Here is a 139,583-nt window from a genome sequence, read left to right as displayed (position 1 = left end):
GAGGTATAAAGGTAAAGGGAACATAAGGGAGTACAGTATGGAAATGTCTCATCTTGTTTCAAAATTGAAAGCACTAAAGTTAGAGTTGTCTGAAGATTTACTCGTGCATTTCATTTTGATTTCCCTTCCTGCACACTTTAGGCAATTCAAAGTGAGTTATAACACTCTGAAGGACACTTGGTCCTTAAATGAGCTTATATCTCACTGTGTGCAAGAAGAAGAGAGGCTACAGTAAGATAAGACTGAAAGTACTCACATGGCTTCATCTTCTCAGTATAAAAGAAAGCGTGATACTACTGCGAATGTGACTTTTCAGCGCAGAAAAAGGCTAAAAAATAGAATCAAGTTTCAACCTGTTTCTTTTGTAAAGAAGGTGGGACATATGAAGAAGGATTGTACCAAATATGCCACTTGGCATGTAAAGAGGGGTATAATTCTTACTTTTGTTTGTTCTAAGGCTAGTTTAAGTTATTCACCTGTTGATACTTGGTGGGTAGATTTTGCTGCTACTACTCATGTAAGTTTTACTATGCAGGATTGCCTGTGGAGCCAACCGCCAAGTGATGCTAAAAGATACATCTATGTGGCAGACGGCAATATAGTTGCAGTCGAAGCTATAGGAACCTTTAGATTATGTTCCACGAGTGGATTTTACTTGGATTTATTAGAGACATTTTATGTACCGTCATTTAGACGGAATTTGGTTTTTGTTTCTCGTTTGGACAAATCAGGTTATTTTTGTTCGTTCGGAGACAATAAAGTCAGTCTCTTTTATAATTCGAATAATATTTGCTCTGGTCATTTGGTGGATAATCTATATAGGCTTGACTTAAATTCCTATAATAATGAAATACTGCAAACAGGTACAAAGCGAAAACTAAATGAGAATTTGGCATCATTATGGTACAAACGCCTATGTCACATCTCTAAACAGAGAATTCAGAGGCTCGTGTCAGATGGAATTCTTGGACCCCTAAATTTGGCAGACTTTGAAATCTGCATTGAGTGCATAAAGGGAAAAAGGACAAACAAAAGGAAATTAGGTACCGAGAGAGCTTATGATGTCTTAGAACTAATACATACTGATATATGTGGCTCATTCCCTACTATCTCTTGGAATGAACAATGGTACTTTATTACGTTCATAGATGATTACTCTCGTTACGGGTATCTATATTTAATTCATAAAAAGTCCCAAGCCTTGGATGTTTTCAAGTCTTTCAAAGCTGAAGTTAAACTTCAATTTGAAAAAAAAATTAAAGCTGTCAAATTTGATCGTGGTGGTGAATACTACGGAAGATATGACAGTTCAAGTGAGCAACATCCCGGGCCTTTTGCTCTTTTCCTAGAGGAGTGTGGTATTGTTCTGCAATACACCATACCAGGCAAACCTAGCAATCTAGCATGAATGGTGTTGCAGAGTGAAGGAACCGAACTGTTAAGGACATGGTGAGAAGTAAGATTAGTCATTCTTCCTTTCCTGAATCACTCTGGGGAGAAGCCTTAAAGACCGCAGTGTACATCCTTAACAGGGTGCCAAGCAAAGCAGTTAACAAAACCCCGTATGAAATTTGGACTGGGAAAAGGCCCAGTATAAAGCATTTGCATATTTGGGAATGTCCAACTGAGGCACGACCTTATAGGCCACATGAAAGAAAATTGGACTCAGAGACAATTAGTTGCTACTTTATTGGTTACGCTGAGCGTTCATGGGATACAAGTTTTACAATCCTGCATCAACGTCTATTTTTGAAACGAAAAATGCGAGATTTCTTGAGGATGTTGAGTTTGGGGAAAATATTAGGAATGTTGCTTTTGATGAGGATTTTGTAATTGTAACTGACAATGATTAGGTCCTTATGCCTATTGTTGTTCAAGATACAGTTATAGTACAAGAGCAAAATGAGAATTCTACTGTAGATCCAGTTACAGTACAAGAGAACAATGAGAATACTGTTGTTGCTCAAGATACTGCTACAGTACAGGAAAATGATGAGAATCCTCCTCAACCCCAACCCATACAACAAGCTCAACAACCTCAAGAAGTACCATTAAGGAGATCCATAAGAGAAAGGAGAAGTGCAATTTCGGATGAATATGTTGTCTATCTCTAAGAACATGAGGATGACATTGGTTTGACAGAAAATGACCCAATCAATTTTCTTCAAGCCATGCAAAGTTCTAACTCTGAAAAGTGGATCGTTGCCATGAAAGAAGAGATGAAGTCTATGAAAGACAATGACGTTTGGGATCTCGTAGAATTACCTGAAGGTGTGAAACCAATTGGTTGTAAATGGATATTTAAAACCAAAAGGGATTCTAAGGGTAATGTTGAGAGATATATAAAGTTTGTCTAGTCGCTAAAGGCTTTATTCAAAAGGAAGGCATAGACTATAAAGAGACTTTCTCTCCAGTATCATCGAAAGACTCCTTTAAAACCATAATAGCACTAGTAGCTCATTTTGACTTTGAGCTACATCAGATGGATGTAAAGACAGCGTTTCTCAATGGTGACATTGATAAAACGATGTATATGGTACAACTAGAAAATTTTGTATTAGGTGATTCAAAATCTATGGTTTGTAAGTTAAAGAAATTCATCTATGGTCCCAAACAAGCTTCCTGTTAATGGTATCACAAGTTTCATCAAGTCATTACCTCATATGGTTTTGAGGTGAATATCATAGATGAGTGTGTATCCCGCAAGTTCAGTGGGAGTAAATACATCTTCTTGGTCTTATATGTTGATGACATTCTAATTGCCAGTAACGATATAGGCTTGTTGCATGAAACTAAGAAATTTCTATCGAACAAATTCGAAATAAAAGATCTTAGTGATGCCTCTTTTGTATTAGGAATCGAGATACTAAGAGATCGTTCTCAAGGTATTCTTGGATTATCACAAAAGAACTATATCGAAAAGACTTTAAGTAGATATGGCATGGAAAGTTGTAGACCAATAGACACACCTGTAACTAAAGAAGACAAGTTTAGTCTCAAGCAATGCCCTAAAAATAATTTTGAGAGGACAACAATGCATGATAAATCTTATGCATCAACATTAGGGAGCTTAATGTATGCTCAAGTTTGCACATGTCCTGATATATCATTTATAGTGGGAGTGTTGGGTAGGTACTTGAGCAATCCGGGCATGGATCATTGGATAGCTGTTAAACGCGTAATGCGTTATCTGAAAAGAACAAAGGATTACATGCTTACTTATCGGATATCAGAAAATTTGGAGATCATTGGATACTCTGATTCCGATTTTACGGGATGCCAAGACAGTAGACGCTCTACTTCAGGCTGTATCTTTATTTTGGCTGGAGGAGCTATTGCATGGAAGTCTAACAAACAGACTCTTGTAGCTTCTTCAACAATGGAGGCAGATATGTTGCTTACTTTGAGGCATCCAAACATGGCATATGGTTGTGAAACTTTATCACTGAGTTTCGTATAGTAGATGACATTGAAAAGCCATTAAAGATATTTTGTGACAACAAGTCAGCAGTATTATACTCCAACAACAATAAGAGCTTGACAAAATCGAAACATATAGACATCAAGTTCTTAGTTGTCAAGGAGAAAATTCAAGAAAAACATATTTCCATAGAACATATAGAAACAAAGTATATGCTAGCAGATCCATTAACTAAGGGATTGATTCCTAAAGTCTTTCATGAGCACACAGCTCGGATGGGTGTCAATATTTGTGATGCCTTGGTTTAGTGGGAGTTTATTTTATGTTATATGTCCTATGACAGATATTGAGTTATTTTCTCTGCAGAATTAAGTTGATGGTTTCTTTTATGTTATGTGAAACGTTCATTTTGCAATATTTATTTTGTGTTTGATCTCAATAAAGTTTTAAAGTTGGACCAGTTGGAAATAGACATGCACGAGATCACTTAGCATGTAATTTCCATATTACTCATCCAAATTTGATCTATGTCGTTAAGTATATTAGGATGGTGATTGCCATAGTTTAGTCACGATATTTAATGTGATAAAAGCTGCGGTGATTCCATATCTAATATATGAGATAAACCAGATTGTTAAAGTAATAAGGGAAATAGCATTCAGATGCGCACATAAAGTTTATAAGATGTGATTATGTCAAGAAAGAATATATGTATAGCCCAAGTGGGAGATTGTTAGAAAATTATTTTTATTTCTTAATTTGTTTGTGGGCAATACATATATTAATTATAATCACAAATTATACTATTTCAAATTAAATGACTTATATAATGGTGATCTCATTTATTGTTATAAATACTAAATTGAATAAGTCATAATTACTTTTGATTTGGAATTAAACGAGAATAAAATCAGATATTATCTTTTGTTCTTTAGATAATTATCTTTTAGATTTTAGATATATTATCTTTTGGACTTTAGATACTATTTTATTTGGTCTTTAGGGTTTAATGGGTGTCATGCTCAAATATAAATAGTGCCTTCAGAATTTTGGTCCCCAATATACCAAAGCCGCCTTTGTCGCTCTTTCTCCATCAAAAGAGTTACAATTCAGCCCTAAGGATACAGAAGGCTTTGGTTGAGTAAGATCGAAAGAACCACAAAATCCAAATCCTTCCATTAGTTTCTGATTTTTTATGAGTAAATGTACGCTTTTGCATTATGATATATTTTTTGTGATTCAATATGGATAATCTGGGTTAATGAAATAATTTATTCCAACATCATCTCCTTTGAACTCAGCCAACTTTTACAATAAGTATGGAAAGGTAGATTTGGAATTGCTATACTAGCAACCACCAAGGGTATAGATGCATGTGGCATTAACAAAATTACATTAGAGACGAGAGAAACCTATTCAAAAACTTTATAGCCAAGTCTAAGTTTAACATCTTGGTTTTTCTAAAAATTAAATATGTTCTTTGAGAACTCAGCAACTCGACTGCGTTTGTTTATAAGAACGAATGGGACATTAAAATAGAGATATAGACACACAAAATCGTGTTTGACAGATAAGATATAGAAAAAGATGTTGTATCTTGAGACAATGAATTAATGTATTTTGTGTTCATCTTAGAAGAAATGACACAAAGATACTAACAAGTGATATAACTTATTTTTCATTTTTTCTTTCATTATTCTTGTTAATTTTTTATAATTATATTTTTTATTATTATATATTTTTTTAAAAATTTTTTGAATAGAAAAAAAATGAGAATAAATTAAATTTTCATAGTTTGTTCTAATTTATCACCAAACAAAATACAATAATACAAAATTTTGTATCTATGCCTTTTGTGTCTTATTCTCAATATTTTATCTTATCCTGTTCTAAAAACAAACACGGCCATTAATAGACTTTCTTTCATGAAACAAAAGTACAACTTCTATTAGAGGAAGCACTAAGTCAAGAATTAATGGAGCATGTTTGACTAATATAAGAAAAACTACAAAATCACATAAATATAAAAGGTCAATCAAACCATGTATTTAGAAAAACCTACTGAATTTGCATGTTCTTATTTGGAATATTTCTTAAGATATTGAATTCTTTTTATTTTAGCTATTTTTACAATATGGGTTTCCATTTTAATTTGAAATTTCGACAATTCCCTGTTAATTCTTTTCTATTTGTGTTTCAACTCTATAATTAAATTTCACTATTAAGATAAATTCAATATTAAATCCTCCAAATTTAGGTTCCACCAACGATATATAATTAATAATTGAATTCCAAGCCTTTTGAAAATAAGGGTTGGAGTTTGTTTCTACGTTAGTAAAAATGTGAATGAGTAATGCTGAGTTAGTAAAGATGTGAACTAGAAAGATGTATTTTGTATTAAGTTAAAAGAGGAAAAGAGTAAGTTTTGTTAAAATATTTAGAAGAAACAAAATTTAAGTGTAAATTTTTTACCTATTTTAGGCAATATTTATAATGAAAAGCTTAACAAAAACTTAAGCATTGTTAGTTTGTTTAATTAAATGTTAGGAGTTCAAATTCTGTTTGTGTATCTAATAATTTATTGATCAAAGATTCTTAAATAAAATTTAAATTTAATAATTTAGATTTAAATTGTGGAATTGAATGATACCATGAAAAAAAATATTTTTTAAATATTGTTTACATTAAATGTTCAAATAAATATTAAAAAATATTGTAGGAAGACCAAAAAAAAAAGAAAATACTCCCATAAAGATGCGTAAAATGTCTTTTTATAAAGACATTTATGTGTCGCATTATTATTGGACGTATTAATAAACCGGTTATTTTAGAATTTCTTAACAAATTAGAATAAAACCAATTTTTTTATAACAATAATAATAAACCCAATTTTTTTAGGGATTTAATTGTATTTTTAAATTTTTAGGAATTTAAATGTCCGAAAAACAAAAAATCAGGGATATAATTGTCTTTTTATCAAAAAATTTAAAGATATTTAGTTTAGATGGTATAATTCGATCGGATCAAATCGGGTCTAATAATTATAATGTAGAGAATTGGATTTATTATTATTGTTATAATAAACCGATTTTGTTCTGGTTTATAATAAAAAATAAATTATTTATCGGTTTAATAAGGATGTCCAATAATAATATGACATGAGTGAATATCTTTAAAAAAAAAGATATTTTTAGTGTCTTTATTAAAGTGATCTCCAAAAAAAAATAAATCAAATTCTGACCACTATTAATACAAATTAACAAATATATAAAATTATAAATTCATAACAAAAAAAAAATGTATGTAAATATATATAAATAGGGTACTACTAACCCCTTTATTTTTCTTTATTATTATTTTGTGCATAATTATTGACATAATACACTCTGTAATAAATATATAGGAACTACAAACTCGTTAAGAGTAAATAGTCCTTTGTTTTCTTAATTATATAGAGAAATTGTTTTTTTTTTTTATCATGATCATTGTTTTTCAAGTGTGCTCTAAGAATAAGCAAAATATTTTACTCCATTCTATATAATATTCGTCACAATAAAAAATACAGATAAAGAAACTGTATCAAATGTGACAAATAATATATGAAGTAGAATAAAAAGATTTTATTATTCAAAGAGCACTACCTTTAAGAAAGAAGAACAATTTTTGTCTCAATCATCAATAATCTAGGAACCTCCGAACAACCTCCACACTTGGTTTGAGCACAATCTCTTGATAAAGATGGTTGTAATCTTCTCCTCTCAAAACAGCCTCAAAAACTTGTGTAGAATCAATTCTAGTCATCTTCCAACCAAGTTCATTGACCATCCTTTTGATCTTGGTGACTTGATTCTTGGCCAACTTATGAGTGTTGATCTTCATGGTATCAATTGCATGAAGAAACACCCGAGTCTTATAAGCCTCATCAACATCATCACTTGAATCATTCTGAAGGATGTGAAAATAGTAATGAAGTTCAGGGACTCCAATGGCTCTTCTAACCCCACGAGAATAATCAGAATTCTTGGGATCATAAGCCTCACGACGAATCTCATCAACAACACCAGCATCAACCATCTCATCAACCCTAATGTCTAAGTAATCATACAGAACAGGGAGAGACACATCAAGCCAAATGAAGCAACAATCATATTTGGATTGAAATTCACCCTTGGGATCATTCACTAATGCCTCAATGTAAGAGTTTGAGCCTCCAACAATGATGGGTATGTTCCCTTTTTCGGTTATGAGTTCAAGGGCATCATGAACATTTTTGCAGAATTCATTAGCAGTGAAATCATAGTCAGGATCATCAATTATGCTTAGCAAGTGATGGGGTATGTCACCTTGTTGGGAAGGTGCCATCTTGTTCGTCACAATGTCCAGCCCTCTGTACACTTGGATTTTATCTGAATTAATTATTTCACAGGGGAATTGGGTCCCCAAGTTGATGGAAAGTTTCGATTTTCCAGATCCTGTTGTTCCCATTATGAACAACACTTTCTTCTTACCCAAGCTTGAAACACTCCAACTTGGAGCCATTTTCAAAACCTAGAAATTAAACACAAAAAAAGAGAGTCATATTAAAAAAAAAGGTGGAGATATATATATTATTAAACCAAAATTAGCCACCAAAATCAACCACAAGTATAAAATATATGTTAAAATATAAATACACATTGAAAATAAATTAAACCACACATGTATTTATACACAAATATATTAGTAGCTGATTTTAGTAGTTTACTAGTATTTTTACCCGTAATAATATTACGGGAATATAAATTTTTTAAAACTACGGTCTACTTTGTTCTGACAGTATAGATTATGTATGGCACAAAATATTTATATAATCAAACTACTTTTACAAAAAAAAGTCGTAGATTGACAAAAGTCTCTTGCTAAGAAGACCAAGGTATCTGTACATAAAAAATTAAATAATAAGATTTTTAGTTATTATTTTTATATGAAAAAGTCTAATTTTTATTAATAATTAATTTTAATATTTATTATCTAAAATTTAAAATAATTTAACGTGTATACTTAATTAAGTGTTAACTGTTAAGTCTGTTATACAAACAGAAATAATTAATTTTTATACTTGTTATTTAAAAATAATATTTTTTCTCCCTATGTATATAAAAATGTAATTAGATATTAGTATAAAAAATTATACTGATAGTTATAAAATTAACTCAAAATTAATTTTTTTTAAACAATTGAATCTTGATTCTAACTTTTAATTATAACATTAGTATTCTCTCCAAATTATATGTAATAAATATTTGAAAGAAGAGAAATAAAAATATAGATTAGAAAGATAAGCGGTAAAAATTTAAAATTAAATAAAAAACTAAAAAACTATGTATATAATAACAATAATAATATTATTTTTTATTTAAATTATATTATTTTGTTAATTTTGTTTTTTGTAGAAGGGAACAATAGAAAAAATAGAGAATGAGAGAAAAGAAAGAGAAAGATAAAGATGAAAAATGAGAGTGAGAGTGAGAGTTTGTTAATTTTAGAAGAAAAAAATTATTTTAATTGTAAAAAATATCGGATGACAAAATTAGTAGAGAGAAATAGAAAAATTATGAGAGGTAGATGAGAGAATTTAGGAAGGGAGTTTATTAATTTTGAAAAAAAAATATTTTCTTTCAATTTGAATAAGAGAGTGTCATGTGACACATTTGATTATTAAATTAGATAGTAATATATGATACATAATATAAGTATATTTCAATTTCAATTTTAATATTTTAATTTTAATTTTAATACAATTAAAAATGTCATGTTGCACATTTTAATTGTCAAATTAGTAATTAGTCATTGATATTGATAATGATATATAAAATAGATAGAGTGGTTAAAGGAATGAGAGAAATAGATAAAGGAAGAGGGAGGAGGAGAGAACTCTTTAATTTTGGAGGGAAAGATTTAATTTCAATTGCAATGAGAGAGTGACACGTGACACATTTTGGTTGTAAAATTAGTAAGGAAGAGGAAAAAATTCTTTAATTTTGGAGGAAAAATTTAATTTTGATTACAATGAGAGAGTAATATGTGTCACATTTTGGTTGTAAAATTAGTAAAAAGGAGAGGAGAATTTCTTAATTTTAGAGGGATTTAATTCCAATTATAATAAAAAATGGTATGTGATACATTTTAATTATAAAATTAGAGATGTAATATATGATAGATAAATGATAGATGATAGATGATAGATTTGTAATTAAAGATTTGCAATTAGAATAAAAAAACGAAAAAAAGTAAAAAGACGAAAAACATTTTTAATTTAGATACACTAAAAAAATGTTATGTGACAATTTTTTACTACAAAATAAAATATATATCATGAATTTTGGTATACAAATAGCATTTCTAATATATTAAACTTGTTGCTTATGAGAAACTAAACTATGAACTCACCAGTTGTTATGTTATGAGCTTCAAGAAACTGAGCACTGAATCAGTGAATTGAACTTCTTATGAGTATGCTTGTAGTGTGGTTTACTATTCATTCACCAGAGAAACTTGAAACCCTTATTTATAGTAACAGCACTTTGTACATGCACCAATTATTTGCAATATTTTATTTCCTTCTGTTTTCTTTTTAATTTATTTTAGTCTTTTTTATTTATTATTCAAGATTTTGCAAAAGATATATTTCCTTTTTGTGTGATTAAAATTTATGCTGCATTTTCTATTTTCTTAAAATTTAATGCATCCTTTTTTTGGTTAAATATATAAGTAAATTGAATAATCCTGATGATATATTCTTTTAAGTTTTAGGTCATTTGGACATACACTGCACATTTATTTCCGTATTATTAGCTTCAGGTTCATGAATAGTGTACACAATATAGGGTTTATATTCATCATGAATTAATGGTCCGTTTGACGCATTTGATAGGCTTGATAAAATGCAATTGTACTGTATAAAACCTGTTCAAAATATTATAAATAAGGTATTTATTATGTCATATTCTATATGATATTGTATTATGTAAATAATATTATTTACATAATATTATTGATACATAGTAATCTTTTAAAAAAATATTTTTTTAAAGAAAAAAATCTTTAAAAAAAAGATGTAAATGGTAGTTTTTTAAAAAAATATATTTTTTAATTATTTTAGTATTTTTACTTTTACTATTAAAAATTTGTCAAATACATTAAAAAATAAAAAATATCTTTTTTATTAAAAATTTTTTTTATCGATTTAATGGCGCCCAAACAAGTACTTATTTTTGTTAAAATTAGGCAAAACAAATTAATTTGACCGAAAAAATAGTGGATGAAATTTTAAATTGATCTAAATTAATATTATTTTTTTAGAAATAACTATAATACCCCTACTACTTTTTTTTTCTCTGTCGTCGTAGGGTTAGAATTTAGAGTTTTCAAAATTAATATATATATATTTAATAGGAATATTTTTTTTATCTTTTATAATAAGAATTTTGTAGTCATTTTTATAAAAAAATATATTAATTTAAATCAGTTCAAAATTTAATTTATTGATTTTTTGGATAAACTGATTTGTCCGGTCTAATTTTAATGAAAATAACATAATTTAATCGGTTATATCTGTTAAATTTTAGTTATTAATCTTTTTTTAAAAAAAAATATGTTCTTGATATCTTTATTTGAGTGACTCCCATAAATAATACGAAGCAAAAGTAATAAAATGATATTAATGATTTATTTTATACTTAATTATTATTCGAATAATGTAAATTAAATATAAATATCTGAGTATGCTAGTAAAAGTAATTTTTAATTTTTTATGCTAGTATGATATTAATTTTTGCTGTCAACTCCTTGATCATTAAACTTTTGAACTAAATTAAATTTTTTTTTGTAATTTTTTGCACACTAAACAATTCTTCTATAAAAATTTAATCACATATATTTATGTGTATAAAAGTAAAAGAATAAAACTTATGTATGTCTTTTTACTTTGATATATATATATATATATATGGTGAATTCTACCATACCCTCTATAAAATAAAGGGTAAATTATCCATTGTGACATATACAGTGATAAATTATCTTTTTATCAGAACTCCAAAATTCATGTTATCTTCTCTTTTCTTTATATTTCTCTTGAAATTTAATAACAGTGTCATTTTCATTATCTCCACCAAATACACTTCTTCCCTAATTTAAAAAACAAAACTAATGCATTGGTGGGAGCATATTAAACTATTATATTGTCACAAAAAAATATTAAATTATTATTCAGATAACAATAAGATAAAATGGAATAAGTATTTTAATATTCACATTCGCCTCAAATATTAATTAATTATTTTATTATTCGTGCCATTAATTACCTACAAGAATTTTATTTATGGTGCAAATTCATATCTGTCATACAAACTCATATCCTCTTGCTTCTCTCCGAACGTAATATATGCTAATACGAAAAAAGATCTTAAAAAAAAAGAGTTAAAAATATATGAGATTTGTTCTTTATTTTAAAATTGAATCTCATTAGAGATTTAAATTATATATTGTTATTTTATTCTTGAATCTTTCAAATTTTATAAATCATATTACAACTTAATTTAATCAGTTAAGATCTCATCTAAATTTAAAATTAAAATTTAAAATAGAAATTCTTATCTAAGAGTCTTAGTTATTTTATTATTATTATATTTTTAGTGTTATTAAAAAATATAATAATTATATTCTATATGAATTAATATAATTATTTATTTAATTAAATTAAAATAATAACTAAATAACTCTTTAATAAAAATTAGAATACTCATCATTAGTATATAACTCCATAAATCTAATACTAAACGAATAATAAATTAATCATATTAGGATAATTCACATAAATAAACCAACATTCATCCAATATTACATATATCACCTAAAATAAAAAATGTAACATAAATCACCAAAATCACATTTTTATGTAAATCGAAACAAAAAGATTAGATTTAGCTTTTTATATAAATCGAAACAGTCTGACTCAATTTATATATATTTACATATTGTCATAGTAAATCTAATCAGGCTGTTTCGATTTATACATGCATGCATACTGTTCTAGTAAATCTAATCAGTCTGTTTAGATTTACTAAGATAGTATGCAATTATGCATACATAAATCAAACCAGTGTGTTTTGATTTACAATATGTAATTTAAAAAAAATAATTAACATACTATATCAATAAAATAATCATAATTTATGAAGTTAAATATAAAAATTATTTTTTATTAATATAATCTATTTCTACTGTTATTTGAAATCATCTATTTTAAATAGTTCAGTACAAATAAATATAAAAAAATTATTAATTTAAAATTTAAAATATAGATGAGATATAATTTAATTAAAGACAATCTAAATAGTAACAAAATATATCAATTTTTATTTTTTAAATTGGTATAAATTAAATTATTAATATTATTTTATTATTTTCAAAAATTATATTTTTATATTTATAAAAATTATATTTTCATATTTATAAAAACTATTTCTTTAAAATATTGATATAGTCTATTTCTACTGTTATTTGAAATAATCTATTTTAAATAGTTCAGTATGAATAAACATGAAAAAGTTATAATTTAAAATTTAAAATATAGATAAGATATAATTTAATTAAAGTCAATCTAAATAGTAATAAAATATATCAATTTTTATTTTTTGAATTGGTCTAAATTAAATTATTAATATTATTTTATTATTTTCAAAAATTACATTTTTATAGTTATAAAAATTACATTTTTATATTTATAAAAATTATATTTTTATATTTATAACTTCATATATCTTGTTTACGGTATAAACAAGATAACTATGAATTTATCTCATTAAGTATATTTTTTAAAATTCTATTATCTCGTTTGCAAACGAGATAATGCCAAATAAAATCGTATTTTATCTCGTTTACAGTGTAAACGAGATATAAGCAATCTTAATTTGTTTACAGGGTAAATGAAATATGTAAAAAAAATAAAAATTTATAAATATGCTACAAATTACTTATATCCATAAATAAAATATTTATTTAAAAAATCCTAATGTATGTGTATGTATAGTGTATCAATATTTTAAAGAAATAATTTTTATATTTATTTTCATAAATTATGATAATTTTGATGATATAGTATGTTAATTATTTTTCTCAAATTACATATTGTAAATCGAAACACACTCATTTAATTTATGTATACATGCATGCATACTATCCTAGTAAATCTAAACAGACTGATTAGATTTATTAGGACAGCATGCATAAATCGAAACAGCCTGATTAGATTTACTATGACAACATGTAAATATGTATAAATCGAACCAGACTGTTTCGATTTATATAAAAAGCTAAATCTAATCTATCTATTTTGATTTACATAAAAATGTGATTTAGGTGATTCGCGTTATATTCTTTATTTTGGGTGATATATATACATAATATTAAATGAATGTTGGTTTATTTATGTGAATTATCCATTTATTTAGGCATTTAAATATCATCACACATTATAAATTTATGTATTTTATTTAATGAAACTCATCATTTTTTGGCAGAAGAAGGGGAAAATTTTCTTCGATCGGTCAAATGGAATATTTGTTTCAACTTATTTCGGGAATGATTTTTTAAAAAAATATTTTTTTTATATTTGTTTATTATTTTCAAGAGATAAATTTTTTTGGTGCATTTGATGATATATATTCTCCGGAACTAAATTTTTTTAAATATTTTAATCCCATCAAAGAGTTAGGAAATAAAGAATTATCATGACATTGGAATAAATTTTATATGCAAATAACATTTCTTAAACTTGGTACTTTAGTATGTCTCAATTCTGGTATGATAGTTTTTGCTAATATTATGATAATATGTATATATATTTTGCAGAAGATATATTTGTTGTTAATTAAAAAGATAGTTTAATTTTTATGTACGATATAAAATATTTTTATATAATTATTCAGTTAAAATTATGTTTTAAATAACTATTTATATACAAGCTGAGAAATGTAAAATTAAAATTACTTATATTTTATAATAAGATTGTGTATATATTATATAGGGTATACTATTAAAATGGTACATAAAACTTTATATTACTAATAAATAAGTCTATAAAAATATTTAAAATGTGACAAAAGTAATTATATATTAAATTTATATTTTAAAAATTAATTTAGAATTTAAATTTTGATATTATTATAAAAATAATACCTTTGAATATTTAAAATTTGATCATTTTATATTAAGTATATTTTTAAAAAAAAATAATATGAATGACCAAATTATTTAAAAAATAAAAAATATAGAAATCAAATTTTATTTTGACCTTTTATATTAATATACACTTTTTAAATTATTATTTAAATATTGCCACAAAAATTTGATTCTTATGCACAAACTATTTGCTACATACAAATTTTTTTTTAGTTATAAAAGGATATAATATATTTTATTATTATTTTTATATTTTTAAATTATTCATAGATTTATTTATCATCTATATATATCTTTAAAAATATTTTTATTAGTAACATAAACTTTTTAGTATCAGTTTGATAATTTATCCTATCATATAAAAAAAATAATTTAGACTGTATTGGATTCTAAAAATAAGATAAAATAAAATACGAAAACAAGACACAAAATTTGAGACACAAAAATGAATGTTTTTGTATTTTGTTTGGTGATAGACTAAAATAAATTATAAAAGTCAAATTTACTCTCTTTTTTTCATACAAAATATTTGGGAAAAAAAGTATAATCATAAAAAATATAATTATGAAAATTTGATAAGAATAATAATAATAAAAAAGTGTGTCTCTTGTTAGTGATATTTTTGTATCCTTCTTCTCCGAAAGAATATAAATACACTAATTTAATGTCTTGAAACATAATATTTTTATCTGTATCTTATCTGTTAAATATGATTTTGTGTCTCATTATTTTTATCTCAGTATTTCATATCTATAAACAAACACATTCTTAATTATCTTGTATTCTAAAGACACATATTAAGATTTATAAATTAAGAAAATTTAAATTGAAAATACAAAAAAGTTAGATTTTTTATATATTTGGTAAAAGAAAGATTTAAAAACTTTTAGAGTAAAGTGAATTACATCTTTAAGGATTTCGACCTCAAACTAATTAGTCTTCAAGGGAGAAAAAAGATTAATTAGGTCCTCTATGATAGTAAATGGTGAATATATATGTCCTCTCGTTAATAGATAATGCGAAATAAAATAAAATTGACCATATATTTCATTATTTACAGTGATGTGTAACCCGTTGTTGCCACATGAGCGTAAAAATAATATAGTTTTGGATAATAAAGTATTCATTATCTTTTGAATTTTCATATAATTTTTATCAATTACTTTTTATTTACCTTACGAATCCTACCAAATAAGTAAAATTTTTACTCCAAAAATTATTATTTATGTGACGATATTTCATAAACAGATATGTTACAGTAGTTAATAGTACATATAAGCATCATCTTAAATTTTACGTTATAAATTGATAAAAAAAAACATAACATATTTATTATTTGCTATTTTAAAATATTAAATTAATATTTTTTCAAAAATTAATTAATTCAAGATCTATATCTTTAAAAACTTAATTATTATTTTACTAAATTTTTTATTAATAATAATTTTATCATATATTGTTAAAATACATATTAATTAAATCCTTAAAAAAATTCTTCGTATTGATGCAATATTTTACGTGAACAAACATTAAATGATGAATGAATGAATGAACATTAATGTAGTCAAATGATGAATAAATAAACATTAATGCATGTTGACAACAATCAAGTAGCGATAAGAAATTAAGAACTAACGAGAGTAATAGTTAAAGTTATCTATTAAAAATGGTAAAGAGACAAAAAAAAATCAGACAACATTTTTTTTATTTAATATTTATTAATTGTTATAATAATTGATAAATACTAAATAAGATAAATTATGATTATTTTTTATTAATTTTTTAGTTATTAAATATTTATATAAAAAAATTATAGGATTTAATTTATCTTGTATTTTAAAGATACATGTTAAATTTATAAATTAAAAAAATAAAAAAATATAAAAAATTAAAGCTTCTAATAATTTTATTTTACATTTATTAAATAAAAAAATTTAAACTTTTTACTAAGTTAAACTTATTATGTGCCTTAAAGAGTTAAGATAAATGTTAGCTAAACTTAAAATTATATTAGTATAAAATGTATATATAGTGTTTAATGTTTGTAATTTTTTTTAAAATTTATATAATATTTTAATTTATTTAATTTTATTTGTAATATTTTTAATTTATGTCAATTATCTCTAAATATTAATTTTATCTAAAATATTAAGAATAAAATTAAAAATATTTAAAAATAATTTTGACACAAATAAAAATATTAAGAACAAAATTAAATTAATAAAAAATGTTAGAAACATTGAATAAAATTAAACGTTAAAGATATTTAAAGAAAAGTATTAGGGACAACAAATATAAATTTATCTATTATATTGATATATGCATTAAAATCAAACTCTCCTTTCAATAGTCGATGAGTTTTTTTTAGTTCAAATTTATTTACTGATTTCATTTATTTGCTTATTAGTAAAAATTGAGTTTGCTCCATTAGCAGACGCAATTAATTTGAGTTAGTCAAATAATTATCTCACTTATTATCTATTTAACTAAATAATAAAAATTTGAATGACTGTTCATACAAATTTTTTTTGTTTATAAGTCTTATAAGTTGGCACAAGTCTAACAAAACACACGTATTATACTCCCACATTCAAGAATAAATAAATGCACGTTATTCAATCACTTCCTGTTTCCAAAGCGCACTACTCACCATGCATTATGAATGACTCTTCTTCTTCTTCCTCCATGAAAAATGAGCTTCTTGTCAAATTTGAAGATAATGGAACTTCAGAAATACACCCAAACGATTACAGAAATACACCCAAACGATTACAGAAATTCACCCAAACGATTATAGAAATACACCCAAAGGATTACAGAAATACACCCAAAGGATTACAAAACTACACCTAAAGGATTTAAGAAATACACCCAAAATTCATTGAAGTACACCTTATGCATAATTCAGAACTCTTTCTCTTTCTCCTCCTCATCTTCTACTGCTTCTTCTTCTTTAAAAACGATTTCAGAGCTTGATGTCAAAAAACAATGGAAATCGAGAATAACGAAGAAAGAAAACAGAGAGAAAAGCACGTAAATGAATGAAGAAGGAGAAAGAGAAGGCAAGAAACGAAAGAAAAGAAGAAGAAGAAGAGGAAGAGGAAGAAGAACGTGCAGTAAAAAAAACAATGGAAATCGAGAATAACGAAGAAAGAAAATAGAGAGAAAAGCACGTAAATGAAGAAGGAGAAAGAGAAGGCAAGAAAAGAAAGAAAAGAAGAAGAAGAAGAGGAAGAGGAAGAAGAACGTGCAGCAAAAAAAAGAAGAAGGTGCAGTGAAAACATGCAGTACGGTTCGAAGCGCGTGACTTATAAAGATTTGTATAAAAAAACGCTTATATGTGGAGAATTATTCATTCTGTTTTGTGTGTATAATAAGTTAATAACTAATTGATAATTATGCCGCTCTAATCACCAGATTTTTAAATAGATCTTAAATCAATAATAAATTAATCTTTAATCTATCAAATTAAAAAATAATGCGTACGTAAAGAACTAAAAAATGCCATGTTTGTCCGATTCAATGAGGCAATGCCAATAGTTTCTATAAATATGAAATTATTATTATTATTATTATTATTATTATTATTATTATTATTATTATTATTATTATTATTAATCGTTATCAGTGGCTAAAAAAATAGGGGGTTGAATATTAGTCTTTTTTTGCTGAATATTAATTTCTACCTTTTTAAAGAAACATCAGGAGATATTTATACTTTTGTCTCATATTGAGTTGAGAGACATTTTTGTTTTATCTCGTGTCGAGTTGAGAGACACTTTTTGTTTTCGTCTCTAGATTAACAGAAACTGAGAAAGGAGTAGAGAAGAAGAATTGACACCTAATATATCCTGATTCAGCCACTAGGTGCAATGTGGCCTACATCTAGTCTCCATCACAATAATGATAAAATTTCACTATGTTATTACAACATTACAAATACCAATTTCTCCCTAGGAACTATCCATTCCTATTTGAGACAAATCCAGATTCTACACCCAATCTGAATTTGACTAAGACTCAAAACCTATCTTTCAACTGCAAAGTGCTAACTCAACTTGCAAGAGAATTCCCACAGGATTATGAAACACAATATATAGATGTACAAAGAAACTCTGAGACATCTATGGCATTTTCTCTAATATTGATAACTGCCTTTTTTCACTCATTACCTTTTTCTTACAACCTCACCATGTTTGCCTTTTTCACCATGAGACTCAGACAGACAATATTAAAAAAAAGAAAACAAAATGAATATCTTTGAAGGAGAAGAACTCTGTTAGCTTCGGGTAGCTATGAGAACTCTGTGCTTTCACTTTCTTTCCTCGATTCCAACTCTTGGCCGTTCACCCTTAATATAGAAGGGGAAGCTTTCAAGGTTGAAACCGGTTCAACCAACCAACTTCACTCTGTTATTTTTCCTTTTCATTTAATGTAATTTATGTTTTATGCTCTTTTATTGTTTAATTAAGTTGTTATTATTGTTTCCTTGCAATTGGTAGTTGTAGATTTATTATTCTTGCACTTTTATGATACTTTCCTTTTATGCCTTCCAAGTGTTTGATAAAATGTTTGGTTGGATGTTAGTGTAGCTTTTTGAGCATTCTTGGCTTGGAAAGAGAAATTAGACAATATAGAGTCATTAATACCCAATTTAGATTGGTGATCTAGAGTTGTTAGTTAATATTATTTTCATTGACTCTAATCTCTTGCTAATTCAATTAGTAAGTTGATTACGACTTTTTGATTGAAATTAACTAGTCCTATTTGACTTTCTTCCTATGTTGGAGATGATATTGTACTTTCTCCCGATGTTGAAGATGACAAAATAGGATAAACTATTGATAATTATTATGTTATGATTAATGACTAGGATAGAAAGTCTATATTCTCAATCCTTGTCATGAATGTCTCTCTTTATTAATTGCTTCTTTACTTGTTTGATTTATTTCCTTGTCATTTATTTTCTTGCCCTTTTTTATCAACCAACCCACCCCTTGGATACCATAACCAATAATATGCATACCTCACTGCAATTCCTTGAGAAGACAACCCGGGACTAATACTCTCGGTTATTTTTATTTGGTTGGACTTGTGACAACCAAAACTTTAAACTTTGATTGAGTATTATTTGTTGGTTGGGAACTATACTATCAACAGAATTATTTGTGTGAAATTCTTAACCGACAATAATACTCTTTCAGTGGTACCCCTTTGAAAATTATTTTCCAACAAGAAGGCACTGACCCTTTCATACCAAACTCTAGGTGCTTGCCTAAGGCCATAAAGAGCCTTTGAGAGTTTAAAAACATGATTTGGAAAATTTTTATTTTTAAAACTGGGGGTTGAGCCACAAATACTTGTCTATCTATAAAACCATTAAGAAAAGCACATTTGACATCCATTTGAAACATTTTAAAACCCTTGTGGGCAGCATAGGCAAGAAATAACCTAATTGCTTCCATTCTTGCTATCGGAGCAAATGACTCATCAAAGTCAATACCTTCCTCTTGATTGTAACCTTGGGCCACTAGTCTAGTCTTGTTACAAACAAAACTACCATCCTCACCCAATTTATTTTTGAGAATTCATTTTGTACCGGTTGTCTTTTTACCATTTGGGTTCGGTACAAGAATTCAAACCTCATTCTTTTCAAATTGTGCTAGTTCTTCTTCCATGGCTTTAACTCATGAGGAGTCTTCAAGAGCTTGCTTCACATTGAGAGGTTCTACTTGGGACAAGAAGGCAACATTGCTTGGTTCTATTTGCTTCTTGCTTGAGGATTTAGTGGTTATGCCTTGTGAAAGATCACCAATGATGAATTCATGAGGGTAATCCTTCAAAAATTTTCATTCACGTGACTTTTGAGGAATGGTTTTGCTTTGACTAGTTTCAGTTGGCAGCTCTATTATGGATTCTCTAACTTGTTCAGGAGACAAAACAAAAATGCCTTCTCTATTCTGAAAAAAAATTTCTGGACAGACAGATTCAACAAATGGGATAGATTTGGGATTTTTTTTTATTGGCTTGACGGTTCACATCAGTTTCACTACCTGCATCATCATCTAAAAGAATACTAAGAATGGAGTTAGAATCACAAAAAGATACATGTATGGATTCCTCAATAGTTCTTTATTTTTTGAGGTAAACCCTAAATGTTTTGCTAGTGGTGGAGTATCCAATAAACATTCCTTTATAAGATTTTAGATCAAAATTTTCAAGATTTTCTTTATTATTAAGTACAAAACATTTGCATCCAAAAATATGAAAATACTTAAGATTAGGTGGAGTTCCTTTCCAAAACTCATATGGAGTTTTCTTTAATACTTTTCTAATGATGGTTCTATTTAGAATATAACAAGCTGTGTTTACAACTTCAGCCCACAAAAATTTTGGAACATCATTTTCACAAAGCATTGCCCTAGTTATTTCTTGAAGGCTTCTATTCCTTCTTTCAACAACTCCATTTTTGTTGAGGTGTTCTTGGGCATGAAAAGTTATGTGCTATTCCAAATTCATCACAAAAATTTTCAAAATCTTGATTTTCAAACTCCTTTCCATGATCACTTCTCACATGAGCAATTTTTAAATATTTTTTATTTTGGATCTTTTTGCAAAGAGAAGAGAAAGCATAGAACGCATAATTTTTGTGAGCTAAGAAAAAACCCAACCAAATCTAAAGTAATCATCCACCACTACCAAATCATAATATTTTTCTCCCAAACTTTGAGTTCTAATAGGACCAAAAAGATCAATATGTAACATTTCCAATGGTCTTTTAGTAGAAATTCTATCTTTGAATTTAAAAGATGATCTTACTTGTTTGCCTAGTTGACATGCATCATAAGTAATATCTTTATCAAATTTAATATTTAGAATTCCTCTAACTAAATTCCTTTTAACAAGCTTAGAAATTTGGCACATACTTGCATGTCCCAATTTCTTATGCCAAAACTATTTTTCAGATTCAAGAGAGGTAAAACAAGTTACTTTTTTATCCTTTAAATCCTCTAGAGTTAATCCATACACATTATTACATCTTTTTGCTTCAAACAAAATATCACTGAATTTTTCACAAATAACCAAGCAATCTAATTTTCTAAAAATAACCAAATATCTAAGATCACACAATTGGCTAATGCTTAGTAGATTGTGATTCAATCCATCAACAAGCAAAACATCATTAATGAAAGAAGAGAAGTTCTTACCCACTTTACCTATGGCCACTATTTTTTCTTTTCCATTGTCACCGAAAGTAACAAAGCCTCCATCATACTCATCGAGCTTGATGAAGAATGTTGACTTTCCGGTCATATGCCTAGAGCACCCACTATCCATATACCACATGTTGTCCTTTCTTTTGGATGTTAGGCAAACCTACAAAAATGCTTAAGTGACCTTAGGTATCCAAATTTTTTTGGATCTTTTAATGTCAAACCATCTTCTTTGTCCCAAGCTATTATAGTTACAAACAATCTTGTAAACTTTGTTACTAACCAGCCTTTCATTTATGAAATGTAAAGTGTCCATTCCAATTGTATAATCTATAAAATTTTTTGGTTACTATTTCTTTGGATTTTGAAATCTAATGTCATCCGAAGTGGATGCTATATTAGCAAATGGAGAATTTTCAAAAATATTTTTTGAATTTTTATGAAAATCCAAACTAGCTTTATCAAAGAGAGGTTTTTGACCAGTCAAGAGTTGATTCAAATTTTTAGAACTTTGGACAAAGTTAGCTAGGTCCTCTTTTAGTCTTTTTACTTTTTTGTGCAGCCTCTCATTTTCCTCAAAATAATTTAGATTTGCAATCACAAAATGATGATATTCAGAGCTTTTAAGTTCAACTTTTAACCGCTTATTTTCTTCAACAAAATCAACAGCAGTTTCGGCTTCTCTTAATTTATCTTTGAGAAAACTATTTTCTGCTTTTAGAATGGTAACTTGAGATTCAAGATCGTAGTTTTCATTTAAGAAGCATCTGATTTTTTCATTGAGATGATCTATCATAAGATGAAAGTCTTCAGTTGAGGGTTCAGGAAATATTACCTCATTGACTATGTCGGCCATGAGACAAGTTTGGGATTTGGTTTCTGTTTCATCTTCTTCATCCGAATCATTCTCCAAGTCTTCTCATGAAGCCATGAGTCCTTTCCTCTTTTCTCTTTTCGGTTTGTCCTCCTTCTTCAATTTAGGACAATCAAACTTGAAGTGTCCAGTTTCTTTACAGTTGTAGCAGATCACCTTGCTTAAGTTCCTCTTTGGTTTTCTTGAACTGCCTCCTTTGTTCCGTTCCTTCAGCTTCATCATTTTTCTGAATTTCTTAGCAAACAAAACAAAGTCATCGTCAGATAAATTATCACTGGATTCATCATCCAGGGAATCAGTGACAGATTTGAGAGCAACTCCTTTCTTTTTAGTATCTTTTTTCAATAAGTATTTTCAAAGACAAGTAAGCTTCCTTTCAGATCATCATAGGTCATTTCATCAATACCACTACTCTCAGCTATTATTATAGCCTTGGTTTTTTACTCTTTAGTTAGACATCTCAATATTCTCCTCACAAGCACAGATTCTGGATGTCTGATTTCCATAGCATCCAAGCCAGTGATAATAATGTTGAATCTTTCAAATATTTCATCAATTGTTTCTCCCTCCTTCATTGAGAATATTTCGTAGTCTCTATTCAGCATATCTATTCTGGATCTTTTGACTTGGGTTGTGCCTTCATGAGTAACTTGAAGCTTGTCCCAGATTTCTTATGCTGTTGTGCATCTTGATACCCGTTGGTATTCCTCGAAGCTGACAACACAGTTGAGCAAGTTGACAGCTTTAGCATTGAGCTCTATTTTCTTTCTGTCATCTTCATTCCAATCGGCCTCAGCCTTGGGAACAACCATTCCATCAGCTCTTGTGGTGGTTGGAAATTGTGGACCTTCCAGGATTATCTTCCAAAACCTGTAATCTACAGACTGAACAAAGATCTTCATTCTTTCTTTTCAATAGCTGTAGTTCTTTCCATTGAAGAATGGGGGTCTGTTGCTTGACTACCCTTCTGTCAGAGTATAGGCCACCATATTTGAGCCACTGTTGATTGCCATCAGGATCTTTTCTCCAAGCTGCAAAGCTTGATCTCTTTGAGACTAAGCACTAATACCAATTGATGGTTATCAATGGCTAAGAGAAGGGGGGATTAAATCTTAGCTCCTTTTTGCTGAATATTAATTTCTGCCTTTTTAAAAAAACTTCAGGAGATATTTCTGCTTTTGTCTCGTATCGAGTTGAGAGACACTTTTGTTTTGTCTCATGTCGAGTTGATAGACACATTTTGTTTTCGTTTCCAGATTAACAGAAACTGAGAAAGGAGTAGAGAAGAAGAATTGACACCAGATATATCCTAGTTTAGCCACTACGTGCAATGTGTCCTACATCCAGTCTCCATCAGAACAATGATGAAATTTCACTATGTTATCACAACATTACAAATACCAATTTCACCCTAGAAACTACACATTCCTATCTGGGACAAATCCAGATTCTACATCCAATCTGAATTTGACTAGGACTCAAAATCTAGCTTTCAACTGCAAAGTGCTAATCCAACTTGCAAGAAAATCTCCATAGGATCATGAAACACAACATACAGATGTACAAAGAAACTCTGAGATATCTATGATTTTTTCTCTAATATTGATCAATGCCTTTTTTCTCTCACTGGCTTTTTCTTACAAACCTCACCATGTTTGCCTTTTTCACCATGAGACTCAGACAGACAATACTAAGAAAAAGAAAACAAAATGAACATATTTGAAGGAGAAGAACTCTGTTAGCTTCGGGTAGCTATGAGAACTCTGTGCTTTCACTTTCTCTCCTTGATTCCAACCCTTGGCCGTTCACCCTTAATATAGAAGGGAAAGCTTCCAAGGTTGAAACCGGTTCAACCAAGCAACTTCTTCTCCAACCAAAAGCAGCAGCGATTCGGACAAAGAGAAGAGATAGGGAAAAACAAAAACCAACATGCATATATCTCTCTCAACCCTTTTCATCAAACTCTTTCAATCTGAACCCTTGATCTTGTCTTTGGCTCCAAGAAAGAATTCGAACCCTTGATGATCTTCTGACCCAGGAAAGCTTCTTGCCTTCCATTTTTGCTTCTTCTTACGTGTAGCTCAGCGGCTATCTTCTTTCTTTGATGAACAAAAATGGAAATGAACTTTTGCACCTCAGATTTGCTTCTTCACCGAGGCAGATCCTTCCTTTTCTTGGCAAATAAAATCTTGAAGCTTTTCTTCAAATCATGCCTTCAATGGCAGAAATCTTGCTTTGCCTTTCTTCAGATCTTCAATAGCCTTTTCTGTTCATAGCCTTCTTCTTCCATAGCCTTCTGATAACTTCTTCTTTCTTCTTCTCTGATGAATGTGACCGAAAAGACAAGAGAGAGGAGAGAGAAGAGATAATGCTTTCAATGCACAATAAACTCAATTTATTTTAAACTTCGGTTACTTATGCATGCAATTAACCAAATTAAATTTTGAATTTCATTACACAAGAGAGTAGGTAACCGAGGCACGCTAGGAGACTTTTGCCCAGATTCATCATCTTTTTGTTTTATCAAAGTGGGCTTGTGATTTGGGCTTGTTCTTTAATTTTAATGTTCAGCCATTAATTTTTGAAATGATTTTATCCAAGGCTGAACTTTCTTCAATGATCAATATTTGGCTTATGTAACTTTGGCCCAATAGGAAACTAAATTTATTTCTTGCACATACACTAATACACACATTAAACAAATCATTGGAAGTAAATAACAATTTAATAATATTTGATCATCATTTTAATTAAACATAAGTTTCCAAACTCAACAATTATTATTATTGTTAGATATAAATTTACATATAATAGTCTTTATGTAGAGTTAATATTTGAGAATCGTTAGATAATTTGACAAATTTGATTAAATAATAATTTAACAATTTTTAACTCTCAACTTCACGTAAAAATAATTATATATAAATTTTTACTTTATTATTATTATTATTATTATTATTATTATTTGTCTTCACCTCAAGGCTACAACTCCTTTTTTTTTTTGGGTTACATCTTCACGTATAGCTCTATTATTGCCGTCACATATCCCGCGTCACAAAAAAATAAAAAACTTGATTAGGCTCTACCAAAAATATGTACCTACAGATCCATATCCAATTTCACTTAAATCAATATCCAATTCGTTGGCCCAAAAAACTAAAAAAAAAAATTGTGATGGTCAATAATTTTTAATATTTTTAGTTATTATTTAATTAATATAAATATTAAATTATCTTTTGATAAATAAATTTTATTAATTTTTATATACAAATTTAAAAAATATAAATATAAATTGTATTAATTTATGTATATAAATTTTAATAAATATAAATATAAATTATATATTTTTTATGTGTAAAATTTCTGTAAATATAGATATAAATTATTGTTAACTAAACACTTATCAAAAATAATATTTGTTGGTAACGTAACATTAATACGGTGTAAAATTCATTTTAGCACGTGCCCACTGCCCACATCAAATCTTGTGTCACATACACATCATACGGTCCATGTAAGATTTTACCTGAAAAAAAAAAACAAGAAGATAATATTAACATATGATTGTACAATGCTGTACATGTCTCTAATTCTTTTTTCTTTAATAATGCGGAAAATACCATATCAAAACGTGGTACCTACTTTAATTTAGAGAGAGAGAGAGCCCTAAAAGGAAGCATATAATGGAATTGCAAATTGTGTTAGATTCCACAGTTATGGCATTGTGCAAATTGGATTCCAACTTTGATGTCGGTAGGTATGGCTTTGAAATTAAACCTCCTCCTAACTCATAAGTTAAGGTGATTTGATGATGTGATTGTGAGGTGGGTGTACGTGTATGTGATCTTGCTTTGTTTAAACTTCTCTCATCATCACAGGCTTCATTAATTGGCTAATTAGTAATTAGAACTAATTAACTCATGTTCTTGTTCTTTGTTCAAATTTTAATATGGACTTAACCTTTTTTTCTTATTGCGCTACACTTTATTTTATACACCCAATTTCTCTTATCTTGTTTGCTTGGGTTGGGGACAACTATATATTCATGTGGCCCTTCTTCTCCAACTATCTCACTCTCCATGTTGTGTGCATGATTGTCACCATTATAACATCAACTTTCATGTTTCTGTATTTATAATATCATAAGTTGGAGGAAATTTGCATTGTGAAAATAAAGTCTATATAAAATTAAGTAAAACAAAGAATAATAGTAGAGAAAGAAAAAAAATAAATGTTAACTATTAATATGTAGTTTATACAATACATTAAAGAGTCTTATTTATACATAAGTACTAAGATTCTAGAAGCTACTAACTCTAGTTCAATAGAAACTAACACGGTTAGTTACTCTTTCTTTATATGTGTTATTATCCCCTATAAACTCATGGGGTTTTGATGTCAACCTGAGTTTGCTTTTAAATTTGTCAAAGTTGGCTAATAACACAAGCTTTGTTAACACATCTGCTACTTAGTTGATGAAATATGTGTGAATGTGACAGCAATAGAGCCTTTGATCACCTTGTCCCGAACAAAATAGAAATCGATCTAACTCAAATTGTTTAGTCCAATTATATAGGATTGGATTATAAGCAAGCAGCACAGCTAAAATATTATATGCAAGGTTCTGAAAAAATCGAATCGGACTGGCTGATTCAACCAGGCTAATCGGAACCTGTCATCTGGTCGATTCAGTCCATCTACAAAACCGTCATGCAAAAAATTGGCGAAAAAACCATTCGAACTGGTCGGGTTTTTGCAAGGATCGGTTTTTCCAAAATCCACCAAACGGCGTCGTTTTGACGCTGAGGGGGGAAAAAGAAAAGCCGAAGCTGATAACACCCCCACCCCACCCATTTCTCTGTCTCTCTCTCCATCTTTCTCACCCAACAGAAAATCCTAATCCCACCCAATCCTCTCTTCTCTTCGAATTCAAAGAACAACCACCACCCACCATCCCACTTCTGAGCTCAAACTCATCAGTGGACCCTTCTCTCCCTTCTCTCTCTGTCGTCCTCTCTGTCGCCGTGGATCGTCACCGCTTCGCTGCTCCTCGTCGTGGGTCGTCGCCGCTTCTCTGCTCCTCATTCTGGTTTTTGTTAATAAGAATCAAATTCTATCTTTTTTAGTCATAAAAATTTTAATATTATATTATAAAATTATTTTTCTAAAAGTTTAATCAGGTTATGAATAATTATCAATAAAATATAATTAATTAACTATTATTACATGTAGTCAGGAGTAAAGCCACTCATACATAAAGGAGGTCAATAGGCCTCCTAAACTTTAACTTTTTTTTATAAATTATGTGTAAATTTTGGTTTAACTCCTTTAAAATCTTAATTTTAGTTTTTTTATATTAAAAAAATTAAATTTTAACCTCTCCTTAAATTTTATCCTAACTCTGCCCCTGCATGTAGTTACCATAATATTATTATTATTATTATTATTATTATTATTATTATTATTATAAAAGAGAACAATGCTATAGACTAATAAAATTTATTATTTTTATTAATATTTAAATTTTAAATTTTATACTGTAAATCTTAATACTATAAAAATAAAGTATTGACTCAATTGTTGGCTTTCTATATAAATGTGAGGTAAATTTGTATGTATGTCACCTTAAAAAAAAACATGGAAACAAGAGTCATCCATGTTCTCATGAACCAAAAACAAAGTGACAATAAAAAATGACATTTACAACCAAATAAAATAGGCAAGCTTATAAGCTATATAACTTAAATGTAAAAGATAATAATAATTGTTGTAATCCAGCAAGAAAAGAAGAGATTTACTCTTAACTAAATAATATTTACGGTTAGGAAAAATATAGGTAGACAATGAAAATATTAAACAATGTCAATAATTGATATATCGGATGTTCAATTCACTAGGTGTGCGAATAGTTATCATAATATTAAGATTTAGGTAGGTAATTTGATGGTTTAGTGTGTTTTTATTTTATTGGACTAATTTTAGAACTCATTGTTCACATTGTTCACAAAAGCTAATGTCTACTTAGTAAAGTTCGAACTGTTATTTTAATAATTACTTTATATTAACTAATATATTTATTCTATTTGTCAAAAACCAAAAGAACCTTCTAATTCAATATAAAATTAAATTATCTATATGTATTTATCATCATTTATGTTTCTCTTTCCCTCTACCTATGAAGAAAGAAAGAAAAAAAAAAAACTTACATATGGAGAGAAGAATAAAAGAAGGACTTCCGTACAAATGGAGGAAGGTCCCACAATAATTCCCACCTATTCAAATTAAGACACTGATAGAAAATATATTCTTCTATTTCGATCATAGGAAACAAAGGAATCCATGAACCAAAACATACACCAAGTGATCTTTGCATGTTTTATGCGATACATCACCATCTTAATTAGGCAACCTACGAGTATAAAAAATTCACATATAATTGATTTTATGTGAAATTAATAATTGAAAGTACTTAGATAATAATTTAATCAAACTTATTAAATTATTTAACAATTTTCAATTATCAGTTCTATATAAAGATAATTACATATGAATTTTTCACCGATAATATTTGGTTATTATTAAAATGATAGGAAGCAAGTGTGTATATAACTATATAATAATTTCTTTTATATAATAATGTAACTTAAAATACCATGATGAATATTAGGCTCATTTTTTTTTATATTGAGTTATGCTTGGTTATAGTATATACAGGTATTAGACATAGGTGTGGAATAGACTTTTCTAAACAATGACATAGAGAAATCGAACCGTCCAAATTCTTTGTTAGAAAATTCGTTGACCACAAATCGGACCATCCGATTATTTTTTTTTTTTTCTTAAAATGAAAATGACCCTCCGTTTACACTTTTTGTTTTTTTCTTAAAATGAAAACGGACCCTCCGAATTTTATTAAAAAATATTTTTTTTGTAGATACCTTCTAATCGGACCGTCCGAGTTCCTTATTCTAAAATTTTCGGTCCGATTTCAGCCACTGACATCACATGCAGGGAAAGCACCCTTATTCTCCCTAACATTGTATCACCCCACACTCTCCTCTGTATTAAAAATAAAAATAAAAAGCGTGAATATTATGATGGTGCAATATAATGGTGTTGGTTTACGTTTTTTAATTTATGTTGGATTCGAAGGGCACCCCGTCCTTACATTAAGGACCTTTCGGACTCCCACATGGGAATATGTACCTTACTACCCTTTTCCATGCACATTACAACATTCAACAACCCACCTTCACTTTTTGCTTGTGCCATGAAAAATAAACTTGGTACCACATTTTGATTCTTTTTATTATGATCGAATTTGAACCCTAGCTTTCCGCCAAGAACGACATTTTAACAACAAATCCATTTTCAAATGCTTTAATTAAGTACCTTTCTTATTATTGTTTACATTTACTATAATCACGGATAATTCTCACGCACCGCCATGCCAATCAACACCGTTTGATAGTGCATGCACCTAGAAAATATATGTTCATAGAACATATCCGATCCAAAGTGTTTTCTTTTGGATTCTTGGACTAGATTCTGATATGATTATACCCAGTCTTTTGTTAATTTCTTTTCTAATGAAGAATAATAATCTAACTTGGTTAATATGCAGGGTATATACCTCACCTTGTGTTGTGATATATATGCTTTCAATCCCGTTACGTTATTAACAGTATTTCTGCCAACTTCGGCTAACTTTTATTTATGATTGTGTTTAATAGAAGTGTCTTTGTAAATGTGTCTAATAAAAATATTTTTTTTTATGACTGTGTCTAATAGAAGTGTCTTTATATATGTATTTTCTAGATGTGTCTTCTTATACATGTGTTTAAAATATAATAATTAATTATTATTGGCAATAAATTAGTATATTAATACCTTGTACTTTTCCATATGCTTTTGCATAGGTTTTACACCGTGATAGAGATATAATTATTTATGTGTTTTCTTTTATATCAATTTAAATTTTTTAAAAAATAACTTCATAACTTGCTATGAAGCACGGACACTTCGTTGAGTTGTCGTGTCCATGTGTCGGACACATTTCGGACACCACACTCACCGACACTTGTCCGAAACGCGTGTCTGCTGTGTCCAACCGTGTCTTAATAAAAAATAAAAAAAAATTCTGGACACACCTGAACACACCTAAATACCATCACGTGTCAGCGTGTCCTGTCTTATTCTTAACATATATTTTTAAAATAAATTTAGATATAGTATATATTATTATTTATTAAAACAAAAAAATATTTTAAACACTTGATATAATTAAAATAAGACATTAAAAATAATTAAAATTTTTAATTTATATTTTAATATCAATAAAATATCAAAATATCATTACAATTTATCTAAAAAATACTTTATATTTTATATATATGTGTGTCCCCGTGTCATGTAAGATTTTAAAATTCGCGTGTCAGCGTATTTCGTGTCGTGTCGTGTCCTATGTCCGTGCCAGTGTCTATGCATTATAGATAACTTGATATCAAAATTTTCATTAAAAAAAATAAAATAAAATATAAAATTCGATCATTATTGATAAAAAATCACATGTATGAATGTATGATGTATGGATTCTCAATCCACAACATACATATATATATGTATATGGCCTGCCAAATTAAAGGGTAAAAGAGAATAGAAGACTTATTGGCATTCAAAAAGTAATTTGAATTATATATATATGAACATGCTTCACGTTGACTCATCTTTCTCCATGCATGTGCTATAAAGTGAGACTGTTATTATTGTTATTCATGATCTCCGCTAAAATTTTATAATTATGGTCAGCGTTTAATTTCCTGCGACATACTTATATATTACTCGTTCAAATTAAAATTCGAAACAACATTCTCTAGTTGGTTCTCTATGCTTTAATTTGTGTTCTGCAATATGGAATCTTTGACCTTACCTATAATAATTTAGATTTTTAATATAAATCATTTCATCGCATAATATTATAATTTTTACGGGTAAATTTTACTTAATTCTTTTTAAAATAAAAAATAAATTACCTCTTATAATACATAGTGATTATTGATAAATTATTCTTCACCTATAATTTCAAGACTCGAATGATATCGATGAATAATCCAATTGTTATCTCTAATAAGATCGAAAGAAAATTTTAAAATAGAGAAAGCTGAAAAATTAATAGACATGCTCGTTGAAATTGAGGATTAAAAGCGCATGAATAAATTTGAAATTCTAATCTAATTGGTTAAAAATGGTAATTAAATTTGAAAGAAATTAGGATTTCAAAATTGAGGAAGAAGATGTGTGTTTCATGGGAATCGGACTATTAAAATCACACTGTTTTCAAGTTTTAACAGAACTCAATATAAATTAAAAAGAAAAAAAAAAGATTGATAATGTGATTATGTGAACTTGTCAAGGGTGAATTGAACATTTTTTCCATTAATTAATTCATTAATTTCACATGTTTGACATTTGATTTATCTATATTTTTACTGTTTTGACCGTTTTTTATTTATTTATTCATATTTTTATTTATTTTGTATTATTTTTTAATTTTTTATTAAAAATATTTATCAATAATCACTAAATATATCACAAAAAATAATTTATTCTTTATTTAAAAAAAAATTGGATAGAATTTATCATATTAAAAATATGTTAATAATAAATATATAATTATATATAAATACATCATAACTAATTTGATAATTAATTTTTTATGTATAATATTTTTGAAAAAAAAAATCAAATTTAAAACTCCAAAAAAGATAATTTTGTATAAGAGGTGTTATTTAATAATTAAATTTTTTTTGAAAAAATGGTTTCTTGGCATGACACTGCTACTTCATTAATATATTGTATTAATTTTGTTTATTTCCTATATTTGTTAGATTGAGTTACCCGCAAATTAAAAAATTCCAAGGTGACATTCATTCATCTTATCTACATCAAAATATACACAAGAAATTAAAGAGCGAAAGGCTAATAAGAGTTAAACGAACTTGTCATGCTGGTTTAATTTGAAAAGCATCAATCCAATTAAATAATTACACACACACAAAATTGTCAAAAGCATCTTTCGCTTTAGAACTAAGATCTTCAAGGCAAGGGCCCTCGTATTTTGATTACTAGATATGAAAATAATAAATTCAGTTTTCGATTATAATATAATCCACGGACCACGGGTATGGATTCTTATATTAATTTGGATTAATCTTTACATACAAGTGTTTTGCATTTACAAGCTTTACAAGTTTGAACGAAATCCACCCATTAAACGCGCTGCTTATGTTACGTTCAAATCAATTAACGCACAAATATATAACTTCCATTTTTTAAAAGATTTCGTTTCTTTTTTTGAGTTTCTTGCTAAATTTGTTGATCTCCCTCGTTCGTTCTCTCTTTGCTTCGTTTTTTTCGATTTTCATGGTTTTTAAAATCAAGTTTTAAAATCGTTTTGAAGATAATGGAACTTCAGAAATACACCCAAACGATTACATAAATACACCCAAACGATTACAGAAATATATTACAGATATACACCCAAACGGTTACAGAAAGGATTACAGAAATATACCCAAACGGTTACAGAAATACACCCAAAGGATTTAAGAAATATACCCAAAATAGGGGAAGACAGTATATTTCTTCTTGAAATCTTTTAATGTTTTGCTGGTTAAAGATGAGGCACATGGCAGAGACAATCTAAAAAAAAAACCTAGAAGAACAGTAAAACAGTACCTTGAATAATGTTTCTTCCTTTTTTCTGGTGATTTTTGATGGAGGTTTGTATCTTTTCTTTTTTATTTCTTCTACTCTTCGCGAGGAGTTAAAACATTTCTGCAGAATCGTAGTAGTTTGTTTCAAATGTCCCTTGAATCTTGATGGTTTGCGTTTTGATTGAGAAAGAAGAGGAAGAGTGAACGTGTTGTAGAAGGGGCGCGTGTTTTTTTCTTGAACTTAAAACAACTTGTATAGCTTGTAAGCCAAAAAAGCTTGTATGTGTAGCAGCCTCTATTAATTTGCTAATCTATTTGTAACAAGTTACAAGAGATTTCTATGATCAAGTCAATTTAGATCTAACAAGTATAAAATTTAAAGTTAGATAACATACCTTAACGTGTTATAGTAAGCATTTTAATTTAGATGTGAATATGATCCTGTGTTCTCAAGAGACACGAATCGTTTCTGTCCTTTCAAGTTTCTAAAGCATTTTCTTTAGTATATATCAGCTTTTGGGGGTCTTATATATATATAGTGTAATAGTCAAGTATTCCCTAGAAAAATATTTTTCATTTTCTGAAAATAGTAATATTAGGGATAAATTAAAATAAATAATCAAAATTTATCGTATTTAGTATTTATTAATTGTTGTAATAATTAATAAATACTAAATAAAATAAATTCTAATTGATTTTGACTATTTTTTTGTTATCAAATGTTATCGCTCTGAAAAAAGTCCATTGTGGATGCTAATAAATTTTGACTTATGGATTTTATACCTCACCAAATTTACTTATAACCTAGTTAAAAGTGAATTTTTACCCTAATAAATTTGTTTCACTGCCTTTTCTGTTCAGATTCCTAATCTTACTTTTCAGCCTAGTAAAATTACTTTTATGTATTAGGAGAGGTATATATATATATATATATAATGAAAAGGGAAAGGACAACGGACTAATAATTATGATAGTAATGTTAAAGAATTAATTTTTTAGTTAATATCAGTTATTTTTTAAATTATTTTATTTATTTTAAATTTTAAATTTTATATCATAAATATTTAACTTTAAGTTCTATATTATAAATTAAAAAAAAACAAGTAGTTAATATCAACTAACTAAAAGTTAATTTCTTATATTTTCTCAATAAGTATTACTCACTACTTTACAAAATAAAATGTACATACACAACTATAGGATGCAAAATAAAATAATTTTAGATTATCTTAAATTAATTTCTTATTGTTTTCTAAATATTTATTATCTTTTCCTAAAAGTTTGAACTCATAATTAAATAGATATACAAAAATAATTATACTTATTTTCTTTTTCCTATTTTTATTTTCATCAGTCTCAATCATACTTTTATTAAATGGTAGAAATAAAAGAGAGGGTTATTCCTTCAAGTCCTGCATTATAAGCCCTAGTCATGCTTGCAAAAAAAAAATCCTCACTAAAATAAGACAAGGAGGATTACATTTATTAAGATTTTTATATTTTTTTTTGTTGCCCATGGTATCCCCAACCCGACAGGCCAAGGACTAATCTGTTGCGGATCGGAGCTCCATTTAAGGGTTTGCCGCTGACCAATGGGTTGCTGCATGCACAAGGCGGGATTCGAACCCGCGACACTTGCTTAAGCAGTTAAGCGGATGAGTGAGCTAACCACTCGACCAACCCAAGTTGGTTTATTAAGATTTTTATATAGATGTTAACTTGATGAGAAGAGTTTCTCTTACAATAAATTTAGCTTAACATGATGACTAGAACAGGATATAGTTGATGGTGAGTTGTAAAGCCTTGCACAAGTAACATGCAAGCCTAGCATACCAACATTATTATGTATCTCTCTCTATCTTTGTTACATTTACAAAGTGTCTCAAACACTACCATATATAGTACTGTCCAAACAAGCCCTAACGTACAATTATTCAATTTTAAATCACATCAATTACCTTCAATGCTTCATAATATTTATCACTTTGATTCAATAATTTAACTTAGTGTATCTTCATCAGTTATGTGTCTTGAAATTTGACTTGTTTCTATCTTAGTATTTTTGTGATGAGAAGGTCAGAACTTGATAGTAGCATTAAATTATTATATTTGATATATGACATAGGAAGACTTTCAAGTGTACTGTCGTATCGGTGTATTAATAATTTTTAATCATTAATTTTAATTATATATATTATATATATTTTTTATAATTAAGATCAACAGTTAAAAATTACTGAAATACCGATACGACGGCACACTTAAAAATTTTCCTGTGAGATATATATGTATATACGTACTCACATCATCATTCCTTAGTTCTGATCACATGAAACTTGGTGCAGATATATATTTATTTATTGGGAAATATAACAAGAAAGAATGGGCTAATTAATAAGAATAATATATAATTAATTTGAATCGTTCAAAATTCATGATGCATGCAGCTCATATCGTGTAAAAGAGAAGAAAAGCTGAAATGCCAGAAGGAAGCAGGCCATGAACAAGCAGCAATTAAAGGACAAGAATTGAAGTTGCTGATGCTGCTGAATCTCGTAATAAGTGGTAGCAGCAAGGTGTCTTAATAATTCATTGGTGCAATCAACGGTTCAACAGTACTACTTTATTATTTTTGTTAATGTTCCAAGTGTAAGGAGTAGTGTATGAAATTAGTCCCACGTTAAAAAAAATAAAGAAAAGTGAAGAGTTTATAAAATGAAAAATCTATTAAATTATTATCTTAAGATTTTGAGTTAGATGTAGTATTTTCTCATCTTATGAATGCAACTCTTATTTTCTCATCATTTTAATTATTTTTAGGGGTGAGCACGGGTCGGTTTGGTTTGGATTTATTAAAATTAGAACCGAACCGATAAAAAAATAATTGGTTCGATTTGGTTCGAATTTGTATTTTTTTTGTATATATACTCGAACCAAACCAAACCGATTAAGAACGGATTGGTTCGATTTGGGTAATTGGGTACCCAATGACTTTGAAATTCATAAAAAAAAAAAACCAAATTTTTATCTTAAAAATTCAACAAATACAATAAACATGTAACATCAATAGAAATAATCCAAACATGTTAAACACCAAATACATTAAAAACTAAACTCATTAAAATCCAAACATATTAATAGTGAATAATCTTTGTCTAATAAAAAAGTCATATATATATATTTAATTAATATATGATCGGGTTCGCGGATTGGTTCGGATTCCGCACCCCCCATAACTGATACCCAAACCAATCACTAACAAAGACCATCGGTTTGGTTCGGGTTAAATCTGATTATCCGTTGGTTCTAGAACTAATTTAATTGGTTCGGTTCGAATTCGGACAGATAATCAGGTACCCGCTACCCGTGCTCATCCCTAATTATTTTTGTTCTTTAATTTACACATGTTTGTTTTCTTTTTTTCTGAAGGCGTCCAAATAAGATATTTGCATGCAAAATGTGTAGTGTTTATTTTTATAAACATTCGAGGGAGACCATGATCTATCATGATGCGCCGTCCTACACTAGCAAACATAAAACTCCCATAAAATCTATGTGCTGATGAGTTCATCTACAACATTGGTAATGGCATTATACACTAAAATAAAATTAACAAATAGAACTAATACATTTGTTGCTTTGATCTTTGTAATCATCACTAGTAGTCTTTTCAATTACTAAATGTGAAAGGTATTCAGTTTTATTTTCTTGTTTTTAGAAAAAGCAATATTCTAACGTACCAACATGAAATGTTTTATCATATATATATATATACCATTTTGTTAATCTTTTTTTCGTAAATTCCTTTTTTATCAGTGCCTACAAAGCACTCTCGCAAAATATAACAAATTTAAATTGAAGTATTTAGCTATTCGAACGAGCAAAAAACAGTGGGATTCAATTAAAAACATAAAGTAGGAAACATGAAGAGGTGGATTCGATGGGGATCCCTCTTTGACCAATTCATCATTTTCATTATTAAAAACAATTTTTGGCTGGTCCTCATAGTGCCAGTGTGTGCTACTTAATTATTTTTTTTAGGATCTTATTTAACCTATAGATATGCAGGTATGGGATGTTATTATATAAAATATATATAGTACCAAATTCACTATAAAAAGAAAGGACATCATAAAATTTGGAAAATTTTCAAGTGTACCGTTGTACCGGTGTTTCATTGATTTTTAACCGTTGATCTTAATTATAAAAAATATATATAATATAGAAAAATTTTCAAGTGTGCCGTCATACCGGTATTTCAGTGATTTTTAACCGTTGATCTTAATTATAAAAAATATATATAATATATATAATTAAGATCAACGGTTAAAAATTACTGATACACCGGTATGACGATACACTTAAAAATCTTCCTATAATATATATAATTAAAATCAACGATTAAAAATTATTGTAATACCACGGTACATTTGAAAACTTTCCCATAAAATTTACTTCTTCTATACCTACCTGATTTACTTTTTCTTTTTTCTTTTAAATTCTTTTTTCTTTCTCTCTTTTTTTAGTATATATAGGAGTATTAGTATGAATACTGATCAAGTAAGATTTATGTATGAACGATCTCATAACACATATAACGTAATGATGTCCTTTGATTAATTAAATTTATCGTGCAGAAGAAGTTATCAGTGGTGTAAGTGAATTAGATTAATAACCGAAGTTGAACATGTTTAAATAACCCTTTTCACTTTTTAAAATAACACAAACATGTTTGTCATTACTACTGTATTAAAAATATAAATTCAATAGTCAATAAAGAAAAGGGAATCGGAGAAAAAGGGATGTCCAGCCATGGACTTGGATGCCACTTGTTTTAGGCATTTTTTTGAAAATAGGATAAGATAAAATAACAAGAATAAAATTAAAAAAATAGAAATATATATTTTGTTTAATGATAAACTAAAATAAATTATGAAAGTTTAATTTTTTTTTATTCAAAAAATTTAGGAAGAGAAATATAATTATAAAAAATTCACAATAATAATAAAATAAAAAATAAAAAATAAGTTGTTTCTTTATAGTGTCTCTATGTCTTTTTTTTTGGACAAATTCAATATATCTAAATACAGTATCTTTGTAAATATCTCATCTGTTAAATATTTGTGGCCTCAAATCAATTTTTTAGGGTTAGTAAAATATTTTGTGGCCTCAGATCAATTTTTTGTGGTCAGTAAAATGTGTCTATCTCTACAAATAAATGTAGTCTTAGAGTCAGTAAAATGTTTCACAACAATAATAAAATAAAAAATAAATTATTTCTTGATAGTGTTTCTGTGTCTTTTTTTTTGACACAAAATACATTAATTTAATATATCTAAATATAATATTTTTGTTCATATCTCATCTGTCAAATATTTGTGACCTCAAATCAATTTTTTAAGGTTAGTAAAATGTTTTGTGGCCTCAAATCAATTTCTTATAGTCAGTAAAATGTTTTGTGGTCCTCTACAAACAAAGGCAGTGTCTTAGAGTCAGTAAAATGTTTTGTGGACTCAAATCAATTTCTTACTACTTGTACTTATATCTAACAATAAAGATTAATATAGAAAATCAATTTGCAATAATTCCAATATTCCTCTTCTAATGGTGGACCTTAAGATTTTACCATTTATGTGCACACATTATCGCACCGTCCCTGACTGCACGAACAGTTTTTAATTCCCTTGTTTTGCATGGTTCTTATCATGCCATCCTTAGTCTCCAAACATGACTAAGTAAAGTCTTCTAGGAAACTTTGAACCCAACCAAAAAAAAAAAAAAGAGTCTTCTGGAGAAAGAATATATTAACTTTGTAATAGCGCGAGTGTTAAGGTGTAATTAGGCAAACAAATTCTCTTAATCTTGTAGTTGTGGATGGAATTATTCATGGTTCAAGATAGCAGGGCAGATCATTGGCATAAGCACAAATTAAAACAAGTAAAGATGAGTACCCTGTTTTGTTTATATCAAACTTTTATATTGGCAGAGCAACTCACCCTACTAATGATTCAGGTTCTGCTTGCTTTTACAAAGTTATGTATGTAGAAAAAAAAAAGCCTTTGGTATTTATTTTTTTTGTTGTATCTAGATTCAATACATCCTATTTTATTATTAAATATAAAAGAAATGTTAGGAGATAAATATATTTAGAAAGAAAACAAATTGACTATCGTTACTTCAAATTTGAAGTAAAAACAAAGAAAAAGTGTTAGTGTTGGTTTGGATTGATTTTTTTGAATAAAAAAATATATTTTTTTAAATAAAATATTTTTATTTAATTTTAAACTTATTTATATATTTTTTAGAAAAAATATTTTTATTAAAAAATAAATTATTGATTTTTTCTAAAAACTAATTATAATTTGCTTTAAAAAAAAGAAACAAAAGTCATTTTTAATACTTATAAGCTCTTTTTAAAAAATTTATCCAAATGTAAAATAGCTTTTGAGTTCATCAACTTTAAAAAAAAAATTCGAATTTTTTTTAAAAGATTTTTTTAGAAAAGTAGAAGTGATTTTATTATTTAGATATCTCATGTAAAATATTTTTTTATTTATCAATTATTTGGGTACAACAAGATAAAAGTATTTATTTATTTATTTATTATGTAAAAAATATTTTTTTTAAAAAAAATGTAAATTGTAACTTCTCAAATTTTTTTTTAAATTTTTATAGTGCTTAAAATTTGCTAAACTCACTAAAAAATAATTTTTTCATTGAAAAATTTTTTTCTATCTATTTAATGGTGCCGAAACAAGCACGTCTATTTAAAAAAATCTTTAAAAAATGAAAAAATAAATATATTTTTTTTAAATCAATCCAAACTTATTCTTAGTCACCTAATATTTATGTGTTAAATGTAATACAAAATCAAAATCAACCACTAAAATTAATACTATGTATTATATATAAATATATGTATAATTTAATTTATTTTTAGTGTGTATTTTATATTTTAATATATATTATATATTAATGACTGATTTTGATAATTAATTTTAGTATACATTTAATATGATCAAATAATAACCATTATTTATCGATTTGGAGTATTTGATTAAAATGTTCGCATATTTTTGTAATGAGGAGTGATAGGGGTCAGCAACTTTTTGTTACCATCAATTGGCTATTAATAGTATTTTTAATAGTATGAGATTAAATCCAACGGTGTAGAATCATTCATTTTTTTTTATAGTTAAATGTTGGCCAACTTATTAAAAAATTGCTGGCCCAAAACTTTTCTTTTTTTAATTATTATCTTCTAAAACATATTCATGTGAGAAGTAATTAATGAATAAATATATTAAATAAAATAATTTAATAGATAGTTAATTAGTATAAAGAAATGAAATAATTTAAATGACGGGAGGAGAATAAATGATTAAAGAAACTTGAGTAAAGAAAGGGAAGAAATCTGTGAAGTGATGACTAGTTTTGTAAAATAACTTAGTATATGATCATGTATATAAAATGAAGGGATCCCCCACAAATTCCTACTATATATAGATGTTGAATTACGCATCAAATTCATTCCCGAGATTACCATACCACTTAGCAACTAACCCAATATAAATATATTTATAAATAGTTGGTGCCATCCATGGCTATGGTGGTAGTAACACTTCTTCTTTTGGGCACATTGATGGTGAGTCTGCTACTTAAGGTGGCCTATGAAACCATCTCATGCTACTGGCTAACCCCGCTGCGAATCAAGAAGATCATGGAGATGCAAGGCGTCCGTGGCCCAAAGCCCAGATTCTTCAGCGGCAACATCTTGGACATGGCTTCTCTTATCTCCAAAACAACCTCTAATGACATGAAAACCATAAACCATGATATCGTGGGTCGCCTCCTCCCGCACTTTCTCCTCTGGTCCTCCCAATATGGTCTGTAACTAAACCATATCAACCATTAAACAACAATGCTATCAAATTGAATAGAGTACATGTTTTGAAATATAAAATATATATTAAAAAAATAATAACAATACATATATTTAATCGATGTAGTTATGTATGCAGGTAAGAGATTTGTATATTGGAACGGAACGGAACCAAGATTGTGTATAGCAGAGACAGAATTGATCAGAGAGTTTCTTTCTAAATGTAGCACGGTTTCCGGGCGGTCATGGCACCAAAGGCAGGGATCAAAGCATTTCATTGGAGGAGGATTGTTGATGGCCAATGGCCAAGATTGGTACCATCAACGCCACATCGTTGCCCCTGCTTTTGGCGGAGACAGGCTCAAAGGATATGCAGGGCACATGGTTGAATGCACCAAAGAAATGCTTCAATCTCTGCAAAACGCATTGGATAGTGGCCGAACCGAAGTGGAGATTGGCGAATACATGACCAAACTCACTGCTGATATTATTTCTAGAACCGAGTTCGGCACAAGCTACCAGAAGGGCAAGAAGATATTCCATCTTCTGAAAGTTCTGCAGACTCGTTGTGCTCAAGCTAGTCGCCATCTTTGCTTTCCAGGAAGCAGGTACGTACTCATACTCTGCTTCTGCTTTTGTTTATGATGGTTGAATTTTAATATACACGTTTATCGTTTATCGTATAAAATTTTTGATATTATGTTATAAATTTAAATTAGGTATTTTCCGAGCAAGTATAACAGAGAGATAAAGTCGTTGAAGATGGAAGTAGAGAAACTATTAATGGAAATAATACAGAGTAGAAAAGACTGCGTCGAAATTGGAAGGAGTGAGTCGTATGGAAATGATTTGTTAGGAATGTTGCTGAACGAGATGGAAAAGAAAAATAGTTTGGATCTTCAGTTGGTAATGGATGAATGTAAGACATTCTTTTTTGCTGGCCATGAAACCACTGCATTGTTACTTACATGGACAGTTATGTTGTTAGCATCAAATCCCTCTTGGCAACAAAAAGTTAGAGATGAACTTAAAAGCATATGTAATGGTTCTGGAATTCCCTCCCTGGATCAACTCTCCAAGCTCACTCTTGTAAGTCTCAGTATTTTTTTACTTAGTTACTGCTTTTTCAATTCATTTCAATCTATTTAACAATTTACATAAAAACTTAATATTTTATCATATGTGAATAAAGAAGGTTAGAGTACATTATAGAATAATAACTCAGTTCATAATATTTTGTTAGTTAGTCAAACTAATATATAAGACCATATTTCACTTTTATATTAATAATTATAACCATTCTAATTTAGATCATTCTATTCTTTCTAATATTCTCTCTTTTTTTGAATTCTAACTTCTAACTTGATACCTTCAGTGAATACCACTATTGAAATTAAATAAGTAGATAAAAAATACACATTTTAAAAGTATATTCTCTAATTGAAAAATAAAAGAATATATATTCCTCTTCACATTTTCTTTATTCCCTTTAAACTCCCTTTCCCGTGATTGATGAAGGTGAAACCAATGTGTATGTTATTTAAAAGAAGAGAGAAATTAAAGATTCATTGTAGACTAATTTTTAGGGGATGTGGCAGGTGGGTAAAAGTTATTTCTTATATAAAAATTGTTACTCTTAGTCTTTAGTACTTATAGAACCTATTGACACTACAATGACCTTTAAAATAGTGTACAAATCAAATTTAGAAAACATTTTAACTAGGTCATTAATGATTAAACTCAAATAAAATGATCATACAAATAAAAATGAAGTATCCTATAAATAAGTTTATTTATATAAGCTGTATGTAAGTAGATTCTTTCTTAAACCAAAAAGCCTAATTAATCTAAGAGGCTAGGCTTTTAAGTAATTATTAGCATGATGTTTTAGAAAGGAAAGTATTTTAATAAATATTTTAATGTAGTAGCTAACCTAGATATGTCCAAAAATATAATTTATTGAAAGATCATCTTTGCACTCGTGCGCCGGTAGTTGGTAATATTGTCAAAAATATTTTTTTATAATGGGGGTTATCTTACTTTTAGAGCTTCCAAGTGCTCAACAGATTTTTATTTATTTTATTTTATGGGGGAATGGATCTTATAGTGCTCAAAAGCTAAAAGCAATTATAATTCGTTTTCTGAATAACGTTACTACCATACTTTTATTAAGAAAAGGAAGATTGGTACACGCACGTAGTTTTAGCTAATAATCTTTGAGGCTTTATTTCACATTTTTGTAATTTTCTCTAAAAGAAAAACCAAAAAGGAAATAAAACGAGTTGACCCAATTCTACTTCACACAGCAATTTTCATGACTACCCACTTCGAAAATATTTCACTTTTTTTTTTCTCTCCTTCCATATAGAAAATGGCAAATTCATGTGAACCAAATTTAAAGCTAGATTTTTTCCCCCAAAAAAAGATGGTCAATGGTTTATAGCACTTCCTCCAAGTATATATTATAGGAAGATTTTCAAGTGTATCGTCATACCGGTGTATTAGTAATTTTTAACAGTTGATTTTAATTATATATATTATATATTTTTTTATAATTAAGATCAACGGTTAAATATCACTGATACACCGGTATGACGGTACACTTAAAATTTTTTCTATATTACAACTTTTCAAATTATATATAGTAATGTATCAATGGACAATAAGTACTAATGCTTTTATTTGTTAAAAATAATAAAAATAATATTAATATAATTTTTTTATAACTTACATATAATAAAGAATATTTTAGATACGGTGGAAATTCAGGTGCAGTCGAGTTCACGTGAAAAGTTAATAGCTGAAAGTCATTAGATGAAAATTTAGTCAAATCATCTAAGAGTTCTCACCAATCAACTTCACGTGAAGTCGACTGGACCTGAGTTTTCACTTTAGATACACTAACTCTACACAATAATGAACTAACAAAAGTTGATATATTTTTTTTTCCTTTGCAGTTGCATATGGTAATAAATGAGTCAATGAGGCTTTATCCGCCAGCATTAGTGCTACCAAGAATGGCATTTGAAGATATATTATTGGGTGACCTTTATATCCCTAAAGGCTTATCAATTTGGATCCCTGTGTTGGCCATTCACCACAGTGAAAAATTATGGGGCAAAGATGCAAATGAGTTTAATCCAGAGAGGTTTACTTCAAAGTCATATACCCCTGGTCGTTTTTTACCATTTGCTTCTGGCCCTAGAAATTGTGTTGGGCAAGCATTTGCATTAATGGAAGCTAAGATCATATTAGCTATGTTAATCTCTCGCTATAGCTTCACCATTTCTGAAAATTACCTTCATGCCCCTGTGGTTGTCCTCACTATCAAGCCCAAGTATGGAGTTCAAGTTTGTTTGAAGCCCTTGGAGACATGATGAGCCGTATACTACTACTACTACTACTAATTGAGGGCATGATGGTCTTTTTCTCTTTTTTTATTGTTAATTTTAAAATTTTGGGTCTTTTTTGGTAAAATGCGGGGAGCGAGTTGTGATCATGTGTTGATGATCTTGATGAGCATTCTTGTAATTTTTTATTTCATTTTCAACTTTTTTACAATATGAAGAGATAGAGATGAAATAATAATGATTATTATTGCAACCATTAGGATATGTAAATTTAATTAACTAGTTACTATTAAAAAACTTGAATGAAAGTACACATATTTATCTCTAATAATAATGCACAAGTTAAGGTTAGTAGGTCAAAAACCATGTAGCACAACTCGCCGATGTGACCCTTAGCTTGGGATAATAAATTAATAAAGAAATTGGTGAAAAAGTTGTTTAGATAAGCTTTAATTAATTTAAAATTAAACAAATCAAAGGGCTGCTTCTTTAGAAGCTCTTTGATACCCCATAACACTTTCGAATAATTATGATTATTATGTTGATTCTTAATTATAATATCTAGCAATTGATCTCTATTTCACAATGATTTAACAAATAAGTGCTACATACTTTCCACAATGAATAATAAAAAGAATAATAATAATAAGGCAAGTTGTGTGTGACAAAGAACTAAGGGTAGGGTCGGTATTTCTATTGTTTTTTCTTTTGCACCTTATCAAATGGTTCCACCAGTCTTCGATTGTTCTCTCCTGCTTCTCCCACTAACATGGTGTCTTTTTTTTTTTTTTTTATGGCAACCATCATTTCCTTCACACTTCTAATAATACAAAGATATAATACACGGTGGTTTGTGGAGTACTTTATTTTATAATAATAATGTTATAGGAATTAGTAGGAAGCATGCAAATTAAAAACGACTAAACGAGCGTTTCTTCATACTTGTTAGAGATTCAATTTCTTATCTCAACACGTGGCATGAGATTCATCATCTCATAAAGTTGACTATGGTGTTTCATGTTTAGTTAAAAGTTTTTATTCATTCAAAGATATTAAGTGTATATTTATATATAAATATATATTATTTAATTTATTTTTAATATATATTTTATATTAATAATTAATTTTAATATTTAATTTTATTGTACATCTAACATAATTATTATTTATTTTATGAGGTAAACCAATTTCTTCCTCTTTTATATTTATATAATATTTTTTTTTTTTTCTCTTTTTAACTTACAAACACCTTGGAACTGGAACTGTTGATGGGCTGGCTTCATCAAGAGAACCCCATTTAGTCCAGCCCAATAGTACCAATGTTAACACTTTACACATGACATAATGGTGGTTGGAGGCTTGGTTTAAGTGACATGTTATATGTAGTTAAGGTCTTAGTTTAGGTGGTAATTTATATGTCTCTTAATATATTGTATTTGGGTTCGAACTTTAACAAATGCGTGAAGTATTGAAAAGAAATTTATAAAGAAAAAAGACTAATAAAAAAAGAAACAATACAGTAAATCACCAATTGAAGGAGTTGACACCTCATGAAGAGTTAGAAAAAATAACCACATAAAATAAGATAGAAGTATAAGAGCGCACACTACTAATAGAAGACAGAAAGGATATGATTAGCAGCATTGAGTGGTATGATTATTTCTTTTTCTTTTTTCTGTTATTCTGCATTCTCTTTCTCCCTTCTCACAGAACTTTCTCTTCTCTTGCATTCAGGTCCTTATGCATAAAATATCTGCTTCTGAATTTTGCACTCCTCTATAATCATTCCTCATTAATCAGATTATACACTTTTCAATTTATACCATATATATAGAGCACTATTCCATTGAGTTTCTATAATAAAAATCCTTACATCTTTTTTTTTTTTTTTTTTTTTTTTTTTTTTTTTTTTTTTTTTTTTTTTTTTACGATTCATACCACTCTTCTTCTTCTTGCATTCGTTTTTGTAATTTAGTTTTTACTTTTCCAGAACCTTTTAGTGTTGTGTGAATAAGTGTGTAGTATGGGTATATTGTAATACTTAGAATTGAGGTTGTCCAATTCATTTGACAAAAAAAAAAGCATGTTACATACCCTTAAACAATTACATTCAGGTTCAAATTCCACCGATGAAAAAGAAACTCATATAAGGGTACTATAGTGTGTTGGAGTATAATTAGCATTAATTAGATCAATTAACATTATTTAACATAGCTGAATATTTATTATAGGATATTACGTCTTTATTATTTCGATTCTCTTAACACCTATAAATACCCTTCTATATTGTATCATTCTACACAACTTGAATACAAACAAACCTTTTTTTATTGCTTCCTCTCCTCCCTTTCTAACATGGTATCAGAGTCATGGTATCCTCCTTGAGGAAGATAAGTTGATTTTCTTCTGGTTAAATCACCGTACTTTTCATACTTTCTTCCGTGCTATTTTTTTCCTTTCTTTTATCAATGCTTTGTTGCTTTTCTGACCTCATCGATTAGCTCATCAACTACTTACTTATTCTCATGGAGAAACCATACGTTTTTCGTCATCTTTCGATAGTTTATCATCTCTTCGTACTTTGTCACTTTTCAGCAGTTTTCAGCAGTTTTCAGCAGTTTGCCATCTTTTCAGCAGTTTTTCGGTAGTTGGCCGCTCTTGCGACAGTTTCGTCTGTGTTTTCTTCCAGCAGTACCGTCTGCGTTCCCTTCTGACAGTTTCATCTGCGCTTCCTTCCGACAGTTCCGTATGCGTTTCCTTGTGGCAGTTCTATCTATGTTTTCTGGTGGCAATTCCGTCTGGCTTTCTTGTAGCAGTTCCGTCTATGCTTCCTTCTGGTAGTTTCGTCTGCGCTTCTTTCCGACAGTTCTGTTTGCGCTTTCTTCAGGCAGTTCCGCTGCACCCGTTCTATCAGTTTATACATTTTTTTATTTAGTTGTTTTAAATAAGTTTCAAACTCAAGTTGTCACTTGAGTTTGAGGGGGGATGTTAAGAATATAATTAGTATCAATTATATTAATTAGTATTATTTAACATATCTAAATATTTATTATAAGATATTACATTTTTATTATTTCGATCCTCTTAACACCTATAAATATCCTTCTATATGTTACCATTCTACACAACTTGAATAAATACATAAATTCTTTTTCTATTATTCTTTCTTACCTTTCTAACATAAATATAATGGAAGAATTGTTGACTTCCTAAAAAGCTACATAGAGTTTGAGCCATGGTTAAAATCAGAAAGAAAAAATGCATAACATAATATCAAAACCAATTACAGCTATGGCTTTAGGTCAAGAAGAGTGAATTTTTTAATTTTTTTTAATTGTTTGATAAAATATTTTTTTTAATTATCTGATAAAGGGTAATCTTTTTGGTTCTATTTAAAGAATATAATGTGAGAAATTACATTTTATCACTAAATTGAGAAAAAAATTCCATATTAAATTATATATTTTTTAGTCGAAGTAGACTGATAACTCAACTCAATGTGTAGAATCGCGTTCGAATGTTGGATCAATCTATTTCTTTAATCTGTACTTTAATATATAGTATATATTTATCATAATAAATGTATTCTTGTTCTATAGGAATTGAAGTATATATATATATATATATATATATATATATATATATATATATATATATATATATCAAAATATTCATGTTGAGTTTGAAAACTAAATTGGAATTAATATGATAAATAAATATTATTAAAAGTATTTTTAGTGATTTATTAAAATATTTCTAATTGTTTGTTTGATACTTTTGTTTAGTGTGCAGGATAGAAAATTAATGTTTCTCTTGGGCGTAGTAATACAAGCCCGTTTTGATCACTAAATAAGTTTAGTCTAATACAAATTTATTTCAAATTATGTGGCTGCACTTTAAAAGAGTCGAAAAACAAATTGGCCCAAAGTACTGAGAAGCCCATACGATGATTACAAAAGGCATTCACTTTACAACTTCTCTCATGCATTGGTAACTGTAACTTGAAATTCAATTTGATTTAATTTCATTGAAAGCTTTCATCGAAAGCTTTTCTTTTCTTCTCTCTCCACTCTTTTGTTTCGGTCACATTACTCACTCAAAGAAGAAGAAAGAAGAGAAAATGGAAGGCACAAAAGGAGGGTCTATGAAAAAAAGGCAAAAAGATTTTTGCCAAGAAAGGAAAAAACTTCACGAAAGAAGCAAATCTATCTTGGTAAAAGCACAACAAAAAGTTTATTTCCTCTTTTGAGCTACAAATAAGAAGAAAGCTTCAAAGTCTCAAGCATGGAAGAAGCAAAAATGGAAAACATGAAGTCATCGTGGGTCAAAAGCTCATCAATGATCAGAATCAAAACTTGGGGCCAAAGTCAAGATCAATGGTCAAGATTGAAGAAGCTTGAAGAAAAAGGATGAGAGAGAAGAGGTGAGCTTGCAAGCAACAACCTCAGTCCTCTCAATCCTCTCTGTTGAAACCGCTGCTACTCTGATATTGGAGAAGAAAAAATGTGTGAGGGTTGAACAAGCTTCAACCTTGAAAGTTTCACTCTTCTATATTAAGGGTGAATGGTCAAGGGTTGAAAGCAAGGAGAGTAAGTGAAAAAGCACAGAGTTCTCATAACTACTCAAAAGCTGCCTGAGTTCTTTTCCTTCAATGATGTTCATTTTGTTTTCTTTTTCTTAGTTTTGTCTGTCTGAGTCTCATGATAAAAGGCAAACATGGTGAGGTTTGTAAGAAAAAGCCAATAAGAGGTAAAAGACAGTGAGCAAAATTTGAGAAAAAGCCATAAGATATCTCAAAGTTTCTTTGTACATTTTTCTGTTGTGAGTCATGATTTTGTGGGGATTCCCTTATAAGTTGGGTTAGCACTTTGCAGTTGAAAGCTAGGTTTTGAGTCCTAGTCAAATTCGGATTGGGGTTAGAATCTAAATTTGTCTTTGATAGGATTGGGTAGATCCTAGGGAAGAATTGGTGTTTGTAATTTTGTAAAAGATAGTAAAATTACATCATTGTTGTGATGGAGACTAGATGTAGGCTACATTGCACCTAGTAGCTGAACCAGGATATATTTGGTGTCATTTTTTCTTCTCTGCTTCTTTACTGTCTCTGTACTCAGGAGACAAAATGAAAAATGTCTTTCATCTTTTCACGAGACAAAAGTAAAAATATCTCCTGAAGTTTTGTTGTAAAAGTAAAAGTAATATTCTGCAAAAAGAGAGGTTAAGATTCAACCTTCCTTCTCTTAGCCACTGATTACCATCAATTCATATTATAGACCATTTAATAACTTGAAACAACCGTCTTTAAAATTAAGCTCGACCTAAAAAGAAGTGTGGTGTGATCGATAGATGTGAGTTTAAGATTAATTAAAAGTCGGACCTAATTCTAAGACATGTAATAAAAACCAATTACGGCTAAGACTTTAGTTCAAGAGGAGTGGATTCTTTTAATTTTTTTAATTATTTGATAAAGTATTTTTTTTTCTTTAATTATTTGATAAAGTGTGATCTCCTTTGATTCTATTTTAAAGAATAAAATGTGAAAAATTATATTTTATCAAACAATTGAAAAAAAAACTCTATTAAATTATATATTTTTTAGTCGAAGTAGACTGATAATTTGACTTAATGGATAGAATCGTGTTCGAATGTTGGATCAATCTATTTCTCTAATCTGTATTTTTAATATGTAGTATATGTTTATCATGATAAAATGTATTATTGTTTCATAGGACCTGAAGTATATATATATATATATATATATATATATATATATATATATATATATATATATATATTAACCATTCAATAGCTTGAAACAACCGTAAAAAGAAACGTGATGTGATTGGTAATTGTGAGTTTAAGATTAGTTAAAAGTCGGACCTAATTATAAGACATGTAATAAATTTGTTAAGCTAATAAGTTTAAGTTCTTAACTTTAATTTATTCATCTCTTTTATTTTTTTTCTTTTAAAAAAAAAATGGGCCGTGGGAGACAAAGTAAGATTACAATTCTCCACTTTTAGCCAATATTAAAAACTGATAATAATTGGTTTAATAATGTAAGAAAATTTAATTTGTTAATGATCAAATTGCTATCAGATATCAAATCATGCTCCACCATTAATAATATCAACCCCACCACCACATTACACACTCGTTACCACAAAACCTTAAGATAATTAAATAAAATCACTAAATAATGAAGCCTAGCTTGTAATCACCAACAAGTGCTTCACAGGAATTAGTTCAAAGAGATATAAATTAAGAAGAAACAAATTGATAGATCCACATGTCCACAAACTTTGTTTCTTCTTTGAATATATATTTAAATCCAAACTACACCTTTCCTTCGTTAATTTCTTGTTTAATTTGCTTGATTAAGTGGATGACCATTATTAATTAATCAATGCCTCTAACGACAACACTGCCCACTTTGCCTTTCAAACATATAGTCCCTACCTTAAACATGCTCGAGGCAATCATATATATGGTAACTTAATTAAATTAAAAGAATTCCGCTAGGGAGTCAATAGAATATTTGTATAATATGTACAATGGGTTATGAGTTAAAAAATGAATATTACTTATACTCACTACAAGAAAAAAGAGTTATTTTAACACGATTTTTTTTAACAGTCATAGTCGTTAAGTATAAAAATTAATATATATATTTGACAAATATCACAAATGTCAAATTCTCTATGTTTTTTTTATGAATAATTTGATTGTAGAAAATTACTCCTCAATTTTAACACTCATTTATTTTCAACTTACTCCATTATTCTTTTTCTTCGTTGAGCTCCGTCAATTTTGGCATCATACTACTCTCAGTTTGAGATCATACTACTCATTCTTCATCTTCAAAATCTCAGTTTATTCTTCAGTTTCAAGATCTCATCCCATTCTTTGTTAAAAATTTTTGTTGAGAATTTTTTACGGTCAATAAGTGTCAAAATAAATAGTATTTTAGACGGTTAATAAGTATCACAAAAAATATATTCTCAAATTTTTCTAACAAATTATTTTTGACGGCCAATATTTATCAAAATAAGATTTAAACTTTTTTTACAATTACTTATATGTTAAAAATACTATTTTTGACAAAACTTTTATTAACATATTTTCATAGTTAAAATAGTGTCAAAATTTGTTTTTTTTTGACAAATTTTAATTTTTTTACACATAATAATCCTAAAAAAATAGTCTATATTGTTGTAGTGACTATCCAGAATAACCATCCGGATACCAGAGAAAATAAACATCTCATGTCATGAAACCACTCATCCCAAAAGCTTAAGCTGATTTTCGGATCTAGAACTCTGATACCATGTCATGAAACCACTCATCCCAAAAACTTAAGTTGATAGGAAAAAGTAACACTAATGGTTATATCTCTAATACTGAATCGAACATTCCTAAACCTCTATTGTACACATTGTACAAATATTCTATTGGCTCCCTATACTTTCTCAATTTAAAAATATAACATTAGTTTATGCTCCGTCGGTATGAAAACAGAAAATAATTTATTATTAATTATAATTTTAATACTCGATACGACCGTTATACATCGATTACAAATTATAACTCAGCTATAAACGTTATAGATTGGCTGTCAATAACTAACATTCAAACGAGTACTAAAACTTTAGATATGTCATTACTCGGAGACATAACAGTTACCTTTTTCAGATATAAAAGAAATGAAAAGAAAATTATTCGATTCATTAAATTTTTGTAAAGCTTATTACTCACTTACTGACTTAAACGTCGGAGTGCCTTTTGTAGGTACTTACTCCCTTATTTTAACTCTTATTACTGACATATACTTCATTCTAACAAAAAACTTATAAATATTTATCGACAGACGAGTTATCCACCGGTCAACCTTTACCAGAAGAATACTTAATCATGCGATCTGAATTCTATATTCTTGATAGTGAAGTGAACTACAAGCAATATTATGGCATTGGTATATACAAAAAGGATAAAATAAGAGGTGAATTTCAATTGGAGCATTAGGGTTTAAATCAAATCATTGAGAGAGAAGCTAAGCACCATGTCAAATTATATTTATAGCCGTAACTATTTATTTGCTATATGGAAAGAGATGATTCCTCGTTTTATATTTCTTCTAGAAGATATATATATAAATCATGTTCCACGCCAGAATCTCTAAACCAAGTGCAACTTCATATTTTGCTCCACTCGAATATGCATAAAGTTAACATCATTATTGTTTCAGCATTAATTATTGTTATCGACAAATCATTAGGTAACAGTATATTAAATAACTATATAAATTCTCATTGCACTAGCTATTTAATTTCTATCGTTTGAGTTGAAGTTGCGTATGAATTATTATGTCCATGCACATTATTAGTTCCATTTGTTTATTTATCAACTTTATTTTCTTTGACAATATTTTTTTAGAAGACACCGAGGTATTTATAATATCAATCATGTTACGTATACACTAAAAATTAGCTACTAAATTTGTTGTTGATATAAAATAAATATTAAAATATAAAATATATATTAAAAATAAGTTAATTAATAAATAGTACATATATTCAACACAAAGATATAATGATTAATTTAATAATTAATTTTAATATATACAAAATATTTTTGTATACTATGTAAAATGTTATAATTGTTTAAAGAAAAGTAGAGGAATCAATTTTATTTGTAAAATATTTTTTTATTTTTCAATTTTAAGAAAATTTAGGTTTAGGATCTAGAATTTAAAGTTTAAAGTTTAAAATTTATGCTAATTAAAAAGTAATTTTAAAAAATTATTTGATATTAATAAAAAAAATTAACTCTCTTATTACTTATTTTGTTATTTTCATTGTTTAATATCTATATATTACCATCTGTAAGTTGAAAGAATGACAACAATAAAAATAAACTCTTAATAAAGAAATTGATATTTGAACAAAGCTTTTTTTTTCTCTTTTAAATCACCAGAGAGTTTTTCAAGCATACATTTCTTTTATTTTTCTCACATTTTTCCCTCATCACTAGTAATATATGTTGTGAAATCACTTATCTAAAAAAATTAACTTGAAATTCTTTATTTTTTGAATTAACAAGAATGTAACTCTAGATCATCATTAAACTTTAATACTATATCATAAAAAATCACTTATATTAAAAATTTAAATAAATAAAATAAAATATATAAATAATTATATCTCTAATAATAACCACATGTAATAGTTGGGATGAATTCTGTTCATTTGATATAGAGAATATTTTGTTCAGATATCATTTTTCCTTTAATAAATATCTAAAACCATTTGAGTTATATACATATTTGTGTAATTGGAGCAACTGGAAATCACCAAATCTTGCAAGTGGCATTAATTTAGGCAAAAATGTGTCTTAAGCAAAAAGATAATGATGCGATGGTTGAATAATTTTGAAGAAAATTTGCAAATTGACCACATACCTGCGGATATCATGATATACTACTAATTACTAAATTGTTTTTATTCATGTTACTTTAATTTTAATTAGTGGGCAGTCCGAGTTTTGCACAAATTCAATAAATAAACAATAATGTGCAAGAACTATTTCTAAAATATCATATATTAAAAATAGTTTAAATTTTTGGAATATACAATTTTTTAATATGTTATCAAAATTTATTTAACCAAAAAGATTATAGTTCTATCTTTGCTGGTCCATTCTTCTGAAATAAAGAAAAAAATTAAACAAAATTTATGTTTCAAATCCAAAAAAAAAATTTACATAAAAAATATCAATCATGCTAGATATTAACTAAAATTAATTACTAAAATAAGTTAATATATATATATATATATATATATATATATATATATATATATATATATATATCTTAGAATAATATATATTCATGTTATAATCGAATTATAGTCAAATTGAGAATCCATGTGAAAGAGATATTTCATGCATGATTTCTATAAAAAAACACAATCAGAATCAACAACTTGATTTTCTCACACAAAAGGTAGTCCAAATAGAATCTAATTTTATTTATTGTTTTGATAGCTTATATCGTAAAAAATTAGTAAAACTAATTTTAGAAAATAAATAAATAAATAATAATGAAATAAAATAAAAAGTAATAAATAATCTTAGTTTATAACCTTAGAATTTTAATGGTCGAAAAAGAGAAGAATTATATACCTCTAATTGACGGATGGTTCATATTGAAGAGACTCACCTATAAATTGAGTTTTTCTTTAATTCATTTCAATCAAGTCATCCAGATAGAATAACATAATATTTATTTGAGTAATTTTCTCCTATATATGATAGAGAGAAGGGTGTTTTTCTTTTATCAAGAGAGAGTGTTATTATAATCTTTTTGTGACAGAGAGAAGTTGTAATTCTCAAAAAAAATATATGATGACTAGAGACTAACGAATCATGCATATATTTTTTATTTTAATTTAAATTTTTTTAAAAAAATAATTTTATAATATAGTATCAAAATTTTCAAATCTGAAAGATTTAGGGTTTAATTATTTTTGTTACTTCTGATTTTTTTTAATATAAATCAAATAAAAAAATGAAAGCCTATATAATTATATAAATTATTTATGTCTCTTCTTATTATTAGCTTAAAATTAAAAAAAAAAAAAGAGTTATATATAAAAACCACGACGCAAACTATATATGTATATATTGTGAATGTTCATTAAAACGGTGTTTTAAACTTTAAGTGATGGTACATAAAAAACACTAATAAAACAAAATGAAAAGTTTGAGAGATGCAGGAGAAAATCCCAACAAAATCCCACTGAGTTGCGAGATTATGATTGAAATGGTGTTAATTATCCTATTTGTTGAGGCCTGAGGGGATTAGTGTTGTAAAATCAATAAAGTGATTATGCATTTTATAATTATACGCATGATGATGATGATGATGCTTAGGTCAAAGTGATTACGTGAATCATCCTCTCGATAACATAATCACTTTATCTCTTGGCCCATACTCACATTTTCACGGCTCACTATTTAATTTCCTATGGAAATATAAAAAAAACATATTATTAATTATTCCAAAATTAAAAAGAATGTCATACTTGTTTATGGTGCATGTGTATCTTACTGCAATTAATTAAGAGTGTATATAAATTGGGTTCTCGCCAACGAACTATAATTCAAACACTACAATAAATTTGTTAGATAGCGGCGAAAATTTTGCGGCGATTTTATAAAACCCTAAACCGCCGCCAAATGACATATTGCGGCACATATCGCGACGGTTAGCGGCGATGCTTCAATTAGGATTGTATTTGGCGGCGGTTTTTCAGCGAACCGCCGCTATCTGTAACGTCAAGTGACTCGTCATGTTACATTTTGCGGCAGTTTTTATTCCAACTGCCGCAAAATGCGTATAACAACATATTTCATTGGTTTCCTTTAAGGGAGACACTCCGATAAAGATGCTTAAAACGTCATTTTTTAAAGATATTTGTTATTAACTAACATTTAATACATATAATTGATTAAACTATATTATTTTTTGTCAAAGATCAGACAAATTAATTTGGTCAAAAAATTGATAAACCAAACCTTGAACCGATTTAAATTAATATTTTTTATAAAAAAAGACTACAATAATTTTATTATAGAAAATGAGTAAAATATTTTTATTATATATATTTTTTTAATTTTAAAAATCTTAAATTCTAACCCTATAACGATACAAAAAAAAGAAAAAAAATATTAAAATTTAGGAATATTAAAAAAAAAATATATATATATATATATATATAAGAATATTTTAGTCAATTTTTATAATAGAAATATTGTAATTATTTTTAATAAAAAATAAATTTAGACCGGTTTAAGGTATAATTTATTGATTTTTTGGCCAAATCAATTTATCTGATCTAATTTTGATAAAAATAACATAGTTTAATCAATTATATGTATTGAATTTTAATTACTTAAAAACATCTTTAAAAAAAGACATTTTAAGCGTCTTTATCTAAGTGGCTCCCTTCCTTTAATAACAACCATCTGATATAATTTAGTTAATTTAAGACTACTATTTTAGCCTACATATGGTTTAATCATTGTTACTTAATTTCATAACACTTTTTTTAGATCTGTTTTACGTAAAAAAAATTCACAAATTAAATAAGTTATATATTTTAACTCATGTGAACAAATTTACCAATAAGATTTCCTCGTTTACTTTATTGTCATTTAAATTTGCATTCAAACATAAATATAAAATAAGAAAATATAGTCATAGGCTGGTTTTATAAAGTTAAAATAAAGTTGTAACGAGCATATATTAAAGTTACTCTTCTTTGAATTTATGCCTTACTAAACATAAATCAGGAAACTCTAAGAGTAGATAAACATGTAAACCTGCGACCCAAATCATTAAATTAAGGGAATCAACGTAACTCTTATAATAAAAAATCAAAATTTCTCTCCAACATTGTATTGACCTAGCGAAAAATTAATAATTAAAAATATTTTTCACAAGTCATTAAAAATTCAAAATTTTATAATTTTACCAAAATTATAATTTTAAATTTAAATTTTTTATTTTAATGATTTGTTGATCATTTATTAAAATAAAAAATTTAAATTTTTTTAATAACAATCTTAACTTGTATTCTTAGATATAAGAATTCATAATAACTAAATTCAAAATTAATTAATATTTTATCAAAATTAAATACTAAATAGAATAAAAATATTTTTATATAAAAACCAATCAATCATCTATATAATTATTAGCACTATATACATCGAAGAGTCATTTGGTTTGGTGATAACATGACATTGTTAAAGCTTTTCCTTCTTCCAGGTTCGAGGTTCGAGCCCTGCCTTCTTCATTTGTGGAAGGTTTACATAGAGTTGATATTCTACAGTGATCCACACGTTGTGGGTCTATTGGTGGGCGCAGATTTAATGATTGAGTCGGTTGGACCATTGGACCACCAGTCGGTTTGATTCTAATAACTATGGACTGGAATTTAATGGGAAATTTAAATTTGGTGGCGGTTTTGAAACCGCTGCAAAACTATAATATGTTTTCTTCCTGTTCGACATTTAGCATTGGGCAATTTCAATTTTCTTTGGCATACTGCGGCGGTTAATAACATAGTTTTTTTATACTCATTTTAATTATGGATTCGAATCTCTTTTAATTTTTAAAAAATAAAAGAAACTGTTCTCTAAATCGGGATTTAATTAGATTCGAATCTGATTTTAATATTGTATTGAGTTTATTTTTTGTTTGATCTTAAATTAATTCAAAATAAACCGAATTAATCCAAATATAAAATTAGTGTATCTAAATTTGTAAATTTTATATGATAAACTAATAAAACTTTAATTTTAAAATTCGGTGGTCACCTTAACTTTGTTCTCATTAGAGATGTGTTTTGACAAGTTTAGAAGTGCTTGTCAAATTTTAAAATTATTTAGAAACTATTTTATCAATAACAAAAGTCTAGTATTATTTTGTCAGTATCAGAATTTTTCAAGTACCAATTTAATATTTATCTTTTTTAATAATTTAATTTTTAAGGTAAATAATTTCATAACATATATAATATATAAACAAATTAGACATTTTTATTTGACATATTTATTAAAATCGATATCAACGGCCCTAAATCAATTCCAAAAATTAGCTTATGAGGTAAAAAATGACTCATAATTATAAATTTTTTAAATACATTATTCTTAAAAGATGTGAGACTTGTAATAATATTTTTCTAAAAAAATTTATCATAAAAATAGAAAAACAGAAGTGTATATACTTTATACTTTTGACCAACAAACTATCTGAGTTTAATTTTTGAGGGGAGATGATGGTTGAAAACTTTCATTTCTTACTCGCAAATCACGAACCAAAAGAGATAATTTCTGCAAGGGACTCTAATGATTAAGTCAATTAAAATTTAAAAGGTATAAAAATTAAAATAAAAAATATATATACTATATTTCAAGATATTTTACCTAGTATTTATAGTAATATTTCTTATAAATTGAAAAATATATTGATATCATATTCTTATCGAATTTGATTGAAATTTGGCATGATCTAAATATATATCTTTTAATCCAGTTATATTGTAAAGAAATATTTGATGAGTTGATAAAATGTCCTGGATCCAATTAGAAATATCAAAAGTAACAACTTTAAATTTCTAAAAAACTAAATGTATTACATAATTTGATAACATCTTTATATAAAAATAATATTGTAAATAATTAAATAATTTAATATATTTAAATAAATATGTTTAACTGAATCATCTAATGATTTATAATGTTATTTTTTATATAAAAATGTCTTTAAAAATTATTTTAAAAAAAAAGGTATTACATATGCATAGTCCTTACATTAGTATGAAATTAAAAATTCCATATGTTATAGTTATACAATAAAAAAATTTTTAAGTATACCGTCATACTGGTATATTAGTAATTTTTAATCGTTGATCTTAATTACATATATTATATATATTTTTTATAATTAAAATCAACAGTTAAAAATCACTGGTATACTTAAAAGTTTTCCTATACAATATATACACAGTACAGATACCGTACTCTTACCTGCGCAGCATATATTAATATTCTACCTTAATTAGTTGGATCTTAGTCATAATACATCAAAGTGTGAACATATAATAAAATGATGAAATGTATTGTTTATTGAACTAGCTAAAATGTTTTGTCCCAATCTTATTATCTTGATATATTCTCTCATATTTCTCTTATCATCCACTACAAAAGTAGTACTAGCTTCAAGCCTCGCTTCAACGCTAAATATATTTCTGCCATATTTATTTTGTCTTATATATACTTGAATTAAAACTTTATTTTGCTTTTAAAATTTAAAGTGAGGGCTGCTCATGAGGGCAATGTGACCTGCATTAGCATTTGATATAGTTTTCAACAACCTTTACTCTTTTAGAATATATTTGAATCAATTAGTTTTTATTAGAATTATTTAATATTTTAAATATTTATTATAAATTATTATATTTTTATTATTTCAATTTTTTAATATATATAAATATCTTTTTATATTATATCATTTTATACAACTTAAATTTGCATACACTTTTCTTTTTATTTTTCTCTCTTACCTTTCTAACATAATATCAGAGTTATGATATCTTCTTTGAAGAGTATAAATTGATTTTCTTATGGTAAAATTATCTACTTTTCGTACTTTTTTCCTGTATCATTTTTTTTGGTTAATATTTTAATACTTTCTCACCTCACCGATTAGCTCATTCACTATTTACTTATTCTCATGAAAAAATCATATGTTTTTTCGTCATCTTCCGATAATTTGCCATTTCTTCGCATTTTGTTACTTTTCAGTAATTTTCCAGTAGTTCGCCATCTTTTCACAGTTTTTGGGCAATTCGCCATTTTTGTGATAGTTCCGTCCGCGCTTTTTTTGCGACAGTTTCATCTGCGTTTTTTTGTGGCAGTTTCATCTGGGCTCTTTGATCTTGTGGCAGTTCCGTCTGTGTTTCCTTGTGATTGTTCCGTCTGTATTTCTTTGTGCCAGTTGTCGGTGTTTCTTTTTGACAGTTTCGTCTGTGCTTCCTTGTGACAGTTTTGTTTGAGCTTCCTTGTAGCAGTTCCATCTACACTTTCTTTTGACAATTCCATCTGCACTTTCTTCTGACAGTTCCATCTGCACCCGTTATATTAGTTTATGTATTTTTTCTTTATTTTGTTGTTAGAATATATTAGAATCAATTAACTTTCATTAGAATTATTTAACATATCTGAATATTTATTATAAAATATTACGTTTTTATTATTTCGATTTTCTTAACACTTATAAATACTTTTCTATATTATATCATTTTATACAACTTAAATACACACAAACCTTTTCTCTTCTCTTCTCTCTTACCTTTCTAACACTCACAATTTCATTCCACGGGCTTCAAAACAATCAATAAAATAAATAAATAAATAATGATTGAACGTGATTTTGGTGCAAACATTCTATGATTTATACGCCTATGACTCTACATGTATAAATTCACTTTTTAGAAGAGAAATGGCTAAGAGTTGTTAGAGAGAACGATTTTCATTATTCTAACCAAATTCAATTACAATATACATTAACCGAAATTTGTGGACACAAAAGTAGTTCATTATATATATCTCCCTCGTGGAACTTATGGGACTATGGGAGCAAATGAAGCCTTTCCCTTTTTTTTGCTTTCTCTCCTTCATCGATCGGATAATCCATTATTGACTTTTTTGGCATATTATTGACTTCATCCCAAAAGGAGATCACTGATGGGACATATATAAGATTTGTCTTTTAATTTAGTTAATGCCACCAATGTTATAAAATTATTTATACAAAAATTCAAGTCAATAAAACAAAGATAAAAAATAGTTATATTTTGAAAATGTTTTTTATTTAATAGTCTTTTCTAAATTTTAAGTGTTATTTTTCTTTTGAAAAGAATAATAAGGTAGCGTTTGTTTTGAAGTACTGAGACAGAGATTGAGAGACTGAGATTCAGTATTATGTTTATTGGTTCAGAGACTGATACTAAAATTTTTGTCTCTGTATCCAAAATTTCAGTATTTCAGTACCTCCAAAAAGTATGGACACAGAGGACTAAAATTTTTAGAGATAGAGACTAAAACTTTAATAACATTTTATACCTAAAATACCCTCATTTTAATTAATTAATTCCAATTTTATCATTTGTGCAAATTAAATTAGAATTTCATTTTTGTTTCAATTTTTGTCTCCCATTTTACACCAAACAGAATACTGCAATTTATTTCAATCTCTGTCTCTTAATCTCTATCTCTCAGTCTCAATCTTTCCATCTCTGTCTCTCCACCAAACGCTACCTAAAAATCAAGTTATATAATTTTTTTGTTTTTAAATAAAAATAAAAAAATTATATCATTTGAATTATAGTCAAATTCTATACTTTATAATTATAAATGAATGAAAAAATAATTAATTAAATTTCAAACAAATGAATTATGTTATACACATATAAAATATTAACTATTAAATAATTATTTAAATAATATATATTTATATATAAATATATAATAACTAATTTAATAATTAATTTTTTATGTGTATATAAAATATTTGTTAAACCAAATATATATTTGGACGATAGGTGAGGAATATAATTTCAGCATGGTAGTAATTAATTCCACATACTATAGTACTGTACGTGTAATTGCTTCCTTATGCATTATGCATTAATAAATAATTGTGCACAAACAGAATCAGCACTGAGCTGACAGTTTTCTTGATACGGAAAGATTTGGTCAATGTTTAATTTTATTCATAGGATTTGGTCAACAATAATAACTCTTCAGATTTTTCTATTAGATAATCATTTCATCAATAACTTTTTCGTTTTCGGGATGAGAAAGCAGAAAAAATTTGGTGCCAAATTTCTTTTTATACGTATATAAAGTATACAATAAAAAATTGTGTGGTAATATTAGCGCTATATACATTGAAGAGATATTTGATTTGGTGGTAACACAACATTGTTAAAAGTTTTCTTTTTTTTCGGTTCCAGATTACATAGTTAATATTCTACAGTAATTCACACCGTTGTGGGTTATTGAACCACCGAAACGATCCGGTCCGATTCTAATATTTAACTAGCAACAAATAATTGCACGTGAATTTTCTTCGCATTCCGTAGCATTTTTTATGTATAATAAGCTATATATAGATATTGTATAATAATAATTGATTTGAAGAAACTAAATACCCTATTCATATCTCAGGAATATAAGTATATAACAGAGTTGTTGGGTCCTATAGAGTATGACTGTGCATGGTGTTTGAAATAAACATACAGCATTTCTTTACACGTTTGCAGCTTTTCGTAATGCGTTTGTTGAGAGAGTAGGGTACACTCAAATCACTTATTAAAAAATGCATATTGCAATAAACAATTTTTTTCAAAAAAAATGGTAATATAATTAAGAGGCCTCTGATTTTGCTTTATTTAAATACGAAAAATATGAATTTAATTTTAATATATTAATATTAAATTACAATAATTTTTTCTATTCACGTAGCGTATGTAAAAATAGTTGGAATCAAATAAAATACGAATAATTATACGAAATTGAACAATATTAGTTTTAGATATATATTTTCCACCATTTTTTTCATTTTTCATTTTTACATGTATATAATAAAGTATAAAAGCATATATATATATATATATATATATACCGATAAAAATTAACTTAGGTAAAGTCAACTTTACGTAAAGTTGATATTTAAGAATTGTTAGATGAAGATTTAATTAGTCAAATTATTTAACCACTTTTAACTATCAATTTCATGTGAAGTTGACTAAACCTGAGTTTTTACCATATATATATAAGGGGAAAACTCAGGTGCAATCGACTTCACCTGAAGTTGATAGTTGAGAGTCGTTAGATGAAAATTTAGTCAAATTAAATTAGTCAAATTATCTAACGGCTCTCAGTTATCAACTTCACGTGAAGTCGACTGCACCTGAGTTTCCATTATATATATATATATATATATATATCCAACAGAAAACCTCTGAAGGCATTATATTAAGGAATTGAAGCACGTATACGCAAGTTGTTGAGTCACATATACATACATAGTTGGAGCACTGAGATTGTAGAAGTGACGGCTCAGAAATAATAAGGTAAAATGCCTTATGAGTGTTTCATGAATTGACATTCATGCCACTTCATTCGTATCCCAAACACAACATGCTATCTAGCTAGTGACTCCCCCAATATCCTCACTTATCTTTAATTTTATGGATAAAATCCACAAAATAATAATAGTTAGGTGAAAACTCAGGTGAAGTCGATTTCACGTGAAGTTGATATCTGAGAGCCATTAGATGAAAATTTAGTCAAATCATCTAACGACTCTCAGATATCAACTTCACATGAAGTCGACTGCACCTGAGTTTTCACTTAATAGTTATTATTGTAAATCTTAAACTCTAAATATTACTACAAGAAAACAAATGAGTCTTTTCTATAGAGGACTTCCAAAATGCTAAAATTTTACTAAAAAAGTATTTGATCTAAAATTGATTTAGTGTTTAATGTAAAGATACTTAGATACCGACGGTGAGACAAAGAATAAACAAGAAATTATAATGATAGTTGTGAACAGGGATTGGCACCAAAATTTGCGTGTAATAAAGTGGGCTAGTGGATGAGCAATGCAAAACACTGTTAAGGTTGAACATTATTCAAGAATGTGAAGATCGAGTAATATAAGACTTAGTTAGGGAATGATATGATTATTGCTACAGCGACATGGTTTGATGGGATTGGTTTTTGTTTGGAAGTTGTAAGTTGTAACACTGTCACATTGTTATTGCCAATTGATCGTACTTGTCTGTGTACCAAATAATGGAACAAGAAACAAGTGTGTGTGTGTGTATGTGCCGTTATTCAAGTCACACCATGTATCTTCATCATGCTCCCTTATTCCTAGGGATAACAATCCCTTAGTCATTTCCCATTTTGCTTTTCTATCTTTTATTAGGTTTATTTTATGGATTTAGATACAATAATACAAATCCGGATAATTCAACCAAATTATCTACATTCCCATTCATTCATAGTTCTTCTAAGTCTAATTCTATTTTGTTTAAGGTGGCATTTGGTGGAGAGACAGAGACGGAAAGACTGAGACTAAGAGACAGAGATTGAAATAAATCTCAGTATTCTGTTTGGTGCAAAATGAGAGACAGAAATTGAAACAAGAATAAAACTCTAATTTAATTTGCACAAATGGTAAAATTGGAATGAATTAATTGAAATTAGAGTATTTTAGGTATAAAATATTATTAAAGTTTTAGTCTCCATCTCTAAAAATTTTAGTCCTCTGTGTCCCTACTTTTTGGAGGTACTGAAATACTGAAATTTTGGAGACATAGACAGAAATTTTAGTACCAATCTCTGAACCAACAAACATGATACTGAGTCACAGTCTCTCAGTCTCTGTCTCAGTACCTCAAAACAAACGGTACCTTAAGTGAAAATTCAACGGTTGATATGAAAATAAATATTTCATTCTTTTTTTTTTCTTAATTTTAACTACTAATTTAGTATTTAAAAAAATTTTTAGAGAATTTTTTTTGTCAACAACTTAGACTTTTGAATATTATTTTAATAGTTTACTCTTTTTTTTATCCCGTTCTCTTATATATATTATCTTTCTGATCTTTTTTTGTATAGATATTTTTTTTAGCATTTAAAAATCAGTAGTGATAGGAGACTATTACATTTTGTAATTTATAACTATTAATTAATCATTATTAATATTTTTAATAATGTGAAGTTATATTTAATAGTGTAAAATTATACATTTTTTTTACTAATTAAATACCGAATACATTTTAATTCCTTAATTTTTTTTTTCTTTAAAAATTGAGAATATGCAGACAACGATAATAATGGCTGAAACAAGTGGTGGGTTATACGCTCAAAATTCAAAATGGAGCGTGCCACCCTAGCTATATATATATATCTCAAGAAGCTAAGTGAATATAATTTTCCTAGTTGCCAAATTGATGAATAGACAACATCCACCAATTGGATCTACTTGGTTCTAGTTGGCCCAATGAACAACTCTAAAGAAAAAAGGAATGATGAAAGATTTTATATAAATTGAGCATTAATGCATTATCAATCATGGGACGAACAAATGTGCCTTCATTCATCATTACTATGAAATATGAATTGGTGTTCTGATATATAATAATGATAGACTAAATACTCTCAATTGAGAGGAGCAAGATGTCTGCTTAAGTAAGTGTTAGGAGTTTAAATTTTGTCTTATGCATGTAGCAATCCGTTAGTCAGTGATAAATCCTTAAAGTTCAAATCGGCGACGAATTAATCTTTAACCTGTCGAGCTGAAAAATACCGTAAGCACCAAAAAATAAAATTGAGAGAAACAAGTGTATAGACCATAATAGACATAAGCCAACTGCTCCCCAACTAAACCCTAATTTTATGCATTATTAAATATATCTTTCAAAAATAAAAAAGAAAACCTGTAGATATGTATGTGCACACCATTTAATAAGACTGCAAACTTAAATATAAAAATTAAAATAGCTACTTACACGAACATAGTTAAAATATTTTTATATAGAGATGATAAGATATAAAAATGTATGATGTCAAAACTCTTCAGTTAAATATATCAAACCATAAAAACCATTTTAACTATATTCATGCAAAATATAAAATGTTGATTACTGATTAGGGTTTGTATGTAAATGTTGCATTTTACAAAAACCTCTATTGGGTGAACCTGTCAAGCTGCATTTTATACATGGGTGTCTATACTTATTTAGTACAAAATATAAAATCAATCATAGTTGATTATTGATTAGGGTTTGTATGTAAATGTTGCATGGACGTGATTCAATCGACTAAATTGAGTCCGTTCACTCGCACACAATTTGATTGGATTTAGAGAAAACTATGATTATATATAATTAAATTTAAATATGAAAAATAAACAAACAATCATACTATGAAAAACATATATAATAAAAAAAATAAATTACATATATATTTATACATAAATATATAGTGACTGATTTTTATTACATAGCATTTTTGTAAACAAATTGGCAACTACAAAAATATATCTCAAAGATAGTTATTTTATTTTTACCAAAGATAGGAGACTCGAACCCGCAACCTCTTAATTGAGTATGGGGAGACTATGCCATTTGAGCTATTACTCATTAGCAAAAATTTGGAAAGATAGGAGACTCAAACCCGCAACCTCTTAATTGAATATGAGGAGTCTATGCCATTTGAGCTATTAGATGATTTGATATATTTAAGTAAAATATTATTAACAGTTTTAAATTATCAATTTAACATAAAGATGAATTTTTACATTTCTATTTTGTTTTTGGTATATATATGGACGTGTTTTGGGTCTATATTTTTGTCAACAGTATGATGTTTTTTGTTATGCATAATAGGTTCAATTATTTTTTGTGGTTTGGGTCTTGGTCTATTGGGTATAAATTTAAATCCTGGATAGATTACTGGGCTAAACACTGTTTACTTCAAACTTGTTTTGTTTCTTCTTTTTAAAACAACAAGGAGAGTCTAATAATCGTTACCGAACAATATACATAGCCTTATTTTTCTTGTGCTACTATTTATATTCTCAGTCCAAATATATTTGTGGACTGGGCTATATCTCTGTTTTTTTTTCAACAGCCCCTCTCGTTTCAGACCGAAAAAGTAGGTAAGAAAGGAAAATTCTCTCGTCTTGCAATACTGAAAAGATATATTCCTAACCCTTCCCCTCCCCCCCAAAAAAAAATTATAAATACAACACTTATTATTTTTTCTTTTTAAACAAAGAAAACTCAACACATTAGAATGGAACAACAAGAAAATAAATAAAATAAAAATAAATAAAACCTAAATGGATGAATTTTGGTAATCTCCGACAGAACCATCAACAACCAAAAGAATCAATACCAGATCACTCTTCGTAACTCAAAAACGTCCTTTCTTGTATGTCCTGAACACCTGCTTTCATGTTGTTGAATATTCAGTCATTTTTTTCTATTCAGATATTCCAGATCACCGCAAAAAACCAACCAACAACAGCCGCTTCTCCTTTCTGACATGCCAGTCTAACTCTCAAGTCCTTTCATGATTCCTGAGACCACCTACGGTTTATCTAAACGTTTGAGGCACATCATACCTGCCACGTAAACGCACATAAAAGAAACAAATGGTGCACATCTTCTGTTTTCTTTTTACACAGGACACAAAAATTATCATACTGATGAAACACGTCTAGTCTGCTCAACCTTTCTTTAATATTTACCCTACCAATCAAAACAAATTAAACCAGCCAAAAAACACAATTTTCGAAAGTACCAACACTTATTAATCCTTTTATTTGGCTAATCTCTTTTTTCAATTTGCAATGTAGTTTGGAGTTCAGACTCGTATAACGTGGCGGCGATAAGTTCCTAATTGTATCATAATTCATGGTCCTTCAAATTATTAACATTGATAAGAAGAGACACAAGAAAATTTCAAAGCCTCCATGCAACCGCTTATACTTATTTATATGTACCAAACATACGAGGTTGAAGCCATATATATCCCATATATATCTTAAGTAATCTTGGACAATAATAAAAGCTTGTGCTCCAATAGAAAAGTTTAGACATCTCACCTCATAAAAGTATATACTACATACAGTAATATGTCATCGTTATATGTTAACCAAATCTATCATTGAAGGACCTACGTATGGAAGAATCTTAAAAACAAGGAACAATAATTACATTAAAGGGTAGTACTACATGGAACCCACTTGTTTCTACAAAAAATTCAATGGTCAAAATATCCCATTATTGAATATTGACCACGACGTGCTTCATTACGGTGGCTCTTGGCTATATTAGCTTCTCATGAGTCATTTTTAATTTACTATTATTATTAGAGGAGTAACCGGGACAGTAATTTTTGTAATTTTTAGTCATTAAATAGTCATCAATGATAAGTTCAATAATATGAGATTAGTGTAAAATTTAATCTAATAACTCACTTTTCTTATACTTTTCTTTAATAAAGTTGATGCCTCTAAACTTTTCCTTATTATTATTTATCTGCCTGCCGAAACTAACATATATGGACAACTAAAGGTTGTCATTTTTGAAGATGTAAATTTTCCTCTACATACCATTAGCATCCATGTTTGTACTTTGTACATCATCACTCACATTCACAAGAAGAAAGGGTTAATAATAACCCCTTAAAAACAAAAACTAATTAAAAAAAGGTTAAAGGAAAAAACTAAAACAAAACAAAAGCCGATTGACTGAGTCAAAACTGATTGAGCTGACCCGGACCACCACCACTCAAGCCGGGCATTCAAGCCCAAGCCCCATCTCACCATAATCCTTCAAATCGAACCTCCTCTTCTTAACGGGAACCACCTGATCCGCACGTGCCGAAGAAGAAACCGGTTCGAACCCAAGCGTAAGGTCTAGACCAAGCCCGCTTCGGTCCTCATCGGTTCGCTCAACGCGCTTCCGGTTGGACTCCGGCTCGTCACGGAAAAGAACCGAAGCAGCCTCGGCGGTAGTCTCGACCGACACGATGCTCTCACTCTCTCTCTCTTTGCTCTCTCCTCCTCCTTCCGCGGCGGTGACCAACTCGGACTGGTGACTCAGCGACGACTCGTGATCCAGACTGGCGGAATGGTTGACGACCTCGTCAACGTTCAGCAACGCGGTGGTAGTTGTAGTGGCGGTGGTCGTTAATTTCTGGGCGTTGGGCTTGGTCTTGGGCTTGGGCTGGGAGTGTGATCGCTTGCGTGAGCGAGTCTTGAGTGGGTGGCTGGGGTTGTGAGTGGAGAGGGCGGAGTTAGAGTCGTCCTTGGTGACGTGGCGTATGTCGTATGCTTTGAGTGGTGGGCCCCGGCCGTTGGCGGCAGCTTCGGAGGTGATGGGAGTGATTGGCGCGCCTTTCAAGACGGCTTCAACTGCCGCCTGGCAGAGCTGCCAGCTGCCCGACCACAATAGGCCCACGGAACCGTAGATTGGGTTGACTATCCTCCCGCATGCCTCGTACAGCAAGGACCGAAAAATGGCTGCATCAATTCATGATTGTTAAAATCTTGGAAGCTGATGATTAATTCATTATGTATGTAAAAAAAGGGAGGAAGGGTACCGCCAATGAGTTATAGTTGAAATGGCATAATCTTTCCATACTCAATTAAGAGGTTGCGAGTTCGAATCTTTTATCTTAAAAAAAATAGAAAAAGGGGGGGGGGAGGAAGGGTACCTGGACGAAGGTGTTCGGGGCCAGCGTTGACGAGGTTCATGAGGCCGGCGCGGCCGTAGAACTTGGCCAGGAAGACGGTGGCATTGGCTTGTGACTCTGGGCTCTTTATCCACTGAAGACATGGCCTTATGCTGCAATTCTCGCTACACCCTTTCCTCAGCACCCTGCATCCATTACAGCTCATCCGCATTTTCACCTGATCGATTTTCTTTCTGTGAGGTAATATAAGTGAAGAAGCTTTAGAGAAAAAGTTTATTATATATGCGTGTGTGGTGTGAGGTTGGAAGAGATAGAGTCCCTAGATTTTTGAGGCAGCTGTTTCTTATCATTTCTAATTCTTGTTTACCACCTTATTATATTCATTTTAATTCATATTATTATATACTTAATCAATAAACAACACACTTAAACCATGGTTTCCAGTATCCACATTCACCTCACTCTTCTACAAGCGCGTGCATCTCAGTTCCCAATTACCCCGATACTTATCCCACTGCAAATTTTCACCATGCATAAGCGTACAATCCTTACATTACCACCCCGTACATCGTACTTAACATAAATAGCAAATTATTCAACTCACTTTTTTAAATTTTCAACATATCAATTTTTAACTGTCCATATTTCAAAATATCCTTTACATTTTGTTTTAGAAAAATAATACGAAATCAATTCCAAATCAGTTAAAAATAAAATAACTTAATTAATTATAAATATAGTAATTAGTTTTATTTATTTATGATTTAAAATATTAGTTATTAAATATTTTACCATATTTAAATTAAAAAAAAATACGTTCAGTATCATTGCAACGTGAATTACGAAAACTGATTCAATTAGTTTTCCTCTTTTCATACTTCTTCTCTCTTCAAATGCCTAAAGAAAAAGTATGAAGAGCCAATGGAATACTGAACAATGTATACAATGAAAGTTTATGGAGTATTAGAGATATAACTATTAGTATAATTTTTTTCTATTAGCTGAAGCTTTTGGGATGAGTGGTATCATAATATGGTATTAGAGCGCTAGATTTGAAAGGTCAAGAGTTCCATCATTGGTGAACCCCAAAATCAATTTAATCTTTTAGGAAGATGTTTATTATCCCTAGTACTCGGATGGTTATTCTAGATAGTATGCGGATGTTCATTTTGTAACTCAATAACCCAGTACACATTGTACAAATAGTCCATTATCTTCCTAGCGGGATCCATGCCTAAAACATAATAAATCAAAAAATAAATTTTAGAATCATCCAATTTACAGAAAAAAGAAACATCCTAATGCCTAGTATAAACAACATCTATATAAAAATTTTAGATTCACCTAGCATTATTGTTTATTTTATTTTCCTTTTTGGAATGTAGTGCGGCAAATAGTTAAAAAATGGAAGGGTAAAATGGTAAGAGAATATATATGCATGCAGAAGGGTACGAGAATTGAGAAGAGGAGAAAGAGGCGCGTGGCGGGCACGATAAGGTGACAGAGTGCGGTCGAATCGCCACATATTGAGGACTCAGGGTCCACTGTGTCTCTACGCATAGCGGTTTTTCAAATCATGATAACTTTGATTTCTCCATATTATTTTAAGGGGAAAAGCTCCTGGTTTTCGGGAATTAAATGGGAAGTGGTTTTTGCTACTTAAAAAACAGGACACTGGTTTCTGGTTTTGCTCTTTCGGACTGTGGGCGCGCTTGAGGAATGCGAGCAAGTGTTGAAGCCAATGCCTTTTGCCGAATGTGATCACAAATCAATTGCCAAGTGTGTCTTGTGTTGTGCGTTACATTTTGGTTCTAATTAATCAAATGCATATCCTACGTGACAAATCAATATACCTAACTTCCTCAAATTTAATCAAGTGCTTAATATACTAATAATTAACTACTAAGCTTGCTTACGTACTTATTCATTCAACTAGCTAGCACCTATATATGTCACCATAAACGTGTATGTTCCCAATCTGTTGGTTTTTTGGTCTAGTCGAGTCCTAATTGGGGGTTGCTATATCATCAACGTTCGTAAAACACTCTCAAATACAAATGTTAAATAGACAAATTAATTCAAAAAAATAAAAATAAAATGCAGCAAACATTGAGTAGTATAAGATGTGTAAAATATAATAACTTTTACGATTATACTGCTAATAAATTAAAATTAAATATGAGTATAAAATATTTATTAAAATATAAATATATATTAAAAATAAATTAAATTATATATATATATTTATACATAAATATATTAATGATTAATTTTGGTGTATACATAGTAATTTTGTAATTTTTATGATTAAAATTTAGGTGTAGTTAACTTAATGTAAAGTTAATAAATAAAATTTGTTAAATAATTTGATAAATTTAACTAAAATATTATTTAATCATTCTCAGCTATCAATTTCATATGAAATTAACTGTACCAAAATTTTAACTAATCTTTATACATACCGATTTGTATGAAAACTAATAAAAAATTAAATAATAAAAAATATTTGATCTCGTAAAATTTTTGATAAATTAATGGCTATATCGGTAACATTATTGACCAACAAAAATTCACTTGCAGTCTACTTTACATAAAATTATTTTTGAATTATTAACATAGTGTTATTATTTGATTTGAAAAAATAATTTAATTAAGTTGGATCAAACCGTTACTTTTACTCTTTTCTTCTTTGTTACGTCTTTAAAATTCGTTCTCTTTAAATTTTTTATAACTAATATAAAATCTGATTAGTTGATTAACATGAAATTTAATTTAATTATAAATTTATAATTGAACATATTTTTATAACTTAATTTAAAATGTGTTAGAGAAGGAATTTAGCGACTGAAATTTGACTTATTGAAAACAAAACAAAGCTCCTCCGGAATATAGAAATAGAGACAGATGGTACCATTTATAATTTTTTGTTCGTATCACAAATTCAGTTTCTTCCTTCTATGTGAATTCTAATTTTTTTCCCTTTCTTTTTTCGTCATTTTTATACAAAAAAAAACGTAAATTTTGTTTTTTTTTTGTTCAGAATACCAAACTTTACTTTTTCAAATAATTTGTACATATATTTAACAAAAATTAAATAAATAAAAATAAAAGATAAATTTAAAAAAAGATTGAGAGATAACTCGCTGAAAAAATTGAAATTTTCTTTTAAATGTGGTTATTTGATCTATCCAAACTGATTTGTTTAAAAAATTATTTATATAAAATAAATTAATTTTTTTTAAATTAAATAATAACACGTATCAGCTATTTAAAAATAACTTTATATAAAATTGACTGAAGGTAAATTTCCACCTTATTGACCGCTAAGGTAGGTTGGGTTGCGGAAGAACAAGAACGTGACATATAAGAATATTTGGTTAAAATATTTAGGAATAGTTGCACATGATATAATAATAAGGAATTATGGTTAAATTAAATGCAGGCGTAATGAAAATAATGCAAACTGAATGGTCGGCTGCTAATAGTTTGGACTTTTGAGGAAAGAAAAGTGACTTTGTTTAGAAGACAAGATGCACTGTTGCCATGTTGACATTATTGGGATGGGATACGAATTCCCCATATTTCAATTTGTTTATGTAATGTTTGATATTTACTTCTTAGAAAAGGCAGGCATTCACATTTTTCAAATGGGATATTATGACACATTTGAATCAAAAAGGGATCCTTATATCATATAGGACTTGTATAGAGTATAGTGTAGTAGTCTATATGCTTAATTATACATTTCATAATGATTGATGAACAATGCGAGCATTTTATATCTATATCAACATCTCGTCACTGCTCTAGCAAATTAATCTAAAAAACACAAGTAAATTATAGTAATTTTTACACTACATTTAGAAGGGTGCATGGGGTAGACGTGAGCACAGATCGGTTTAGTTTGGATTTATGGTAAAATTAGAATTGAACTGATCAAAATGTAATTAGTTTGGTTTGGTTTAGATTTATATTTTTTTTATATGTATCCAAACTAAACTAAACCGATTAAAAATGGATTGGTTCGGTTCGGGTAATTAGGTACCCGATAACTTTAAAATTCAACAAGTACAATAAATATGTAACATCAATAAAAATAATCCAAACATGTTAAATACCAAATACATTAAAAACTAAACTAATTAAAATCTAAACATATTAATAGTGAATAATTTTTGTCTAATAAAAAAGTCATATATATTTTTTATTTTTTATTTAATTAATATATTATCGAATTCGTAGGTTGATTCGGGTTCTACATCTCTAGAGTCGATACCTAAACTAATTACTAACAAAAATTATCGGTTTGATTCGAATTAGACTCGATTATCCATTAATTCTAAAACAAATTTAATTGATTCAGTTCGAATTCGGACGAATAATCGGTCCCCCTATCTGTGCTCACTCCTAACATAGAGCATGCAATGCAAAAGCACAATTTGCATACGGCGCTGCTGAGCGGTGACACAGTTATTGTTATGTGGCAGTGAGTGAGTTGAACATGTAGTGTCACAGCACATACTCTTATCTGTCTATCTTCTATCATAGCTTCGTTCATATATTGATCCTTTCAGCCGCCACGTCTCCCCTACACGACATTTATGCATGCATGCATGCATGAATGAATGATTGCCTCTTTCTCATCTGTTTATTTTTATTCCTTCTTTTTTCTTGTCAATGTTATTAAACGGCATATTCTTGGGTTGTACATCAAGTTGCATTTACATTTGCAGTGTAACACGAGTCAAATAAAGGTAGGGGTGGCGGGGCGGGTAGAGGCGGGTTTTTATTTTATCCGATCCCGTTTCGTCATACAATAATCCATATAAAATTCGTTTCGCTTTTACTTGTGGGTAATAAAACGTTGAATTCTAATTTGTTATTGTAGATATTCATCCCGCCTCTATCCGTCTCTATAATTATTAAAATTTAATAAATAAAATTAAATTTCAAAATTTATATAACTATCATCACATATATAACATAAATTAAAGTAAAAATTTAAATATGATATAATATTATTAATCATTTACTAATTATTTTACATATATTATATATATAGTGAGGTGGGTAAGGACGGATATTATCTAAATTTTACTCCGTTCCGCTTTTTTCAATAACTCGTCTCATTAAAAATCTGTCTCGGTGTGGGCGGATAATTATCCACTCCAAACAGATAGGGACGGAGTAAATACTCGCATATTCGGATAGTATTATCATTTATAGATGAAGGGGTGAACGAAGATAAGGATGAGGAGAAAAATGGGTAAAGCTAAGATAATTAGAATTTTAGTTCTGGAAAGTGGGGACAGCTGCTAGCTAGCCTGCTGTGGCTTCCATACATTTCGAAAAAAAAAATTAAAATATTTTGATAATTAAAAATATTATTTATATATTAAAATTAATTATTTTTAATATATATTTATATTTTAATATATTTTATATTAATAGTTGATTTTAATGTTTAAGTAGAATCTCGTAATATATATACAGTAATGAAGAAAAGACGGCGCGTGGGATGAGCAATGTGCACTTAGCAGTTAGGTTAGGATGTGAAAATTGCGGCATTAAAATAATCTGAAATCTGTTTGCCAATTTATTTGGACCTTTCCTTCCACCTTAGCTTAGCTCCCGGTTTTTGGGAACCATCCTTCCATTAATTAATTAATTACCGTCCTCATTAGTATTACTATTATATTGCTAATCCTAATCATGGTTTTGTTTAAAACCAATCACTGGTTTCTGGTTTATATTCACTCCTATGGGCGACGACTCTGCCTCAAACTAGGTTCCTCTGCCTGTGGATCCCACCACCACCCAATTCTACTTTTAGGTTCATTGAATCCAATGCTTAATTAATGGGAAAAGAAAAACTTTGTTAGTCATCATTACTCATTACTTAACTGAAATTGTTTTTATTTGGATTATTACTCGTTAGTGGAATGGACCAGTTGCTTGCTTATAGTACTATATTAAGCAAATAATACCAACCATATTCGGCTCCTAATTAAGTTCTTAAATCTCGACTTTATCGATAAGGTTAAAGACTTGAATCCTTAAGAAGAATCATAAAATAGTTGCATTATTCATACAAGGTCAACTGTGTGTCTGTGTTTTTGTTTTTTTTTTTTTGGGTCGGTTAGGTCAACTGTGTACATGAATGGGTTGATGAGTGGACTAACATGAATGAGGCCCTACTGTTCTCCCATAAATTTTATTTTTGGATCAGTTATAAATCCATTACTTTTCATAAACCATTTTTGGTCTTGTTGGACCTTCTTTTGAGAGGACCATGTTTTTGCTTCGTACATACGGTTGAAGTGTTCCACCGCAGACCAAAAAAATAAAAATAAAAATTACGTCCAAGCTCAGTACCGCGACGGATTAGTCCTTGACCTGCCGGGTTGGGGGATACCGTGGGAAACCAAAAAAAATTACGTCCAAGCTCCAAATATAGATATGTATAGGACTAAATCCCCATAATGGTCCCCGAGATTGACACCGTGCACCAAAATTGTCCCTGATATTCCAATTGCACCAATTACGTTCCTGAGATTGGAAAATTTGCACCATAGTGGTCCCTGACCCGTTTTCCGTTAACGGCGCGCTGACGTGGCTTGATGACGTGGATTTTTGGTGACACGTGTCACTTCATGGTTTGGCCACGTGTAACGATATGATGATGTGTCGGTCAACGACACGTGGCAAGCTGACATGGATGGGTATGCCACATGTCACAATGCTATTTTGCCACGTGTCAGATTATGTCACGTGTCGCAATGCTATTTGTCCACGTGTCATCCACGATGTCATCGTTACATGTGCACCAAATTGGTCCCTTACTTTGCATCTAATGACTCATTTTAGTCCTTGAAATTGAATATCGTGCACCAAATTAGTCCCTTCATCGGTTTTTTCTCGTTTTTTTATAAATTTAAAATTTTTAATATTTTTTTATACACTAATTTTAATTATATTTTTTATTATACATATTTTATAATAAATTTTTTAATTAATAATGTTAACTTGTATCATTGGTGTACATGTTAACTAAAACCAAAACTTTATTATTGCCTCTTGTGTTTATTTGTATCTGTTTTAATATTGTTCAAGTCATAGTTATAATAAGTACTTATATTAATTAATAGTGTAATATATGAAAAAGCCGCCTAACAAGTTATAGATAAAATGAATTATTATAATCGACAGTATAAATCTATCTTATTAATTTAGTGAGAAGTTAATTATATAGGAAATCGGACATTCTTAAAATGGATGGGAATAATAAATTTATATTAGTTAATAAGTGTCTTATCAAGTATTCCTAAAATATTTATTAAAGTGTTAAATATTAAAAAAATTGTATTAAGGAATATTATTAGGCAACTACTCCCATGAAAATGCCAAAAATATCTTCTCATGATGATCCTTGTTTAAAAAGTGTAACTTATTTATTTAGCAACACTTTAAATAAAGGTAACACTTTTACTTCAAATAAAATCAAGCCCTACAATCTATCATCCAATAGTCAAAATGGTGTATCTTCACATGAAGATAATCATTAAATCTTCGTTGGAGTAGATACCATATTATTAAACTCTTAACTTACACTCTTTATTAAATCAATATCAATATGTCACATAATTCTTTTAATAAAATATTGTAGAAAAAAATTGTATAATTAAAACTAATATTTTAAAAATATTTTATAAAAACATTTGTATTTAAATAACTTGTGAAAAGATAAAATTAAAATTAGTGTATTCAAATATATAATGAGAATTTTAAATTTATAAAAAAAATGAGAAAAAACTGATGAAGGGACTAATTTGGTGCACGACATTCAATTTTAGGGACTAAAATGAGTCATTAGATGCAAAGTAAGGGACCAATTTGGTGCACATGTAACGATGACATCGTGGATGACACGTGGACAAATAGCATTGCGACACGTGGCATAATAGCATTGTGACACGTGGCATACCCATCCACGTCGGCTTGCCACGTGTCGTTGACCGACACATTATCATACCGTTATACGTGGCCAAACCATGAGGTGACACGTGTCACAAAAAATCCACGTCATCAAGCCACGTCAGCGCGCCGTTAACAGAAAACGGGTCAGGGACCACTATGGTGCAACTTTTCCAATCTCAGGGACGTAATTGGTGCAGTTGGAATCTCAGGGACAATTTTGGTGCACGGCGTCAATCTCGGGGACCATTATGGGGATTTAGTCATATGTATAGACAAAATCTAGAGCAACACTTCTATTAAAATCTGGTCGGTATTTAACTAATAAAAGAAAAACACTCCAAAAATAAATATTTATAGAAAAAGTTTAGGGGCTAACACTTTTATTAAAATCTGGTTAACAAATAAAAGAAAATAAAATAATTTCACACAATTAAATATAATTTTATATTATTAAAATATTATTAATAACGAATTAATAATTACAAATCACAAAATTTACTGCTTTATCACTCTTCGTATGCATATTCTCAAGTTCTCATTGCTTAGTTGAAAGCATTAACAACAAATTGATAAAGGTAAAAACTCAGGTGCAGTCGACTTTACGTAAAGTTTATAGCTGAGAGTCGTTAGATGAAAATTTAGTCAAATCAATCAAATCATCTAACAATTCTTAACTATCAACTTCACATAAAGTCGACTGTACCTGAGTTTTCAATGACAAAACATTTTTCTTAAAAAACAAAAAAAAACCTATCATTAACTTCCTTAGTCTATCTACATTTCTAACATAATAATTGATTAATATTCACTGAAAATTATTGATAAATAATAGATAAGAGTATATATATATATATATATTAAGAGAAAAGGATAAATAGGTTCCTGATCTTTTGTTCCGCGGACATTTTTGTCCCTGACCATTGAAAAATACTTTTAAGTCCCTGACCTTCACAAAATTTGGACGGATCAGTCCCTCCGTCCAAATGCCTCCGTCAGGGACTAATCCGTCCAAATGCCTTCGTCAGGGATTGATTCGTCCAAGTTTTGTGAAAGTTGGGGACTTAAAAGTATTTTTCAATGGTTAGGGACAAAAATGTCTGCAGAGCAAAAGGTCAGGGACCTATTTGTCCTTTTCTCATATATTAAAAAGTTACTTGTTTATTATTTAATGAAAAAAAAAAAAGGCACGTGTGGATTAGGAAGAGTAGCAATAGGGTTTCACGCTCGAAGCTCGCACTCAGCTCAGCTTCTTTGGCCTACAAACAATGTCGTCGCTGAAGAGAGCGCTTCGCCAGTTCACCTTCGGAACCGGCAAGACCGCCGGACGCAACTCTTCCGGTCGCATAACCTCCTTCCACCGCGGTGGCGGCGCCAAGCGCCTCCAGCGAACCATTGATCTCAAGCGCAACGCCGCACCTTCCTCTGGGGGCATTGTTGAGCGGATCGAGTACGATCCCAATCGCTCCTCCAGCATCGCCCTCGTCCGATGGACCGAAGGAGTCCGCCGCCGTGCCATGCCGGAGAAAGCCCTTGCTCAGCCGTCGCGCAAATCGCTCCAGATCGATAACTCCATCGAAGGCAACAACAACATCCGTGGTGTGTTCGCATTCAATCTGATGCTGCCTCCGCAGCACGCTGGTTCAGCATCGAGGAACGCGTTCTTGTCGGCGTTCTCGCCAAAGGGAAAAGCAGCTTCTGCTTCTGCATCTGGATCTGGATCCGAATCGCTTCCCCTCGGGTTGCCGAGGATTGCGGTGGTTGCGTCGAGAGCATCGTTCTTCGCGCCGCGAGCGAGAGGGGAGGAGAAGCTGGAGGTTCGGAACTGGAAGAAGAACAACGACGTGTGGACGCATAGGAACAAGCGCAAAGCTGCAATTTCTTGGCACGGCATCGCGCGATAGGGTTCAGAGCGCAAAGGAATTAGGGTTCGTGCTAGAAATTGGCCCTTTCACGCTCTTGTAAACCTAAATTTGTCACTTAATTTCAAAATCATAGTCTTCTATTTTTCTTTCATCTGAAAATTTTAGTTGAGATTTTGTTTGTCTTGAATTCTGAGGCATAAGGAGACGACAATTTGGTTTTGCAAAGTGAAATATATATGAATTGCTTCTAGCTACATCATCTAACATGGTGTTGTTGTTAGATTCTGTGTATGAAAAGCTTTTTGAAATGTGTCAAATTTGAGGTTCCTGCTTTGAACCAGAGTTATATTTTCTGTTCATACGTGTTTTTTTTCTTTTTTTTTTGTGTGTATTAAAATTGTTAGATGATTACGTAGTGTATTAGCTGGAAAGAGAATTTTGTTACATTAAGCAGGAGTTAGATGCTGAATCCCAATAGTTGTTATCATTGCAACACTTTCTAGCTCAATGTTTTGAGTTTACTAGCAAATATATAATTGACTTTGGTCCACTCATGTCGGTTTTCAAAGATCTCAGTTCAGCATGCAAATTAGATAAGATGGTATTAATGAATTCTTGAAATAAAGAACTCTCTTTGATAGAAATCTGCATTGCTGGGTCTAAAGTGTAAGCAAGGAAGCACAGAGCATAAGGAAATAGTGACTACTCTTCGCAGTTTAGCATTCTTGAAGGAAATCAATGGGGCCAATTAATAGGCTTAGTACTATGCATTCATCTTTGAAAACCCTGTTCAGTGAATGTCAGCATGTTCAAAAGAATGTATGAGTCTTGTAGTTCAGGTGAAGAGATTAAAAGTATTTTATAAGAGGTTCTAAAGAAGGGAGAGTGGATGTATGGTTATATTAATTTGTTAGAAGGATTGGAAAGATGATGGTGTATTTGGGAAGGCAATTTGCAGAATATCTTATTTGGATATTTTTCATGCTGATGGTGTATCTTATGAATCCCACTAGTTCCTCTTTATATGTTGCTTTCTTCATGCTTTTATGTTAGGAAATGTAACCATCTTGCTGAGTTGGATACAAATTAGAATAATTCAGATATTTATTCATTTTAGAGAGGATGCCTAACTCAAACTTCTCTATCGATTATGAGGAACATTCGTACTAGCAGACACCATTACATACCTCAGCTGATAGGGTTATAAGAATTTGAGAATTCAATTACTGTTTTAAGAGTCGCAAGAGCAACTCTCACCTATAGTAAACAGCTTATTAGTGGTTAAATTTCACTGCCGAATTTGTCCCTTATCTTATTATCTCTTCTCTTGGCTGTAGTCTTCTAATACATTAAATAGTCAGATTCACCTTATCAAGCTTGAAAAGAACATAATTATGGTTATTATTATTATTAAATGTCAACATTATTATTATCCATGCAGTGTGCTTTAAAGATAAGGCAATAGAGGTGTTTTATGGCTTGCATTTTGGTCATGATTGTATGGTTTGTATGAATGGTATAGTAAAATGTGGGTCTTGATGTTTTAAAAATACATACTTGTCCATTAACCAATCATGCATGATAAGGTATAAGAAGCTGCATCATCGGTTGATCCTCCCTTTCACCCAGCTCACAATTTCACATTCTAACTACGTTGCTTCTGTGTGGTGGTAAAACAAATCCAATAAAAACTATACAAAATTAAGAACATTGAGAAATGCAGAAACGTTTCTCTGAAATTTGGAATGAAGACATGATCACATTCTCAACAAACCAACAAAACTGATAAGGGACTGTCAGCTGAGAGGTTCATCCCATTGTTTTTTTCCCCATTCGGAAATTTTCTAACGTTTGTATTTACATCAAATCAAGGAATGGGTCAAACAAGCCCATACCATGCATGATAGGTATTTACAAAATTGCATGAGGCCAATATACAAGACTCTAAGATTTAAAGTTAAAAAAACAGAGCGAAACTCTATGTGAATGTTTTTGTATTTATCTTATTTTCCAAGTAAACATGTTTCCTCTTTTTGCCACTATTACAATTGACAAAGCCATCTAAGAGTTACAATCCAACTAAAAAAGGGAGAATGAATTATGAATCAACTTATAACCACCATCACACATTTATGTTCTTCCCATGAAAGAGATAAGATTGTGGACCTTGGTCCACGTGGCAATGCCACATTGGTTCCCAACGATATGGCTAGCATTGAAGAAAAAAAACTTGCAATGTTGTGAGAAATATCCAAATTCAACCATCACATATAGCAAGGCTTTAGTGGAAGACTTGCATAGTAGTAAGTAACTTATAGAGTTAAGATAGTGAAAGCTAAGAAGGAACAAAGGAAAAAATGGCAACCTCCATGATTTCCTCCCCCGCCGTGACCACCGTTAGCCGTGCCTCTCCGGCACAGGCTAACATGGTGGCTCCATTCACCGGCCTCAAGTCCCTTGCTGGCTTCCCAGTTACCAGGAAGGCCAACAATGACATCACCTCCGTCGCCAACAACGGTGGAAGAGTGCAATGCATGCAGGTAATATTGCTTAATTATTTGTTGAATCATGTATAAAACATTCAATGAATTCTGTTGATGCATCACTAGTGAACTAATCATGAGACAATAATAGGGATCAAATCATGTGCTAGAGTTTAAGATACTTGATCATAAAGACATAAACATAGGATTGAGCTTATGCATGATTACTATGAATTACTAGGTGTGGCCACCAGTTGGCAAGAAGAAGTTCGAGACTCTCTCATACCTGCCAGATCTCACAGACGAACAATTGAGAAAGGAAGTAGATTACCTTCTCAGGAAGGGATGGGTTCCCTGCTTGGAATTCGAATTGGAGGTATCCTTGTTCTTTTGTCTCTTGATGCAGACCCTTTTGTTTTGAATATGATGTCTGATATGTTGTGTTTTATAGCATGGCTTTGTCTACCGTGAGAATCACAGATCACCCGGATACTATGACGGACGCTACTGGACCATGTGGAAGCTGCCTATGTTCGGCTGCACCGACTCCGGTCAGGTCATCAAGGAGCTTCAGGAGGCCAAGGCAGCCTACCCATCTGCCTTCATCCGTATCATCGGATTCGACAACGTTCGCCAAGTGCAGTGCATCAGTTTCATTGCCTACAAGCCCCCGGGCTATTAAATTTGATATTTACAACTTAAAAAGAGGGGCATTTGTAGCCACCTTCTTCTTCCTTTAATTTATTTGGGATCTGGGTTTGTTTCAATTTTACTTAGAACATTATAAGAACCTATATATTTCCCACTTAGTGTCCTGCATTTTCTTTCTGAGAAATGTCATGCTGTGTTTTTAATCTCTGTTCTTGGATCTTCAAATGATGGTGAATGGATATGATATGAGAACTAGTAATGAATAAGTGCTTACTTTATGAATGTATATGCTATAAGTTAAATTCAGTTTCACAACTTTGTCCTCCAGCAAAATGCATCAAGACAAGAACATAAATTGGCATAATTTAGAAGTCAACCTTGGCAAAATGAAATAACTTCAATGTGTATGCATGTTGTCCTAAAGCTGCTAAAGGTTCAAAATGAAATAGACATTGTTGTATTCTTCTTTCTAAAAGTAATCAAATCATGTTAAGAAGATATACATTATAACCAATCTCTAGTGCTGCCAAAATGCTAAAGTTTATGCTGAAGCAACGAAAATTCCAACAAATGGCTGATATAATCAATCTCAAAGTCCATTCTCTATTTGTCTTGTTATGGAACTTTTTCTTGGTGGTAGTCATGGCTTACCAACTGGTTAATCATGTAGCGGTTGTTAGTTGTGAAGTGTGAATAGTGATAGATAATAACTTATTTTGGTGCCCTTTCTGGTTTTCATTCAATGCTGGACCCTTCTGATGATAGCTACATTTGTGGAAAAGACTCTAATAAGATAGAGCAAAGGATAAGAAGTTTCATCTCATGTACTGCCAATAGTCCCACATATTTTTGCTGACGAATTTTTTTCACTTTTAATTTATATTTTGTATTCTAATATATATTTTATATGGATGACTAATTTATTTTTTGTATATTTAATACAGTTGATGAATATATTCATTGTTTAGTAATTTGTGTATATTACCAATAATATTATTGAATGAAAATGGCAAGCTAATCAACCAAAAACAAGAAAAGAAAAAGAACAAAATGATTTATTAATGAAAAGCTAAAAATGTGTCATTTTGTGTAACTTTTTTATGACAAAAGACTAATTTCTTTAGTTTGCTTTCTTTCTGGTCTCTGAATATATCAGCATATTTTGTTTTTGGTTTTCCAAAACTTTTATTGAGAGGATATAATTGACAGGAACATTTGCATCATGTTAGCCAAATCATAGGAAGAGGGTCCTTATCATCACCATACCTGAAGAAATTGACGAAAAGCATGAATAATGATAACCATAAACTTCATAACTTAAATGTTGCATATAAGACAGAAAATACTAGTTCATAAATAAACTTACTTCTAAAAAGTTGCCTAAAACTAATATTACAGGAAGATGGCCATTATCACCAATTCTATACAGGACACTCTTGTGGTGATCACTAGAAAAAATAAAACAAAATAAAATTAGGAGAAGCTTAGATACAACTGCCTTATATTACACAAAAAAGTGCTCTTTACATAGCAAATTAAACCTTCTCAAGAACACAAGGTTAGCATTTTTTTTTTCTTTTTTGCAGTTACTCACAAAGATAGTCAAGATGATATAACCACCGCATCCAAAAAACATGTTATATACATGGCTAACCGAATTTCTTATTCCTTCCAAAACACTCAAAATTCTCTCTGGTTAAGTAGTGGTCCTTCTATGTACAGTTCGACAAATTTTTAGGCGACGGCTGGGATGCTGGAATTCTGGCGATCCCTGCCGAGGCAATTGAATCCTTCTACCCTCACTGCGGCCGGTTTGAGTCCAAACTTCATCCTAACACACCCTCCTTTGTGAGAAGCTGAAGATGGAGACGCTAAACCTAATGGTGACAAAATTGTAGATATAGGAGCCTGCTTTTCATCTCCAAATTGAGCATCTTGGATCAAGGGATTCGCAGCCCGAACTGGTGGGGAGCCACAAAAATATGGAGGAGATGAGGCCACCTGGTTTGCAAATTCTTCCCCATTACCCTCCTATTGAAACATACAACAAAATAGAAAGAGAAAAGAGAAAAGAGTTAGTCAAGATATGACCAAATATGGCAAAAACCGAAACGACATCACAATCACTACAACTTTTCTGAAATGCTACATCTCTGAGCTTAAAATCGTTCGAATCCAGAAGCAGCTACTTGGCACACCAAAGAAAGAGGGAAAAAGAAGTGCAATCCAAATTAAGAACAAAGCATGTGTAACATAAAAAATGCACAAACCATCATGGTATCAACATGTTCAATGATAGATAAACTCTACCCGTATCGTAATTCTTTATCCTCCTAGGTCAATAGAGAGACATGACAACAAATTTACAACAGAGTAATCATTTACCTGCTTGAGAATAATGTCAAGTAGATCTGCCCCAGCCTTTGAATCAGAAATCTCAGCTTGTTGACTGAAACAAAACCATAACACAACAGATCATCAGACCATCACTGGGAACCAAACACAATAATGCCAAGAAAAGGCGAACCGTCGGCACTTGAGTTACCTTGAATGCCATCTAAAGGGCCTTAGCGGCATGTTCAACACCGCAACTCGGCGTGGCTTAGGGCAAAAAACCGGGCTATTCTGGTCGGTAATGGGGAGAGAACCTCTCAACTCTTCACCGGCTGCGAAGGCGTTCTGCTGAAGATTATAACAATTCATCTTCAAAACCGGCTAAATTCCACAGTAGAACGCCTGAACAAGACAAAATAAAATGCATTCAAGAAATGTATGTGCAGGTGTAACAAAAATTGCAACATGCCCTTACTCACAGATATCTCAATTAATTTACAAATGGGGCAAGAGCATATAGATAACATTATCACCAGCAATGTGATAATAGATCTATCTACCCTGATCTATACAATGCATCACATTTTGTGTTGAACCTAATTACCATTTTACCAATACCAAATAAATGGGTACAATAATTTGCTCAAATCAACAGCAGATCTATGTTCATGAAATGAAAAAGCTGTAACCTTTATGAGGATAACACACAAAAAAAAGTTTTCTTTACCAGCTAAAATCAATGCATCACAGCTAACCATCACAGAATTTTATTTAATTATTTATTTTAACAATTAGATCTCCAGATTCCAGAAATGATAATAATAAAAACACAACAAACACATAACACAATACATAATCTCAAACAAAATTGAGTCAAATAAAGAACACAGTAGCAAAAGTACAAGTAACATGCAAGTAGATCAATGGTAGAAAACATGTTCAAAGAAGAGAGAGAGAGACCTTTGCTTTGAGGGGGTGTCCTCCAAACCAAGAAATCAACCAACAGAAGCTGAGAGTGAGAGGAACCATTCACACATGGCTGGATCCTATTTATATCACACACAATTAATGTTAGGGTCATAGGGAAAATGTTTTACACGGCGTCGTTTTTGTCAATAAATATTTAAGAATTAGTTTATAGAGAAAAGGACAGATAGGTCCTGATCTTTTGTCCCGTGGATATTTTCGTCCCTGACCATTGAAAAATACTTTTAAATCCCTGACCTTCACAAAATTTGGACGGATCAGTCCCTGACGGAGGTATTTGGACGGATCAGTCCCTGACGGAGGCATTTGGACGGAGGGACTGATCCGTCCAAATTTTGTGAAGGTCAGAGACTTAAAAGTATTTTTCAATGATCAAAGACAAAAATATCCGCGGGACAAAAAATCAGAGACCTATTTGTCTTTTTCTCTAATTTATATTTCCTTTTAACTATAAATGTTTACCCTAGCTTTGTGCTAAATTTATATAAAAAAACTTTTCATTTTTAAAAGAAAAGAAAGAAAAAGAAGAAGCAAACAAACACATTGGAAAACATAGTGATCAACTAATCATATTTTGCCTCCCAATAAAAATATAAAAGAAATTCAAGTAATCATATCAAAGTTGAATATGGCAACAAAAGTGGAGTATAAAGAAGGTGGCATATTAGTCTTTCACTCTTTTGAGACACACAAAAATAATATGTAAAATAATAAATACACAAAAATTACAAATACTAATAATTAAATCATATTCTTATTATATCAATTAGAATGTTAAATTATATCACTATTATATTAAGAATTTAAAAGTTTTAATCTTTTCAAAGTTATTTTTTCCTTTTAACCACAATATATTTTTTGACATATTTTTATTTTAGATTATATATTTTATAATTTATGTATATTAGTATTTTAAATATATGTGTATCTTATGATAAAAATAAAAAAAAATTAAATAAATCTTAAAAAAATGAAATTTTCATAAGAAAAAAATTATTAGACCCAAATGACCAGAAATTATTTTTAATATAGAAATAGAGATGATGTCTTGATTAAATATTGATATTTGAAGTGTATTACAGAATTGTGGAATTCATTCAATACGCTCCTACGTGTTTCAACACGCCCCCCACGTGTTGGCCAGGATGCTGCCACGTGTCCATCACGCCCCTACGTGTTGCAACATGCTCCCCACGTGTTGACTTCTCACCTACAAAATTCACCCATCTGTAATTATATCAAATAATTTTATTTCAAAAAAAAAACACTAATATTTTTTTCATATAAAAAAAATCAACCCCAAATGACTAACCTCTCTCAAGAAATATTAAATTAAATAAATCTCACAAAAACAATCTTAATAAAAAGAGAAAAAAAATTATTGGCCCAAATGATTAAACCATATCCAAACAAGAATGAAACACTAACCCTTTTTCCCCCAAAAAAAAAATACACTAACCCTAATATTCATGATTTCAATAAAGTAAAATAATTTTTGTTAGATATATGTTTAATTAGCAGTGCCATATTATCAATCAAAAGTACTAAACATTACCAGAATTGGAATATTATAGGAGTAATTGCTAAAGTTATAAGCGGCTATTGTTGTTGTTATTATAGCATCTGAGATTGAAGAAACCAAGTTGCCAACCACTTTAGTTTTAAGAAAAGAGTTACAAGTGCCAAGTGACAAGTGTCATTGACTTTTTAAACCATCAATGAATGGATATCAGACACCATGAGTGTGTTCTTATTCTTGTTATGATGAATCCATTAGCATGCGTCCACACTCATGCATTCAGAATTTTAGATTCTAACACGCGGTATGATTTTTATGCTCTGCCAATGAAAAAAAGTGAGCATAGGTATGTATAATTTGTATCTAGAATAAAAGCTTCAACTTTTATAGAACACTCAATGAATAGTTACAACCTCATTTAACTCAATTGTCATTAAGTACTTTTATTATTACTATATGGACATCAATTAAGCTTGCCTTGTACACAATTCAATATAGAATAAAGTATTAAATTAGTCTCTTTGGACCTAATTTTGTTTTTGATTTTAAGATTTAAAGTGTCTTATTTAAATTTAAAAAAAAATTATTTAGCTTCAATTGTCGTGAAGTCAATGTTAAATAATTAACGAACTCAGTTTTCAAATATAAAAATCTTATAGAGTAATTACCCAAATCAGTCTTTAAGGATTTTAAAATTGGACATTTTAGTCCCTAACAAAAATTAATACACATATCAATCCCCAATGTTTTATTCCGGCAGACACAAATCAATCCCCAATTTATTTTCCAGCAAAGTGATTACAGTCCCCAAAAAATACAAAAAAATTATAGTACAATATTATTGTGCAATTAATAATAATAATAATAATTTTATTTTATTTTATTTTTGGACGGATGACTGTTATGTCTAACGGAGAGAAACGTTGGGAATTGATTTGTACATTAATTTTTCTTGGGGACTAAAATGTCCGTTTTTAAAATTCTTGAGGATTGATCTGGGTAATCACAAATAAACTGGGACTGATTGGTCTGCCAAAATAAAATTTTGGGAATTGATCACTGTGTATTAATTTTTCTTGGGGACTAAAATGTCCAATTTTAAAATCCTTGTGGAGTGATTTGGGTAATTACTCAAACTTATATAACAAAACTCTTCGATTGCAAAGGGGAGTTTTCCGTGGTAGAGATGAGGATGACCTTATCTTTATTGCCACCGACGAAGGCCAGTGTCTCGTGGTGATGCATCCGCAGCTGATCCTGTGCCTCTTAAGTTTGTACATTTTCTTTAGAGAAGGACATTAAGGTTTGGTAAAACGTAATGTTAATTATTTAATTATTTAACATTGACTTCACAGAATACATTAAAACTAAATGAAACTTTTTTTAGATTCAAATAGGACACTTTAAACATTAGAAATTAAAATAAAATTAAACCCAAATGTAGACCAATTTAATACTTTACCCATCAATATATCTGCCTGAGCTAATTTTTCACTAGATGAGTTTGTCATTAGTTTTACTTTTGTACAAATATATAGCATAGTGGAGTTAAAGTTCCATAACTTTTGATGAGATCCTCCACATTCTGGTCAAGAATTTTTTCTGGAAGTTTGTTTCTTTAATCATATACCATCTTCCTTAAACAAATAATGATCTAGTCTTTTCTTGTTTTGGATTCTTAGGTTAGGTGGTGAGTTACTGAATTTTCACATGCATGCATAAATTAAATACATATACAAAATATGCAAATTCCAACCACAAACAAGAATTAATTATTGTGACATGTATCAGTATATAGTTCTTGTTTAAATCTCTTATGCCCTACCCCCCTTCAACTTAGTACAATATAATTAACTATATGCTTCCCAGTTTCTTCACATGCAATGTTTTGTACTTAGTAGTTAGTACTTAGGACACGTTTTTGCATTATTAATCTTCTTTCTTTTGATGGTTAGTGGAATCACTTTTAGTATAGTACAATTTAAGTGGATTAGGTATTTTTAATCAATTAATACATCATCATCAATAGGTAGATGCAGATGCTTATTAATGCTTTGTGCACTGCACTCCTCAGCTTAAAGTAGTAATAATAATTCACCCAAGAAGTGGTGAAAGAAACACAAACTAGAAAAAAAAGGACAAACAAAACCAAAAATGATGGTGCAAGTGGGAGAGTGTTACTAGATTTTATTTTTGGGTTTCTAAGTGAGTGTCCCATTTTCCTTGTTTCCTTTCTTTGCCATACAAAGCCAAGTCTTGAGTTAGTGGGTAATTACTCACTATTCCTGTTTTTCCGGTCTCGAATTCAGTGCTGCTTCTTTTTTTCTCTCTTCACTGAGAAATTTCAGTTTCTCTTTTTTATGCTATATATATGAGGAGGTGGCCATTCTTGCTGAATCTCTTATTGGGTCTCTTGCTTTTGCTTCAACCATGTCCTTGTCTTGCTGCTTCTCCCATTCTCCATTGCCATTAAAGGTACAGTTTTTCTTTCTCAAGTTTAGTGCTTGATTTGTTCTTTGGTGCTTCTAGTCTTATATACAGTTTCCCCATAAATTTGTTTGCATTGCTTGCTTTTTTCTTTGTTGACTTCTGTGCATTCTTTCCTTAAATGGGTTTTCCTTTTGGACTTTAGAATCAGTAAGACATTATTACTAATGGGAATTTGTGTTTTCTTTGTTCTTTATTTATTCTAATGCATTCAATAGATTAAAGGGGTCCTTTGGATTGATCTATACTAGGTTTATGTTGATATGGTATTGTTAAAAGGGACTTTTGGTTTCAGAAAGTTGGTTCTGTGTCACAAAAAAACACTGAGCTCCCTTTGCTACCTTGGCTAATGGTATAGTAAAAGTATTTCTCTGTGATGAGACAAATGTTTCTGATTTGGGACAAAATTTGCCCAATTACATGTATGTCTACCTGAAAATTTTGGACACTAGAGACAGGAATAGGGACATACAACTTCTTTCTTATATGTGTCTCAGTGTTTCTGTATATGCATCTTTTGTCCTAAGACACTTACCAAACACTAGTTAATAACAAGATCTATTGTTCAAGGAATAATATGCAAAACCTGATTATTTCACAATGAGGAGAAGGTTAAATTATAATGGAAGATAAAAGCCTAGTTAATGTGGTTGGTTTATACTTTCATATTGAAAAATTGGTGTATTTTGATCTCAGGAAATTGCCTTACAATTGAATCTCTATTTCTTATAGATTAAGCACTTGGGGAAGCCTATTAAACCTTGTGGCACGGTTTGTAAGAGGCAACCTTTTACTGTCATAAGCAATGGTGTTGAGCTTTGTAACAAACGGATTGTGAAAACTAGAGTCAATTTAGTTGGAGATTGGAGTTTCATAAGAGGATCCAGAGTTGTTGCCAAACCAAATGCTACACGATCGGTTCATTATCCGAAAAGCAGCCGAATACAAGCTTCCTGTGATTCTTTCTTTCTGCTACATTTACTGCTTTTCTTAAACTCCCTTTTATTATTACACAATGCTTGTGTCTTGTACTCTTTCAAATTGATTCAAGCACTCTGCTCAATGCTTGTGTCGCGTATATTTTCAGGGTTCGACGGATCCCAACTAGTGAGCAGTGTATTTACACTGGGAACAGTTGCAGTGCTCCCATTTTACACACTAATGGTTCTTGCTCCAAAATCTGACCTAGTATGTTTCTTGGTTATCATTGTTGGTTCATGCCAATGTCTTTTCATTCATATAATGTTTTGATATCCTTGAATGCGAAAAATGCAGACTAAGCAGTGTATGGAAAGTAACATACCATATGTAGTGCTTGGCATTCTATATGCATATTTGTTGTATCTTTCATGGACTCCAGAGACAGTAAAATTGATTTTTGCAAGTAAATACTTGCTGCCAGAGGTATGTGTGTATATATTCATTCAACAAAATTGAATTTTGATTTTTGCCAAAGAGTTATATCAGTTGAAAATTGCATTATCTTGTTGTATACTTGGTGCAGCTCTCTAGTATAGGGAAGATGTTCTCTAGTGAATTGACTTTAGCCTCTGCATGGATTCACTTACTGGTTGTTGATCTCTTTGCTGCAAGGTTCCTACATTCTTGGTTCTTATTCCTTCTGAACCAAAATATCTGTCACTGTAATAGTTAAGATTACTCTTCTGATTGTGTGTTTGATTCTAAATACAGGCAAGTTTTTGAAGATGGACAACAGAATCAGGTCGAGACTCGGCATTCGGTTTCTTTTTGCTTGTTCTTTTGTCCCATTGGGATTCTTGCCCATGTAATCACAAAAGCAATGACCAAAACCAGCAGAAAAGAGGGGCATGGCTTGTAGATGATGGCACACAAATGCATGCAAACATAGATTTCATGTGAATTTCACAAGTCTTGTATGAGTTGAACTACAAAATTTTATTGCCATTTCTGCTTCAATCCAAATCAAAAGTGTGTAATTTACCAATTCAATAATCTCATATGGAAATCTGTCATTGACAAATAATACATGTTAAAGAATTCATGAAAGAAACTTCAAACAAAATTGATTCATGAGAATTAATACAAGGAATTATAGGAACCTCTAACAAGGTGAGGCTATGCTTCATTGTTTAGAAACAAATTAAACCAGCAATGACATATGTGCTACAGTTATTGAATTAGCCAAGCTTAAATGTAGATAACTATTTCATTTCTAGGCACATCCTTTTAGAAATGATGAGAAGTTAATGATCAAGATGGAAATTAGTAAGCAAAATTAGAAGATAAATTCAACAAATAAAATATTTCTTTTAGTTCATACGAAAAGAACAGGTTTAGTGATTAAAATGACCACTAAAATCATGTGTGCGCTGCAATTTGTCATGGAAAAATCCATTTAAGAAGTATTATCTCGTTATTGTTTAAGAATTATTTTGATTAACTATTAATCAAAAAGAAAACATGAAATGACAAACACTAGATTGATATTTGAATTTGCAGAAAATATTTTGGTTCAAAGTAAAAATGGGTAATAGCATTTGGTAAATATCCCCTATATGATAGGGCTAGAGCTGAGTTGAGTTGAGTCAAGCTAGACCAAGCTTAAACTCGGCTCACAAAAATTGAGTTTGGCTCACGACTCAATTCATTAACAATCGAATTGATTTCTTAAGCTTGAGCTTGGCTCATCGAAAGTTCATGAGCCGACTCGAGCTCACAAGCTGGCCTAAATAACAGGAACATAATCTATAATTCGGGCAAATGACTAAAATAAATCATTTGGGAGACAAATTTACACAAATACAACTTTTACATATTGCATACGCAAATGCAATTTTTACTATACTATATAAACTGCGAGAGGGGTCCCACGGATTCCAATTGAGCGTAAATCGCTACACCCCTCTAGCGATTTACGTTGACAACTGAAATGGCTAGAAACCGCGGCAGGGGTCTCGCGGTTTCTGTGTATATGCTCAAACGTGCATAAACTGCGATAGGGGTCCAGCAGTTTATGCTTGCACCAAAAACGCCTATATATACCAAGCAGGAGGGAGGGAGTGATGTGATGGTAGAAGGTCATTTTCACACCTTCACAAATGGATAGTGAGGAGAGTTTTTTTGTTCTAGTCCATTGCTCTAAAAAAAAAGACACCGTGTTAAGTTCACTGATAAAGAATCGGTGAGTGTTTTTATCCAGTCAACAAATACTTTGTTAGAGCTAAAGACGAGTATATTGCAAAAGGCAGAGTTGTGTGGGGACAAGTGGGTGAAGAAGGTGTTCTACAAGATTCTTATTGCGGTTGTGTCAACTGGTGTGCAGTATGAAACATTTGTGATAGGGTCGGACGAAGACATGCAGGTTTTGTTTCATTGTCGGCGCAGTTTTCCCGAAGTGAGAATACACGAGCTGTATGCCAAGTTAGAAGATGGTGTCGACAGTTCCGGGGCATCAGCGTCGAATCCTCAGTCGACGACGGTGGGGTGCTTCTACCTCGATGCCTGTCATTACATCTGGTTGTCTGTTGGCTAAACCTGCATCTGTTTCAACTGGGTTAGCTAGGTGACGGTGAACCGAATCGGGTTGAAAATGCGATGTCAGAGGATGATTCGGACGATGAGTCAGATCAGATATTGAGGGACAGTGACGAGGATACTCCTAGGAACCCACCAGCACGTCAGGGGACATCCAGTTCTAGGTCACACCAACACCCGCCACATTTCTCAACTTTGAACTTGGAAGCCGTCGGCCAGCAACCGGACATAGATCACACCTTCGGAGGTCAATGATTACACGAGAAAAATCCTTCTGGAGAATTTCAGATTGACTAGTCTTTCCAGACTAAGGAGAAAGCTGTGTTGAGTGTTAAGAATTATAGCATCACACTTCGGCAACGTAAGGGTAATTGGGAGGTTAGAAGGTTCAACGGACCTCACACTTACTTGGCCACTTCGATTTCGAGCGACCACCGACAGCTTGATCACCACGTCATTTGTGCGAGAATCTTTTCAGTGGTTAGAGTGGATGCAGTGGTTACGATAAAGGTGTTGCAAGAAGCTACTGAGGCAACCTATGGATTCAAGCCTAGTTATAGGAAAGTGTGGATGGCAAAACAGAAGGTAGTTGCACAGATCTACGGGAATTGGGAAGAGTCCTATGCCGAGTTACCCCGTTGGATCCTTGGTGTGCAAGCCACGATGGACGGAACCGTGGCATTGTTGAAGACTTCTCCGGTACGTGTAGGTGATCAGGTGTGCAACATCCTGCAGCGTGATGGTGCACTCCCCAAATGGCATATGAAATGTGTGCATCTCAAGACACCACCTATTAATGAATGTGCTGACTAGGGGCTCATCCAACCAGAACCACCTCGTGTTGAGCCTCGCCAGGTGGTACAAACCAGCCCTCTCCAGATAGGGTATGATCCTGTCATGCAGAGGTTATAAATACACCTACTTGGCTGTAACATGTGAGAAAAATAACCAAACCAAATGAAATTTCATCACTAACAAGTTTAACACAGATTATAAACAGAAACAAACATTACAAGTATCCTCTCTATCCAAACTTAACTAACATTTCAGATATACTTTAAAATTATATATTTTTCAAACTAATTTTACTATGTTGGAAAAATAAAATTGCTAAACTTCTACATATCAATTATCTAAATCTATCACACAACAAGTGATAAATGTTCAACTTTTAAATGCATAAGTCCTACGATAATAAATTTAAAATAATAAAACTTAAATATAAGACTCAAATCTTTAATTTAAAATAATTAAATACTAAACTTATAATTTTAAAATTTAAGAATGTAAAATACAACCATTAGATTCTATTTACAAAATTTAATCTTTAAATTCTAAACTTTAAGTAACTAAAATTATAATATTTGAATTTAAACTTACATATTTAAAAGCTAAAATTTTAAATCTTAGTTTTCAAATACGATAGTTAAACAATCCTACAAGCTTTACAATTTGAACCCTGTATCTCAAATATAAGAGGATCATCATTCTACTTAAATATTTGATCCTACCTTTAAATTTTACATCTTAACTTTGAAATCCTAAACTAGCCAACCCTAAATTATGTGTTTTAACTACTGCATCCGAATATTATATTTTATGTTATATGAAATTCAATAATTAAAAGAAAACAAACTTACCTCTTCCTTGATGTTGCCGACAACGTGCGCAACGCCGTTGAACCGGTAAAGACTGTGTTCGTCCGCCATGGTCTCGGCCCCAACAAAATCCAAATGGCCAAATCTTCTAAACATGAAGAACTTTGTCTTCCTCACCACCTCTCTCTCTCTCTCTCTCTCTCTCTAGTTTCTCTCTCTAGTTTCTCTCTCTAAAAAGATGAAAATGGCTCAAGTTGAATAATTCGCGACTCCCCTCTTGCGTATTTATACTAAAGCATAAACTGTTGGACTCCTGTCGCGGTTTATGCACATTTCACATATATACAGAAACTGCGAGACCCCTGCTGCGGTTTCTAGCCATTTCAGTTGTCAACGTAAACTGCTAGAGGGGTGTAGCAGTTTATGCTCGTTTGGAATCCGTAGGACCCCTCTCGCGGTTTATATAGTATAGTGAAAAATTGCATTTGTTTATGCAATATGCAAAAATTATATCAATTCGACTATGTTACCAACAAGGATTCTACCAACTTCTGCTAACTCTTGTTTATAGCTATAATAGTTTTTAGAATTGAACCGGTCAAGTTATTGGTTCAACCGGTGGGTCACTGGTCGAACCAGTTAACCCAGTATAATTAAATAATTATATAAAATTTAATTATTTTTCCTTATTATAAATACTTTTATTTTGTTTTTATAAAAATAATTATCATTTTTAAATTTTAAACTTTATTAATTAGTTTATATTTATTTTATTATTATATTATTATAGGTGAAAACTCGCATACAGTTGTTTTCATGTAAAGTTGTTATTTAAGACCTGTTAGATGATTTTACAAATTTTGACCCTGTGTGAAACATTTTGGATAAATTTTCCAAAACTCACCAGCTTTGACACTTGGCAGCGCTGGAGTACATGGAGCACGGTGGACTTGCAGAACGCTGGTGCATCGTAGATTCGCCTTCTTCAACTGTGACTCGAGCGGTCCGGTCCGGTTTGTACAAATTTGACCGATTTTGTCGTTTCACTCTGGATTTGACCGGTTCATATCGGTTTTTTATCTTAAGCAGTCCTAACCTTGGACCGGACTGGTATTGAGTTCGATTTACCGATTTTCTAGTCAAACTGACCGGTCCAGTCCGATTTTAATACCTATGATAGCTATGTTTAATGGAAGTATTTTTTGTGCATATGTCTAATAAAAGTGTCTTTTTTATGGCCGTGTTTAATGGAAGTGTCTTTATAGATGTATCTCCTAGATGTATCTCCTTATACATGTGTTTAAAATATAATAATTAATTATTATTGGTAATAAATTGGCAGATAGTATATTGGTACCTATACTTTTTTCAAATTATATTTGAATAAATTTGATGCCAAAATAATTTATTTTAGTCATTTGCTCCTATAATTTTATATTAAAAAATATCAATTTTATATATTGTATATCTATTAATTATAAATTTTTTATTTATGTCTTAAATCAAAATCATATAAAAATAATTATATATATTAATATTTTATATATATATATATAATATTAAAAATATAAATTAAATGTATATAGAATATACATATTAATATATAATAGAATTAGTTCACGGACTAATGAATTAAACTTATCTAAATTCAAACTCAAACTTGATTCATTTAATTTCTGAACTTAAATTCCAGACTTAAACTCGATGATAAGCTCACAAACTCACCTTATCAAATTATTGACTAGTTGAGTTCGAACTAACTCATAAATCGGCTTAATTCACTTCGAACCTTACATATCTATGACTATTTATTCTTCGTTAAAATGAGTAGTGTATGCTTCAGTTTTGTTGCTTCTCTCTCTGTTTATGGCTCCTCAATTGCTAACACCACCAACTCGCTCTCGACTCGCCCGAGTCACGCGGTGCCTTCTCACTCGCCACCGCCACCACCGCCGGTTCTCGACAAATGCAACAACAGAAAGAAGTCAAAAAACAAAAGGTGCTTCCTTTTCAGGAAATGAAATAAAGCTGCCAGCGGCACTGCGAGACAAGAATGTGGTGCAGCTCAAGTGCGAGTCCTCCTCTGGTTTTTGCAATGTCTTTATTGTTGGCACTGTTTATAATTCTCAGGTACATTTCAATCAATGTCTACAATTTCATCCTTGTTATTCTCTTTTGCCCCTTTCAATTTTGTTCCTTTGGTTGCAGAGATCACGCGAACAAGTAAAAAGAATAATCGGCCACTTGAAACCACAGGTTACGTTATGCACCTCAGTTCTTGAAATCATAATTCATTGTTTTTGAGATTTAATTTTCGTCTACTTACTGTGTAAAGGAGTTTTAGGATGTAAGGTTTAGATAAATATTCAATGGCGTATTAGAGTTAAACCCTTAGGTAATTCATGAGATTGGCCGCGAGCACTGAATAGTACGTGAGATCCCAATTGCCCTAATTTCGTCCCTAAGGCGTGCACCACGTTCGTCCCTATTGGCGTGATCAGTCATCTCAGGACGTAATTGGTGCAATTGGGATCTTCAGGCTATGGTCAATTTCAAGGACCACTTTGAAATTTAACTCGGGTATTAGCGAAAGTCACTAATTTTGAAATTATTATTTTGTATTGGTGTTTTCCTGCAGGCTGTGCTTTTAGGATTATGCCAAAGTGGCTCAGCAGTGCTTTATCCTCCAATTGATACAAGGGTTTAGATTTTTCTGTCTATTAGGGTTAGAACTTTCAAGTTTCAATTATAGTTTGATATTATCCTTAATAGCTTCATCATATTTGCATTCAAAATTTTTGACAGCCTGGTAAACAACCTGAGGTTGGTCCTGTTAGCGAATTTCGAGTGGCATTTGAAGAAGCAAGAAAGTATGGTGGCAAAGTGTATCTCGGCGATCGCCATGAAAAGGTTAGATGAATTTTTATATTCAAGTATGTTTACTGCTGCTGCATGAAATCTTGTTGTGCATTCAACGAGATGTGAATGGATACAGTGGTTAAGGTTAATTAATTTCTATGCAACGGTTGTGACAGATTACCATGGGCAGAGTCATCAGAAAGATTACACTTTTGGACTTCATAAAACTATGTTCTCTTCCCTTCAAAGACGTTCCCCACTTAAGTAAGCTTCTTGAAACTTTCCCTATAGATCGCTCAAGCATCACGCAGGGTTTTCCCAAATTGGTAAGCTAAGCTTCAGAATCCCTGCATAATTGTGGAATGAATTGGTTGTTATATTATATATTACTTCTAAAGGAATTCCTTCTTGTTTGGTTCTAATTTCGGATTGCTTTCTTCAGAGACAGGTAATTGAACACATGGAAGGAGAAGGTATTAATCAGGAAATACGTGAGTTTAAGGTGCTTACGGTTTTGCAGGAGACTGTTCTACATGAACGAGATCAGTAAGATGTCTCTAACTTACCTTACTCTCTGAGAAAATAAATCTAAGCTTTTTCTTATTGTTTTTTCTCATCCAAAATATTCTAAATAGTAGCGGATTAAAAATGTGGCCTACGATGATCAAATTCTAGACCATTTGGTCAAAGAGTCTATGTTTGTTATGAATCCTCTCTCTCAACAGCATAAATAATTAGGCAGAATCACATGAATGATTTTATATCTTACTGCGTCCAATTTGTCTTTGTTATGCATTTACTATGATGTGTATGCAGTATCAACAATTTTTTATTCATTTTCCCTTTCAAAAATTCAGATACATGTCTCACTCACTACTAGAAGTGGCTAAGAGGAATAACTGTGTTGTTGCTGTTGTTGGAAAGGGGCATTTACCAGGAATAAAGAAGCATTGGCAGCAAGATATATCGGTTAGGAACATTTCTCACATTTCAATTATCTGCAGCATTCCATGCATGAGATTATGCAGCTTGTTAACTTCAAACCATTTATATTAAATCCATTTGTTCCATGATTTTTGTCACTTTAAAAATTTGGTACATTCATAACTCATTATATCTGCATTCTAAAGTATGATAGGAGGTTTTATTAATGCAATTTGGTTTTACTTTTTTGTTAGGTGGCGCCTCTCCTCCAAGTTCCATCTTCCAAACATACTATAATGAAGTTGTGTATCTCTGTTAGTGTTGTCATGGTTGGGGTATCCATGATTGGGAGATATCTTTGAATCAAAATATGACTTGCCAAGTGGAGATTTTTCTGATCATGATTGTGTTTACACTTTCTAACTTGAAATGAACTTGTAAATTGTAATAGACAAACATGGGATGATTATCCTAATATGTGAAGAAAAACTAGAGGTCATATTTCAAAATCTGGTGCTCTGCCTCATGGAAACATTTTTTGAGATTTAATTTAATCATACAAAATGAAAATATACAGTTTTTCACGGCTTTTCTCCATTTTCAAGGTAGTGTTTGTTTTGAAGTATTGAGACAGAGACTGAGACTCAATATCATATTTGTTGGTTCAGAAATTGGTACTAAAATTTCTGTTTCTGTCTTTAAAATTTCAGTATTTCAGTACCTCCAAAAAGTGGGGACACAAGGGACTAAAATTTTTAGAAATGAAGACTGAAATTTTAATAACATTTTATACCTAAAATACCTTCATTTCAATTAATTAATTTCAATTTTATTCTTTGTACAAATTAAATTAAAATTTCATTCTTATTTCAATTTCTGTTTTCCACTTTGTACCAAACAGAATACTGAGATTTTTTTAATCTCTGTCTGACTGTTTCTTAGTCTCAATCTCTCGGTCTCTGTCTTTTCTCCACCAAACACTACCAAACTGTTGCTGTCGATCTAAATGAGAAACGCTAGATTTCTCCATTCATCACCATTACGCAGCATGAAATGATGTTACAATAAACAACACTGGTGAGAAGCACGAGAATTACTTTTTTTATTGGTGCTTTATATGACAATGTAATATATTTTGAAATTTTAAATAAAGAACACTTAATTATCTTAAATAAGTCCCACCAAAAGTCTCAAATCCGATTAGGAGCCATGCTAAACCTGGTTATGACCCGCTAATAGTAGTTCTGGAAAACCCAAGTAATCTTCTTGGTGTAATTTACGCAGAGGATACCAGTAGTTTCAAACAAATAAATTAAGTACATATATTAAATTAAGAAGGACATAAAAAATTTAAACACGTAAATTAAAAACATGCCAGTCAATTTTTATTTTACTTGTTAATTTTGGAAGGCTCATCTTGCACCTTGTTATCAAGAATCTCAACCCGACCTCTTAGTTTGATTTTAATTAAACATGAAATGAGAAACACTAGATTGGTATTTGAATTTGTAATAGGCTAATAGCATTTGGTAAATATATTCTTCCTTAAAATTATGGTAGAAACTCAGATAACTTCACGTGAAGTTGATACTTAAATGATTTGACTAAATTTTCATCTAAAGGCTCTCACTTAAATGATTTGACTAATTTGATTAAATTTTCATCTAAAGGCTCTCAGATATTAACTTAAGGTGAAGTCGACTTTTAATGTATGCTTCAATCTCTGTTTATGGCTCCTCAATTGCTAACACCACCAACTTGCTCTCGACTCGCCCGAGTCACGCGGTGCCTTCTCACTCACCACCGCCACCACCGCCGATTCTCGGGAAATGCAACAACAGAAAGAACAAAAGGTGCTTCCTTTTCAGGAAATGAAATAAAGCTGCCAGCGGAACTGCGAGGCAAGAATGTGGTGCAGCTCAAGTGCGAGTCCTCCTCTGGTTTTTGCAATGTCTTTCTTGTTGGCACTGTTTATAATTCTCAGGTACATACATTCATTCATTCATTCAATCAATCAATCAATGTCCACAATTTTCATCCTTGTTATTCTCTTTTACCCCTTTCAATTTTGTTCCATTGGTTGCAGCGATCACGCGAACAAGTTAAAAGAATAATCGGCCACTTGAAACCACAGGTTACGTTATGTACCTCAGTTCTTGAAATCATTATTCATTGTTTTTGGGATTTAATTTTCATGTACTTATTGTGTAAAGGATTTTTAGGATTTAAGGTTTAGATAAATATTCAATGGCTTATTAGAGTTAAACCCTAAAGTAATTCATGAGATTGGCTGCGAGAATTGAATAGTACATGATCCCAATTGCCCTAATTATGTCCCTATTGGCGTGATGAGTCATCTTAGGACATAATCAGTGCAATTGGGATCTCTGGACTATGGTCAATTTCAAGGACCACTTTGAAGGTTAACTCGGGTATTAGTAAAAGTCACTAATTTTGAAATTATTATTTTGTATTGGTTTTTTCCTGCAGGCTGTGTTTTTAGGATTATGCCAAAGTCGCTCAGCAGTGCTTTATCCTCCAATTGATACAAGGGTTTAGATTTTCTGTCTATTAGCTTTAGAACTTTCAAGTTTCAATCATAGTTTGATATTATCCTTAATAGCTTCATCATATTTGCATTCAAATTTTTTGACAGCCTGGTAAACAACCTGAGGTTGGTCCTGTTAGCGAATTTCGAGTGGCATTTGAAGAAGCAAAAAAATATGGTGGCAAAGTGTATCTTGGCGATCGCCTTGAAAAGGTTAGATGAAATTTTGTATTCAAGTATATTTATTGCTGCTGCATGAAATCTTGTTGTGCATTCAACGAGACGTGAATGAATACAGTGGTTAAGGTTAATTAATTTCTATGCAACGGTTGTGACAGATTACCAACGCCAGATTTATCAGACAGATTGGATTTTTGGACGTGATAAAACTATTTTCTCTTCCCTTTAAAGACCTTCCCCACTTAACTAGCCTTCTTCTTCGTTTGGCAATAGATGGCAAAGGCAACATTCGGGGTTTTCCCAAAGTGGTAAGCTAAGCTTCAGAATCCTTACATAATTGTGGAATGAATTGGTTATTATATTATATATTACATCTAAAGGAATTCCTTCTTGTTTGATCCTAATCTGGGATTGCTTTCTTCAGGATGAGTTAATTGAACAATTGGAAGGAGAAGGTATTAATCAGGAAATACGTGAGTTTAAGGTGCTTATGGTTTTGCAGGAGACCATTCTACATGAACGAGCTCAGTAAGATGTCTCTAACTTACCTTACTCTATGAGAAAAGAAATCTAAGCTTTTCCTTAACAGTTTTTCTTATCCAAAATATTCTAAATAGTAGTGGATTGCTTCTGAGGTTATGTATAATAAATGGTCTTTAGGTCTGTTGAAATACATTCTTTTATTTAGAAAAATGTGGGCAAGGATGATTGTAGACCATTTGGTCAAAGAGTCTATGGTTGTTATGAATCCCCTCGCCCAAAATCATAAACAATTCAGCAGAACCACATGAAAGATTTTACGTCTAACTGCGTCCAATTTATCTTTGTTATGCATTTACTATGTTGTGTCTACAATATCAACAATTGTCGATTCATTTTCCCTTTCAAAAATTCAGATACATGTCTCACTCACTACTAGAAGTGGCTAAGAGGAATAACTGTGTTGTTGCTGTTGTTGGAAAGGGGCATTTACCAGGAATAATGAAGCATTGGCAGCAAGATATATCGGTTAGGAACATTTCTCACATTTCAATTATCTGCAGCATTCCATGCATGAGATTATGCAGCTTGTTAACTTCAAACCATTTATATTAATCCATCCGTTCCATGATTTTTGTCACTTTAAAAATTTGGTACATTCATAACTCATTATATCTGCATTTTAAAGTATGATAGGAGGTTTTATTAATGCAATTTGGTTTTACTTTTTTGTTAGGTGGCGCCTCTCCTCCAAGTTCCATCTCCCAAACATACTATAATGAACTTTTGTATCTCTGTTAGTGTTGCCATGGTTGGGGTATCCATGATTTGGAGATATCTTTGAATTAAAATATGACTTCCCAAGTGGAGATTTTTCTGATCATGATTGTGTTTACGCTTTCTAACTTGAAATGAACTTGTAAATTGTAATAGACAAACATGGGATGATTATCCTAATATGTGAAGAAAAACTAGAGGTTCATATTTCAAAATCTAGTGCTCTGTCTCATGGAAACATTTTTTGAGATTTAATTTAATCATACAAAATGAAAATATACAGTTTTCCATGGCTTTTCTCCATTCTCAAACTGTTGCTATCGTTCTGTGCATATTTGTGTAACATTGAAAATAAAATCTGATTTAATGTCTTAATTACACAGACTAACATAAGATTTAATGGCTTCTTTACGGTGGTTAGTTAACATATTTTATTCATAAAATATGAATTTAAGATTTTATTTAACAAAAATAAGATTATTATTTCACTATTTTGAATGAATTAAATAATCTATCTATTTTACCTACCTATCTATCTATTTTATCTATATAAAAGTTAATACTCATATTTTCTTACAACTAGAGAATAATATCTCTTCTATCTTATTCTATTGTCACATAAACTTTTTTGCCAAATTTTAATTTTTATAGAATTTTAAAATTTTTTATTATCCCTCCTGATCTAATGACCTTTATTAACATTATCTTTTTAATTAATAATGAATTTAATATTATTATCAGATTATTTTTTAAGAAAAAAAAGGTCATAGTATTTATTTGTTATTAATTCTATTTATTAAAATATTACTCTATTCTTATATATTTTATATTATAGATCAAATAATCTTATATATACAGTAAAATTACACCAAAATAATTATTATTAGTGCTATGGACAAAACTGGTCCCTGTTGAGTGTTGATCAACCCAAACATAATTGCATAAGAACATAACCTTCTAAAAGGAAAGGGTTTTTTACATTTGTAAAATAAAAATAATAATTAACATTTATGTCAGCTCCTCCTGAATAAATCAAAGAGATCTTGTTAAATGTTGGTGGCTGGTGGGGATGTGGTTCTAGAATCTAAAGTTATTTGCACTTAATCTTCTAAAAACAGCAGCAAATAACTGGGAAACAGAAACACACAATAAGCTCCTAAACCAAACACATCAAATGTTTAAAAGATACACAATCAAAATTCAAATGTCAAAGTACTCAATACAGATTCTAACATAATAATTTCAAAAGCTAAGTAAACTTAGTCTTCTTAGACTTCACTTGAGGTTTCTCAGGTGTATCATCATCATCTTCTGAAGAAGATTCTAATGGCTCATCAGGGACATCTTGAGGGATGTTATGTTTTGTTATGAACTCCTTCAATATGCTCATACTTTCCTCTTTCAGTGAAACCAGTTGCTCTGATAAACAACCTTTATTCGCCTGAACGGTGTACGATTCTGAGCCAAGGCGCAGCGTGGCCTTCACCTGCGTCGACCTAGGATCTGATTCTGTTGCCATACCTGTATTTTGGGTCACTGAAGAAATGCTTAACCACACCAGAGAGAAGGGATATAGATCCTTCATTATATTAAGAATCAAGAGAATTCATCTAAACTCATGAAACTTAGTAAACATACAAATAAATCTCAAGTAATAAACCAGCAAGTTAACTCAAGATTGTTAAACCTACAACCTGATCTTAGCAGAAGCATAAGAACATTTAAGAGTAAAATTAGGGCAATCATAGAGCTCAAGAACACTGTTCAAACCTTCAAGTCCTGTTAGTGAGAGCTGGTTGAAGCAGAATGACTTGGTCTTAGGTGGAATGAAGATATTTGCCATTGGTATTTACATAAAAGCATTTCATTTGAGGTATAAGTATATATTCTCTTCTTATAAAACTCAGAAACCAAGTTCAAGTTTTGGACCAGCAGAACAAGAGATAACCAATATACAAAGTTCAAAATCAACCAATCAAGCATTCAATTCAAGCATCAAATCAAACCCCAAACTACAAACAAATTCAGGAATTCAAAGACGAAATCACAACCCATATCCTCAAGCAAGGCAATCAAGGATTTAGCAACAACAAAAAAAAGGTCCAAATATCAAAATCATCAGATAAATTTTGGGCATTTCATCAAAATAATACATCCAGCGAAAAAAAAAAAAAAACCCACTTTTACTTAAGCTGTTGATGTTGCGCAAAACTAATTAAAGAGGTGAAAAGTTCTAAACTTGAATGATGGGGTAGAAAGCCAATGCAGTAAAGAGCATACCTTGGGGGGAAAATGGTGGCTGCTGAGAGAGTTATGAACTTGTGAGTTGTGATTCGTACTCCAAGTTTTGTGGTGCTAAATTGCTAAACAAGTCAAACCTTTTATCAATTTTTTTATTGCTCTTGGAAATGTTTTTTTGGTCTTGGGCTTTGATTTGGGCCAAGGCACCTAGTCTTAACTCTTAAACGAAAAATTGGGCTTTTTTGAGAAAAAAACATTAATGTGAGTGTAAAGGATTTTATCCATGAAATATATAAATTATTTTGATAATCTTAAAAACTGTATTAATTTGAATTCTTATAATTAATGAAATATTCTATCTTTATATGATTTTTGTAAATGTCTCAATTATATTGGTTATCCTTTTTATTAGGCATATATATTAGTTTCTTATAATTTTTTATTTTTTTAAACTAATAACCTATCCTTCAACACGAACTATTAAGCAAGAATTTAGGTAGCGTTTGTTTTGAGATATTGAGATAGAGATTGAGAGACTAAGACTCAATATCGTGTTTGTTGGTTCAGAGACTAGTACTAAAATTTCTGTCTCTGTCTTCAAAATTTCAGTATTTCAGTACCTCTAAAATTTCAGTATTTCAGTACTTTCAAAAAGTAGAGACAGGAAACTAAAATTTTTAGAGATGGATACTAAAATTTTAATAACATTTTATACCTAAAATACTCTCGTTTTAATTAATTAATTAATTTTACCCTTTGTGCAAATTAAATTAGAGTTTCATTCTTGTTTCAATTCCTGTCTTCCATTTTACACTAAACAGAATATTGAGATTTATTTCAGTTTCTGTCTCTTAGTCTCTGTCTCTCAGTTTTAATCTTTCCGTCTCTATCTCTCCACCAAATGCTACCATAGTTCAAGTAAGAAGACACTGCCTAGTGATTAGAAAGTAATAACATGCCTTTTATTTATAAAAATTTTCATGCATGAAAAATACATACAATCAAATTTTGGCACTAATAATCAGAAATATATGTAACCATAAAAAAAAAAAAGCTAAATAAACACATATAGTATCCATCTATCTCAACACTAATTTAATAGTCTTGTGCTACAAATTAAAACCTAAGTTATTTATATTTATATTAATTAGTGTAACTGTAGTATATTATGAACTTGCATTATTATTGCATTCATAATTCGTATAAGTAGCCACATTTTGGAGGGAGTAACGATCGTAGTAAATTGCAAGAAGCTCAGCATATTTATTTAAGGCCAAATCATCGTTCATTGCTAATAACAAGTCATTAACACTAAGAGTTTTCCTCCCCTCAGATTTGCACTTCTTGTTGGCCTCAACAGTCACACGTGTCACAAACTCACACACACAATCTTGCATTGCTTCTACTGCATCCTCAGAGATTTGTGCATGTGATGGTAGAACCTGTCGCATGATATCTACCACCTTGTTAGGTGGCAATAACCATTGATCTTCTTCACCACGTGCATTATTATTATTGTTCTTGTTTGAACCTGTATATATACAACAATATATTTAATAAGTTTGTATTTGCTATTTCAAAAATGCTATTTGTACACTAAAATCAGCACCAATATATTTGTGTATAAATATATGTATGGTTTTTAATTTATTTTTAATATATATTTGTGTTCCAATATATATTTTATACTGATAGTTAATTTTGATGATTGATTTTAGTATACACGTAATAACATAGTCGGTATATCTAGGGGTGTTATTGGTTCGGTTTGGTTCAGTTTTGGACCAAAAACTAACCGAACCGAAATGTTCGGTTCCTATAGACACACAACCGTTCGATTTGCTGCTTTTGCAACAACCGAACCGAACCAAACCAATAACGGTTTGGTTCGGTCGGTTTTTTCGGTTTTTAATTTCTAATGAGAAGAATATAAATCACAATAATTAGAGGTTTAAAATAGTCAATAAACTGAAATAATAAGAGTAAAACATTGAAATGGTTAGGGGTTGGGAATTTTTGTTGTTAAGTTAAAGGTTAAAATGGTTAAAACATTAAAATGTATGCATATCTTCGGTTCGGTTCGGTTTCTATCGAACCAACCGAAAACTGAACCGAACCGATCGGTTTTGTCAGAAAAAAAAAAAGGCGATTTTTTCGGTTTCAAATCGGTTATTATAATTTTCGGTTCGATTTTGTAATAATTTTCGGTCCGGTTCAGTAACTTACACCCCTAGGTATATCTTTTAAAAATAAAAGAAAAGAAGTGTATTTATGTTTTCTTAGTGGTCTTACCAGAAGAGCTTCCTTCTCGTTGCTGGAAATTTTGAAAGAGGAAACGACCTTGACGTTCCATTGTATCTAACTGGATATAATTCAATGAATCGATATAATGCAAATTTAAGTGACTTATATTCATTAGCTTTACACACTGTTCTTAATATATATATACTGCATCCATGGGAAAGTAATAATAATTCTAGTAGCATGAGGGAAATATATTTAATTTATATTGATTTACTTGCAATTTATTCTTATTATATGTGGCAACATGATTTGGAATAAATGTAACTAATTGCTGTTATATATATATATATATATATATATATATTACAAGGCATGTCAATAAAAAATGCTTAAGATAGAATTCAGTCTAACAGATTTTGTATAAAGTGCGTGCTTAATGACATTAAAATTGTCCTGCATGCTCATAATAATATGCCTAGTTTTTCTATTTTAAATTTATTCTTGGGGAACAGTAGTGGGTGTCATCATAGGTATATATGCATTTAAAAATGCTATATAAGCAAAAAAATATAGTAATTATGTATTTATGTAATTACATACGTGTAGTTTAAATTATTTTTAATATGTATTTTATATTATATATTTTATATTGATAATTAATTTTAGTATATTTTTAACATGATTAATATGTATTAAAGCAATGTTATGTGAGTATGCCTTACATGACTAACAAATTTTTTAACAAATTTTAACAATTAATATTAAATTCTAAATCATAAATTTTAAATTGTAGTTAAAATGTAATTACTAGTTAATATACTTTATAAGTAACGTATTTTAAATAGGGGTGTGTATGGTCGAATATACTAACTTGGTGTAATTTTATTGGGTCTAGAGTTGGATAAGAGTCTAAAAAATAGATCCAGTTATTATTTCTAGTCAGGTCCGGGTCATAACTCGAGTCACTCGAATCCGGCCCAGTGGCCCAGTCATTATACACAATTAATATTTTGTGTTATTAGTGATGGATGATGGCTATTCTTATATAAAATTTAAGTATTGTAAACCTTAATATTTTGTGTTATAGTCATTATAAGACTATAAATTAATATTTTATGTTTAAAATGCATAAGACTTTAGACTAATGCATAATATTGTGTTATTTGTATCGATTTAAATATTTAGTATTATTAGACAATATTAGTATTGATTATGATTATGCTTTAATTTTAGAGAAGGGTTGGTTCTTATTATATTTTTCTAAATAAATTTTACCATGTCAAATAATGGTTGGAGTCTTGAAAAGTTAGATATTTTCACATGCTAGTTTACAAGAAGATATCAAGATAATGTAATGTTAACGGCTCGATTTTTACCCATTTTTTACGCGATATAATCGTAACCCGAAAATATTTAAATTTTATCGAGTCTAACAAATAAGCCCGATATATATTTCGAGTCAGGTCTTTATCGCATCAAACCCAGTTTCCTCCCTTCCATAAACACCCCTAATTCCAAATACAATACCAGAACAAAAATATAAATATTATAAATATGTAAGAAACATTTTTTAAGAAAACTAATTAATAAATATTTTTTATTGAGATATGATAGTACAAATCAATGTTTAATTACATGTCTTTTTGTTTTTTTGTTTTTTTGTTTTTTTTTTATTTTTTATTTTGTATTTTTTTTTTTTTTACCTTAAAACAAGTTAAGATAAAGCAAGGTTTAAGCTTTCATTATCCAAAAAATAAGAAAAAAGGTTTAAGCTTTCAGTGTGTCCGAGTCTGTGTTTGATACCCTTATCTTGTTTGGTGCGAAAAGACCAAAGCTTTTTGAAGAACCAAAGTCCAAAAACACAGAAGCATGGCAACAACGTCAATGGCGGGTGTTTCTGTTTCTGGGTTCCACAATCACCATTTTGCTTCTTCCAACTCAAACGCCGCCACAATTTCTTCTTGGAAGCCTGTGGTGGCTGTTCTCAGCAACAAGAACAAGATGAGGGTCCCTTTTGAGCTGAAGCAGGGGCAGTCTCGTATCTTCCACGAGCTTCCCTCTGGGCTAAGCATGGAGGTGATTGTGCAGAAGAAGAAGAAGAAGAATGTTGAAGGAGAAGAAGAGAAAAAGTCACCTTTGGTTTTTGTTCATGGAAGCTACCATGCTGCTTGGTGCTGGGCTGAACATTGGTTACCTTTCTTTTCAGCTTCTGGCTTTGATTGCTATGCTCTTAGCCTCTTAGCACAGGTCCATTCTCTCTCTCTCTCTCTGATAGTGTTATACTTATATGATCATTGGTTTTGTAGAGACTAGGGTTTTGCACAAAATGTGTGTTAGTAACAAGATATTTATCACAATGTGTGTCAAAATATACTCTCTTGGGTCACCTAAGCTAAATTTATTTGGTTTAGTTTATCTGTCATTACATTTCTAGAATGAATTAATTACCAAGGTCCCAAATATATTCTGTAGGAGTAATGTTACAATGAAACCAGTGGTTTGGAAAACATCTTATAATCAACCATCAAATTTTGTTCATTTGCTTGATGTGTATAAGTTGAAGATAAGTGGCAAAGAAATGCAATGGGTTATGACTTATGAGTGTTTGATGCTAGTTTTAGTGTTAACAAATAAGAAAGTCCAACCTCTAATGTGATGTCTGAAGTCTAAACTAGTAATCTTGGTAATAACCATTCCATCTTGTATGCTACATCTGCAGGGTGAAAGTGATGTACCCGATGGTTCGGTCGCTGGTACGCTCGAGGTATATGAATCTTCCCTGCAAAACTCTATTCATCAATGAACTTTCATCCACAGTCTTTAATTTCCTCCATGCACTTGATTCTGCAGTAGACACATGCAAGAGATATTGCAGATTTCGTTCATCATAAAGTTCAGTCACCACCTATCTTGGTTGGACATTCATTTGGAGGACTTATCATTCAATATTATATCTCCTCTTTGGGAAGCAACAACCTTGAAGGTACTTTCCTATTTCCTTCTGCTTCTGCTACATGTTTTTGCAGTCAATTAAGGTATTAGTATGTTACTAATCCCCCCCCATCATATGAATATCATATATATATCATTTTAGTCTCAGATACTTACTTTCCTTGAAGCTTTTAATCTGATTGAGTTTGATTCTGTTAATAGAAAATACATATCCAAAGCTTAGAGGAGCTATCCTTGTCTGCTCTGTGCCTCCTTCTGGTAACAGGTTAGTAACTAAGATCTCTAGTGCGTTATCATTACTTTTGAATAAAGAGATGTTAACAACTTCAATTGTGATTTCACTCGTTGAGAATTCTCTTTTATTTTTGTTAGTGGTCTTGTCTGGCGATATCTCTTTACCAAGCCAATTGCTGCCTTCAAGGTATTTTGAACAGACTTTCTCAAGAATGTGATTCTTCTGTATTTACCTTCTTATATGTATATATCCATTGTCCTGGCCGCAGGTGACACGCAGCTTGGCAGCGAAAGCTTTTCAAACCTCTCTTCCTCTGTGTAGAGAGACATTTTTCTCAGCCACAATGGAGGATCATATTGTTAAAAGGTTTGTTTGTCAGCATGTCAATTGAAATTTGATATCGGAAGAATATGGTTAACTTAAGATATGTTCATGGAGCCTTGGAATCACAAAATCCATGATTTTTTAAAGAAGTAAAGCATACTGGTTTACCATAGCTGTGGTATTATTTGGTTGAATTCAAATAGACAAGTCTAGAAACTAAACTCATAAACCCCCTTAACAAGAGTATGCATTTTTCTGTGAAATATCAAATGGTCTATTCATATTGAGTATCACTATCATGCCTTTAGCTTGGTTTGTGTTTGGATTTCAGATATCAAGAGCTAATGAAAGAAAGTTCGAGATTGCCATTGTTTGATTTAAGAAAGCTGAATGCATCACTTCCGGTTCCTTCGGCGCCAAACTGCCCTGTCGATGTCCTTGTTTTGGGTGCGAAAGATGACTTCATTGTGGTATGTTTTTCTACGCCAAACACTCGAAAAGAGTTTCTGGCCCCCTCAGATGATGTCAAACTCAAATTCACTGAACTATTGTTGTTTATAGGACGCCGAAGGACTCAATGAGACGGCGAAGTTTTACAGTGTGCCGCCGGTTTGTGTTGATGCCGTTGCGCATGACATGATGTTGGACGTTTCATGGGAAAAAGGAGCAAAAGTTATTCTGTCATGGATTAATGGTTTGGACAAGTGAGACTTTGAGACAGAGGACATGTTTTTGGTTCTTCTATTCTTTAGCTTTAAGTAGTTGTAAAATGAACAAAGTTGAAGGTGCTCCAAATCTTCAACTTTAAGGCAATATGAAAGGTTTCAACCAGGATTTTCATTGAGCTGGAATCATTCAAAATAATATATATTGGCAATTTTCTGGCATAGAAAATGCAACTTTTTCTTGATCATGCCATTTTATCTATGAAGCACGGACACTTTGCTGAGTTGTCGTGTCTGTGTGTCGGACACATTTCGGACACGACACTCGCCGACACTCGTTCGACACGCGTGTCTGCTGTGTTCAACCGTGTCTTAATAAAAAAATAAAAAATTCTTTTCTGGACACGCCTGGACACACCTAAATACCATTACGTGTCAGCGTGTCCAGTCTTAATTTTAACATATATTCTTAAAATAAATTTAGATATAGTATATATTGTTATTTATTAAAAAAAATATTTTAAATACTTGATATAATTAAAATAAGACATTAAAAATAATTAAAAAATTTAATTTATATTTTAATATCAATAAAATATCAAAATATCATCACGATTCATCTAAAAAATACTTTATATTTTGTATGTATGCGTGTTTCCGTGTTATGTAAGATTTTAAAATTCGCGTGTCGACGTGTCCCGTGTCGTGTCCCGTGTCCGTGCCAGTATCCGTGCATCATAGCATTTTATTATATGGTCATAAGTCATAACACTCATGACTGGTTTTCATTACGAATTATTTACTTACTAAATTATGTCGTTGTTATGAAAATTAATTCATAACTGATGAGTATATTTAGTAATAGCCTTTATAATATATTAATAGTAATACTCATCACATATAAACCTCAATCTCTTCCTTTTTTTTCCCTACTATTTATTCAATTCAAGATTATTAAACCAACCATCACCATAAAAAAAATTTTTTTTCCCTACTATTTATTCAATTCAAGATTATTAAACCAACCATCACCATAAAAAAAATTATAATACTTAGAGTATATTATATGAGTTTAATTTTGATACACTGATAGTATAAAACGTTTTATACAGTATGTAATTACAGTTAATATAAAAAGTAATTATTTTTGGCAGTATATAAGTGGATGTACGTGTAAAATTACTTTACGGTACATCAAAAATAAATGTAAAATAATATACCAAGTTAACATGTGGAGAAAAATGTAGGGCTGTCAAATGGGTCAGTCTGGCCCGTTTAAGTCCCGTAGATTAAATAGGTTGGCCTATTTAAGTTTGCTTCATTTACGGGTCATAATTTTAGTCCGCACTGTTTATGATTAGTCCGATGAATTCAATGGGCTGACCCGTTTACTATTTTATTTTATTTTTTAAAAAATATTTTGACAAAAATTATCACTTTTAAGTAAAAAAAAATTTAAATAAATTGTATTTTCTTAGTTGATGAGTTAAATTTTTAAGTCGGATCTAGAGAAATATCGATTAAAAATACTTTTTTTTTTAAAAATGTAAAAAAAATATAAATGAACTGCCCGTTTAACTTGCGAATTAATCTATTTAACCTATCATATTTTTTTTGTTAATTGGACTCGACCCATTTAACTCGAAATTTAAACGAACTCAATTTTAGAGGTAAATGAGTAAACGGGCTGGCCATGAATTTGGCCCGTTGAAAATTGGAATGTGCATAAGAAAATTAGGGCAACGTCAGCATGGAGTATATGTATAATAGCATCCCTGGGCGTAGCTGCGTCTTCCTCTTTCTGAAGCTCAAGGACTGCAACTGCACATCTCGGCAACGATTCGGTACGCTTTTCTTTTATCCAATCAATTCCCAAAGCTTCTATCTTTTTCGCCGTTCCAATTTAGTGACCTGATTGAATCTCTCTTGCGCTACTCAGAATTACTTGTCTTGTGCGTTTTTCGTTCAATAATTTCCGCATTGTTCCCTTCACATTGTTTTACACGTTGCTGCTTCTTCGTTGAAACCGTGAGAGTAGAAGAAAAATTTTCATACTTGGGGTTCTTAGAACAACATGCAGTCAATTTTTTTCATTTGCAGCTTTCAATTGAGTTCCTTTGTAAAAATTATGACTTCAAATTGTTGTGTTATGTTTGATGTAAAACATTCATTCTGAGTGTTTTTCCCCTTAGGTTCTAACTTCGAACTAATTCTAGCTTATTAGTTTTTGAGTGGATAATAGTTCATATGGCAACATTGTGATGTTTTTTTTTTTTTGAATCATGACAGAGATTGACCAAAATGTTCACCTCAAGGAAGAAAATCCACAAGGATAATGATGCTGAACCCACTGAGTTTGAGGAGACAGCTGCACAGGTTTATGTTGCCTCCTTTTAAGGATTTTTACTGATTTAATGAACTAAACACTATGCTCTTCACTGTAATCCTGAATTTTTTGTTTGTTTGTTTGTAGTACTTGTTTGATTTGGAGAACACTAATCAGGACCTGAAAAGTGATTTGAAAGATCTCTACATAAACCAGGCAATGTAAGTATATTGCCAATTATTAAGGCTGCATTTAGAGACCATCCGAATACAGAAATATATACAAATTTTCTGATAGATGTATGTTTGTTTCATTAAACATTGTTATTGCTCTTCATGATAAAGTTAATGCTATTTCTTGTGCAGTCAAATGGACGTGGCTGGGAATCGCAAGGCTGTGGTCATCTATGTTCCTTTCAGATTGAGGAAATCGTTCCGCAAGATTCATCTTCGTCTTGTCAGGGAGCTTGAGAAGAAGTTTAGTGGGAAGGTTGTAGTTTACTACATTTGACCTTAATGTGAAACCAATATATACATGCCTATGATTTTCCTTTCTGTTTCGTTCTGTGTTTTGATGGATGAAGATTGTACCAACTGACAGGAAGTTGTGTTGATCGCCACAAGAAGGATCGTGCGTCCTCCAAAGAAAGGATCTGCTGTTCAGCGGCCCCGTACCCGCACTTTGACTGCTGTGCATGATGCTATTCTTGAAGACGTAGTTTATCCTGCCGAGATTGTTGGCAAACGAGTCAGATACAGACTCGATGGATCAAAAATAATCAAAGTAACTTCTTCTGAAGATATTGCTCATTCAAATTTGCCAATTATCCTTTATTTTATAAGCTGACACTAGTTTGGTTTTCACCATTGTTGCCAATTTAAGGTTTTCTTGGATCCGAAGGAACGCAACAACACCGAATACAAGCTGGAGACTTTCTCTGGAGTTTACAGGAAGCTTACCGGAAAAGATGTATCTTTTGAGTTTCCAATCGCAGAAGCCTAGAATGTCTTGATGGAATTTTAGTATTTTTGTTCCAACTACTAAGAGTTTATTTGGTGTTGTTTAATATTCTAGATTGACATGAAAATTACTACATACTGTAGAGGGTATCCATAGTGTGCAATTGTGCATGATGCGGCATATTTGCATTCTTGATACTTCCTTGCATGCTATCTTTATCGATTTATTTATTTACCCTTAGAAGTCTTATTAGAAGTCTTATATGAAGTGTTTAAATAATCAAGAGTAAAGTGACAATTAGCTCCTTAAAAATTTTGATTTCGGACTAATTAGTACGTGAAAGAAAAAAATACCAATTTGGTGGACACGTTATATCCTTCTATTAATTCAGCACGTAAAATTTAAGCAATGGTGTTTATATGTACTGTTAACTACTAAGACGTGTTTATTTATGAAAGATTGTTATGTAGATAATTTTTGAAGCAAAAATTCACTTGTTTTAATATGATTCGTAATAAAGTAAGCAGTTAATAAAATGTTATATAAAAACTCAAGATAATTGAATGTTTTACTGTCTAAAACTACATTGTTTCTATACTCATGTAGAGCAATGGGACATACATCAAGTTAATTCTATTTCGTTTCGCACTATCCATTGATTGAAGGACATACATGTCCACTGTGTATTATCTTGAAGGACCTAATTAATACTTTTTTTTCTTCAAAAACTAATTAGTCCTAAATCAAAATCCTGGAGTATCTAATTGTCACTTTACTCAATAATCAAATATTGGATCTTTTTTATTCCCATGTTAATAACTAATTAACTACTAACATTGACTAGACAGTGTTGTTAAGTCACAGAAACAACCTTGTGAGAGAAAACGAACACAAAAATAGAAAAAATTGCTGAAACATAAACATCATGTGCCTTCAATCATTGGAAAATATTGGAGGTGTGAATTGAAGATCATAGTTGTTTAAAAGAAGAGTCAATGGTGTGAACAAGAATTCTTCCTCATCAAATGATTTGTAGATGTACTAGACAAGTTTGATTATTTGTTTTGCATGCAAAGTTGAGATTGCACTTCTTGGAGTTGATATTTCAAAATCTTGTTTAAAAAAAAAAACCTGTCTTCCAGAAGAGACTACTAATTATACATCCTACTTTCTTCATTTAGTAATCAAGAAGTTTAGGAGAATCAATGAAGAGAAGATAAATGATTTCTCTGTTGCTAAGTCACACTGACATAGTTTTTCAGAGTCAAGGAATAATTTCTGTTTTCTAATCTCCTAGCTTGATTCTCAAGTCATTGACTCTACTTTACAAGATGTAACACTTTCTTTCTCAGAGTTGTATATAACAATATTTCATTTTTCTTTTTCAACTAATAATTTCCAAGATATTAAAAAGATCGTTACAAATATATCATCGGCAATGATGTAGACATAGATCAGAATATTTTGGAGGAACTTCATTTATTGATTATTAGTCGATAAATAGAATACATTTAAGAGACTTAAAATGAATACTTACCCTTATATTAACAACAAACAAATTGAACATAAAAAAATACATTAAGACAATCCTCTTCTCTATAGTGAATGCACTTTCCCTCAAACCTGATAACAAACTCTATGATCTTATTATTACTCTAACATGTACACTAAAGTAAAACGTGCTACTATTACCTATGACACAACTCCAATATGGCGAAAAAAAGGTGCAATGTTGAAACTCAGGGAGCTCGAAAAAATTTGCTATTAACCCCTGCTCTGTACAGATGCAACTTGGATGCACTAATGATGCTAATCTCAATGTTAGCAGCTGCAAAAAGAACATCACCTTCAGTTACTTCATGTCCTTTTTGTGATCCTCCTTTTATGTTCATCATTCCTTTACCAGTTGTGACCAAAAAAATTGAAGGACCTTGGACTGCTGGGAACACAACTGTTTCCCCTTGGGGAAGAATACATCGATCAATCTCGAATTCCTCAAATGGCGGTGTATATCTATTTACATATGGATTAAGAGGAACTCCTTGCAGGATCTCGGGAGAACCCTGCATAAAATAAAGGCAAAACCCATAAAAAAAAACTGCGAGTCTCCAAAATATTCATGCCACCTTTTGAATTATCACTTTGGATCCCGTTTGGTAAATATATCAAGACAAAACTACAAAGCCATAGGAGACACAACTACTTGTTAGGAGGAGACAAACATAGAAACAAGTAAAATGTCTCTATCTTCTGACAAAATTTGTCCAAGCTGTCTACTTGAAAACTAGGACAGTGGGAACAAAGACAGCCACAAATTTTCTTTCTTATCTATATCTCCATTGTCTTGAGTTTTTCTATTTTCTGTCATCAAACACTTACCAGCAATAGCCTTGCAAAATTTAACTGCCTCATTTCTGTGATGTATCATTTACCTGCTTGTATGTGAGCATGGAACAAAGAGTCTGGACATCTCTGTGTTTGGGAGTTAGGCCGGCTCGCACTACATTGTCCGAAGTTGCCATGCATTCAATACAAGTACCGGCTAAATATGCATGTGGCTCATTTGCGCCAAGGAACAAGGCTTCACCAGCAGCAAGTTTTACATAGTTAAGAAAGAACGCTGCAATGACACCGACATCTGCCGGGTATTGCTTTTCCAACTGCAGCGCCAGCTTCTCCTTATCAGTCAACTGTCTCACCTGATGTAGAACACAAATGTTTTGATATCTCTTAGTCACACTCGCAAAAAACAAGTTAAATTTTATTACATTAAGCCATCTTAAATTATCAACAGTAGAGCTACAACAGAATCATAACTTCCCAGAGCAAATTAAATAAGCAATCAACTAACCTTGCTTTCATCATGGAGACGAAATTTCAAACTATTTACTGCTTCAGTGACTCTTTCTTTATTAGCTGACATTAGGTGTGTGAATGCTGCCTGCAAAACAGCTTTTACCTTCCCTTCACCATCCTGATCACTGGTTTGTAAGACCAGGTCTGCATTTTCAGCCCCAATCAATCGTGCAACTTCCGGAACAGTATGAATCAAAGCCTTAAGCTCCTGAAATAAAATACAACACACCGCTGAGTTAGCCCATACTGCATAATTTTTCAATGATGCATTAGAATAATCAGTTCTAATGTCTGTGCATTTACCAGATAGCAACCTCTAATCAGCAAAAACAGAACACAAGGATTCACTGATCTACACACGTGTTCTTTTCCCCACAAAAGCAGACATCTTTGAATAATTGGCATGATTCTAAGTAACAATATACATGAAAACTACAATAGGGTTCTAGATTAAATTCTTCCTTTAATCCCCTTTCTATTTAACCCAGTTTATTCAGGTGAACTCATACAAAGGTAACGATAAACATCAAAGTTCTCTCAAAACCAAGCCCATTCTCAAGGAAAAACTAACAGATCTACAATGGAAAAACACATAAAATTTCCACTTTATGCTTTGCAACCGACACTTTTTCATGTTTCTTTAACACACAAAAGAAATCATATGATTCTTTTAATAGTTTGGTCAGCTATCAAAGGTTGAGGGAGTATCACAAAGGACCAGGAAACATTATGGGCAATTAAAGAAAGTAAAATGAACAGGAAAAAGGCTTGGTCACATCAATATGAAATTGTACCGACAGGTGGGAAGTTCATTTCCAATCACTTCAAGTGCATGAATACCAAATTCTTTTTAATATTTAAATAAAAAAAGACTCTTGTAATAATATCAACATCCCAATGAACCCATTAAAAAAAAAGGATCGAATTTACCTAACACCTAATATGCCAGCTTTTGTCTTATAATAACAAGGCTCGAATTCACAATAGCTCAAAAACAGTTCTGTGAACATAAAAACAAGAAAGCGTTCTAGACACAATCGAAAGGGAAAAGGAAACAAAAACGCATTAACTTTATTAATATAAAAACTGAGAACTAAAATTAAGGAAAGAAACAAAAGACTCCTTCCATATAATTCAGTACCTTGAGAGTAATAAAACCACAGAGAGCCTCAAACTCTGTCATTGCCAGAGTCATCTCCGGCTTGTGATTCCCATCCTTATACACATCAGGCAGCAACTTATGCAGTGTCCTAGCTAGCTCCTTATCAGGATGTGCTTGTATAGACAAGGCTTTTGCCACCGATAGCACCTAATGCCAATAACAATAAACAAATAATTTACATGCAAACTACATGTTTAAATTAGCTTATGTTGGATTTAGACAAATTATAACAATAATAAGAAAAACTTCTTAAACAACTATTATTATTGTTCCCATGAAAAAGGAAAAGCAGATACCAGCTAATTATGCTCAAAATTCAAACTTGTGCAAGCATCTACACACCCATTTCCACTGAACCGGGAAAAAAAAGGACTTGCTTTTTATTAACAATGATGCTCAAAATTCCAATTTGTTCTAACATGAAGATACCATTTCCATTAACAGAACAAACAAGATCAGAGTGCTACTCACCTTGAACAAGAAGGGGAGATCACAACCCCAGTTTTGCAGAACCTTCTCACCCAGAAAATCAGGGTTCTGCGAGAGCCATTTCTTAAGGGTAACCATTTCACCACCATTGTTGGAGGCGAGAAACGAAGGCCCCGAATCGTGTGTACCCATCCAAAGCTCCGCGTAGGGCTTCTCCGGATCCAATTGAGACCCGGAATTCAACCTGGCTAACCTGGCAACCTCGGAGACCCGACCCGGAAGCCCCCAATCGTAGTTCTTCACAGAGCAATGAAGCTTCTGAAGAAGATGCTTCTCCTTTTGCGACGACTTGGTAGTAACGTCCTTCATCTCCTTGGCCATTGCAATTCAAATTGGAAGAGACACAGAGACAGAGATTGAAAAAAGAAAGACACACAGAGAGAGAGAGAGAGAGTTAAAAGAAAGGTGGAGAATGGTGATAGCGAATTGTCATTGGAGTGGTCGCTGGTATTTGAAGAGTGTTTGTGAGCTTTGGGGAATTTGGAATTTGGATATTGGAATATTGAGAGAGAGAGAGAAGCACGGAGCACGCAATTAAGAGAAGAGAATGAGAATGGGAAAGAGGGAAGAGGGAAAAAGGCGCGTCCTTTTCGGTGTTGTGAGTGGGATTCTATCTTCCAAAATCCAAAAGCAGTTACCTTTCTTTGTTCTTTCTTCTTCTTCCCTCCGTTTTCAGATGTGTTTCATTCGCAGTTACTGACGCAGCACGAAATTTCATGCTCAACAACGCACTTTTGTTTTTTTTTTATTTTCCGTATTAAGACAATTTATGAACTTTCTTTTTATAATTATGGAATTAAAATCTACCGCAAAATTAGGGCGCAAGTTAGTCAAGTTCCCATTGGGGATTACATTTTCATGATAAGCTCCCTCCTTCTTCTGTATTCGTTGAATTTCTAAATTCTTAGTTGACTTTTCTCAAGTTTTTTCTTTTCTTTTTTCTCTATAAACACTAAACAGTCGCATCAATCTCTCATGATAAATAAAAATACTACAATAAATAGGCCACCTAAACCCAAATTAGGGGTGTACATGGCCAGGTCACATCGGATTTGGCTTAATTCAGACTCGACCCGAAATATAGATCGGGTCTAATTTTTGAACCCTAACCCGATTCTAGATCTTATGAAATTTACACACTTTCGGGCCGGGTGAAAACTGGGTCTTTAGCATGTAAAAATCACCTAATCTCCAACCTTTATTTCACAATTCACATAGTAAAATTTACTTAAAAAAATATAACAAGAACCAACCATTCTCTAAAATTATAGCGTAACCATAATCAATACTAATATTATCTAACACCAAATATTTAAATCAATACAAATAACACAATATTATGCATTTTTCTAAAGTTTTATGTATTTTAAACATAAAATATTAACTTATAATCTTATAAATGACTAATAACACAAAATATTAAGGTTTACAATATTTAAATTTCACATAAAAATAGCCATCATCCATTACTAATAACACAAAATATTAATTATGTATGATGACCGGGCCGAGCTCGGGTAACCCGAGCTATGGCACAAACTCGACCCGAAATAATGATCGGGTCTATCTTTGAGACCCTTACCCGGCCCTAGACCCAATGAAATCACATTAAATTAACCTCTAAAGTGTTCGGAACCGGACTGGATCTTCGGGCCGGACCGGACTATATACACCCCTAACCCAAATGAATGAGAACTACCGAACTTGAATTAGTGATTAACTTAGAAGTTTGTTTAAGTAAATATTAAAAATTTAAAATTTTTTTATATTAATAATTTATTGAGTAATAATAAATTTTTAAATAAAATTTAGATTTATAATAAATTAATTTTTAATTTACCAAATCAAAAACTATTATAAGAAATTATAAACAATTAGTAAATTATACTGTTAAATTTATATCTTTTTTTTGTAACTGTAAAGTTTATAATTTAGTTATTTGTTATATTTTACTCAACTAAACACAAATTAATATATGTATATATATATATATATATATATATATATATATATATTTTATTCTTTATAATTATTCTTATAATATTTGCTAATGAAATCTTACTTTTAATAAAAAAAAACCTATGGTAGATCTTTCAGCGTGCAAGTTCCCATGGATCCCATACCTATGACTTTCAAGTTTGAAGTTGAAGCTTGTATTGATGCATACACACGAATAAACAATTCAGTATTATTCTATTTTATTTATTCTTGAAGCTACATCAAATTATTTATCATACCTTTTATTTTTGTCAGAGCAGACTTCGTAGATGAAAGAAAAAAAAAAGAAAGAAATAATATTACTTATTTTATGAGAAAGAAAAAGAAGCGATCTCCATTAATTAAATTATGAGAGCCATGAACGACAAAGACGAGAAAGCGGCACAGAGACAGCCACGTCTGATGAAGACGACACGTGATTCTGAGCATCAAATTTATGTTCCTTCCTCAATACATCAATCACATCACAAAAATGTTTTTCGGAATGGTAAAAATTCAGGTGAAGTTGACTTCACGTGAAGTTGAAATCTCAGAGTCGTTAGATGAAAATTTAGTTAAATCAGTCAAATTATCTAACGGCTCTCAAGTATCAACTTCACGTGAAGTCGACTGCACATGAGTTTTCACGTTCCGAAATATACAACAAAAATAATTTTATATATTATATATCATATACAAGTAAATAAATTAACCGTAAAAAACTACAAATTAGGTGTAACACAAAGAAGAGATTCGCATGCAATTATTTCTACCTAAAATTATTAGTTAAAAATAGTTAAATATTTTTAAAAAATTATTTAAATAAAGACGTTTAACGTAATTTTTTTTAAAGATAATTTTTAGTAATTAAAATTAAATATATAATTAATTAAATCTTATTATTTTTGTTAAAATTGGATCAAATAAATTGAAGTTGAAAAATCAGTATGAATCAAATTTTTAATTAGTCTAAATTAATATTTTTTATATAAAATTATTATAATATTTTTATTATAAAAATGACTAAAATACTCTTATTATATATATGAATTTTGAGATTCTAAATTCTAATTATTATTGTCAGATTTTTAAAATTAATATATATAATATAAATATTTTAGTTATATTTTAGAGTAAAATTATTGTATTTATTTTTTATAAAAAATAATTAATTTAAATTAATTTAAAATTTAATTTATTGATTTTTCAGTTAAATTAGTTTGTCTAATATAAATTTGACAAAAATAATACGATTTAATTAATTATATATATAAAATTTTAATTATTAAAAAAATATCTTTAAAAAAATATTTTAAATATTTTTATTTAAATAATTTTTTATTTTAAAATATTTAATTAAATTATTATTTAATAATTTTTAATTAATAATTTCGGATGAAAATAATTACAAATAAAATTTTATTATAAAACAGACATTTTACAAGAGAAAGAAAAGTGAGATGATGAAGTAGGTCCCATCAACGGATCTGAATGAAATGGAAGTCTATTATTTTCATATGCAATCTTCTGCCGACAATAACATGGCTTTTGCCAAGCTAAGGTAGCACTCACACACCCCCATGCCCAAATTAGTTGGGAGCTTAGCTTAGAGATTGTTATCATTTTTACTGATTAGTGTTTATAAATAATAACTAACTATATAATATAAGATTCTCAATAGGAGTAAATAAATCTCTAATGACAGTCAAGCTACGATGTGATATCATAACAAACTTTCTTATTATTTGACCCACCAATGTTTATGTAACAAATTAAATACAACTTAATACTATTTATTAGGCATGAACATAATATATAAAGTCACAGAGAATAACCCTGCGTCTCAAGTCCATTGTTTAATAGTAAAATAGAGAAAAAAAACAAAAACAAAAACAAAAACAGATGTCATGGATTTCAATTAGGAATGTGCATGGTTCGGCTCCGAACACTTTAAGGATTATTTTTGTGTGATTTTACTGGGTCTATAATCGGGTAAGGATCTCAAAAATAGATCCGGTCATTATTTCGGTCGGGTTTAGGCTATGGCTCAGATCACCCGAAGTCGTCCCGGTGGTCCGGTCATCATATACAATTAATATTTTGTGTTATTAGTGATGAATGATGACTATTCTTATGTGGAATTTAAGTATTGTAAACCTTAATATTTTGTGTTATTAGTTATTATAAGACTATAAGTTAATGTTTTATGTTTACAATGCATAAGATTTTAGATGTTTAAAATGAATAAGATTTTAGACTAATACATATATTTATATTGATTTAAATATTTGGTGTTATTAGACAATATTAGTATCGATTATGGTTATGCTTTAATTTTAGAGAAGAGTTGATTCTTGTTATATTTTTCTAAGTGAATTTTATCATGTCAAATAATGGTTGGAATCTTAGAAATTTGGATATTTTTATTATAAGAAGGTATTAAGGTAATGTAATGTTAACGACTCGGTTTTCACCCGGTATAATCGTGGCCCGAACGTGTATAGATTTCATCGAATCTAGAACTGAGTTCGGATCTAATAAATAGACCCAGTATATATTTCGTGCTGGGTCTAAGTCACATCAAATTCGGTTTCACCCGACCCATGCACACCCCTGAGCTCAACCATTTAAGTGGGATATAGTTGGTATTGACAAAGATATATGGGCTGAATTTGACTCAATCATATGGAAAACGTGACGTTGATTGATGATTTATGGAGCCATTGGAAGTGGTTAGTGGCTGTACCATTCCCAGCCATTTGTTCTTTAGTTTAGTAGCCATTATTGCCATTCCTATCTGCAACTTGCATTGCTATTCTTGAATGTGACATATATATTATTTTTCATTAATTATGAGCTAGGTTGTTATTTTTTTAAAAATAATATTTGACCTGTAAGGTGTAGTTTATGTATCAGCAAACTGTGTCTACGTTGCATATATAGTCACATCAATTTTATTTCCAGTCAAACAAAATGAAACTTTTCTGGGAATTTTCCCTTGGAGAAAGCAATGCAATAATAGGAGCTATAAACTTATCCATTTGGTAAATGTTGTTGTCTTAACTTTACAATCATCTCGTTTATTTATTTAACACAAGATAGTTATAGGATTATTTCTGATTACAGAGTACAATGCAAATTAATTATCATGCAAAAAGATAAAATATAACTATAATTATAAAAAGAGTTAAAATATTACTAACATTTGATAAATAAAATTTGCAAAACAAAATCCTACATGAACATAAAAAAATTAGTCATTTATATATCATAAATTTATATATAAATACATGTGTAATTTATTTTTTTATATATATTTTATATTTTAATATATATTTTATACGAATGACTGATATTTGATATTTACGTAATATAATTATTGAGATATTCATAATTTTTTTTTTCACAATATCTCTCAGCCCCAACAGCTCAAATACTAAAAATTTGAATTCTTTTTAAAGATTTGCCTCCAACAATTAAGTTCCTATATGCACAAGTCAAAAATTTTGTTAAATTCTTTTTTTAATTGTAATAGTCATGGTTCAGAAAATTGGATCAGATTGACGGTCGAACTAGTTCAACCGAAAACCCACCATAAAAATGGTCCAATTCACTGCTTATAACCGTTGGATGACAAACCGCTTAGAAATTGCTGAACCGGCTGAAAACAGAGTTGGTAACTGGCCTATTCTAAAAAAACGACATCGTTTTGTGTTAAAAAAAAAAACGTTTGCAACTCAGTAGTCAGCACCCCCTTTCCCCAACACCCCTCCCTCTGAAACAAAGCAGAGTACTAAACACAAAATCCTAACCCTAGGTTCCTTGTCGCCGCCGTCCACAGGTTCCCGGCGCCTCCGCTTCTTCCTCTTCCCCCTGTCCCGTCCGGAACCCAGGTAGCTCGGCACGTCGTCCCTATCCTCGCTAGCTTCTCTGTTCGTGACTTGGAGCAGCTCGCCGTCGAGTTGCCGCTTGCCGTCGTCTCGCCGGCTGCCGTCCGTGTCTCCGTCGAAAGTTAGTGGCTCTGCTTTCACTTCTTCGCCTCCGCTTCTTCCTTTTAATTTTGCTCTGGTTATTGATGGCTCTGTTTAGTGTTTACTGAATGCTAGGTTCTTCTTCTTTTTAATTTCTGAAATTTTTGTTCAAATGTTCTTGTAATGTTTGTTGCTGTGTTGTAATTGCTGAGTTGTTGAATGATTATCTGATCTTCATCATCATCATCAACAATGTCACTTCTTAATCAGCTCTTTAACAAAGGTGTTTTTCGCCACTCGCTGGTGATTTCCCCCACTTCTCTCACCTTTTACTTACTGATTCTGTTCTTCAAAGACTAAATTTTGACATATATCCATGCTTTATTACTCGATTTGAGTATTGAGATTCTCCCCCTCTTTCCTTTGTATATATGTAAATCGTGCATTACAGTTTATCAAATTCACACTTATTATTTTTCATGTGTGAGAGAGAGAGAGGTGTATAACAAAAGCTGTGAGGAGAGGTGTGTTTCACACTGGTATGGGATATACAAATCGGAGGTATCGATTTGTTTGTATTATTTTCTTTTTTAAACAAACAATCACAAATTGGACGGTCCGATTTGTGATTTCAAAAAAAAAATTTAATGTTGAAATCGGACCGTCCGATTTTTATTTTAAAAAATAAAAAATACAAATCGGAGGGTTCGATTTGTAGTTTATTTTTTTCTTTAAACAAATCGGACCCTCCAATTTGTAGTTTATTTTTTTCTTCAAACAAATCGGACCGTTCGATTTGAATAAAACACCATATAAAAAAAATACCTAATTTTCTAATAACAATGTATTACACATATATTTAATCAATATAAAGAAAAAATAGCCTCAAATTCAGATGCTTGCACTTATAATAAATATTCAGGGTTGGTAGTTGGATTTGAGTGGATGCTTTTCTTTTTGGTGATTTGAGTGGATGCTTTATAGAGCTGATTGATCCACACAAAAAATATGTGAGCCCAAATAAAAGTAAGTTGAAGCATTAGAGGCCCATAATCGTATGATAATTCAAAGAGATCCACCCGACAGGAACCCAAAAAAAAAAAAAAAAAGAAAAAGAGCTGAAGAAAATGAAAAACAAAAATGGAGCTTTTTGTGCAGATGTTCTGATAGGGGATCAAATTAGGGTTTACCGAAAAACTCACTGAGTGATAAAACATCTGAGATTGACGGAATCGGATAAAGTTCCCGCCAATCTATTTCTTCCGGTGAGTCAAATCGAACCTTTGGTGTTTTCTTCTTCTCCGTGTTTGTCGTTGCTTTTTCCTGCCCCAATTTTATGTTTTTTTTTTAAAAGTCAATTTTTATCTATTCCTTGTTGTTTTGAATTATTGTTTGAATATGCAAGTGCTGATTTTGATGAGGCAGTGCAATTTTATTTTATTTTATTTTTTTTTTTTAGAATGATGTTTGGTGTTTGACACTTGCATTATTAATTTAAGGCCATGAATGCTATGCTTATGTGTATTATTTGATTGTTTTTTTCTGACAGAGGATACATCATCTAATTGAGTACTTTGACATTTGAATTTGGATTGTGTATCTTTTAATTATTTAATGTGTTTGGTTTAGGAGCTTCCTGTGTGTTTCTATTTCCCAGTTATTTGCTGTTGCTTTTAGAAGATTAAGTGCAAATACCTTTAGATTACAGAACCACATCCCCACCAACATTTAATAAGATCTCTTTGATTTATTGAGGAGGAGCTAACATAAATGTTAATTATTTTGAATTAATTGAGATTATTTTTCTTTTGCAAATGTAAAAAAACCCTTTCCTTTTAGAAGGTTATGTTCTTATGCAATTATGCTTGGGTTGATCAACACTCAACAGCAGGGACGGATGTACTCTTCAGCCCCCAGTGAAATTTTAAAAAGTAGTGAGTAGTGCTTAGTGATATACTTTATTTACCCCACTACCTAATTAATTTTGACCCCACCCCCCAAACCCTTCTCTTTCTTCACCTTTTCCAATTTTCTGCCTCTGCTCCAGCCTCCGCCCTCCAGAGTTACTGCCGCCAGTGCCGCTACTCCGCCGGTGGCACTGGCTCACTGTCGCCGCCGGCACTGCCCCCCATTCAGCGTTTCTCCCGCGTGGCTTCGTCGCTGTTAATTCTCCTTGCATTGCCGCGTCTGAATCTGCCTTCTTCTTCCGCATCACTGACTGTGTGGTTCTGCCGCTGCGTTCCTTCGGTGTCTGGTTCTACCTTCTTCTTCAGCGTTTGTCACTGCCTCACTGGTTATCTGGTACTCTGTTTCTGCCTTCTTCTTCTGCGTTCCTCTTCAGCTCTTCTGGTTCTGCCTTCTTTTTCTGCGATCCGTCCCTGCTCTTCAGTCTTCAGCAGTTCAGCCTTTGTCCTGCAGTCCTGCTGCTGCTGGGCCTAGGCGCCGCTGCCGTGTTCTGCCTCCTGGAGTTCAGCAGTTCAGCCCAGTGAAGCAATAAAGCAATACTGAAACTGAAAGTCTGCCTTCTTGGACTCTTGGTACATTCATGATTCACTGAAAGTCTGAAATACTGAATCACTGATCTGCTTGCTTCATTGCTTATTTGCTTCATTGTTTGATAATTGCATTCATTGGTTTGTTAATTGTGATTGAATTTGTTCTATCTATGTAATTGCTAGTTTGGTTCCATTAATCTGTTTGTTAATTATTTTTGTGTATTGACTTATTTTTAATTAGGAATTTAGGATATTATTAGTTGTTGTTGTTGGAAATTAATTTGAATGACATATGTTTGTCAATTTTGTATTTGTAATTTTATAATGTACTTTTAAATGATTATTTAGTGACATATATAGAAAGAGAAATATTTGATTGTATTGACAATGAAAAGATTATCTTTTCAAAATATGAAACCTAGAAGAATGGAATTTTAAATTATTTGTTATTATTTTATTGTTTTAATTTGTTCGTTAAATAATTTGAGGAATAATCATATTTTATAATACCATAGTACAATTATAAAAATTATTATTATTATATTATATATATTTTGCGCTCACTGGCAAAATTTTCTGGATCCGTCACTGGGCATGCTATGGTCTTTTAGTTGCCACTGGGTTTAAGACTTATGTTACTTTTGTTTTGTAACACAGGGATACCTATATGAAGGTGTTGGCATGAAACACTGTATAGGATTGGAGGAATAATTAATAATCAGAAAAATGACTAGGTTGTCTTTCAGGCCCCGGCCACTTGACATCCACAAGAAGCTCCCCATTGTTAAGTCTGTTAAGGACTTCGAAGATGACGAGGCACCTACTTCTACTCGTAATTCGCAGTTGCTGCGAATTGCTACTGAGGTTGAGCATGAGGTATGGGCGCTTTACCTTGAACAAAAAGAAAGAGAAGGAGGGGGGGGGGGGAGGGGGGTTCTTTCTTGATTTATAGTGGTTTGTTACTGTATTACATTTACCTGTTTAATCCATTACTGCGTTTGAATATTTCAATAGCATCAATGAAATTAGTAACAACTATTGTGTAGATAGCTGGAATTTCAAATATTCAACAATTAATCATGGATTACTCTGCTCCCCTTTTAAAAGGAAAATCAATAAAGCAACAAGCTAATATGTGCTTGTTATGGAACAATAGAATAGTGTCATATTAGCAACCTTCTAATATGAATGTACTTAGTTAAAATTTGATGATAATGTTTGGTCAAATTGCAAAGATGGCGAGATCGGGTATATCAGTAACCTCTACTGATTTTCTCTTAGGTACATCCTGTTCCCAGCAGGAGAGTGGCCTCTGAAATCCCTACTCCTCAGTTTGTTGTTGTGGATACATATGAAAGGGACTATTCTTGCACTTTTGCTCAACCAAATTCTTACTTGCGGGCAAGAGGAGGTTTGGCCAGTACCACTAGATAGAATTTTCTGCCAAAGTATTTCAGAATTTGAAAACTCCACTGTTGTACTGAAATTCCTTGTCCTTTTGCAGCTCGGGCTGAGATTGGAGAGTTTGTTGAGTATGACTTGGACAATGAAGATGAGGACTGGCTTTTTGAGTTTAACAAGGAAAAGAAGATTCTGATGCCTGAAATGTAAACTTTTAGACTGTCTTCTGGATTGATTGGTGCCAATTAATTTGTCAATTTTTTTGGTTGGTAGAGGGTTAATCCTTTTAATAGGTTTTATCATTGTATTCTTTCTATTTATTTTGCCTTGTCAGCAGTTTGTCCTGGTTGCTTGAAATCAAGTTGACACTATTGATCATGGCTTGATCGAATCGCTTAACTATCACTCCTGTGACAATATACGTTTCTTGGAACACACATACTTGTGACTAATCTTTTCATAAATCTTGTAATATTAGTATTAGGTGTAAATAATATATGATGTTTCCACTTTTTCTTTAGTGCTCCTTTTTTTTTTTTTTTTTCCGGGTGCAAGTTCTGGTCTTCATTTAATGCCTGGTAAATAGGTTTGAGGTTCTTCTTTTCAAGCTGGAGGTATTGGATCATAAGGCTCGTGAAAGGGCTGGAGTTATAACACCTACTCTTGGTTCACCAATTCCAGTGCTACTACGGCTTGATGGTGCTATTGAGGTCAAATTATATCATGATTCCATTGTTTATTATTATTGTTATTATTACAATCTATGCTAACAACGGTTTTATGTTTCTGTCCCTTTTATTTTACTTTATTTTACATCTTATCTCTCTTCTTCTTAATAGATTTGCCTTTCCTGTAGAAATATCAAACAAACAGAAGTGATCGTACATTTTTATTGTTTAATAATTTAAACATTTTATTGATTTTTCTTGTTCAATTAATGTTTGTTGTTTATAAGGATTTCCTTATTTACGTTACCTTTGATTGGAATGGTTGACATTGCATCTTAATTTTTCTTAAATGTATTTCTTATAATTATAGTATGGAAAAGATATTTCGTTTTTACAATTTAGATTTGTGGCTCATTGAGAATTCTTTTCGTACATTTTAGGCCCTACAAGCTCAGTCAAAATATACAGTTATTGAATCAGTATATGATTACTGGAAAGAGAAGGTATGCTAATATCCATAGACCATCAATAATGAGTGAAATGTCTCCTCTTATATGTCAACTTTATTTTCTGGATGACTTCCAATTTCTCTTCATCGAGGATTCTGGATATTGTACCATCCATGGTGTGGTGTTTATTAACTTTCACATGACTGCATGTGGAGCATTGATGGAAGGAGGGGGTATATCAAGGCAACTTGACTAATATATGGGCTTATGCTTGTTATAGTTTCATTAAGGAGTTGGAGACTGTTATATAGGGTCTCTTTCATTCATTCTTGTTGGTGTTTACTCTAACTATACTATCAACCATACACTGGTTCCTTCCAATTGTTATTCAGAATTACGAAATATTGATGTCTTGTTATCTTTCTTTTCTTATTTGCTGTATTCTTTTGGATGCAGCGAGAAAGGTGGCAAAAGCCAATTTTGCGACGTTTGCAGGTTGGTTTTCAGCACGTTACAATCAATTTATTCTATTGCTGATCTGTTTTAATATAGATGCATTTCGAGCTAAACTTATGATAAATTTGTTGGATTTGTGATTTCTCAATTGTGCTGCTTTATTCAGCAGGCAATCTCTTGGCTAATTTGTTTTAGAATGCATTTTTTTTTCAGCCTTTCTCCCTCCCTATAACTAGCCATGTCATCAACATTTTTATGTGTGAATTTAATATGTGATCCCTTGTTTGAAACATGTAAGCGATTTCCCAATAACAAGATTTCAAGTTCTTTAAATACAATGTCTATTTTTTCTCCCTTGTAAATAGGGGCTTACGCTCCCTTCTCATAAGCTTTTTTCCTGGATGTATTGTCTTCAAAATATTTCTCTGTTCTTGCTCCATTTACTTGTTGGTGTAAAGTTACTAGACAAGCATGTTGTGGAAGTTTGACAAGATTGACTGCATTTCTGTGCAGCCCCCTCCACCTTCTAATGACACCAACCCATATAATGTCTTCCGTCCTAGGGAAAAAGCCCACAGGCTTCACACAAGAAGGGTATGTTGAAAATTTAGCTTTCATTTATACAATTTTGGTTAAATGCTTTTTCGTCAAAGGCATTTTGGAAATTGGCATATATTTTTGGTTGAATTTTGGTGCTTATTCTCTATTCAGATGCAACGAAGAGAAAACAATGTCCAGTCATTTGAGAAGCTTCGCCAGGTTAGCTCCTTTTGCTGGTTTTGGTTCTTAGGTATCTGGAAGTCAGTTAGATGAGCTTGAAGTGTTTTCTCTGTTGAAGGCACTATGTCGCATTTATGTGTTTTTTACCTAACAATTTTTCAACAGTCATACATGTTTATGTTTTATGATTTTGATTCTCATCATAACTTGTGGAAGCTATGGATTAAATTATATGGTTCATATGATCATTTAGCTTCTAAAAATGTTCAGAGTTGTTGCGGTTTACCAGAAGTTGTAGCTGTTCGAAAGTTGTTTTGTTTTTAGCTTTCAGTATATACATGTATTCCTTTGCAGTATATATTACCTGAAAAACTTACGTTAATTCTTTCTTACTAAACAGGTTAGACGGAACCTTGAACAAGCTAAGAGCTTGGTGCAGGCTGTGATCAAGGTATGATGTTCAAGTAGTCTCTGAGAGTTTGCCTATTCTACAATATGTATATCCTTTAGCCATCATACATGTTTTCTTGGTATGTGATCATCACCAGAGGGAGGAGAAAAAGAGAGAAGTAATGGATAATGAAGTTATGCTGCAGAGGATACAAATGAAGTATAAGGTACTTGCATTATTCTTCCCACGTGCTTTCTTACATCTGTCCTTACTAGAAGATGGTGTAGTATGGTGGTTGCCATTCATTGTAGCAAAACTATGCCATTTCCTTTCTCATTCTGTTTATGGGGCAACAATAAATGGAATATGGAGGCTGTATAAAGTTCTAGTTTTAAAACTCTTGCATTTAATCTCAATGTATTGTTGCACCAATTCCTGAAGTAGTTTCAGGCAACTTATGAACTAACGAGTGATTCCCTATCTCAGCATGAAACCGAATTTTTGGAAGACAGCTTAGCACTCTCGAGACTCGCTCCCTACTCTTCTAAGTTTGTTTCAAGTGAGGAGGAGTTCTTTGAGTCAGATATGATGACTAGCCATCCTCATTCAAGGCCTTCAGTAGTACAGATTCATCCTTCATATGATGCCAACCCAGCCATGCTTCCTGCAGCTTTTTCAAAGCAAGAGTTTAGGAGGCAACATGTTCCACAAGGCTGGCCTCAAAAGTTGGTAATATACTGGTTTCTTTGCCCTATTTTCTGCAGTGTCCTCTTCTCCTTCCTTGTTTTGGTATTTATCTTTTGTGTGAGATTATCCATGAAAATTTCACACTTTTTTATGAATTTAATTTGGTGTACATCATTGTATAAAAGTTTCTAAACAAATATTTAATTATGCGCTGCCACATTATAGAAGTAGTATGTGATTGATAATAATAGTGTAAAACTCTTATATTAACAAAGCATTGAAGTTAAGGTGCTTTTCTTTTTTGTGTGGTATATTGGTATCTAGAGTTAGACTGTTGTATTCTTAGGTTTCTGTTTTGTACTTCTCTCCTCTTGTTTTTAGCAATTAGCATAATCCTTTTACCCATTGGGAAAAAAGGGGTGATTTTCTTTAGATTTTGGAAAATTTGATTGAGACTTGAATGCTCTAGATAGCTGAAAAAGTTGAAGTAGTTACTCTGGAAGAATTATAATCCAATTATTTTTAAAAGTTCATTACAATAGAAGTAATTTTTTAAACCCTTTGGATCTGGCCCTCTCTTGGACCTTGCATAACACCAAATGCTTGAGCATTGTGCTATCCCCTGCAATGGAAGTACTTTTTTGCAGTCAAGGAAATTATTTTCTGTGAAAAATAGCTGTTGGTCTGTATTTTCATTACCTTTAAAGCTCAATGAACTGCATGGTTCAATCTTTGTGAGTTATTTCATGGGTATATGCAGGATCCTCTTGAGCCAGTTTTGTTGTTCACAAAACCTTTACTTCCAGACAAGTTGGCTATGGCAGGCATTGTGCCACCATCAGATACTTTAAGAGATAATAATGGTGTACCAACAAGAGCATATAAATTCCATGGAAGAATTGGCAGAGGAGGCCGTATAATATTTGACAGATGGAATCCACTTATGCAGACCCCAATTGACTGTGGAAATTCTTATTATATGCCACCAAAACCAAGACCTTCATTCAACATGTAATTAAAGCTGTGTTTGTCACACTATTGTAGCTAAATTTGATTTAATGTGCTGCCAGATAGGAATTCAGTTGATATTTGATAAAATCATTAGGAGGGTACAGGGTAGCAAGGATAATTGTAGGTGTGAAACATGGTTGGTTTGGTTCAACAAGAATTTTAATTGGGTAGGAAGTTATGCATTCTGTATAATATGTTACAAATGTATTTTTCTCTGTCCTTCCAGAGCTCATGAATATTTCCACTTTCTTGGAAAAAAATGTAATATATTGTCTGTTAATTGATGTGTTCTAGTTTCTAAATATCCCCATGTAATGCCATTGGATGATGCCAAAATGTTTCCCATAAACAATGATTTGGTCAGGATTTAATTATATAAATGAATGATAACCAAAACAAAGGTGCTTGTGCCAAGTCAAAGTTCATCTTATTTGAAAATGAGAATTAGTGTTCCAGCTAAGATATTTGTTTATTTATTTTGTCAATTGACATAAATGGATTTTGAACTCTGGCAAGAATGAAAATACAAAAGAGTAAAATGAAATTATGAACTAGGGTTAAGGATTCTTATAAAACTTGTGTTTTTTTTGTTTTAGTTGTCTAGAAAAATTGAAAATGCTTAATTTTGACCCTAGTTTTAAATGTTGATATCATATCTTGTTTGCCATACATATTAGCATTTAACAAAGACAAATTAATAGTTGGAATTAATAGTTGGAATTTAAAACAAAACACTTTAATTTGGGCTTTTCTGAATAAAAAAATAGGTGAAATACAAACATAGTTTTATTGTTAAAAAGCAGGAACATATCAGAAGCAACAGTACTTATGAACTCAGAACTCTAGCAAAGTTGGTAAGAATTGAAAGATAAACCATCATGGTGAAAGTTGTAAATATATAAAAGAGAATAGATATATATGGAATACTCCATTAAACTAGAATCATGATCATGGCAAAAGGGATATGATATCTTTTGCAAATTGGTGATAAGTCTAAAAGTCCTACACAAAATGGAACTGCTAAGTTAGTGGCATATTGTGATTATCTTTAATCAGTTTTGACTTTATTTTTGTGGGGTTACAATTTCTTATAATATTCTTCTTTTTCTTTTTCTCTTTAAAGTCACTTTTTATTTTTATTTATTCTTCATAAAATAGTGGATAATTAGCCTTCACTTCACCAAGTGCAAAATTAATAGTGATTATCACAGTCAAATATATATTCTCTCAGCCATTCGTTGTCAACTGCAGATTCATGCAAATTAAAAGATGCCATATTATTTCTAATGTTTTGTAAAGCATTCTCTTAGAAGTAACCAGAACATTATCTTCACATTGGTTATGATGTGATTCTGAATTATTAAAAGGTTCTTCAAGCATACAGATCCATTAATTTTGATAAAAAGAAAAAGGAAAAAGCAATCAAATCTTAATTTTGGAATCAAAACAATGCACAGAGAAACAAATTAAGGAAATTTAAGATGGAGACATATAAGGGAAATTTTATTTGAATTCATGCATGTTGTACTTATAGAGTATAGACAGGACACTAGGGTTGGGACACCGAGACACAAAATCGTGTTTGACAGAGAAGACATGGACAGAGATAATGTGTCCAAAGACACTGAATTAGTGTATTTTATGTCAATCCTAACAGAAAGGACACGGAGACACTAATAAAGGACACAACTTATTTCTCATTTTTTCTTTCATTATTTTTGTTAATTCTTCATAATTATATTTTTTATTATTATATTTTTTAACTCAAATTTTTTGAATAAAAAATGAGAATAAATTGGATTTTCATAATTTGTTCTAGTTTATCACCAAACAGTATACAAGAACACAAAATTTTGTATCTCTATCCATTAGTGTCTTATCCTATCCTGTTCTCAGTATCTTGTCCTGACCTGCTCTCAAAAACAAACGCAGCCTTAAGATTTATATGAGAGGCGCGCGCGCAGATGTACACGCACGCACGCACGCGCGCACACAAACAAACGCAGCCTTAAGATTTATATGAGAGGGGGGCGCGCGCGCACACACAAACAAACGCAGCCTTAAGATTTATATATATATATATATGAGGCGCGCGCGCATATATATATATATTATAATTTTATGGAATTATATATAATCAAGACAACAAATATAAAAGAACTTGAAAATTTTTTAAAGAGAAGAAGAATTTGGAGATCAGTAGCTTATAGCTACATTTGAAAAAATTATATCATTCTCCATATATTGAATAATTTTCACGTTAAAAGAAATTATTTTTACTTTATTGCATCCAAATTTAAAACTTTACCCGAAACAAATAAATAAATAAAGAACTTATATTACTATATCCAAAATTCCAAACATACATAACCACAAAAAAAAAAAAACTTTTTCTTAATATATATTTTTTTATATCCATTTGTTTTGGATGTTTGGGACTAAGGTAGAAGTATATATATGAATAATATGATGATGAAACAGTGAAACTTCATTATTTTTTTCTTAATAGTGGATAGTAGACACTTGACACCGAATTGGATACGTTTGTGTGCATTAATAATAGCCACTATCTTTCATGAAAAGCACTTATATTCTTTTATGACCTGCTCTATATATAGGGTTACTAAGCTCTTTAGATTTCATTAACACAACATATATATATAGCATGTGTTAATAATAAGCACCATATTATTGAATGGAGAAATTATCTTCTGCAATCCTCAAAGGCTTCCATTCTTTGTATGTTCAATTCCATTATTCAATTTGGACAGAAAAAATGAACATAAAAAAGGGGAGCCTTTTTGGGTCGTTGAAGGCTTTGCTCTTTGAATTTCAATAGTAAAAACAAGTGCATGCATGATGGTTTAATAATATATTTAATTAATTTAACTGTTCATATAGGTTATAACCAAGAATTAATAGTGATTGTATGTTAAATTATAAAATTATATATATTCATATGTCCCTATCTTAAATAGTTCAAAAATAAAAATTTTGAGAGAAATAATTAGTTGAGAGTTAAATTTTTATGATGACTAAAATAAATAGGTGAATTCTACACAACCTCTTTTTAAATAATATGTAAATTATCTTCTATGGACGTGACAAATTTTAATTGAATGTTTATTTTTAACTTGAGTTAATTTAATCTAATGAGAGTTAACATCTTAACTAAAATATGACCATTTTGTAATTAAATGATTTGTTAAAATGGAGATGTGACTCTGGCTTGAGAGGATTGGGTTCCGCAACGTCATTTGCAAGATATTCTCATTGCCCACCCCCTTAATAAACAAACCTTGCAGAAGAGACACTTACATGCCTTAACGCCATGCTACCTTCTTTGAAAGGAGGCATGAACAGCATCCCTCTACTTTAGAGCATCTTGGACAAGGACATCTCGTTCCAGTTCTTGCACCAACATTGTGCCGACGCAGTGCAGGAAATGGCAAAAATGGTGCAAAAAACTAATGAATTTATCATTTGGAATTAAGATAATTGAGAATTTCAATTCTAAAATTAAACTAACTAATGTACTTGTGGAAAGCAGTGGTTTTGGGCTTCCTTTTTGGTGGAGAATTGGGGTGAATGATGACGAATAAGGAATGGGGAGAAATGATAGCTATTAGAAAGAGTTAGGGAACGTTTTCTGGCGAATTGATTTTAAAAAAAAAAATTAGAATTCAATTTTTAATATTTTATCAAATTATACATTTATCCCTTTTAAATAATTTGTTAATTACAAAATAGCCTAACTATAGTTAAGATAATATTTAATCATAAAGTGATACATCACAGAAAATAATTTACATGTTATTTCAGAAAATGTATGATAGAATTTTTCAAATAAATATATTTGTAGATGAGTGACTTAATAATATATTTTTGAATTATTAAAAATGAAATTTTAGATTTATATAAAAATTCTGATATCATGTTATAAATTACTTATTATACAAGTTTAAGATATAGAAGAAGATTAGGGATGTCAATGGGGCAGGGCGGGGGCGGGGGATGCCTCCCTGCTCCCCATCCCCACTCTCAGATTTGCTCCCCATCCCCGCCCCCATTCCCCGCCGTGAGGGAATATTGCTCCCCATTCCCATTTTTCACGGGGCCCCATTTTCTGCGGGGACCCCATTCCCCATCTACATAATAGTTCTAACTAATTATTAATTTCCACATGAATAGAGCTACAAGTATCTATCTTATACAAAAACTGCAAGATTTTATACAAAAAGTCTAAATGACACGATGGTGACTTCTTTCGAAATAACGCAATGGGGGGACGTAACGACGAGCCAAAGGACAAAGCAGTGGACGAGGTGGGAGACGCGACAACAGAGAGGAGAATGGACACGACGGCAGAGTTACGAAAAGGAACGCCGCAAATAGAAATTACGACGCGGTAAGGGTGATGACACGGTGAGGTGTGACGATGCGGTGAGAAGGGTGACAAGGGGGTGACTGCAGAGAGGTTGGATGAAATATGGATAGCCTTAGGAATCTCTGAATTGAAGAAGCATTATGCAAATAAAGATTAGGAGTTTTGGGTTTCTCTATATATGTGTGTGAGAAATGACTAAAAAAACATATATGAGAAATACACTATTAAGAATAATTCAAGGAATTCATAAATTTTAGGGAATAGTGGGGACGGGGCGGGGATTCCCGTTCGGGTCCCTGCGCCTGCTTCGAGAGAATTTTGTCTCTCATTCCCATCTTCGCAGAAAAAATTTCCACAATCAAATTCCATTCGGAGCAGTTCCCGCAAGGATCCCCGCGTCTCGGGGAATTTTGCCATCCCTAAAGAAGATATATAAATAGTGACTACATTGTAACAATACAAGTCATTGCATGCTGAAAGTATATTTTTCACATGATTATTTTATAATTAAAAATCTTAATTTAAAAAAATAAAAAGAGAGTGTGACAAATGTAAAAGAGATAAGTGGATAACTATAGAGAAACACGTATATAATAGTTACTTATACACGTAACTAATATCTCTCTAGTAAGTGTTATTATTATGCTGCTTCAATTAATATATTTAGTGCCATCCTTATGATTGGGATTCGTACCAAAATCTGTTGTATATCTATCAAAATAAATTTCGCTTCAGTTTCGCACTAATATAGTCATATATAACACTTGAATTTAAATAATTTATTAGCTCGAATTAGTCAATGAGATAATCCATTATGTTATAAAACAAAATTCTTTACATATAATAATTATTGAAATTATTAGATTCTTTAATCTTGACACCATATTAAATTATTAAAAATTAATTAGTGAGAATAAAAACATATCTGATCGAATTCATTTATGAATATGATGAAAAATTTTAATTTTTTTTATTATCATCTTAATTTGTTATTCCTAATTTAATATTTGAGACTAAATATTAATTTTGTAATAAATAAAAATTGTAAGACGATTTTGATATATTGGTGCTATAATTTTAAAATTTTATTTATATCTGACTATTAATTTTTATTAAACACCAAAGACTTAAGTAAAATAAAATATTATTTAATTTTATTTTGATTAAAATTTAAATTAGTAGATATTTTTAATTTATTATTCTTTTTATTATTTAAATTAATAATAAAATTATCATATATAAATCAAAATATAAAAAGAGAATTTTAAAATGATTATGTTAGAGTAATTACGATGATTATACAAATGTGTTAAAATTAAAGCTATACTTTTTTTAGTAATTTTTTTAAGTAACACTTTTTGTAAAGTATTATTTAACAATAAAAAAATATTATTTTAATTTTAATAATATTTTTTAAAATACTATAGTTACAGTAGTCATGGTAACATAATCATTTTTTTATTGAAAAAAACTTTCATTTAAGGAAATAACCTGACGACACTTATAAATTACATAAAAAATATTAAATCTGAAACTAAAAAAGAAAATAGACAATCTCTATGTTGGACTATTGTTTGAAAAGAGATATAATATTTCATTGTAGAGAATTTTATAAAACAGAAATAAAAACAAATAACAATCTATCTCTTTTATTTTTTAAATTTACACAAAAAAATGTTGTGCAATATAGAAAAATACTCTCTCTTCTTTTTCAAATAGATCCGAAAGCTTTCTGAATTTAAAAATATATCTGCATGGACAAAAAAAAAATTTCTTATTGTATCTTTATTCTAAACCTGTAAA

At 30.6% G+C, this 139,583-nt stretch overlaps 13 protein-coding genes and 1 pseudogene across 19 annotated transcripts; 9 read left to right on the top strand and 5 right to left on the bottom strand.

Annotated features, from left to right (window-relative positions):
• Positions 1-6,731: 6,731 nt before the first annotated feature.
• On the bottom strand, positions 6,732-10,115 carry LOC107638207 (adenylate isopentenyltransferase 5, chloroplastic pseudogene; annotated as a pseudogene). Its single transcript, XR_015881180.1, has 2 exons — positions 9,851-10,115; positions 6,732-7,969 (listed from the first exon to the last, which is right to left on the bottom strand). The product of XR_015881180.1 is annotated as an adenylate isopentenyltransferase 5, chloroplastic pseudogene (transcript).
• A 30,827-nt stretch (positions 10,116-40,942) lies between these two features.
• LOC107635735 (cytokinin hydroxylase) lies at positions 40,943-44,935 on the top strand. The gene is made up of 4 exons (XM_016339291.3): positions 40,943-41,333; positions 41,469-41,937; positions 42,049-42,418; positions 44,287-44,935. The coding sequence occupies exons 1-4, from the start codon at positions 41,048-41,050 to the stop codon at positions 44,704-44,706; spliced, it is 1,545 nt and encodes a 514-aa protein (XP_016194777.1). The 5' UTR covers positions 40,943-41,047; the 3' UTR covers positions 44,707-44,935.
• A 23,406-nt stretch (positions 44,936-68,341) lies between these two features.
• Positions 68,342-70,013, bottom strand: LOC107635734 (LOB domain-containing protein 41). The gene is made up of 2 exons (XM_088485171.1): positions 69,553-70,013; positions 68,342-69,358 (listed from the first exon to the last, which is right to left on the bottom strand). The coding sequence occupies exons 1-2, from the start codon at positions 69,740-69,742 to the stop codon at positions 68,625-68,627; spliced, it is 924 nt and encodes a 307-aa protein (XP_088341297.1). The 5' UTR covers positions 69,743-70,013; the 3' UTR covers positions 68,342-68,624.
• Positions 70,014-78,698: 8,685 nt separating this feature from the next.
• On the top strand, positions 78,699-79,624 carry LOC107635733 (Nucleic acid-binding, OB-fold-like protein). The gene has a single exon (XM_016339288.3). The coding sequence runs from the start codon at positions 78,774-78,776 to the stop codon at positions 79,407-79,409; it is 636 nt and encodes a 211-aa protein (XP_016194774.1). The 5' UTR covers positions 78,699-78,773; the 3' UTR covers positions 79,410-79,624.
• Positions 79,625-81,609: 1,985 nt separating this feature from the next.
• Positions 81,610-82,782, top strand: LOC107635732 (ribulose bisphosphate carboxylase small subunit, chloroplastic 1). Its single transcript, XM_016339287.3, has 3 exons — positions 81,610-81,910; positions 82,095-82,229; positions 82,305-82,782. Exons 1-3 carry the CDS (start codon positions 81,728-81,730, stop codon positions 82,533-82,535), a joined length of 549 nt encoding a protein of 182 aa, XP_016194773.1. The 5' UTR covers positions 81,610-81,727; the 3' UTR covers positions 82,536-82,782.
• A 1,012-nt stretch (positions 82,783-83,794) lies between these two features.
• Positions 83,795-85,913, bottom strand: LOC107635731 (uncharacterized). The gene is made up of 4 exons (XM_016339286.3): positions 85,799-85,913; positions 85,050-85,240; positions 84,890-84,953; positions 83,795-84,535 (listed from the first exon to the last, which is right to left on the bottom strand). Exons 2-4 carry the CDS (start codon positions 85,205-85,207, stop codon positions 84,239-84,241), a joined length of 519 nt encoding a protein of 172 aa, XP_016194772.1. The 5' UTR covers positions 85,208-85,240; positions 85,799-85,913; the 3' UTR covers positions 83,795-84,238.
• Positions 85,914-88,844: 2,931 nt separating this feature from the next.
• ABA4 (abscisic acid (aba)-deficient 4) lies at positions 88,845-91,797 on the top strand. Of its 2 annotated transcripts, XM_088483062.1 has the most exons (7): positions 89,422-89,612; positions 89,693-89,819; positions 90,564-90,786; positions 90,919-91,019; positions 91,107-91,235; positions 91,336-91,424; positions 91,524-91,797. In XM_088483062.1, exons 2-7 carry the CDS (start codon positions 89,775-89,777, stop codon positions 91,669-91,671), a joined length of 735 nt encoding a protein of 244 aa, XP_088339188.1. In that variant the 5' UTR covers positions 89,422-89,612; positions 89,693-89,774; the 3' UTR covers positions 91,672-91,797. The 2 variants fall into 2 exon arrangements, with proteins under 2 accessions (XP_088339187.1, XP_088339188.1); XM_088483061.1 differs by having other exon boundaries at positions 88,845-89,819.
• A 4,929-nt stretch (positions 91,798-96,726) lies between these two features.
• On the top strand, positions 96,727-99,237 carry LOC107635728 (uncharacterized). Its single transcript, XM_016339284.3, has 8 exons — positions 96,727-97,075; positions 97,154-97,201; positions 97,584-97,646; positions 97,751-97,855; positions 97,981-98,130; positions 98,247-98,350; positions 98,662-98,773; positions 98,983-99,237. Exons 1-8 carry the CDS (start codon positions 96,812-96,814, stop codon positions 99,088-99,090), a joined length of 954 nt encoding a protein of 317 aa, XP_016194770.1. The 5' UTR covers positions 96,727-96,811; the 3' UTR covers positions 99,091-99,237.
• Positions 99,238-100,368: 1,131 nt separating this feature from the next.
• On the top strand, positions 100,369-102,928 carry LOC107638206 (uncharacterized). The gene is made up of 8 exons (XM_016341375.3): positions 100,369-100,712; positions 100,815-100,862; positions 101,219-101,281; positions 101,385-101,489; positions 101,615-101,764; positions 101,881-101,984; positions 102,353-102,464; positions 102,673-102,928. The coding sequence occupies exons 1-8, from the start codon at positions 100,440-100,442 to the stop codon at positions 102,778-102,780; spliced, it is 963 nt and encodes a 320-aa protein (XP_016196861.1). The 5' UTR covers positions 100,369-100,439; the 3' UTR covers positions 102,781-102,928.
• Positions 102,929-103,741: 813 nt separating this feature from the next.
• Positions 103,742-105,068, bottom strand: LOC107635727 (uncharacterized). Of its 3 annotated transcripts, none has more exons than XM_088485842.1 (2): positions 104,994-105,068; positions 103,742-104,234 (listed from the first exon to the last, which is right to left on the bottom strand). In XM_088485842.1, the coding sequence occupies exon 2, from the start codon at positions 104,230-104,232 to the stop codon at positions 103,963-103,965; it is 270 nt and encodes an 89-aa protein (XP_088341968.1). In that variant the 5' UTR covers positions 104,233-104,234; positions 104,994-105,068; the 3' UTR covers positions 103,742-103,962. The 3 variants fall into 3 exon arrangements, with proteins under 3 accessions (XP_088341968.1, XP_088341969.1, XP_088341970.1); XM_088485843.1 differs by having other exon boundaries at positions 103,742-104,249; positions 104,994-105,065; XM_088485844.1 differs by lacking the exon at positions 104,994-105,068 and adding an exon at positions 104,895-104,989.
• Positions 105,069-109,347: 4,279 nt separating this feature from the next.
• Positions 109,348-111,603, top strand: LOC107638205 (uncharacterized). Its single transcript, XM_016341374.3, is given in 9 exon segments — positions 109,348-109,387; positions 109,390-109,445; positions 109,918-109,962; positions 110,052-110,181; positions 110,352-110,415; positions 110,523-110,571; positions 110,654-110,751; positions 111,041-111,179; positions 111,271-111,603. Coding segments are annotated over 9 exon segments (768 nt in total). The 3' UTR covers positions 111,418-111,603.
• A 1,487-nt stretch (positions 111,604-113,090) lies between these two features.
• On the top strand, positions 113,091-114,906 carry LOC107635726 (small ribosomal subunit protein eS7). The gene is made up of 6 exons (XM_016339283.3): positions 113,091-113,218; positions 113,664-113,750; positions 113,848-113,921; positions 114,066-114,189; positions 114,301-114,483; positions 114,583-114,906. The coding sequence occupies exons 2-6, from the start codon at positions 113,676-113,678 to the stop codon at positions 114,700-114,702; spliced, it is 576 nt and encodes a 191-aa protein (XP_016194769.1). The 5' UTR covers positions 113,091-113,218; positions 113,664-113,675; the 3' UTR covers positions 114,703-114,906.
• A 1,216-nt stretch (positions 114,907-116,122) lies between these two features.
• On the bottom strand, positions 116,123-119,926 carry DIN9 (Mannose-6-phosphate isomerase, type I). The gene is made up of 5 exons (XM_016339282.3): positions 119,150-119,926; positions 118,658-118,825; positions 117,512-117,724; positions 117,093-117,359; positions 116,123-116,723 (listed from the first exon to the last, which is right to left on the bottom strand). Exons 1-5 carry the CDS (start codon positions 119,486-119,488, stop codon positions 116,400-116,402), a joined length of 1,311 nt encoding a protein of 436 aa, XP_016194768.1. The 5' UTR covers positions 119,489-119,926; the 3' UTR covers positions 116,123-116,399.
• A 6,273-nt stretch (positions 119,927-126,199) lies between these two features.
• LOC107635724 (uncharacterized) lies at positions 126,200-133,671 on the top strand. 3 transcript variants are annotated; one of them, XM_088484006.1, is made up of 14 exons: positions 127,009-127,049; positions 127,163-127,652; positions 128,268-128,486; positions 128,892-129,021; positions 129,115-129,217; positions 129,598-129,721; positions 130,120-130,182; positions 130,585-130,623; positions 131,098-131,178; positions 131,296-131,343; positions 131,705-131,755; positions 131,853-131,921; positions 132,182-132,424; positions 133,143-133,671. In XM_088484006.1, exons 3-14 carry the CDS (start codon positions 128,337-128,339, stop codon positions 133,395-133,397), a joined length of 1,356 nt encoding a protein of 451 aa, XP_088340132.1. In that variant the 5' UTR covers positions 127,009-127,049; positions 127,163-127,652; positions 128,268-128,336; the 3' UTR covers positions 133,398-133,671. The 3 variants fall into 3 exon arrangements, with proteins under 3 accessions (XP_088340130.1, XP_088340131.1, XP_088340132.1); XM_088484004.1 differs by lacking the exons at positions 127,009-127,049; positions 127,163-127,652 and adding an exon at positions 126,200-126,380; XM_088484005.1 differs by having other exon boundaries at positions 126,773-127,652.
• The last annotated feature ends 5,912 nt before the right edge of the window (positions 133,672-139,583 follow it).

The sequence above is a fragment of the Arachis ipaensis genome, chromosome B4 (genome assembly GCF_059453495.1).
Source record: "Arachis ipaensis isolate K30076 ecotype BB chromosome B4, ASM5945349v1, whole genome shotgun sequence".
Taxonomy (NCBI): domain Eukaryota; kingdom Viridiplantae; phylum Streptophyta; class Magnoliopsida; order Fabales; family Fabaceae; genus Arachis; species Arachis ipaensis.
This window is presented reverse-complemented; position numbering and strand designations above follow the sequence as displayed.

Coding starts and splice junctions, on each gene's coding strand:
- DIN9 (XM_016339282.3), bottom strand. CDS start 119,488: ATGGCCAAGGAGATGAAGGACGTTACTACCAAGTCGTCGCAAAAGGAG. Junction 117,725..118,657: donor GTGGTTTTATTACTCTCAAG/GTACTGAATTAT, acceptor ATTTTATTTCAG/GAGCTTAAGGCTTTGATTCA. Junction 117,360..117,511: donor GTCTCCATGATGAAAGCAAG/GTTAGTTGATTG, acceptor GTTCTACATCAG/GTGAGACAGTTGACTGATAA.
- ABA4 (XM_088483061.1), top strand. CDS start 89,775: ATGTCCTTGTCTTGCTGCTTCTCCCATTCTCCATTGCCATTAAAG. Junction 90,787..90,918: donor CAGCCGAATACAAGCTTCCT/GTGATTCTTTCT, acceptor GTATATTTTCAG/GGTTCGACGGATCCCAACTA. Junction 91,020..91,106: donor TTGCTCCAAAATCTGACCTA/GTATGTTTCTTG, acceptor CGAAAAATGCAG/ACTAAGCAGTGTATGGAAAG.
- LOC107638206 (XM_016341375.3), top strand. CDS start 100,440: ATGCTTCAATCTCTGTTTATGGCTCCTCAATTGCTAACACCACCAACT. Junction 101,282..101,384: donor ATCCTCCAATTGATACAAGG/GTTTAGATTTTC, acceptor ATTTTTTGACAG/CCTGGTAAACAACCTGAGGT. Junction 101,985..102,352: donor ATTCTACATGAACGAGCTCA/GTAAGATGTCTC, acceptor TCAAAAATTCAG/ATACATGTCTCACTCACTAC.
- LOC107635727 (XM_088485842.1), bottom strand. CDS start 104,232: ATGGCAACAGAATCAGATCCTAGGTCGACGCAGGTGAAGGCCACGCTG.
- LOC107635735 (XM_016339291.3), top strand. CDS start 41,048: ATGGCTATGGTGGTAGTAACACTTCTTCTTTTGGGCACATTGATGGTG. Junction 41,938..42,048: donor CTTTGCTTTCCAGGAAGCAG/GTACGTACTCAT, acceptor AATTTAAATTAG/GTATTTTCCGAGCAAGTATA. Junction 42,419..44,286: donor AACTCTCCAAGCTCACTCTT/GTAAGTCTCAGT, acceptor TTTCCTTTGCAG/TTGCATATGGTAATAAATGA.
- LOC107635726 (XM_016339283.3), top strand. CDS start 113,676: ATGTTCACCTCAAGGAAGAAAATCCACAAGGATAATGATGCTGAACCC. Junction 113,751..113,847: donor TTGAGGAGACAGCTGCACAG/GTTTATGTTGCC, acceptor GTTTGTTTGTAG/TACTTGTTTGATTTGGAGAA. Junction 114,484..114,582: donor ATGGATCAAAAATAATCAAA/GTAACTTCTTCT, acceptor TGCCAATTTAAG/GTTTTCTTGGATCCGAAGGA.
- LOC107635733 (XM_016339288.3), top strand. CDS start 78,774: ATGTCGTCGCTGAAGAGAGCGCTTCGCCAGTTCACCTTCGGAACCGGC.
- LOC107635731 (XM_016339286.3), bottom strand. CDS start 85,207: ATGAATTGTTATAATCTTCAGCAGAACGCCTTCGCAGCCGGTGAAGAG. Junction 84,954..85,049: donor CCCTTTAGATGGCATTCAAG/GTAACTCAAGTG, acceptor GTTTTGTTTCAG/TCAACAAGCTGAGATTTCTG. Junction 84,536..84,889: donor TTGACATTATTCTCAAGCAG/GTAAATGATTAC, acceptor ATGTTTCAATAG/GAGGGTAATGGGGAAGAATT.
- LOC107635728 (XM_016339284.3), top strand. CDS start 96,812: ATGGCTCCTCAATTGCTAACACCACCAACTCGCTCTCGACTCGCCCGA. Junction 97,647..97,750: donor ATCCTCCAATTGATACAAGG/GTTTAGATTTTT, acceptor AATTTTTGACAG/CCTGGTAAACAACCTGAGGT. Junction 98,774..98,982: donor ATTGGCAGCAAGATATATCG/GTTAGGAACATT, acceptor CTTTTTTGTTAG/GTGGCGCCTCTCCTCCAAGT.
- LOC107635734 (XM_088485171.1), bottom strand. CDS start 69,742: ATGCGGATGAGCTGTAATGGATGCAGGGTGCTGAGGAAAGGGTGTAGC. Junction 69,359..69,552: donor CCCCGAACACCTTCGTCCAG/GTACCCTTCCTC, acceptor GAATTGATGCAG/CCATTTTTCGGTCCTTGCTG.
- LOC107635732 (XM_016339287.3), top strand. CDS start 81,728: ATGGCAACCTCCATGATTTCCTCCCCCGCCGTGACCACCGTTAGCCGT. Junction 81,911..82,094: donor GAAGAGTGCAATGCATGCAG/GTAATATTGCTT, acceptor ATGAATTACTAG/GTGTGGCCACCAGTTGGCAA. Junction 82,230..82,304: donor GCTTGGAATTCGAATTGGAG/GTATCCTTGTTC, acceptor TGTGTTTTATAG/CATGGCTTTGTCTACCGTGA.
- LOC107635724 (XM_088484004.1), top strand. CDS start 128,337: ATGACTAGGTTGTCTTTCAGGCCCCGGCCACTTGACATCCACAAGAAG. Junction 129,722..130,119: donor GGCTTGATGGTGCTATTGAG/GTCAAATTATAT, acceptor CGTACATTTTAG/GCCCTACAAGCTCAGTCAAA. Junction 132,425..133,142: donor AAGGCTGGCCTCAAAAGTTG/GTAATATACTGG, acceptor GGGTATATGCAG/GATCCTCTTGAGCCAGTTTT.